The sequence below is a fragment of the Labrus mixtus genome, chromosome 5, assembly GCF_963584025.1.
Source record: "Labrus mixtus chromosome 5, fLabMix1.1, whole genome shotgun sequence".
Taxonomy (NCBI): domain Eukaryota; kingdom Metazoa; phylum Chordata; class Actinopteri; order Labriformes; family Labridae; genus Labrus; species Labrus mixtus.
The window spans coordinates 5,418,349-5,540,244 of record NC_083616.1 but is presented as its reverse complement, the minus strand read 5'-3'; the positions used below and the strand labels follow the sequence as shown (position 1 = coordinate 5,540,244).

The 121,896-nt window shown below is 39.2% G+C and overlaps 6 protein-coding genes across 9 annotated transcripts; 1 reads left to right on the top strand and 5 right to left on the bottom strand.

Moving 5' to 3' along the window:
* Nucleotides 1-463: 463 nt before the first annotated feature.
* Nucleotides 464-23,824, bottom strand: ehmt1a (euchromatic histone-lysine N-methyltransferase 1a). Its single transcript, XM_061037431.1, has 23 exons — nucleotides 23,734-23,824; nucleotides 22,965-23,378; nucleotides 22,184-22,319; nucleotides 21,938-22,020; nucleotides 20,678-20,885; nucleotides 20,159-20,304; nucleotides 19,562-19,705; nucleotides 18,073-18,380; nucleotides 17,817-17,900; nucleotides 17,615-17,703; nucleotides 17,426-17,532; nucleotides 15,908-16,030; nucleotides 14,205-14,306; nucleotides 13,157-13,261; nucleotides 9,221-9,375; nucleotides 7,052-7,219; nucleotides 5,867-6,011; nucleotides 4,361-4,438; nucleotides 3,993-4,108; nucleotides 2,552-2,638; nucleotides 2,386-2,464; nucleotides 1,218-1,393; nucleotides 464-911 (listed from the first exon to the last, which is right to left on the bottom strand). Exons 2-23 carry the CDS (start codon nucleotides 23,325-23,327, stop codon nucleotides 815-817), a joined length of 3,099 nt encoding a protein of 1,032 aa, XP_060893414.1. The 5' UTR covers nucleotides 23,328-23,378; nucleotides 23,734-23,824; the 3' UTR covers nucleotides 464-814.
* Nucleotides 23,825-27,224: 3,400 nt separating this feature from the next.
* On the bottom strand, nucleotides 27,225-44,251 carry arrdc1a (arrestin domain containing 1a). 3 transcript variants are annotated; one of them, XM_061037450.1, is made up of 9 exons: nucleotides 44,062-44,251; nucleotides 39,325-39,435; nucleotides 38,792-38,842; nucleotides 35,652-35,806; nucleotides 35,006-35,188; nucleotides 33,175-33,351; nucleotides 31,212-31,743; nucleotides 29,787-29,844; nucleotides 27,225-29,509 (listed from the first exon to the last, which is right to left on the bottom strand). In XM_061037450.1, exons 1-8 carry the CDS (start codon nucleotides 44,177-44,179, stop codon nucleotides 29,816-29,818), a joined length of 1,356 nt encoding a protein of 451 aa, XP_060893433.1. In that variant the 5' UTR covers nucleotides 44,180-44,251; the 3' UTR covers nucleotides 27,225-29,509; nucleotides 29,787-29,815. The 3 variants fall into 3 exon arrangements, with proteins under 3 accessions (XP_060893433.1, XP_060893431.1, XP_060893430.1); XM_061037448.1 differs by having other exon boundaries at nucleotides 27,225-29,844; XM_061037447.1 differs by lacking the exon at nucleotides 29,787-29,844 and having other exon boundaries at nucleotides 44,062-44,250.
* Nucleotides 44,252-45,714: 1,463 nt separating this feature from the next.
* LOC132973830 (P2Y purinoceptor 4) lies at nucleotides 45,715-53,037 on the bottom strand. The gene is made up of 2 exons (XM_061037451.1): nucleotides 52,744-53,037; nucleotides 45,715-46,895 (listed from the first exon to the last, which is right to left on the bottom strand). The coding sequence occupies exon 2, from the start codon at nucleotides 46,864-46,866 to the stop codon at nucleotides 45,877-45,879; it is 990 nt and encodes a 329-aa protein (XP_060893434.1). The 5' UTR covers nucleotides 46,867-46,895; nucleotides 52,744-53,037; the 3' UTR covers nucleotides 45,715-45,876.
* A 151-nt stretch (nucleotides 53,038-53,188) lies between these two features.
* On the bottom strand, nucleotides 53,189-65,035 carry nelfb (negative elongation factor complex member B). Its single transcript, XM_061037445.1, has 13 exons — nucleotides 64,771-65,035; nucleotides 62,179-62,339; nucleotides 61,985-62,084; nucleotides 61,105-61,335; nucleotides 60,804-60,989; nucleotides 60,567-60,679; nucleotides 59,714-59,816; nucleotides 58,688-58,783; nucleotides 58,413-58,555; nucleotides 57,231-57,337; nucleotides 55,698-55,839; nucleotides 55,449-55,557; nucleotides 53,189-53,414 (listed from the first exon to the last, which is right to left on the bottom strand). Exons 1-13 carry the CDS (start codon nucleotides 64,891-64,893, stop codon nucleotides 53,256-53,258), a joined length of 1,773 nt encoding a protein of 590 aa, XP_060893428.1. The 5' UTR covers nucleotides 64,894-65,035; the 3' UTR covers nucleotides 53,189-53,255.
* Nucleotides 65,036-67,500: 2,465 nt separating this feature from the next.
* LOC132973817 (ectonucleoside triphosphate diphosphohydrolase 2-like) lies at nucleotides 67,501-80,507 on the bottom strand. Its single transcript, XM_061037429.1, has 9 exons — nucleotides 80,286-80,507; nucleotides 77,417-77,534; nucleotides 74,910-75,060; nucleotides 74,598-74,757; nucleotides 72,284-72,511; nucleotides 68,983-69,255; nucleotides 68,650-68,769; nucleotides 68,358-68,492; nucleotides 67,501-68,237 (listed from the first exon to the last, which is right to left on the bottom strand). Exons 1-9 carry the CDS (start codon nucleotides 80,400-80,402, stop codon nucleotides 68,031-68,033), a joined length of 1,509 nt encoding a protein of 502 aa, XP_060893412.1. The 5' UTR covers nucleotides 80,403-80,507; the 3' UTR covers nucleotides 67,501-68,030.
* A 31,341-nt stretch (nucleotides 80,508-111,848) lies between these two features.
* Nucleotides 111,849-118,619, top strand: fgf17 (fibroblast growth factor 17). 2 transcript variants are annotated; one of them, XM_061037428.1, is made up of 5 exons: nucleotides 111,849-112,220; nucleotides 112,313-112,349; nucleotides 112,608-112,752; nucleotides 114,894-115,000; nucleotides 117,638-118,619. In XM_061037428.1, exons 1-5 carry the CDS (start codon nucleotides 112,189-112,191, stop codon nucleotides 117,926-117,928), a joined length of 612 nt encoding a protein of 203 aa, XP_060893411.1. In that variant the 5' UTR covers nucleotides 111,849-112,188; the 3' UTR covers nucleotides 117,929-118,619. The 2 variants fall into 2 exon arrangements, with proteins under 2 accessions (XP_060893411.1, XP_060893410.1); XM_061037427.1 differs by having other exon boundaries at nucleotides 112,575-112,752; nucleotides 117,638-118,618.
* Nucleotides 118,620-121,896: the final 3,277 nt, after the last annotated feature.

Below are 121,896 nucleotides of genomic sequence, written 5' to 3'. Positions count from 1 at the left end.
AGGAGGGAGAAAAAAAATCGATTTATGTAAAAATCGAGATTCTTATCTTCTGAGATTTTAAATCGATTCATAACTTCCAAAAATCGATCGTTACTCCATGCTAAGTGCTAATGCTAGCTCTTTAACTTAGTAGAATGTTAAATGGAGCAGCAAGAAATTCAGCCAGTCTCACAGACGACTGGAGTAGATCCTGAAGGATGTACTAAATCAAAAACAGACTTTGAATCCATGGATCCAGAATCGTTTTGAATAGAAAATAGATTCTTAATCAAATCGTGACACCAAGAATTGAAATCGAATCGTGAGACATCCAAAGATTCCCGTCCCTAATTACCACCATTTTTTAATTCATGCAACATTTGGAAGAACTTAAACAACCGTTGATATTAACCCCAGCTAACACCTTAATGATGAACTGGATCACCAATTGTGAGAGACATAAAAAAGAAAACAGACTAAAAGATGCTTTGAAAATGTGTTTTATTACTAATTAGAGGTAGTAAAAAAAAAGCACACTTATAGATGAAATCAGGCTCCCAAAAAAGATTATTTAACTTCATTAATCTACAAATATAACATCTGCGCTACTAAAAGTTCAGTCCATGATTGTTTAAATCATCTGTTAAGAATTTTTAACCTTAAAAAAAATAGTTCATCTCATTCTCCTGTAGAGGATTTCCTCTCTAGTGGTAAACGATGTGTCTCCATGTGGGACAGTCACTGTGTTGTGTGCATAAATAGGAGTCTCATCAGTGTGTACCTCGTCACAGGCAGTGATTCTGACATTAAAGAAACCGTGAGATTCTGGTGGTTTCTATGTGCTGGCAGCTGAGTGGCGACACTTGACAGAGCCACAATGACAGCTGAAAAACTTGCTCTTCACCCTCCAGTAGTGATCGCCATAGTCGAACCTGGTGAAGAAGACACATTTGGCCATTAAAATACCGTTTTTATTTAAAACAGTTACATACAGTATGAACGAGTATTATGCATTTAGATAATTAAAGCTCATGTTTGGAGTTTGTAGCTGGTTATGAAACAGGCCAGAATTAATACAGATGATGCTTTTTGAGCTACGAAAGAAAACTAAACCATCAGCAAAAAGACTGTCCATTTCCATTTTGTTATTTTTAATGCCTGAAATTGCTGCAGCGAGGTAGGTGTAAAGGTCCAGCACGCTGCAGAGACAGCTCTCAGGAGGTTTCTCCACCACTCACCCGATCTGCTCTCCAGCTTTGACGGGCCTGCTGGAGAAGAAGGCTATCCTGGGAAAGCGTAGATCCTGGTGCATGGTGAACACCCTCACAGCCAGCACGTTGGGCTCACACAGGTGGTTGATGAAGCGGCCGATGTTGCCAAAGAGTCTCGCGTCGATACAGTGAACGTCTCCCACCTGCACGGGAGGATGGTAAAATGGACAAGAGTTACACTTAAGAGGGGAAAACAATGGATGATGCTGCTGGTCATTAGTGCATGATGAGCAGAGCGATGAGAAACTCCACAGTGCCACCTAATGACCAAAAACAACAGCACAGCTTTGTACATTTCATTATTTTCTTTCTGTAAACTTCATACATATTTTTTCTTTCAATTTATGAATTTATTTGATTAAGATTTGCCTGTTTGTTAAATTGTCAATATTCAATTCACTTCTGCCTGAGTTGTGTGTGCTGTGCTTTGGCCTTAATACATAGACTTGATATAAAAACTTAAAAGTTTTAAGTGTACAGTAGTGGCGACCGGTGGCAGTTACAATCTGACTCAAGAATATACCACCCCTGATTTCCGCGTCTTCCCAGAAATTTCTTCACCCAATACTTGTGTACAAAGCATTAGAATTTACCCGCTGGCTCCGTTGTGTACGTGAGGTCACAAGTAGTGTTGCGTACCTCTGTCGGGCACGATAATCTAAATGAAATCCTGTAGTGTGTGATGTGCCAAGATTTTCACACCTTGTAGTCTGAGCATGTTTGAGATTATGGAGAAGAATATCTGTTAGGATTCTCCTCGTGTTTGATGCTACCTGAATTCAAAATCAAGGAAGATTGTGCAGTGTGAGCCAGGAACACCATGCCTAGCTGTTTCATTTGTTCTGCCCCTTGCTGACAGTGAGTGAGTGTAGGATGCTTCACAAACAACTCAATATTAGTGAAACTTTCAGCAGGAATCAGTTGTGACAATTAAATTAGAAACCACATTCAAAGAAAAACTATGTTAGCATTGTGTCAGCAGAAAGCTGGGCTCTCTTACATGGTTACATTTTCTTCTCTAATGTCAGAGAAAAGTAGGTGAACACTTTGTACAGATGTTCACCTTGTACACTTTCTATAACCAACATGGTATTTCCTATCACAGCCTTAAACATGTGTAAACAAATTTGGTCACCTTGTTGTCCAGGGTGAAGAGAAAAGAGTCGTTCTCCCTCTTATCGGCTTCTGCGTCAGTGACGATCTCCCCAACGTACCTGTGGAAACATCAGAGTTTTGTCTCGATCATTTATCCTTAATAAACACTGGCTCTGGTTTTTGACTTTACTACAGCATGTCCTCACTCGCAAATAAACGTTCCCTGAGGGATGTCTTGCATGGCTCTGACTCCCCAGCCCATCTTCTGAGTCCTGAAGAGCTGCAGCCGGACTCTGAAACAGAGAAAACACAAAGCGCTGACATCACCATGTATGTCAGATGTTGGCCCTGAATTCTGGCTGAAGCTTCAAAGCAACAAGAATAGTATTACAGACTACAGAATACCAACCTCCTGTCTCCCCCACTTAAGACCAAGCACCGAACCTGGGGGTGGGGGGCAGAGCCTTCTCCATAGCTGCCCCCTCCCTCTGGAACTCACTCCCTACACACATTCAACACTGCACTGACCCTTCAACATTCAAATCACTGATCAAAACTCACCTTTTCAAACAAACTTTTAATATATGATAGTGATGTGTGTTCTGTTTATCTGTAGTTTACCTTTATGTTGTTGTCTTCATGATTTATGTGTAATGTTGCAATGTCTGTTACTTTATACTGTTTTGATTCTTTTGTCTTTCTTAACAAATGTAAAGTGTTTTTGAAAAGCGCTTATAAATAAAATGTATTATTATTATTATAATTATTAAATACTGATTTAACTACAAGAGTTGGATATTAAGACTTGGATCGGTGTCTGATGAAGCTCTGAAATAATCTAAATCAAGCTTTCTGCGAGATGATAAGCAGTCCTATGAAGAACAGAGAGTCAGCGTGTCTGATCCGGGGGAACTGATTTTGCTCAGAGACCCTTGCTCAACAGCTTCAATTGTTGATATATGATCTGGGAGACAATTGGTACAAAACCTGCATGTATTGATCAAAACGGACCTAATATTCATAATTCCTGGTCCTACATGCTCCTGTTGTCAGTTTTTCCGGTCTCCCACTACATGTTTTTCCCCCCACATTTACTTAATAGCATCAGATGTGTCAAAACACCATACAGACCAACTATGATATGCATCAGGTGTTGTGAATTACAATCGGATTTCTGATGCAGCAAATACTGAAGGAGTGACTCTAAGTTTATTTACTAGCACCTTGATTTGAAACTAATGCTTTTGTGGCAGACTGCAGAGAGAAGAGCGTCTTTAAGAGCTGAAGCAGCTGTTTAATAACTTAGGGGATGCTTCAGCACCTTACGGGCAACCGTGCCTAGTGTGAGTGTGCCAGAGTCCTTTTTTTGTTTAGTGTTTTCTTTAACTTCTTCTACCTTCCTGCTCTCGCTTTCCTCCAACAGAATGCAGCATCGCTCTCTTCTAATCTGCTATTTTAAAGCCAAATAAGACTTCATTTGCTGATTTCACTCGTTTCTAAAGCAAAGTTTCAAAAATGTTTCTGCTGCGTCATATAAAAAATCTTTCCACTGTGACACCTGGGGAGATTTTATTAGAGGAAATGCAGCAGCATACAGGAGGGGATGGAAGAGCCACAGGCGACACCTTCTGAAGTAGAACAGCTCACCTCAGCCCATTCTGGACCACTCGGTTCCTGCAGGTCCTCCAGCAGGAGCAGGCGTGGTTACACTCGAACAGCACCGGGGGCTCGCGCTGACAGAAGTCCAGGGGGAGTCGACCCTCCTACACAAACATCAACAGTTACAGACACTGAAGGATTTTCTTGTTAACAGAAGTTATTTGATATTTGTTATCGGATGTGTTCAGAGAGCCAGAGGTTTGAATCTGGATGTCGAGCAAGAAAGAGACGGAAGAAAAAAAGAATACATATATATATGGAGGTAAGTGTTTGTTAGTGTTAGAGGGGTTTGAAGTTTATCTGAAAGTGCACGGTAAAGTGTGTGTGTGTGTATGTGTGTATATGTGTGTACTTACACTGTCATACCAACACCTCAGACTGAGCTGACCACACACACAGGTACTGGAGGAGCAGTCGTCTGTACAGCCGCAGTGCTGAAGGACACAATCAATGAGCTTTTATAAATCGGGTATTTTTAAACAAAGTGATGGAATTTAAACACTTTTATTAAATAGTTAATGTTTAATATATAGGAGAACAGAATACAAAGAATATTTGGCAGACAGCACTTCCTGCTGCATGTTGGTTTTGATGAAGTTCTCCAAACTCATTTTTAAAGAAACTCACAGCGGTAAGAGCGTGGAACATTTCTGCAGTATTTCCAACAGAACTGGAAGTTTGCAGCAGCACAAGGTCAAATAATAAGACGGGTGAAATCTTATATGTCTCATGACAAGACAGAAACCAGCTGGTTAGTTTGTGTCTAAATTCTTTGCAGTCTTTAGTGCAGAACTGAAGACATAAAAGCAAAAAAACAAGTCTTAAAAAGGAAGGGTATTGAGGACTAAATGGGTATCAGTTCCTGACCGGTCAGTACAGAAATACTGAATAGCTTTAGACGAATGGATCTGTTATCTGGATTTGTCATTGAGTTTGTTCAAACATAGCAGAATGTAGATCAACCTTAATAATGAAGAGGTTGTTCGCTGACTTACACTCAGTAACTGTGCGTTATTCTGGGCCTTTGAGTTATTAGAGGGGAGAAACAGATACTTCATGAAACAATATTCACTGTCTAATATCTGTAGACATGCAGTTTGACTCTAATGGCTTCAGCTAATTTGTCCCCATTGCAGTCTCATTTTCAATTCCCACACTTAAACTGCAATAGCAACCCATAGGGATCTCAAGGTTCCTTGTTTTGATGCTTCAGTTTGTTATCTGTGATGTGAAAACAACAGATTTCTACAAATTCAGAGACAGGAAAGTGTGCGTCCTGCTCTTATTCAGTTATTAAACCCCACCACACCATGAAGACTCTCCTCTGTCTGTCTGTGGGCGATCTGAGCAGCCGAGGAGTTTTTAATGTAAGATTACCAAAGGAGGTTCAGAGGAGGTCTAACTATCTATCACTGGAGAAGAGAGCGGCAGACATGAGTCACGCTGCCCTCAGTTTCTGTCCATTGGAAGCGTGTTATGCCGTTTTTTAATGACACAACTTAAAAAATAGAGTGCAGGGATTAGAGTGACAAAATTGACGATTCTTCTCACCAACTTTTGGAGGGGAAACCTTAATATTTTTTCATTTTTACAAGAGGTTCAGAAGTTTCCTAAAAACAGGCTGGGCATTGCTTAAACAACAAAGGAGCTCTCTGACACAGAGGAGGAAGATATATCCGCTTTGTGAGCAGGACACAGTCATTGTTGTTTTGACCCTGCACATGGGATTCACAGACAATAACAACAATATGGAATATAATCAAAGTGATTCTCTGAATACACAAGAACAGATATTAAATGTGTGTCTTGTTCCGGCCTCTTCGGAGCACTGTAATAAAGTTTACAGACACCTGAAGTCTCACCTGTAAGTGAGTGATGTCCTTGTCTATGTTCAGCAGGGACGTGACACAGTTGTCTGGGATGTATTTAAAGTTTTCAGGACACGGCTCGCTGTCCACACCGTTGATGCAGGTGATCGGAACGGCCTCGTAACCCCGAGAAATATCCCTGAGAAGAGGAAAAAAAGTTATTTTTTTAGATTTACATTCAAAATATTAAAAAAAGGAAAATAGATTAACTATGAGAAAATCAGATGAGGGAATGAAGGCCGTGGTGCAGATTGTGCATGGGGGTGTTGCCTTTCATGACTGTGTGTTTAAACAGAAGTAGAGTCAGGATGGGATTAGCCTAGCTTGAGTGTTTACCTCATGATGTATCCAAGTATAATTTACATGACATTTTTAAAAACAGCAACACGTACAGCAGCTTTCAGTAGCAGCTCACGCTTCCTTATGCAGCGGCCTTTGACGTAACCTCCAGTGTTTCCATGGCAACGATAAACATGTTGTCTGTCATGGCGGCCGCCAGGACAAGTCACGTCCCGTTACAACTATAAAATTACAGATTTCTCTCTTCGATAACTGTTGGAAATATTTGAGGTAATGTAAGTACTCAACAAAAACTATACTGTATAACAGGTTTAGTCAATTTCAATCAATTTAGATATTTCAATGTAAACATAAAAATATGTAGAATGTAAAAGTTTGCGTATTATACCTTTAAAGGCGTGAGGATTAAAGTAGACTGACTGGTGGTGAGCTGATGCTGTAAGTTAGTTTTGTTTATCAAGGAGGCTAGCAAATCATCAAAGTGCATAAAATAAGACTAAAAAAGAAGTTAGAAACACTCGTCTATCTTTAAATGTTAGCGTCTCGGCTGAAAATGAAAAGTTTGCCAGTGTCAGCTTGGATGGTAATATCTGCCAGAAGTGACTGTTGTTAGAGTCATGTCACAGAGAATGGGTCTATGGAAACATAAAACGTGACTCTTTTTTTACTTAATTGTTTTTGTTTGTTGCTTTCCTTTGTTCAGTGTTTTATTAGAAAGGCGTGTTAACCCACAGAGAGACAAAGCCAATGAAAAACAACCGAACAGAGATGAGAGCAGACAGCAGACAAATATCAGTCCTATACATGTAATATTAAAAAATCAACATTAATATGATGATATAACCCAGCCAACGCACACACTGCAGTGTATCAGTGTACCTGCTGAGGACCCTCTCTCCCTGACAGTCCCGTCCTCTCCGCGCGTCAGTCAGCCTCTTGTTGGTGTTCAGGGCCGTCCAGACTTTGGAGCTGTGGACGCAGCAGTCCAGGACCGTCTCCCCCTCCCGGTTCCTCTGATTGACGTCAGCTCCTCGAGACAGAAACAACCTGCAGAGGGAGGAAGTTAGAAGTCTGTGGACCAAATATAACGCAATCCCCTTAAAAACACAATAAGCTGATGTATGAGTAATGTGGGGATTCTGAGGCTTAAAACAAACATCCTGCAGATATTTCACAACTAGATTTGGCAGACACATCAGAGCCAAAAGTACCCGTATGTCAAAGCTTGAACAAAGTTGGTTAACGTCCCAACTATCAGAGAATAGAGTCATATTTAATTTTTAATATGTCTCTAAAAACCATGACCATAAATGTAGTGCTTTAATAACCTTCCTTTAGGTGTAACCACAGGTGCTTCTTGTCAAAATGCATGGCAGTTCAAATGCTAGGGGTCCCAGAGCAGTAGGGGGCCCCTGAGGGCTCACAAATAAAAGCAGTGGGCCAAAATGTGCAAATTTTGCAATGACAGTAGGAAAAACCTCCCTATGGGGCCCCATCTGATAGCACTCCATCTCTATGCCCTGCAAAACATCGCATTATTGCAGTGAAAACCAAAGTTTGTCAATGAAAGTAAACTACTATAGGACAGAAAAAATAAACAGGAAAAGGAGTAAGTGTTGGGACACTGGCAGACATAATGGAGATGAATGCTGGTTGGAGGGCCCCCAGAATTATTTTTGTCTAGGGCCCCACCAGACTCTAGAATCTAAATCTTTGCCAATGGGCTTGGCTCAACCTCAGAGATATGGAGAGCAGCTCAGACCTGCTCTGGATATAAATAAGAAATAGGATTGATGGGTGATGGGAACAGCCTTCATCGTGTTATATTAAACAAGCTGTGTCAAGTTTTCCATCAAATGAGGCGACGCCCGAGAGCTAGTTCAGGCAGTCAATTTGAGCTGCACTGATTTCACACTTGATGTGCGTCGTTATCCACAGTCACCCAAAAACACCTCCTTCCAATTAGCGGTCTTTTTAAGCTGCAAGATTTCTGGTCTCTCCCTCTGCTCTTTCATTGCCAGCTCTGACCGCACCAGAACTGCAGTCTTGCTCAGCCGTACCACCACAGCTTCTACCTGTAGGCTCTGACTGGGGGGGGGGGGGGGTTAAGATTTCTTCCCATCACTCCTCAAATGTCTTCAATGTAGTTAAAACTGTAAGGAGTGATGAGGTCAGAGCCTACAGCCTCTGCGTCTCTAGTCTGTCTACAAACCCCCATCCATCCTCACCGTCTTTTGCCTGCTACACTTTTCAGAAAATGTGTGCTCAAACAGGCTGTTTGGAGATTTTCCCTTTGTGACATCACATAGATCAGTAACCCCTCCCCCAGGTAGGTGACACTCCCACAGCTAGGTGTTTGTTCTGCCCTTTGAGTCTGCCTTCTCAACGTAAAAAAATAAGCCATGGTGCAAGGAAGCCCAAGCCAGCAACGCCCTTCAGAGAGGGGGCGTGGTCAGACACAGCTCATTTACATTTAAAGGTACAGACACAGAAACAGCCTGTTCTGAGCAGGGCTGAAATAGAGGGGTTTATAGACATGATCAAATACAGGATCAGTAGTGGATTTAAAACAAGAAATTTCAGACGTTTTGGGGAGCACTGAGACTTATTTAAACTTGTTAAATAAGAGAATAACATGTGACATTAAAATGTTACAAACGTGAGTTGTCTGACTGAAATGTTGAATCTGGCTACTCAGATTCAGACACAAGAGAAAGACAAAGACAGCCTGAAGCTCTGTATCCGCAAAGAGAAGTCTGCAGTTTACTACAAAGAAAAACCTTCTTATTTATCCTACTATCTTACATATTAATGAAATAATTTCACATTTTCTCCTTACTGATCCAGATTTTCACCAATATCGCCTTGAGCAGCTAAAGAAGAAGCACATTTATGACGGTCTAGAAAACAACGTATAGCTCTGTTTATATGGCATCTGAAATCGTGCTTTCTTTAAATCCCCAGATCACAGCAGCAGATGTGTGGAAAGTGTAATAAACCGGAGGCTATATAACCCAAGAAAACTTTGTTTCCAGAGTTTACACTCACATCACACACTCCAGGTGGTTCTCTCTGGCAGCGACATGTAGCGGTGAGTCACCGTGAACGTTGATGGCGTTGAGGTCACATCGAGCCTCCAGCAGAGCCTGAGCGACGTCATCACAGCCCGATAGAGCCGCCCAGTGCAGGCAGACATTCTCCTCCTGAACACGGAGCACAAAGGATTTCAGTAAAGACGACGTGTTCTTAGAGAGGCAGGGCTTTCTGAAGTACGGGATTAATAACACATCGTGAAACATTATGATTTATTGTGTTGTTTGTTCTCATGAGAACCACGCCATTAACTCCCCATTAGTCCTGGTGACAGAGGTCACAGCTACCATCAGTAAAACACATGATTTAGAAGACTGTATTTGTTAAGATCTGTGAACAATCTGAGCAGAACAGGAATGATCTTAACACTCATCTTCTGTTGTTCATCGTCTATCGGATTCATGTTGTGATATTTGTTAAAGGAAAACTGAGAGTGAAGACGCACAGAGGAATTTATGCTGAGGCCAAAACAATTCAAAGTCTTCAACATTTTGGATACATTTCCCTGGAGTTTTGGTTCAGTGTTTCCAAAACATTCACTGTAATCTGGCATGCGGCGCATTTATTTAAACAGCTACCAAAGTATATTTTGAAACCACTTTTAGTTTGTGTTTAAATCTTCATCCATTGTCAAATAAACGGTAGACAGTCTCCCCTCCCTCTCTGAACCCTACATACTTTTTACAAAAACATATAACTCTTGTGACCAGCAACAAAAGAAGTGGACCCTATTCTCAATTAGACTGTTTTAAACACAAAATAAATGTATACATTCATAGGAAATAAACAACCAACACAACACAAAGCCCAACCCAAAGCACACCTAACGAGAAGTTTTATCTCATGACGCCTCATGTGGCCAAACAGGAGTGTGAGCGACGGAGTAAAACTACAGATTAACATCTGCATTCAGTTCATCAAGAGACCGAAGTACTTTAGGTTTTGTTAGCTCATGTGCGATTTCTTGCTAAAACAGGAGAACGTATAACTTGCTACCATACCAAAAACACTGTTCTAAGTGGATTAAATCAGCTAGTTCATCATGTCTTTCAGGGCTGATTCAACACATTGGTAAATTGTTTTATCAGCAACCAATCTGTACAACAAATACAAGTTACAGCTCACTGGTTAAACTTAGCTTGACTGCAGATTGAACAGCCTTACAGAGGGACATTAACATAACATAAAAAACCCTGGGCTGTTCTCTTCCTTCACTCCAACACATCACAAGCACACGCTACCTCTCCAGAGCCAAACACATTGTTACAGACAGCTTCTGGACTCAGGCAGCACGACAATGTGTCAAGACTGTTTTATCCCCCCTGGACATTCTTACTCTATTCAATACACAAACAGCTGTGTTACACTCACACACAAACCTTCACTACATCGTTCTTTTCCACTCAGCAATAAACGACTAAAACCATGCAATAAGTCATGAAGTGGACTGTGCTATCTAATGACTTCTGAACTTTAAATCTAACACGGCTACTGATTTATCACTTCTCCGGCACTTTGACTCTTCGGTTACTTATTCAGATGTTGGGTGTTTGTGGTAAATTTTTTTGTACAAACGGCTGTTTGTCGGGCAGCTGTGGTGGTCGACTCTCAACCGGAAGGTCGGGGTGTTCTTCTGCTGCTTCGTCGGTGGTGTATAAATGTGTATGAATGGGTTCATTAATACTGATGGTCACTTCACATAGCAGACTCTACCATCAGTGTGGGAATGTGTAGGTGTGACATGCGGTGTAAAAGCGCTTTAAGTAGTCAGAAGACTAGAATACAAACTCAAGTCCATTTATCATTTCTGTGAATGTTTATCTGTGCAAATGTTTTTTTTAAACTGTATGCATGTGAGTTTTTTTTAACTTCTACAGACCAACCAGGAGAGGCGCTCTTTATCCTGTCATACCTCGACAATGAAGGCTTTCAATTTCAATTGCTAAAATATTTTTGCTAACATAATGCCATCTGGATTGGATATGATAGTTGGATGGCTTGGCAAAATGACTTCACCAGCTCATAACAACTCTGTTTTAAGCCTGTGTGTCAAAACACTGGTGTGGTAGATATAGGGTGACCATCCGTCCCCGTTTGAAACAGTCCATGTCCCCATTTTAACTTACCAATCAATCAACTGATCAATCAATGTCATTGCCAAGGATGTTACTGTTTTTACCAATAGAAAAACATCACTAATGCCCCACCAGTCAAAGTTCAATACTGATTTGTCTGTACACGTGTCAATCAATCTCGGTGTTGAGGCTGTTGCTTTGCCTAGCATATCATACTGACAGGACCTGCTGCGTAACGACAGGTAGACAAGCTGTCATGCAGAAGAGAGAGTCAGCGTTTCTCTAAAGAGCTCCAGGAGACTGACAGCTTCTTAAGTATCAGGCAGTGAATATGTTGTGTTTTGTGTAATAAATAAATGTTTATGCTCTGCAATGTAATCCTTGTGTTTTGCGTTTACTGGTGTTGTATAATTACATTATTCATATAAAGTTTTGGTTGCTCTTTGGAGACTTGATTGGACCATCACTTTCATGGTGTTTAAAGGTGCAGTGATGGAAACATCAAACTGTACCATGAGCTCATGTATGTGGGTTTGTGGTCAAATAAAAGTGTCCCTATATGGAGGTTCGAAAAGATGGTCACCCTTAGTAGACATCCAGAATACAAGGTTGTTAGTGCTCTGACAACCGGACACTAACTGCATCACTGGTGCAAAATGTCCACAAAGTACCTTTAAGGGGAAAATAATCATTTGATAGAGTATTTAAAAAGTAATGAAACACTTTGATCCCTCCACTCTAAGTAAGAAGTTCCTCGAATATTAATCACCACATAAAATTCCTTTCTAGGCTAAAGGTGACACTATCTCCTGCACTGTTAATGAATTTCACTCAGTAAAGTGGTTAAAAATATCATGCGTCCCCAGAGATCACACTTATCAGAGAGCTGACTTTGATGAGCTGCAGTGCTGTCAGAAGTGTGAAAGCAGAGTGTAATGTTGTGTTGTTGTGAACAGAGTGTAATGTTGTGTTGTTGTGAACGTGAACAGAGTGTAATGTTGTGTTGTTGTGAACGTGAACAGAGTGTAATGTTGTGTTGTTGTGAACAGAGTGTAATGTTGTGTTGTTGTGAACAGAGTGTAATGGTGTGTTGTTGTGAACGTGAACAGAGTGTAATGTTGTGTTGTTGTGAACAGAGTGTAATGTTGTGTTGTTGTGAACAGAGTGTAATGGTGTGTTGTTGTGAACGTGAACAGAGTGTAATGTTGTGTTGTTGTGAACAGAGTGTAATGGTGTGTTGTTGTGAACAGAGTGTAATGTTGTGTTGTTGTGAACGTGAACAGAGTGTAATGTTGTGTTGTTGTGAACGTGAACAGAGTGTAATGTTGTGTTGTTGTGAACGTGAACGGAGTGTAATGTTGTGTTGTTGTGAACGTGAACAGAGTGTAATGTTGTGTTGTTGTGAACAGAGTGTAATGTTGTGTTGTTGTGAACAGAGTGTAATGGTGTGTTGTTGTGAACGTGAACAGAGTGTAATGTTGTGTTGTTGTGAACGTGAACAGAGTGTAATGGTGTGTTGTTGTGAACAGAGTGTAATGTTGTGTTGTTGTGAACGTGAACAGAGTGTAATGGTGTGTTGTTGTGAACAGAGTGTAATGTTGTGTTGTTGTGAACAGAGTGTAATGGTGTGTTGTTGTGAACAGAGTGTAATGGTGTGTTGTTGTGAACAGAGTGTAATGGTGTGTTGTTGTGAACGTGAACAGAGTGTAATGTTGTGTTGTTGTGAACGTGAACAGAGTGTAATGTTGTGTTGTTGTGAACAGAGTGTAATGTTGTGTTGTTGTGAACGTGAACAGAGTGTTTTGTGTGCGCTGACCTTGTCTCTCATGTTAACGTCAGTCCCTTTGCTCAGCAGCAGGTAGACCAGCTCTTTATGCTTGTACTCGATGGCCCAGGTGATGGGAGTCCATCCACCGTCGTCCTGCCCAAAAAACAGTACGATAACACAGCTGGAAAGAACTACACAACACTTCCATAGACACATGAGCTGTGAGCGAGTGATGCAGAGTGTGTCTTTGTGACTCCTTGAAAACACAGCATTTCACCTAGAGGACAAGGCTTACACAGATTATTGAGTGTCCGATGTGTGTATTGTTGGCTCGCATTGGGTTGTCTTGCCTTTTTTATTTTATTTTGATAGGCCAGAAAAAATTGTGACCTCATTAAGTATTGTATAAAACTAATCTTCGTCTTAACTTTCAGACTTACAGCCTGCCTGATTTCAAATTCACACAAGCTCTTTTCAGACTGCTTTTTTCAAAAAATCTGCCGTAACTCAGCTCAGCAGTCATCACGTCTTTGAACATTCACATTGATACGGCGATGGTGTAATTATTGAATTATTGGTGTCCCAGTCTGTGAGTTCACATTGCGTCATAGTCAGACAAGCACACGCACACAGCACTGTACTCCCCTGTTGGCTCAGATGATAACATCCCGCCTCTGTTACTACCTCCAAAGACGGTACAGAGGGGATCACTTTGTCCCCCCATTACGCCTCCGCAACATTTCAATTTAAGGAGAAACGTCACAGTGGTGTAAATATGGCAGCTTGAAACGGCAGTCTGAATATCATGCTTTTTATATACTATATGTTGTGTGTTTTTATACTGTGCTTTGTATTTTATATCTTTCTTAACCTGAATCCGTAATAAAGTTTTGACTTATTGACATGGAAGTTTTTTATTCTGGTGTCATAACAACCCTCTCCTAAACGAAGCCAAACTGTGACGGCTGGTCAGTTTAAAAAGAGTCACCATGTAGACACCATAATGACTTTATGTTCAATAGTTATGGTACAAAATAATAAGTCGTCCATCCAGGTGAAATATCGTGTTTTTTCCTGGAGTCCCATGTGTCTTTACCTGATTGTTGATGTATTTGGATGCCTTGGAGAGCAGATGATGGACTATGTCATAATGTCCCAGTTTAGCAGCCAGATGCAGACAGGTGAACCCCATGATATCCTGAGATGACAACATGAATCACAATGAACAACAAAGCATGACTGCCACCTCTGTCCAGGTCCAAAAGAAGAGAGAAATGTTTTATTGGCTTCTGGACTCAGAGAGATAAAACTTTGAGAGAAGTTTGAACTGACAGAGTGAGATGTGCTGTACTGATCCGCCCTCAAAAGCTGAGTTTAGACTTTAAGGGGTTAATTTACATTTTCTCCTCTCTTAGAGGATGATCAGTGAAGGAGGTCACTCAGAGCGATCACATATTCGTCTTTAACACTCCCCCCTTCTATCACGGCTGTTTCCTTTTTAATGCAAGTGTTGCTAAAGCTACTTCAAACATTCATCAGAAGATTGAGAGGAGGATTCAGACTTAATGATTGATAAAAAACAGTGTTATTGTTTTTTGTTAGTTTTTTCTGTAATAAGGCTCTAGTGATTCATTCAGTATTGAGTAAATCGTCAGCATGCCGTCTTGTTCAGTAACTGTCCATGTGTCGTGGTGATGCTGAGATTGAAGTCATATCACTGACAAAATGGCAAACGGCATCATAACATTTTTTATCCTGAAGAAAAGTGGATGGGTTGCAGGTGTTTCAGGTATTTGAGTTTATAAGACACCTGCAGTGAACACACAGCAGCAGAAAAGATGTACGATGCACAGCGCTGACTTCATTCATATGTAATTCTCCAGCCCCTCTGACAGGATCGTTCAGAATCTTCTAACAAATAAAAGAAAATGTGTTTTCTAAACATCCGAAAGGTCCCGCACAGTCAGTGGAGGTTCATACAGTTACAGATACTTCAGTTTGGAGTGAGGCAGCAGTCGTCCTCATAAACCCTGAGCTCCAATCCTAACAGTTTATCAGTCCTCTCTGGAGAGTTTTCTTCTGTCCGGTCAAATGAGAACAGTTTATTAAAACAGTCCTTACTTTTATGATATTTGCTGCAGTGACATCACTGCACACATGGAAACATTTACGGCTTCTCTAATCTGTTAAAGTCAATATTTGATGAAGACATTCATAGATCAATACAACACAATGAAAAACACCTGAAAGCTTGCACAGTTTGAGGTCATTTAAAGATCATTTAGCTCAGTGTTTACAACATCACACCCTCTCAGACTGAGGTATAAAATAAACATGAAGACCTACATACAGTAGAGAGGTAAAGCTCAGATTAGATACATTCGATTGTTCGATGTGCTAAAGTGAAGAACTGAAGCGTACGTTGGAACGTCTCAGACTCAAACTAGAGGACTCTGTCTGGGGTAATGTGGACTTGTCTCACATTCTTCTTCAGACTCGACTTGGACTTGAACACGAGGTTTGGTGATTGAACTATAACCCTGAATGTAAACTGGTTTATGTTATTTAAGTGTATGCACTGCTACAACATCAACCCCTGACAATGTGTTCTTCAGGTGTTAAATCTAATACTATAAGTGTGTGATTTGAAAATAATAGTGCAGGGACAAAGGACAGAGCAGCAGCAGCAGATGATAGACTGAGACTGGAGTGATGGGTGAAGACACGTACTGTTCAGACTGACAGGTTAAGTACACACAGTGTGAGATGATCTAACACTGCGAGTGTGTGAGGACTCACCTTGTGGCCGACGGCCGCTCCAGCTCTCAGCAGGTACTTCACTGTGTCCAGGTGGTTGTTTTCACAGGCGGCCATCAGAGGTGTTCTCTGCTCCTCATCAAACATGTCCAGGTTGGCTCCAGCCTGAGTAACGAACGATAAAATACAATAAGATATCAAACCATATAATACAAAAAGATATAAACCATATAATACAATAAGATATAAACCATATAATACAATAAGATATAAACCATAAAATACAATAAGATATAAACCATATAATACAAAAAGATATAAACCATATAATACAATAAGATATAAACCATATAATACAATAAGATATAAACCATATAATACAATAAGATATAAACCATATAATACAATAAGATATAAACCATATAATACAATAAGATATAAACCATAAAATACAATAAGATATAAACCATATAATACAATAAGATATAAACCATATAATACAAAAAGATATAAACCATATAATACAATAAGATATAAACCATATAATACAATAAGATATAAACCATATAATACAATACAATTTACAGTACAATACAAACGATACTGTACTGTAAAATAACACTTGACACAATGCTTCAAATATAGAGGTGGAAAAAAATGTATTAATTGAGATTCTTATCTTCTGAGATTTTAAATAGATTTACAACTTTCAAAAATTACTTTTTTTGGCTAATAAGTCAGTCCCTGCTAAGTGTTAGAGTAGATCCTGAAGTATGTACTTATCAAAAATAGACTTTGAATCATGAATCAAGAATCGTTTCGAATCGAAAATAGATTCTGAATCGAATCGTGACCCCAAGAATCTAAATCTAATGCAAATCTAGGCTCCCAGCCCTAGTCAAATATGATACAATCTGGTAGTATGATGAAAAACAATGTGATATGAAATACAACATTATACAATTATACGAGATGCAAAGTGAGTTCATTTGACACAGCAGAATACAAATTGTAGAGATGCAACGATTGCAGTTTCTTTTGCCGGTTCTGATTATTTTTTTCAACGTCTGACCTGCCGATTACAATTTACAACTTTCATGGAAATTTGATTTAATGTTGAAATGAACGCACTTGACTGTTAATTTACTCTTTATAAGTTGTAAAATAACTGTTTAAATCTGATCTTAAGAAATGGAAAAAAACAAGAGCTACTTCCATCTGAAGCATTTGCCCTCCAAAAAGGAGACATAGAAGCCATTAAAACACATTGCCTTTTTGGGAGTCTTTCAAAATGTTGTACTTGTTACTCATTTAAAACAGGAGAGTATTTCAAAACAAGGACTAGGTTTAAAAACACAAGAATTTCCTTCAATCACTGCAGATATAGGAGTAATCTGCTAAATCAAAAAAGGAGATAAACTACTTTAAGTCCACGGTGTGCAAGAAGAAAACAAATAAACAACATACTTGGTGAATGGGGGCTAATTATTTTTACTTCAAGACTTGCTAAATACAGGCTCCGAGGCTCTGAGGCTCTGAGGTGAGGCATGCTCTCCTTACCTGGACCAGCATGTGGCAGATCTCCTGATGACCCTCAGCAGCTGCTGCATGCAGAGGGGTGCATTTGTTCTGGCCATCCATCAATACGTTTGGGTCTCTCCCATCAACTGCAATGAATGAAAAAAGTCTATGTGATTGAGTTTTGTAATTGATGCTGTTTTACGTCAACTGATTGAATAGTCTAGTTACCTAAGAGATGGATGACCTTCTTGAGCTCTCCTTGTTTTGCAGAGATGAACAGCTGTCTGCTCGGGTACTTCACTTTCTTTGGTTTCAGGCTGAAAAATGGATGAAAGGTCTTAATCAATTATTTACATCAAAGGGCAGATCACCGTGCCACACTGGACTTCTTAAGAAAACTGATGTCAAAATATTTCAGAGCTCGGTTTACTTCTCATCGTCCAGCGCCATCAGGATGCTCTCCAGGGACTCTTTAGGGAGTTTATCTGCAGCACACACAGCCTCGCTCTTTAACCTGGAGAACGAGCAGAGTTTTTATTTGTCTCAAAGTTTTAATAAACCTTTAATATTTTAGGGATTTTAGAGCGGAAGAGGCAGTTTGAGGGAGGACGTTGTGTGTGTGTGTGTGTGTGTGTGTGTGTGTGTGTGTGTGTGTGTGTGTGTGTGTGTGTGTGTGTGTGTGTTACCTGCTCGGGCTGTCGTCTCTGCCTTTCTGGGGCTCGCTGGTCTTCTTGGCTCGGAGGATCTGAGGGACAGCAGGCGTGTTTGACACCGATGGCAGGGTGGCCACAGTGGGCACAGCGGGGAGCGACGGCCCGGGGTTCGATCTGGGTACTGATGGAGAAGGATCGGCCTTTGGTACAGTGACCTCCGTCGCTCCGCTGGCATCCTCTCCGCAGTGCGGACAGAACTTCAGATTCTTCAAGACAGAGGCACAGTCCCGGTGAAAGCGGTGTGAGATGCTGCCGTATGGCCTGCACTCCATGAAGGAGCCCTGTGCAGATTGAGCAGGAAAGCAATACACTCAGTTTTCTTGTTATCAGCGGTTTGGAACTATTAGCCTAAAAAACGAGCTGACTAGGAACTACACACAAAGCCGAACAGTGAGTGATTAGTGTTATGGCTCAGGTTGTCTTTTTTATGAACTAAGAGAAAGAACATTTAAAACAATCCTCTCCCTGACCTCAATGCTCGATGTTAGCATCTCTGTATTTGTTATAGATCAGGGCGAGCAGCGCTACATGTTCTATTCACTTTAAGGGTCATTTGTTCAACAGTATTGATTCATTTAGCTCAAAATACTAAAAAAACTTTGTTTATTATTAATTGAATCATGCACATTGCATTCACATTTCTTTTATTTTGAGACACAGAAATGTCAAACACGTCTGTCACTTTATCCTCACATCTCTAACATTTATCTATTTCAACTATTTATCACACGTCTTAGTCTTTAGAACTATTTTACATGTTGTCATTTTCAGATGATCCTAATCCAATTGATCAAATATACAAAGGAACACCAAATACTACTGAAGTGACAAAGAACTGCATTAGAGAGGAAGAGGGAGGAGTAAAGGGACACCGTGTACAAGGAAATAAGGAAATGAGGAAATGGAGAAAGGAAACAAGGAAGGACACAAAAAACAGGAAGGTTTCAAAGGAAATCAAGAACAAGAGACAACAACGGTGAGGAGAGATTTTTAACAAGACAAACAAAAGAGGAGAAAATTGAGTTTTTTCTGACCCAACATCTATGACTCATGTCGTGCTCTGATCTATTCTAAATAGTCAGAGAAACAATCAGGAAGGGATTTTGGCTCGTGTTTCGTGAAAAAGCACTTTTTCTTGAGCTGGTATCTTCCCTCTTCTTTTCTCTCGTTAAGATAACCTCCAATTAGGAAGCTAGTCCACTATCATCATTTCCTTAATGGAGGCCTTAATAGATTCACACTCTGGTCATATACCTGACACATCTTTCTTTGCACAACGGTGCTCTCTAAAGGTGTGCTTTATCTTTTGGTTTCCTCTACTTTGTTTTACTTTGTTTTTGTTACTTAATGCAAGCATTATAATTAAACTTCACTCTTACATTATCTTAATTGTCTCAGCTAATTATATTCCATATTCTTTTTTAATTTGTCTTCAGTATCTTTGTGCTCTGTGTACACTCACCGTCCTGCAGAAGAGTCCACAGCCGGGGCAGCACTGGTGTTTGACCATGCCGGCCCGGTGGTCCTCACACAGAACCAGGAGGTGGACTGTGTTGGATGGTCGCATCATTTCCTGTTTCATCACTCTCCTCTGACAACGAATCAGCTGTAGAGACAAGACAGACACGTGCCTGGTGGTTAGTTTGCACGCCCCATGTTCAGAGGCTTCAGCTCTCAATGCTCATACCTGACCTGTGGCTCCATTCCCGCATGGCAATATTCTCTCTCTCTCTCTAATAAAGGCATTTACGGGCCATTAACTTAACCTTTAACAGCTCTGCCTGAAGCTCACTGGTTAAGTGAGTCACAGGCAGCTAAAGACGTTTAATTTAATTATTTTAATCGGAAGTTACAATCACTGAGCTGTTCCTGTAAACTAAACATGAACATCGTTAGAAATAGTTGATGAGATACAACGTGTATAAGAATAACAAGCCACAAGTTTATTTGTCTAGTTTTTGAGGAAATGTGTTGCTCTTCCTGTTCTCTATTTCAATAGATGTACATAAAACAACACTGCATTTACGTTGAGTTCTAATATGAAGGTATCTGTGTTTACCATCCCGTCAGTGCTCTCCATGGCCATGCAGGTCTGATCCAGCGTGGACAGACTGCCTCCACTATAAGGAGTCTCCATACGACAGCAGCAGAGAGGTAACTCCTCAGCCAGGTCGGATTCTGTCACCTCAGCACCCACTGATACACACACACACACACACACACACACACACACACACACACACACACACACACACACACACACACACACACACACACACACACACACACACACACACACACACACACACACACACACACACACACACACACACACACACACACACACACACACACACACACACACACACACACACACACACACACACACACACACACACACACACACACACACACACACACACACACACACACACACACACACACACACACACACACACACACACACACACACACACACACACACACACAATGACGTTGATATATATGACAGAATCATGGTTCTGAGGAAGAAAGAGGGGGAACGAGATCTTGGGAGTCAGTGGGATTCTGTTTTCACCTGTCAGCGGAGGTGAGAGCAGCTCCTCCTGAGCCTTCAGGTCCAGACAGTCCAAAGCCAGCTCTGTGTATTCAACATGGCTGCCGTCTGCGGGTTCCTCCTCCATCAGGGATTCAGATCTGACGACGTTCAGAGTCTCTGCTTCGATCACCGGCTTCTCCTCTGCTGCAGCTCCTTTCCTAAGCTGACCGCCTGCTAGATCCTCTTTCTGATAAAAATAATGAAGGATGTCATACAAACACAGGCCTCATACATATTTGAATGTCATTCTTTAAATAAAGGAAGGACATGTGTTGCTTCAATAGAGTTAATTAAGAACAAGTGGAAAAATGAAAACACTTGTGTGACAGCATATGACTGACAGGATGAGCAGATTTTTGATAGGAAAGAAAAGCAAAGCAAGACAAATACGACACTACATAACTACTATACTACATCACTAGTGGTTATAATTGGATTGTTTTTTGGCCACATGTTGTTTTGACATTCCTGATAAAAAAGGGATTTAGGATGCAGTGCATTTGGAAAACAGTGATAACATCTCAACAATATTTCACAGCAGTTTTTAAAGGAGCAATAGGTAGCTCTGATACCTAGTGTTTACAATGGAGAGAGCTGTCTCCTCCTACTCCCTCCTCTCTAGAGTCTATGCTCATGTGTTCTGTATGGGTCTGTAAACCTTTCTGTGTTCTAACCTCTCTCCATTTTTCAAAAGCATCTCCAATATTGATCCTAGTTTGAGCACGTTTCTGCTCGTGGAGCTTATTAGAAACATGCAGAGGCTTTTTAGGTCGGGTACAATCACTTCTCTTGCTGCTTCCATCACTGCAACACCTGTTGGTTTGACCTGATAACTGCTCTCATATCTGGCAAACCGAGGGGCGTCCAAAACAGCTATGTGGGCTGACATAAAACCGCCTACCTTCTCTGGTCAAAACAAAAACTGACCATTCAGGACCAGAATCTAAAGTTAGAAGGAGGACATACTGGCTGCTGCGTTGTTGTCAGAGAAGACAGCACTTCAACATAGCATGTTTCCTTAATGTCTGATCATATAGTAAAGTCATTTTATCATTTAATTCAGTAGATATCTTACATATTGGACTTTTAACAATGGCGGTCATTTTGTTCCCACCCCCGCTCTCAACAGTCCAAAAACATAAACATGACAAACATCATCTATAAATCTAAATCTATACATCATGTCTGCTGGCTTGACGGAGGTCTGACACACAGGAATAAATAAACAAATGGATTTACCTTCTCCTGCTGTTTGAGGGCCTTTGCCTTCTTTTTGGGGACCAGGTTGTACATCCCCATCTTCCTCTTCCTCCTCTTCACAGCTGGGGGGGAAACAAACCCACAACAATCTAGATCAGACAGAGACCTGTGATCACCTGGAACTCTTTGAGACTAAAGATAGGTTATTAAAAACAAAAAGCAAAACATCACTCGTCCTAACTGTACCACCTGAGACTGAATGTAATGAAGGGTAAACTAACTAACCAGAGTGAGGTTTGACAGAGCTGGAGGCAGGTCTCTTCTCTTTGTCTTTCTTGCTGTTATGGAGCTTTGTGTTCGAAGGCGGTCCAGACTTCTTAGGGTTCTTCAGGTTTGACTTTGGTGTCTTCTTACCTGAAGGCTGTGGAGGCAATTAGATGATTACTACAGCTGTTTTCACATGCGCACTCCTGAAAATATCGAGATCATTTCAAGAGGACTGTTCCTCATATTCTCCTGAACTGGTTGTTCACATGTGCACCTCACAGCGGGGACACTATCCCTGTCAGACGAGGGGGCGTGAGGCAAGACGTGTCGTAAAAAAGAACGTAGAATGTATGTGGAGGACGAAGCAAATGAGTCCGCTATACGACACTATTATGTGAATATTTGCCTTTGGCCTCTGGTGGCGCAATGGATAGGGCACGCGCCCCTTGTATGGAGGCTGTCGTCTCAAGCGGGCGGCCCAGGTTCGCATCCCGCCCGCGGCCTCCTTCCCGCATGTCGTTCCCCACTCTCTCTCCCTGGTTTCCGACTCTATCCACTGTCCTATCTCTCGATTAAAGGCACAAAAAGCCCCCAAAAAATAAATCTTTAACATAAGTGAAGAACGTACAGTACTGGGGAACAGAAAATAAATTCATGCATTAAAAACAACAGAAGGGTATTTCTGCAATGAAGACAGGATCATTTTTAGATAATGAAATACCTAAAAGTTAACTTAAAAGTTTAAGATTCCAGTCTTGTTACATCCTTAGATCAGACACTAAACAGTTTATCAGTTTACCTTGACGACAAGAGGACGTGGCTGTACTTTTTCTCCTGCTGAAGTCGTCGTAGAGCCTGAACTGGGAGCTAGTCTGTCAGAGATCCCAGCACCACCAGCACCACCAGCAGCAGCAACAGGAAGTCTCTCTCTTACAGGTGGAGCAGGAAGGTGACCAGGTGTGTCCAAAAACAAGCCTGGACGTTTGCTGCGGAGAGCTCCATCACTGCTGAGTATGGCTGAGCTGTGGAAGGGAGTTATCTTTACTCTGGGCCTTTGAACACTCTGAGCTTGAGAACTTCTTGCACCCATGGGTGTCCCAGAGGAGGGACTCGAGGGTCTTCTGCCTGGTCCAGGACCCTTACTGGCTCCACTAGGATCCATTGTTGTCCTGAGGGTCCTGGGGGGGATTTCTAAGGGGGGTTTCGACGGCACCTGAAGAGGAGTTTCCAAAAGTTTTACTCCTCTATTTTAAAAAAAAAATCAAGTTTTTCAAACATAGTCCTTAAGAAAAGAGTCAGACAAACAACACTTGTATTCCTTTATAGAACATGCAAGTCTTAACTGTGTGCAAAATGTCACATGCCAGACAATGAGTTGTTTAGGAAGCCAAAGTTAGTGTCGCATCTTTGCACAACAGTGAGGTTTAAAGATGGAAGAAAGGGAAAGCTCAGCCCGAGGAGAGGCACTCTGACCCGGGAGGAGACGAACAGAGCTGTTTTATATCACCACAGAAAGTTATAACGAGAACATTTTGTAAACATTAAAAGGCGTAAAAGTTTCATCCTACCAGCTTCAGTCGGTGTAGCTGAACTCGAGTCGGGCGAGGGATGTGAGGAGGGATGTGAGCGGAAAACAAGAGTTTCCACTTCCGCCCCAAGCTTCAGAGTCACGTGACGAGTTGTGTTACCTGCGTTCATGTCCGGGCAGCTTCAGCAGTAACGACTCTATACAATATCACTTTTTTGCCTCTATGCATATTTATTTTCTGATCTCATTTCACGCTCCAATTATTAGGTAATTTGAATATTAAATGATAAACGAATTTATCAATAATTTCACGGATTTATTTAATGACATTACATTGAAAATGAATTCATTAAACAAAATCTAAACACATCTACCAAAGCATCTGTAAGAGGGGATTGTAAAATTCCATGTAAGAAAAGTAGTTTTGGGCAGTCAGTCTTTTCTTATCGAGCAGCACATACTTGGAATACTATACCCACAGAACCAAGGAACATGACATCTCTGAAATCCTTTTCTAAATCTATAAAACAATGGTTATTCAAAAATCAGACATGCTGCCATAATCTGGATTAATGTACTTTGTCTTTACTTGTAGTCTGTTCTTATATATGCTCTTTGTCTGTGCTTATACTGTATATGCTCTTTGTCTGTGCTTATACTGTATATGCTCTTTGTCTGTGCTTATACTGTATATGCTCTTTGTCTGTGCATGGTGCTTTTGTCTGTGTTTAAATGCTCATGTATTTAAATGTGCTATATGTTACACATTTTTATTTTATGTCTGTGTGCTGTTTTATCAATTGCTTCCATGCGTGTTATGTTTTAACTGACACACTATGTTTTTGTGCTGCATTTTCCTGTATGCTTTTTAATGTTTTCTTAAATGTCACCAACCTGCCAGGGACTGCAGATGAAAATTAGCCTGCATGGCTAAATCTGGCACATTTACATGTGTGACTTCGTTGCTCTTGTTAATTAATGTGCGTTGTCCCCTTTTAAATAAAGAAATCTAAAATCTAAATCTAAAAGGGATTTAGATTCCAGTGAATCCTCTTGCATGTGGCCTATAGATGAGTTGAATGTTGTTACCAATGAACTCCAAGATTGTACTGTGTGAATGAATGAATTAATCATTTTGATAAGTTGATTTACCTGATATGTATGTGATGGATACCTTTGAAATTGAGATGAAAAACTCACCTTAAAGCATGATCTGTGCGAGTGATCAAAGTCTGTTTTTTATTTTCTTTTTGTTATCTCAAAATAGCAACAACAACAAAAAAAAGCTACTTGTAGTCCTAGTCGATAAGACAATAATGATAATTATCGAGATACGATTAATTATTTAGATTGCGGAGATACTGTCCCTTCTTTGAAGGACCGGGCAGGAGGGGTTGAGAGACCCTCCTGCGTTGGAGACATCCTCCTTTCTTTAGGGGACCGGTCTCTAAGGGGTGAGAGACCCTCCTGCGCTGGAGACATCCTCCCTTCTTTGGAGGACCAGGAACAAGGGTTTGAGAGTCCCTGGGTTGAACATCCCCCCTTTCTACAAGCCAAGAAGGGGTAGGAGACCATCAGCTGCAAAAACACTGTCCTTCCCACAAAGGACAAGGCAGGCTGTGGTTGGATATCATGGGTGCGGGGACCTAAGATTCATGTTTGCATGATTTTCTTATTTATCTCTTACTGGCGTCAATAAAAACCATCATTTAGGCCTCTGCCTCTGCTGTCTTTAATGCCCTACGTGCCTACTTTATTCTGATTGGCCAGCTCTCTGAAAGCCTTCCAGGGGGGCTGAATGCTGCAGAGCTATCAGGGGGCGGCTGTTCAACAGTCCTGGGAGAAGTCAGCCTTTGTAAGAGGTCACCAGCTTACGTAGAGGCTTGAAGCAGTCTTGTGAAATTCTTGGTTTCATATACCACTTTCAGCCATTCAGCACCCTCTGCAGAGTTATCCTGGGATTACTTCATCAAACGTTTACCTCATGATCGGGAACTTGGTCCACGTTTAGTATGGGCATCCAGCATTGTAACACCACATGTGAGTTATAAGATGGGGATCAGCATAACAGGTCACAATATAAAAGTCAAAATATCACATAAAGGCCACTCAGGTTATTTTTTATTTTTTTTTACCAGGTTTACTGATGCAGATTAGACATGTGCTGCACTCAGCAGCCTCCAGAAGGTGTCATCATACTGTAACTGGCTATACAGGAGTCCTAAGTCCTCCACTACAAGTTCTTCAAAGGTCTTGCATTAAACATTTTACACGAGCAAATAACAAGAATCAGAAAACATGTACTTTATTATCTCATTTAATGTCACATGTGCAACAGAGTTTAGTTTTTAGAGAGTTTAATTTAAATGTAGAATTGAAAGCATTGTCAGTATTTGACACTAGTTTCTTATTCTGTAATGTACGGTGGCCATGAAGCTCAACTGTGCAAATATAAAAAAAATTCAGGGACTGTAAAATATATTTCACTTGCAGCAAGTGAAATATATATTTTAAATGTTGTGTTTCATGAAATATTTGCACAGTTGACCTTCAGGGCTACCGTAGTAAAGTAATAAGAAAAACAAATAACTACATCTGAGAAACAAACGTGGTCAATCAGAGAGTGGATAGCACAAAATTGAAATATTGAAAAGAAATTACTCTATTGTGTTCTCTGAGTGCTTAATAAAATGCACCTTGGTACGATTCACGTATTATTAAGATGAAAGAGAAAAAAGCAAAAGAAGAAGAAAGAAAAAATATATTGTTTATGCTCAGGATAAATGTGTTATCTTAAAATGTTCTGCAGTACCAGTCAAAAGATCTTTACATCTTTGAGAACAGCACAGAAACACAGTGGGTAAGTGTATTGTTCATTACAACATGAAACCAACAAGTCAAGCCTTCAAACTGAAAGTCAATGCCTTTGAATAAAATATGCACACACCTACGTAGATGTGCTCTGCTTTCACTGTGACGTATTGTTGCTCACTCAACTCAAATTTCTGCTCCAGCCTGATGGGTTCATTTTGTAGAAGAAAAAACCTCAGACCCAGGCCAGAGGAATCTGTTCATGTTTATGGTAATTATAATAAAATGTTAAAGGCAGGGTTGGTCATTTTCTCCAGATACACTTTTTTAAGATTTTGGTTGAAATTGTCTTAAAGTCCTGACAGAAATTAATAACTCATGTACTCTGAAAAAGGAACAAAGAAAATCTGTCATCTGTATCAGTTGTTAGCATGTAAAAACTTTGACCAATGTCTGTCACGAGGTACCAATCTGATGAACCAATCATGAACCTCCCTGTCTCCCTACTCGCTCTCTACCCCTTACGTGCACTAGCCCACACTCAAAGTGTGTCACTGATGACTGAGTTTATACTGGGAGTTTGTCATTGACCGTTATGAGTAGTCAAATAGCCAAACCTGCCTTTAAATAAATCTGTTAAAGCCTTGAACACAAAGAAGTTGCTCTTGATAGGATTGAAAGAAGGGCGTTGATACGCTGCAGAAGACAGAAACACAATGCCAGTTTTTACAGTTTTATTGAAATCCAGATCAATCAAAACAATAAATAAATAAAATGTTGACCTTCTGCATGTTTGATGTATTTAACATGATCAAGTAATATGAAGACATATTCACAGAACTCTCTGATTCTGACAAATAATGTGAACAACAACAAGAAAGGAATAAAAATAACACCTTAAGTGATTCTGCGTTCATTTACAGCAGTTTAAAAAAGAAGGGACTAAGAACCATTCAGTAGGAGAAAAACAATATAACCTACATACATACAAAACAAAGAGAAGAGAATTATAGTAAACAGAGGCATTTCTCAAAAGGAAGTCTATGGTGAGCTTTTTAACATTTAATCTGGAGAGCTGATCATAAGCAACTTTCACCAGTTTTATAATCATTTATAAGGGGAGTCTCGGACTGAAGGTTAAAGGTCAAACACATTTGGCATATTACAAATATATTTCTCCAAATGTAGAAATATTATAATTATTCAAAAATGTTAAAACGAAAAATGTTTTGGATTAATTATTGATTTCAGTTATTCCTTTTTGAATAGTAGAAAATATCAACTATCGCAGGATGTTGTAAAAAAAAGGTTGGTCCTTTATGTTAATGTAGTTTCACAGTTCAGGTATGTGGAACATAAAACAAACTTTAGGGATGTTGGGTAAAAAAAACATCAATATCTATTCAGGATATGGTCACACAGCACATCGTTGAAGAAGTACGATCCATATTTCGACTTGTGCAATTTATTTTTCTTGCCGTATAAAATCAGTTATGACCACTTGTATATAATATAATTGTATATATCTCAATTTGTTGTTTGTCTAAGTGTCATTTCCCTTGTTTGTATTGCAGCTTTATGATAACAAAGCCTTAATTAATAAAAATAATTATGGACGTCTTAAACTGTTCAAAAAAATGTTATTTGACTGATCACATTTAACTTCATTATCTTTATTTTAAGAACATGTTTGGATATCTATAGTCACCTGAACTACTGAGAATATTGTAAACAAGGATTGCAGCTGGTCAGACAAACCTACTATATGTGCATGTCAACATTGAGTTAAAGGTCACTTATGAATTTCCTTTACAACCAGTTTAAATAAGCCTCAGAGCTCCCCAAAACATGTCTGTGAAGTTTATTGTTCTAAATCCACTCTGATCCTGTATTTGATCATGCCTATAAACCCCTCTATTTCAATCCTGCCCAGAAACAGGCTGTTTCTGTGTCTGTAGCTTTAAATGTAAATGAGCTGTGTCTGACCACGCCCCCTCTCTGGAGGGGGTGTGACTCTGGCTTTTTACTCCATGCCCAACTCTTTACGGTGAGAAGGCAGACTCAGGTGGCAGAACAAACACCTAGCTGTGAGAGTGTCACCCACCTAGGGGAGGGGCTACTGCCCTTTGTGATGTCATCAAGGGAAAATCGCACATTTTCTGAAAAGTGGAGCAGGCAAAAGACGGAGAGGATGGACGGTTTGTGGTCAGGCTAGGGACACATGTTGTGTTTGAAAAACATGGTAAAGTGTATTTTGCATAATATGTGACAGGTCAAAAGACAGAGAGGATGGTGATGGACTCATAACTGGGGGGTTTGTAGACATACTAGAGACACATATTAGTGTTAGAAAAACACTGTGGATTGAAGTTTGCATAATATGTGACCTTTAAGTCTTGATTTTTCACAGCCATAAAAACATAAAAAAAAGCTGATCAAAGGTAAATAAAAGAGATCTTTCCAAAGCAAACCATCCACTCAGTTTTAATCATTCAAATTAAAACGCCTAAAAGGATAAAGGTTAACAATAAGAGAAATCCTCGGGTTAATTATCAACAGGCTTCGGAAACAATAAATGAGATGGTTTGCTTTGCAGATTTTTTTTTTTTTTACATAAAATGTGACATCACAGACGCCAATGACGGAATTCCTAAAAAACTGAAAACACATAAAGATCAGCACATAAAACTAAGCATTATCTCCTCATCTGTCCTTTCTTTCAAAGTGCTAAAACTTACAAAACAAGTTAAGAATAACTCCAGTGGGATTATGACAGAGGCTCCTTGTTCACTGGGCAGCAGAGCTGAAGGTTATTTGACTGTAGTTTCAAATCAAAATCTTGATTCCGTGACATTTATAAAACTTGAAACTTACAATTTGGTTTAAAAATGACTGGAACTACAGCTGGAGCTCAAGCTTTTGTTTGATTTTAGGTTGAACTGATCCTGGAGGACATTTTCTGGTTCTTCATGTGTTGCAGCTCTCGTCATAAGAAGGAGGCGCCTCTGTAACACAAACAGTCAGACATGCACAAACCCTCTGTTATATATATATATCACACAGTTAATACTTTTATCATTCATTGTTTTGGGATATTTTTGGGTCGTATAGACTAGGGGTCCCTTAACCACCGGGCATCTATAGTTGCATTGTGTTTTTACTGTATTTTATGACCTTAGTAGAGGGTTTCCATACGCTGTGTAACTGCAAACAGTTTGTAAACAATGGGCTGAAGACGCTTGCAGAGTCATATTTGGGGTAAATCCATTAATATTACTGTACCTTGTCAGCCGACATGATTGTTTAGCTTCTCACAACGTCTTGCTGGCTTCGTCACCCTCTGCTTGTAAACAAATGCACACTGTCTAAGAGGGGTTGGCGAAACAGCAAAATGAGTGCCTTGAAACACTGCAGTTGCACTCAGCGGCCTTTAGTGGGCGCCAAAGTGCTCCAAACCAAATTCCAAGATACTGTTGCTTTAAGTTGCAGTTTACAGACATGCTTCCCACAGAATGAAGATGGAGAAGGGACTAGTTTGTGTAGTAGAAATATAGATCGAAGAAAACATCATCTGAAAACAAAAACATCTGCTCTGAAATTAAACAAGAGAGGTTTGCACCACAACCACTTACATGAGGGGCAAAATGGCAGAGAATGAGTCTATCTCTGTTTCTCTGCAGAGCATGTGTTTGTTCTTGAGGTGACAAATGTGTACTATCAAACATGTACGAGAGGAGGAGAGCTACCTGAGATCGTCCACTAAATTGCCCAAACAATGACAGATACAAGTCTGTCAAAAATCATTCTAGAGGAAATAAGAATTGCCATTAAGCTTTGCTTATGTACTTATGTTTGTTCGTATGTATGATTTGGCTTCTGTTTTGTGGTGCCTCCCAGAGGGGAAAATTATTTTAACTGTCTTCCTGCGTGGTGATTTTTACTGTGTTCAGCAAAGTCCACAATGTGCAGTTTCTGTGCAGCTGTGTAGGTCTTCTGGTACCATCTGTTAGTGTTGTAGTACTCCAAATTGGCCTTGGTCTCAAGACCGGTCTGGAGACCACTTTTTGAAGGTCTCCATCTCATCTCGGAATCAAAAGCATTTTTACTCGGTCTTGTCTCGGCCTCAGACTGGACGAACTCCAGATTTTAAATCAAGACCAATGACCACCACTAACAGGCTATTTTTCCACGTCATTACTGTGATTAGAAGAAAAACGCACCTTTCTAAAAAAGAACAAATTACTTCAATTCATTTGTAGTTTGATTTGTATCTCCAGGTTACGGCCGCAACCTTCCCTGTGTTATGATCTAAGTGAGTGACACACCCGCCGCACACAAGATGAAAATGTTTCAGTGATATTTATGGTCTTGTTCTTGTCTCGGTCTCACCCTCTCTTGGTCTTGGTCTTTACTCAGTCTTGATCCCTAAATGTCTCTGTCTTGTCTCGGTCTCTGAGCACTCTGGTCTTGAGTATGTCTTGGTCTCAGTTAGTCTGGTCTTGACTACAACACTACCATCTGTTTTCACCATGTGGAGCTTGGAGTCCTGCTAGCTGTCTGTACAGTAGTTGAGCTCTCAGTGAGTGACAGTTGTGAAGTACGGACCCACAGCCCGCAAGAATTCAGAATTAAACTAAGTCTTTTGTTTCTCTTCAGGTACATCTGGTCTAAATTTCTAAATGGTTCAGAGTAAGTGTGCAAACTAACCGTGTGGATAAGATGAGGTGCCGTAGTCGGGAGGCAGGATGTTTGGTGTTGGCATGGCGACGGCCCCCCCAGTTGGGTATGGAGCTGTGGCCCCTGGGGACCCACCCGGTACTGTACCAGGCACGTTCTGCTGCTGGTTCTGGGGGAAGAAGAGGCCGGGGGCGTAGCTGAAGGCGTTGGGCGACACCAGCTGAGACTGCCGCTTGTTGGGGTACCCGTCGTTCATCGGAGATCCGCCTTCGGCCCCCTGCTGGTAATCAGCTGGAGGAGCACTGGGGGAATTATGGGAGGACATCCGGGACCGCGGGGTGGGACGGGGAGCGGGTTTAGGGGCAGGGCGAGGAGGCAGCGTGGGGGTGGTTTCATAGGTGGAGATGGAGATGTCGGGGGTGGCGACGGGGGCTGGTGTAGCTTCATCTCTGGAGGAGGAAGGAGGAGCTGCTTTTTTGGAAGAGCGCAGTTTTTTGTCCAGTGAGACGTTCCCGATGTGGATGGGTAACGTCAGCGAGACATCCGGAGACTTCAGACTGACCTGATAAAGAAGAGGAAATCACTATGTTATGCAAAAGACACATATTGTATTTGATGAATTAGAATGGAAACATTGGACTATAGTAACAGACAGTATATCAGCCTCACTCTCGCCTCCTCACCTCTCTGACTGAATTCACTCTGATCTACACTTTATTTAACTTCTTCATTATTGTCTCCTTCACTAACATTGTGCACAGCTCAAAATTTAAAAAAGCTTAACAGACGACACTCACAAAGGGAATCGAGTACTGGAATAAGAACGAAGCACTTTGAAAAAAAAATCTCTGCACACCTGAGTGTGTGCGAGGTGTGTCGGAGGAGGGTGAAACTTAAAGACAATGAGAAAAGCTCCCACACACTGTCTCGCTCTATGCCGACATATTTACTGAATCATCCAACGTTTTAGTCTAACCGACTTCACCATCATACCTGATGAAGGTTGGTGAGAAGAAAACGTTATGTGATTCAATTAAAGTGTCAGCATCAAATGAGAGGGTGTGTGAGCTTTTCCCATTTGTCTTTAAGAAGAACATAGGAACAATTTGAAGTCAATATCCAGAGTGCATTTCAGTTTAAACGACTATGGTGGCACTGGAGGGAAATATATTTTTACAATTTTCTCAAAATGGAGAAAGCTAGTGGGGGTTTTTTGGCATACATAGGAAACATAATGTAATCCAATAAGGACTTTTGCTGCTTGATACAAAAAGAAAAACTCTCATTATCAAATACCTATCTCCAAGAAAAGTCCACAAAATATTACATTAAAAGCCCTTCATCAAAGCACATGAACTATCAGGTGTTCTGCTGTTATTTATGACACCTCCACCTGGTGTTGGTAAGCGTTGTGGCTACATCTACAAGCCACATATCCAATGTGAAAATCGTATAACACAAGGTACTTTACAAACATTTAAGTTTACGAAATTTAAGAAAACATCAATCATTTGTAATATTGGGTTTGTCATGGTTCTTATGTTACCCAGTTTGATTTGAGATAATTGTGGATAACTTGTTGGTTTTGGTACTGCGCTTTTTTTTTTAATGAATGGTGCTTTCAAAACTTGACCTTTGGAGGACACTGGTTGGATCCATTACACAGCTGTTGTGTCATTTTTTTCAGAAAGTGGTTGAGTTGCTTTTTTAGACACAAGATCAACTCATAACAACCCATCATCTGCCCAGGGACAACAGATGGAAATTAGCTAGCTAGCAAAATCTGGTACAAAGCATCTCTTCTCTTCTGAGACGAATGTTTTTTTTGTACACTGTCCCTGATTCAAATAAACGATTAAATAAAATAAATAAAACTTCTTTCACATTCACAGGAAAACACATGCAAGACCACATGGGGCAGCAACTAAACAACCACAGTCCATAACACGATAAAGACAGACACTGCTGATAGTATGAGAGACGATGATCTTACCTTGACATAATATTCAATCTTAATAAGATCGCAGCCGACGAGGGAGGACTGAGGAAGAGGAGGAATGATGATCTGCTCCTTCCACTCCACCTCCTTACCAGCCTTCACCACACCTCCCTCCACCTCCGCTATCGTCCTCAAATCATGGACCGGCCTCTTCATCTCATACGTCACTCTCTGAAAACACAAATAGGCACAAGGGATGGTAAGAAACCTTTATCAAGATTATTTGGGAAATGACATAATCCTATTGATCCACTGGGTTGTATAAAGAGTCATTGGTGCCGCTTTAATCTCCATATTGCAGCAGATCTTCGAGAGGTTAGAGGAGATGGAACAGCGCAAAACAACATGGTTAGTGATGTTTTAAATTGAAAACTTTAATGAACTTTAGAACAGTGCAGAAACACAAGAACTAGTTAGACCGACAGAATTCCTTTAATCATCAGCTGTACGTTTTATAAAGACGCCCAAACATAACAACTCCAGTTATAAAAGTTTCACTCCCATTGCCCTTATTATAGCAATGAATAACATTGGCAGCAACCAGCAGCACAAAACAAATAGAACAGATTTATAAGTTTCATATTAAAAAATGAGATGGCACACCACAATCATTGCATTAAAGGAGGAGGATGTTACACTGGACGTTTTCTTCTCTCCCTCTCTGATCACCTGCAGAGCATACAGATGCCTCATGCAGCACAAACACCAGAAGTAGAGAGTGAGTTCAGAAACTAGTTTATCCATTTTCGATCACAATTGAACGAGAATAAAAAAAAAAATTAAAAAAATCTAAATCTGTCCGCATACCTAGGCCACTTGAGCTGCCATACATACACCTGGAGGGTCTGCCTTTCCAGGTAAAACAAATGTGGCATTCCTGAATCCGAAAGAATCACACCCAAACTCCTTTGAACAAAAACATGAATTTCACCACACAGATTGTAGATCTTGCAGAAAAGTAATATACAGTTTTATATTCCTCGTGTGACGTCCTGCCCTCTGTCTGAATGTATTCGGTTGGTTTGGCTTCCTGGCTTGGCAGACAGTAGGCGGAGTCAGGAAGGATATCAGTTAATGGAGTACACCTGAGTCCATCCACCGCACCACCGCCGTTTTTACAGCATAAATAAACATGTTTAATGCCTGGCACAAAAAAACTAAATAAGTCTGATTAGTTATTGTAATCACTGGCACACACTGTACAGGGGGTGATTGTTTAGTTAAATAATAAATCACCATTCTTTAAATCTTGTGTCATGTGTGATACCCTTCTTTGTCACTTACTCTGAGCCAGTTCATGACACTTTGTTTTTTTAAGAATTAGGACTGCTGTGGGAGAAAAGCTCTACAGCAGACTTATACATTCCTGTTGTTTTCATTAACACAGACTTTGTGAGATTGAATCCTATGCTAATATAAACCTAACCCAGTAGCTGTAGACAAACATCAGCTTCTTCAGGCTACCTCGTTCAGTTTTCTTTTTGACTCACAGACTCGTGGTGTGTTTAGCTCACACAATAAGAGGCCTGGTTATAAACACACGTAGTTCTGTGTTAACAAGCAAAGGTAACAGCAAATATTGATATTTCACAAAGATAACTTACTGAGCGCACAAATGAACATAAACAGAACAGAGCACAGTATCAAACGGTATCTACACATTATAAATACATTTATGTGTTAGCATTCGATAGCTTTGTAAAGGAGATTAAAATAAATACTAAGATTTGTAGATGGTCCTTTGACTTAGTATGTTTTAGTGTTTGAATTCTGGAAACAACCTGCCCACTCACAGGTGTATTTAGAGGCTGTAAAAAGTGTTTACCTGCATCAGACTGGCGGCCATGTTGCCTGTGTTCTTCCCTGACTGGTTGTGGATTAAGGCTGTCACCTGGATGATCTGACCCGGTGTGTAACCCTTCATGTCAGCCTGAGCCTTCAGGACAACGGTGCCCGTTTTCATCAGCATGTAGGTGAACTGCTGAGTCACTGCAGACGAAGAGGTTCCCTGCACGGTGAGAGTATAAGAGCATGGGGTCAATAAAGACTGACAATGAGCCACATTTAAGTGGAAGAATTCAACACTTATTTTGAGATAGAGGAGGTAAGTGCAGGATTTTTATCTTGGTGATTCATCGGTTCACAACACATGTTAATGTGTGAGAACAAGACGCATGACTTGCGCTTTAAGGTAAAATATGCGACTTTCAGAGTAGAGTTCCATGCGCTGGTGGCACAGTGGTTAGTGTGCGTGCCCCATGTATGAAGGCTGTAGTCCTAGGTTCTGGTCTCTGTCTATGCAGCACTTTCTGTCAGCTCATGCTGTTTTAAATGTGCTATACAGATAAATCTGACTTGATTTGAAATAATTGTTAGTGGTGTTTTAAACTCTGAAGACCAACGTGTGCATCTTGTGTTGTTCTGAACAGTGTAGGATGGACTATAAAAGACGTGGGTCACGGTGTTCTCACCCATATGTCTGGCACTTCATTCAGGTTTAGAAGTCGTAGCATGTAGAAAGGTTTCTCCGTGTTGTAGTCCTTTGCAAACCGTGGAGTGTCGATGAAAGCCCTCACTCTGTAAACGATCCGACCGTAGTTTCCTTCGAAAGATGTTGGAGCCGTTTCTGTGGGAAAGAAATTAAATAAGTATTAGTCAGGATATACAAAAGGAATTCATTAAGCTGTATGATAACAGTGCAATGGAATTCTTGGCAAACAATTGGATTGTATTACATAACAGCCAAATCCTGTTCCTCAAAGTTTAAAGAACAGCGCTCTACAGTAACTTAAGTCTTTTTCTTTCCCCACATTTTGTTTTCAGACTTTTTATTTTAACACATGAATAAGACTCCAGAGAGTTTGCTGTCGCTCCTGTGGTTAAAACACTCAGACTTTTCATGTTATGTTTTTAGATCTCCAAGACCAAACAGACCGGTTTAGTTGCTTTTGAGTTTCAGTGTTGCTCCTCTCATCAGACTGCAAACAAGATTGTTGTTTTTTGTTAAGATAAGTGGCCTCATACACGCTAAACACATGGGCTGACTGTGTTGGAACACAAATAGCCATGGAAGCAATGCGTTAATTGGAAATAAGAGGCGAGGTTTACACATGTCCGTAAACCTGTCCCAAAAAAAAAACTTCCTAAAATTACACAATTTAAAACATATTAACCTGTGTGTGTAGACTTGGAGCTGAAATGGCTTTAAGGACATAAATTATACATCAAAAGTTATTTATGCCAAAATTTGAACACACTTGTGTTTTCTTATGATCTCATTTAACTGTTTCCTCGTCTTATAATTTGTTTAAGCTTGTGAAGAGTTTTAAAACAGTTAAAAAATATGGAGGTAATACTTAATAATACAGTATCTAACTATCTAAGAATATCATGTCATGGTTTTGAAACAGCATTCCTGTTGTGTAACTGTCCATCTAAAATGTGCCGACATCATCAGGGAGTGTCTTCAGATTGCTCTGTTATGAGTAAGTGGAACAAAGTGACGACGACTGACATCACTCTGGACAACAGGTGACGGGAAATGCAGGTGACAGATGGAAATCTTGAGGAGAATTGGCACGAGAGATGCACCCTTCTATTGTTTTATTTGAATGCTTTTTTGACCACATTCACAGGGTGGCCATGTTGCCTGGCGTCACTGTCACACTCAAATGATATAGCACATTTTTTATCCAAAGTTAATAGTTCTGAATCTCAGAAATGACTAAATCTGACAGATTGTTCTCGATTTATCAGCAACTGTAAAGACCAACAATAATAAAAATCGGGAGGGACACATATGTCAAGTAAGAACAACTACAGACAGCAGTTCATGTCTTTAAATCATTCACCCACTTCCTACCAAACAGTTCTTATCTTGCTGTTTGCCTTTGTGTTCTCTTCCAGATATACTGAAAGCCTGACCTGTCAGATTATCTCAGCCCTTTAGCTAACAGAGTGCTATTTGATTTTGCCCATTTGCAACAGAAATGTTCAAAGAGACTCATCACAGATATAGTTGGGCTAATAGCACAGGCTGTGACTGCATTTAAAATTAAAATAAAAACATTATGATGGATAATTTCCAGCTAGCTCATACGTCCTGTGCGTGAGAAGAAGTGGAGGCAGCATCCTTAGGGTCTAAAAGGAGCCAATGTAGAAGTGTCTTTAACTTTCATTCTTTCTTACAGCCAGTAGGGGGCAAGTTTATTACAAAATTAGCATTGTTTTTACTTCAATTATTATCTCAGTAAACATTTTCCTCATGAGTTTATGAACTCAGGGCCTGATTCACAATAGGATTGAGCAGCTTTTGTGCCAGCTAGACCTGTGCAAATGAGTCAAAAAGACACCGCCTGGGGAGGGGGTGGCCTTGATGTTAGTAAGCATGCCCCATGTGTAGAGGCTGTTGTCCTCGGGACCCCCACAAAGGGTTAAATGCAACCCTAACTGTCCTGCAGAGCAAACAGCGTCTCTGTGAGGGGAAAGTGTTCGTGTGTATTTAAATGAGCTATTATGCAGTCGTTTGCAAATCAGCCTAATTTTCAAAAAGCGTCTAATTCACAAACACCGGGGCATCATCTTTATATGGACAAAATTCAGCTCTGTCAACGTGAGAGTGAAGCCCCGTGCAGAGTAAAGGTGCAGAAAGCTTCTCATCACATCCAGACGACAAAACAAGCGCAAACTGCACATGGCAGAACACATTCATGAGCGTGTTTGTGTATAAAAATCATCTGCGCTATAAGCTTTGTTAATTGGATGGAGCAGAAAGCGGAAGCAAATGATGCACACATTTTGGAGCTTTTACTGGTCACAATCCATTCTTTGTGAATTAGGACTTGGATCTCTATTTTTGTTCAAGTTTTGGTCAACGCAGCATGATGTTCATTTTGCTAATTTAATATTTATATGTAAAGTCTCTACCAAGGTGACCTGAAAAATGTTTTGTGTTCACTTTAGTTGTCCAAAAACACACTGAGGAGAAGGCTTTTAAAATTTCAGTGAGATTTGTACATTTGTACAAAGTGTGTTTTTTGCAAGCCAATATTAGTGCCTAAAAAGTTATTTTACAGTAACAATGAATTATGGATGCACCTTGCTAACCACATTTTAGCTTCTGTTGTCAATAACTAAACTATTGAACATATGCAAACCCTCTCACCGCTTCAAATCCATCTTTTCACCCAAACTTTGTCACCTATGGTTCCAAAACGCAAAGATGGCAAAGGCTGAGAAAGTAAGGCACAAACCAATACGTGTTGATATTCTTTAATCTTATGTCAGTGTTGGTTCAGATACTTGCAGATTAGCGACATCAGTGCAAGATGAAATAAACGTAATACGTGTATCTATTTTGATTTCATGGGAACTTTACATTTTAAGCTGGCTCAAACAAAATACTGGAAATCCGTGAAAATGTTTTACACAACACTCATAAGCCCCAGTGAATGATGGGATAAGAGTCCCATCCCAAACTGTAAGCAAATGAGGGTAAATATCAACATGCCAGGACTCGTCTGTCAGGCGCAGAGATGCCGGGGTAAAAACAGCGAAACAGAAAAAAAGACAGTGAGCGACAAGAGTTAATCCCATCAGTCCATGCTCCTACCTGGTATGAGAAACTTGAAGGGGAAAGTGTGTTCTCCCTCTTTCAGGGTTCCTGCGAGGGAAACAAAGAGCACAGATAAAATCCGTCAGTGGAAACAGGAACAATCACTCTGCTGTTTCCCACCAGGCTGAACTGCCTCAGGGCTGCACACAGAATCCACAGCGGAAAATGGGAACTTTTTATATTTTCATCCTGGGTACTTTTACTTTTCACAATGTTTACGCAAAATAAACATTTTGCTACAGGTTTTTTGTTTAAAAATCTTGAGGGTTTGTTCACCTTGTTCATTAAGACAAAATAAAGAAGCAAGCATCAAAGACAAAGTACTTTCTGGAATGCGAGCTAGCTATCTGTAGCTCACCAAGAGGTTAAACGACTGTTTTCAATAACAATCAATGCATTGAAGACCCCCCACCTCTTCAGAGTGACAGGACTGTTGGCTCCATATGATTGGCTTTTTCATGTAAGGGACAATAAATGCAGCATGGAACAAACTCTTTGGATCACTTTCAGTTGTTGTTCAGCTTACGTACCTTTGTCTGCCACAGAGACGGAGCTGTTGAAGTACTGCTCCTCCATCGTCCATGCCGTGTCATTTACCTTACTGGTGATGCCACAGAAACCATTGCAGTTCACTTTGATGGCTGCAGATGAGAACACAAAGATATCAGACTACATCTTTTAGCCAGCTGAAGCATGAAACACATTTCATAAGCAAATTTGATCGTTAGGGAGAGGCAGTTAAACTGATTTCCTCCCTGGGCAGAATCACAAAGAGACAAGAAAGAGGAGGCAGTGAAAGCACACAGTTATACAAATCCAGGTTGTTCTGTTACCAAAGAAATGATTTAAAGACATACTTTAAAGTCTGCCAGATGACCTTGATCTCGACAGAAGTTACTTCTTAGAAATCGCCTCACTATAAAGAATCTAAATATTTGATCATGATCAAATGTATGTTCATAAAGACAATTAAGTTTGGACATTTTCTGTCTGTAAATCCAACATCAAACAGTGGGATAACACTTGAGAATGAAATATCTATATCTCAGAGGGATGGAAAATATATATGTGTGGGTTGGTTTATAGTTTCATTATTTGACCAAACTGTGAACAAGTGTTTGTTCTCTGAAAAAGAAAAGGAAAACAGGAAATATAGGCCATGAAAAAGATGGTGAAGGTGAACCTGAGATTATCTAAAGCTGAGGAAACTGATTTATGAGAATGAGAATGGGGATAAAAAAGCCTCCACCAGGAATCACAATCTGCTGACACAAAGTATAAAGTGACCCTTTGGTTGAAAATATCTCAGGATGTTGATGCAAGAATATTTCTGTTATCGGAACTAAGGGAACCAAACCAGGGAAAACTTTCTCCAACCACGAGATGATGTCCATGTATCAAAATAATATCTAATAAAATGCTTACACTTTGCTTCTGAGAGCCACCACTCGAATCAAAATGTTGAACTGGATTTTGGTGTTTGAAACAAAGCTTGAACTTGTCATCAGAGCCATAACAAACTTCCTTATCAGCCTCCATCAGACTCAGGTTTTACCTGTGAGAAGCACTTTAATCTGTGCCGCCTTTCCACCAGACATTAGGTATTTCAAGTCACGCCGCCACCACTTAAACTGCATCATTTATCTGCAGGACGGATTAAAGTCAGCCACATACACTACATATAGAGCTCAAAGTCAGCAGCAGCTCAGCTCAGATTTCAAAGCTCTTTCAAAGAAGATGAAACTGCTTCATTCATTGATTTCACCGTTTTAACAACTGTATGTTTTCTTTAAGTTCTGGAGAGAGGGGAACTTAATTAAAGACCATTAAACAATGAATGATGATGCTGAAGGAGTCCAATATATACTTCTTCTTTTCTTTTAAGATGAGGACTAAGGGCACTTAGTCAAAAAGTTGTCCCGTACTGTTCTTAAGCACGGAGGTGTACTGATCCGAGCACTGACACTAGTCAAACAAACTGGACTTTAGGGTTGAAGCGTGCTTGGGCATGGTAGTGTGAGTGTGCTCTTAGAAACAAGCCAGGGCAGCTCATGATGGAATAATACTGACGTGTGTTTTTTGGAGTCTGTAGAGTTTAAAAAGAAAACGTGTGCAAAGATTTAACCGGCGAGATGCAAATTAACTCAGCTGATGATTTGAATAGTAAACTTTTAAGGAGCTATTTCTTATTGTCACAGAATAATTAACCTGCAGTCGGTTTTCAGGAAGGCTGATAGATAATGTAACCCAAAGTGCATTTTAGATGGTACTGGACACAAACAGTGGTCCTGGAATCGGCATTGGAAGAACTTTAACTTCTCTGAAACGTTCTCATCATTTTCGTTTGATTGTTTTCTCAGCTCATCAGGGACTCAAACTGTTGCCAGGTGAGAGAGTTTTGTTTCCTGCAGGGAGGCGGCCTCGCTGTGAAGCTGACAGTCCAACCGGCTCTACCTGAAGAGGAATGCAAACAGACCAGAGCCCCAACAAGAAAGCTCAAACAGAAACTCCTGAACACATGAAAGCTGCTGTCAGCGAGTCCACACAGAGAGAGAGAGAGAGAGAGAGCAGCTGAGAAAGATCTCAAGGAGAAAGGGTCACTTCATGATTAGAGCGTTTAGACTCCAGCATGGGAAACTGTAAAGCTTTTGTAAACCTTGTGTTGAAGTTGCACAAAAGTTCTGTGATTTTAGTCACGTTTATACACCTTTCTTTTTTCTGACACCGTCTTTTTTTGTGATTGCAACTCTGTCATTTCTTACAGTAAAGCCCTTGATATCCTAAAGTTCAAGAGAAGGTCATTTGGATGAGATGCTGCTCTGATAGTCCGTCACTTCCACAGTTCAAGTTCCCTTTACCAGTTTGACCTTTTTTTGTTTCAGTTTGTGATAATGAGCGACCTGATGTTGACTAACTTGTTCATCATGACTTTATTTCAAGTACACTTGACCATTGTTCTGCTCTTTTCACCAGTCGTCCACAACAATCCAATTAACACAATTAAAGCAATTAACACTATTAACACAATTAATTCAGAATCTGCTGTGAAAGCTTTTATAGAGCAAGGGAACAAACTATCCAACCAGTTTTAGCTCACCTTCACCGACTCCGTTAGTGTTAAGGAGAGATTTTAAAGTTCTTTGACTTGTTAAGAAGTCTCTTGACTGTTTGAGAGAGGCCTGAATTACTCACTTGTTGTATGCCTTTATTCAGAGATAGGATAGTGGATGAAGTCAGAAATCAGGAATCAGCCTGTGAAACACTGAATAAAAAGCTGTTTCACATCATATAAAATCTGTGCTCCTCTGATGCTCTGCAGCTCAGTTGGGGGGCTGTGAGCCGAGCTGCAACTGTTTTCTGCAAACTAATTACAGAATCCTTCTTCTGCTGGAGTAACCATTAAAAACAATAGTTTATAGTGATTGTAGAGATTATCATTACCTGTTACAGCTGGCACTCATTAGCCCAGTCATTAAATGATTTTGGTACTTCTAATATCTAAAAATATTAGAGTAGAATGGTTGTAGCCTCTCGTTGAACAGTCTTTAATTGGACAAATTCTGTCTGAGTCGGGAACAGTTTCGCTAACAGATTAATAGTTTGAATGATTTAATAATTGTGATTTCAAAGAGGAGAAGTTGCTTTTTCTTTTCTTACTTCACAGAAAATCTGTTCTTTTTCATCTGTGGACAGTCATCGGTGGGACAAAACACGCACTATGCGCTAATTCCCCTCAAGAATCTTCTGGGTTTGTGGGGTTTAATAGCAAAAAGAATAAGTTGAGAAAATCAGTGTAATACTAGTCTTAATCCATGCCTGTCAAACACATAAACCTTTTGTCCCACTAAGAGCTGTTGTCAGCAAACACCTGTCAGCTATCTGATCCTGTGTTGTGACTCAAAATAAACTGGCTCCAACGTCCTTCTGACCGCTCACAAAGAGCATCACTACACAATACACTGAATACAGTAGGCTACATTAAATAAACAACGACTAAAGACCTCAGACTGCACATCAGCTGACCACAGAGGCATGCAGGGATAACTCTGACAAAGAGATACAGACTCCTGTTACATGTCGCAGGGCTACCATACAGCCAATCAGTGCTAATGTTGTCTGTGAATTTAGGGTTTCCTTCACATTGTTCGGGGGGTGGGGATTATATTTATTAGGCTTTATGGAATGACTCATCCTGTATTAGTATTGTTTTATAGGTTGGTTCTATTATTTTTGTATTCATCCTAAGACATCTCTAAGTCGTAGAGGATGAATTAACCTCAAAGATTTTGGAGGAGTAAATCAGGGGGTCCCAAAGGTGCCAGAGCCTGTGGACCCCCACTGTCCCTGGTGAAGGTAAAACTTTGCAAACAGCCGCACACAAACACACACACTAATAGGACTACTCAAACACTGAAGAATAACAAAAAGAATGCAACAGCCTGGAAACGATGATATGACCTAAAAAAAGCTAGAAGCTGAATTAAAGTAATTTCTATGTTCAGATTTTAGCATTAAGTGGATGTACAAAAGTTTATAAATAGACACACAGGTGTGTTCATCTTCATGTGTAAAGAGCAACAGATACCTAATTGTTATGTCATGTGCACACCCACATGTTAAGTATGTTCTCACATTTGAATTGCCCCCTGGGGACAAATAAAGTTTTTTTTAATTGAATTGAATTGTTCACACATTATGCTGTTTACTTCCATTAAAGCATCTTACTTCATGACTATGGCTTTGTTTTAAATTGAATTGCTTTTGTGTATATATTTTGACATTTTAAATATTTCTCTGACGGGAACAGTCTTCAGTACAAGATCATTAACCACTCCATTTCGTTTTAACTTCTGATAATGTGCAAAGTCAGTGACCGATAATGCCTCCATCTCCACATGGTTAAAACATTTTTTTTTCAAGATCAATTAAAGTATGTGGTCATTTTATTGGTTGTGTGATTAATTGAAGAAATGAACTGTCAAAGAGCTATAACCAGGACTATTTTTGAGAGAAGACTATTACTGAGCAGAACCCTAAAATCCGGAGTCAATCAATCAGCAGGACAGTGAGATACAGCATGTCCTCTTAAAATCCATCAGAACCAACATCCATGATCTTTTAGAATATGTCCAGACTTAACTCACAGCGGGAAAGGCCTGAATTACACATTATGCAACCTCCGAGGTTAAACCTCTCACTTCCTTGTTAGCGACGGCGCCTTTTTCCCACCAGGTGTACAAATGTTCCCGATGTGAGTCCTCTCTTACCTTTACACAGCAGAGCCTGAGCCAGCTTTATCTTCACGGTTCCAGAGATCGACTCTCCCGCACTGTACACCTCTTTGTTTTTGTCAAACGTGATCTCAAACTCTTGAAGTTTCCCCATGTTTCACCTGATCCACACAGCGAGACTGAAGCTCAGCTCACCTGTGCGCTCAGCCCTAACAACGAGCACGTTGACGACGCTCCGGCCCCGCCCCGGGCGCTCGTGCGCTCCTGGGTTGAAGAGGAGGGGGGGTTCTTAAAGAAAGCAAACAAATGGCATACAAAATCTTTATAAACATCGTTTTTTTTTGTGTGTGGTTCAAGCATATTTATAACCAAACACGAGGTCTCTCTTTTGTTTTACTTTGAAAATAAACCAACAGAAAAACTTCCTGTTTCTTTATAGAAGTTTTATCACTTTGGGGCACCGACGGTCGAGTGGATTTGTGGCGCCCCAAGCATGCACGGAGGCTGTGGTCCTCCAAGCGGGCAGCCCGGGTTTAGGTCGATCTTTGGCCCTCTTCCTGCATGTTCTCCCCAATCTCTCTCTCCCTGGTTTCAAACTCTATCCACTGTCTAGTCGGATTAAAAGGCACAAACAAATTAATCAATCAATACGTCTTTAAAAAAAAAGTTGTATCAATGATCTCTTAGTTACAATACACTCTCTTTACTTCCTTGAAGATTAATATGGAACTGCTCCCCTTTTGTTGCCAAGTGTGTCCAAAGAAAAAGAGTTTAAAATACAACAATTCAGTTGACAAAAACATCAAATGTCACACATGAAACAGAGGAAGATCTGCGTTCCTTTCAAATTGCATTTACATCTTTCATGAGAATTTTCAACATGTTTTTCAATTTGTCAAAGTAAGAACAAACTCACCTCAAGGCCATAATGTGAATGATATTGTTGTAGTACTCGATATGATCTCAAGACCGGTTTTGAGTCCACTTTTTGAAGATCTTGGTCTTGTCTCGAAATCAAAAGCATTTTTACTCAGTCTTGTCTCAGACTGGGCGGGCTCTGAACTTTAAATCCTGACCGCCACTGATGGGCTGCTTTATCCCCACGTCATTATGGTGAAGGAAAACGCCCCTTTCTAAAAATACAAACTTAAATTCATTCATAATCTGATTTTTATATTTTTTAGTCTGTTATGTAATATAAGGGCTGTTTGCTGCAGCATTGGTGATCTCATGATTCATCTGTAGAGCCGCAGGAGACAGACATTTGTTGTTAAGTATCTCTATCTACAGATTCTTCAAAGAAATGTAAAATCTGCACTTGACTTTCTACATTTACAGCATTTTCTGGTTTCCATTTGTAGCACAGAGATGTGTCGACCATGAATCAGCAGTCTTTGGTGTTTATAGGAAAAGAAGTCAGCAAAAAAAAAGTGCAGATGGTTATCTGCTCTAATGACTTACAAGCACCCATCAACCGTATTCTGATGATGATTTGTTTATCTCCAGAAATAGATATACCAGTTAACACACACAGTTAACCTGAGGAACTAGGCCAAGACTTCCTCTTCTATGCTAGTAAGTGGGCTTTTGAGGTGCTGGTGAATTGTGTTTGTCCCCCTGCTTTTAGTTTTAATGCTACGCCAACCTGCAGCTAAATGTAGTTTCACATTAATCTCACAGACATCAGAGTGTTATCGGTCTTTGCTTTTAATTCTCAAGAAGAAAGCAAACTTTCAAGCCGTTCTTATAAATACAGGCCTGGAGCCAGAAGCAGTGCAGTGGTACTTTAATATAAGGTGTTATGGAAAAGAGATACACAGCACAGCTAGCCCTTAAATGTTCATTTAAATGTTACTGATTTTGAGTATTTTCTGAATCACTTCTGTTGGGACTGTCTCGCTGGCCAATCCTTAAAGACCGGGTTGCATCACGGAACTTTTGTGAGCCAAAACAGTACAACAGTGGATCCAGGCAGCTGTTCACTCCTATCAAAATCCAGGATGCATAATATGCTGTCTCCACCTTCAGGAGAACATAGCAATGTCGTGGGAAGTATTTCTTTAGAAACACTGCGATGGTTCGCATCACGTTCAGAGGCAGGAAGCACAGCCCGAATATGAGCAGACACATGCCGATCATCCTCTGAGACTTCTCCTTCACTCTCAGGCCTTTCGCTGTGCTGATGTTGAGGCGAGTTAAGGTGTTAGCCAGTTGGCCGTAGCAAACAGCCGACACGAGGAATGGGAGGAGAAAGCCAAAGATGAGGAGGATGAAGTTGATGAGAAAGTAGGAGTCTGTCAGGTTCTTCTGGTGGATGGAGAGGCATTGATTGTTGTTACTCAGAGGAAGCATGAAAGCGTAGATCAGCGACTGGATGAGAAGCGCACACCACACTCCTGCACACAGCTTCCTGACAAACTGCTTCTGTTTGATGCAGGAGCTTCTGTTGTAGTGCACCACGGCTGCATATCGATGGAGGCTGATGAGAGTGAGGAACACGGTGCTGCCGTAGATGTGAGAACTCAGCAAGGCGATCTTCACCTGGCACAGGAAGTGACCAAAGGGCCAATGGTTGCCCATCGCAATGTACACCGCCATCATGGGAGTGACGGGGGTGGCGATGGCATCGCTGACGGCCAGGTGGAACTGCAAGGTGGTCCCAGCGGTCCAGCTGGGCATCCGACAGCAGAAGACCCAGAGGCTGAAGGTGTTGAGGAGGAAGCCGAGGAGGAAGACCAGGCACATGAGGCAGGGGATGGACACATGCTGGCTCTCGCGAAGGCAAGATTCTGAGTCATTACTGCTGTTCCCATGCTGAGAGGAATCCACCTGAGGCTCCATCTTCTCTCAGATCTTCTGGTTTCTGACACCTATGGGAAAACAAAAAAAAAAAGTCCAAATGACTCACCTGTTAATGTTTCCTCAGATCCGTCTCTACAAAGTTATGGAGACCTGATGTATATGAATGCCTCAGCTAAATGTCTAAGTGAGATTGACGCTGTTTATCATGCTTCTCTGAGGTTTATTGCTAACTGTGGAGCCCTGACCCATCATTGTGAACTGTATTCTCGAGTGGGATGGCCTTCTTTGTCCACCAGGAGGCTGGGACACTGGTGCACTTTTATTTACAAGGCCATGGGCTACTGCCCTCCTACATCTGTAACCTAATCACACGGAGAACTGTTGATTCTTACGGTTTGCGTTCAAATGATCAGTTGTTGCTGTCTGTTCCATTTGCCCGCACAGAGCTGGGAAAAAAGGCTTTCGTCTACTCTGCTCCTTCTACATGGAACATGCTGCAAAAAGACTGGAAAATAACTGAACTGATTTCTTTGAATGTTTTTAAATCCAGGCTGAGAGCACTTGAGACGACCTCCTTTACTTGTAACTGTTTTTTTTTATCATTTTAATTGCTGCCTGTATGTTGTGAGTGTGACTGTGTAACTTTTGCTGCCTCTTGGCCAGGACTCCCTTGAAAAATAGGTTTTTAATCTCAATGGGACTTTCCTGGTTAAATAAAGGTTAAATAAAAATAAAAATAAAAATACATTTTTTTTTTTAAATATATGGAGTTTAAAGATCCACCAGTCCACATCAGGTAAGTGGGTATGTATAACAAACCACTCGATAGCTTGATTTTAATTGGTTTACTGCTGTTTTCTTCCTACTCTGCTCAGTCTCTTTAGTCCTGTGAAACTCATTGACTTTTAGTAACGTTAGTCTTTGGTGGCATACAAGGAGAAAACAACATGTTCAAAACCTAAGCATCGTGATCTACAGTCATCAAATTTAGTACAACAGCAGAAAAACAAATCTCCCCTGGAGAGACAGCATGGTGAAACTGTGCCAGGAATGCTAACATTAGCTAGCAGTAGCACAAGTAGATGTGAATATGAAACACTTTGTCCAGCTACAACTCAGGGAGGTCTCACGCTGTATTGCTAAGTTTTTATTGCTATAGTTATGGTTAATACATAACAAAGTTTTCAACAAATGCAGATCAGAGATCTATAGCAATTTAAGAAGGAGGTTGAAAATGAACGGTGTGCGGTGGCCATAGTCCTCTGGGTGGGCGGCCGAGGTTCGATTCCAACCTGTGACACCTTTCCCGCATGTCATTCCCCCTCTCTCTCTCTCTCTCCTCAATTTTTGATTCTATCCACTGTCCTATCTCTACATTAAAGCATAAAAAGCCACAAAATAAACCTGTCAAATGCAGAGCGAGTGACAATATAAAGTGATGTCTGACTGTCACGTGCAATTCAAATGTGACAATGTGACCTTCATCAGGCAAACAGTTTGTTGAAGTGGGCGGGACATCTTAAATAGGAAGTGGCTACAAGCCTGTAACTAATCATCATTATGACGTCAGCTCTGATTCTGGTTGAGAGCACATGCATCAAACAAACAAAAATAATCTACTGAAAGCCTAAGAGGCAATTCTTAATGACTTAATCAATTCATAATGTCCAGTTCAGGGGACACTAAAAGGTCCCAAATAATAAATGATGATCCAAACACAAAATCAGAAATGTTGCAGTGGATTCAAATAGACTAATACCATATGTCATTCTCAGTCATGTATAAGTCCCCCACAAAATAAAATAGTCACCAAAAAACAACAACTAACCAACATGTCGAATCATATAGGTCTTTTATATAAAAAGACACAAAAGTGACCTGTTCCGTATCTTTTTATATGTAGGCCTATATAATTATTATTTTAAATAACAGCATGCTCATCACTTTCCCATTGGTGTGGAATCACAGACCTTCATCAGTTCAGCTTTTTCTCTTATAATTAAAATTTCTTAAATATTTGCCTCTCTGGGTTAATAAACATTTAACTATACACGTTATTTTGCAAAACACAAAATGAGACATACAGACCAGTTAAGATTTATGTTTTTTCCCCTCCACTTTAGCCTTTATTACATAGGACATCTGAAGAGAGACGGGAAATGTTGGGAAGAGAGAGCGGGGGATGACATTCTCCATCTTACATCAGTATGATCCAATGTGTAATGATCAACACAAAAACTGATGCATGTTACTCAATGTTATATCTATATTCACATCCTGCTGGGTACATCCTACAGCATCTATAGTCTCACTTCCTGTTCTGATGTATTTGTTCTCGTTATGTCTATAAATACATACTGCAGGCTGTAAGCTGCAGAAAGACTAACAGCCTCTCACTTTTAACATGCTTCAGGGTTTTTATTCTCATCAAGTATTTAATGATTTTAGACATATCTACATTCAGACTGCCAGTATATATCAGCTGAAGAAAACCAAGTTCCACTGAACTTTAAAAAAGTTTTGACACAAATAAAGATAAAGTCAGATTAAATGTTTCATTGTCAGGTTGTTGAAGGGTAATGAACAGACTCTGAGTAATAAGAATATATTTTTTAGATTTGGTGACAAATGCTCTTTAAAGAGTGTGTGCTCGAACGTCTCCCAAAAGTGTTTAGTTAAATCAAGATCTACTGTGAAGGTACATAAGATATGGTTCACATCATGTACAATCTATTTTAACCAGTCAGGGAGTCTCTGTGGCCTGTAATCAAATGTGTTTGTGTTGTTGTCTATAGGAGCCAGAGACACCACACTCTTCATCTCAAGTCAGACACTTCAAGGCACCAACATTTCACTTTTTTGTGACTGGATATGTTCACGTGTTTAAAACACTCTGAAATCTTGTGGCTTCTTTCCTGCATGTCATTCCCAAACTCTCTTGCGCCCTGATTTCCGAAGCTTTCCACTGTCCTATCTCTTCAGTGAAGTCACAAAAAGCCCAAAAAGAAATCTTTACATTTGCATACAAGAGCTTTAAAGTTACCGTGAACGTCCCTGTAGTTTTAACCAAGCAGCAACCTCTGGTGTTGACAAATGAAGCCAATGTGCAAGTGCAAAAAAAACTGCAGTCTCTTGGGTGTCCAGTTGAGGCTGGTTCAGAGAGCAGAACGGGGCGAAGACAGACTAAAAGAGGGGCCCCTCACCATCACTTTCATTATTGGAAAGCCCAAAACAGCATTTCATTTCTATGCCCTCCAGCAGAATTTGAAATACTTAATTCTGTTCACTTGTTGCAGTTATGAAAGTTTATACAGCTACATCAAGGCTGCAGCTACAAATAAATTGTAGTCATGGAAAAGAAAGATGGAAGGTAAGAAAATTATTGTTTTCTTGTGCTGTTGTTTACAGTGATTAGAAAAGCATGAACAACATTGTATATGGTTTCCTGATTAAGCAGGAATACAACAATAATGACTTCATATTGCTGCCCAGGCTTTCCAATAAGACCACCCCTTTTATCTAACCCCGCCCCATTCTGCGTGCTGCAGTGAAGGGTTATTGAAGAGCCCGATGTCCCATAAACATTCATGTTAATATGTTCATTTTTTACATCCTGGTACAAAAGATGATTTGAATCAGAGTAGCTCACGTCTTTGTCTGCACATGATGTACGGGGGTAACAGAGTTATGCCTGATTAGGGGCGGGGGCTTAGTTGACTGACAGGTGGGCAAGTTGTAGCTGCTTGCCAGGAGGCTTAAAGCCAGCCTCAGCTTCTCTGTTTGCCTGTTGCTAGGTCAACCTTGCAACAGGTTGCCAATTTGCCAAAAAGGTGGCTGCCATCGTTGGGCTTCAAAGCTCTGCAGAAACCAATAGGTGACATCACTAAGACTGCGTCCATATTTTATACAGTCTAAGATTTACATTGGGGTTTGAAGAAAAGATTAGGTGCATAAATAAGCAATTAGTTTGCTCGCTCATCCAAAGAGTGAACCGATATGTGAGTCGACAAGAACAACACTCTGTGTCAGGATATAGACTAGAGCATCATCCTCTGGTGGACATATTTGTGTTTTTACAGTTCAGCAAATTGACAGACCCATCATCCTAGCTTGGCTTTCTCTTTGAAACTCACACTTCCCAAACCTTCACACTTAAGATTGTTTTACATCCTGAATCATACTCACCCTAACAAGTCGCCCTAATGTGAGGGATTTTATGAAGTTGCCTTTTAAAGAAACATGACCTGAAACGTGAAACTAGTTTTTGTGGAGGAACTAAGAGAAGCACTTGTGGTTTCAAATACTGGGCATGAATTTAGACACACATTTCTTCACCTCACTCATGCTTGGTGAGATTTCCTGCCACTTAAACGCAGCTCAAGTGTTTCCCACAGAATGGACTGCAAATCTTTTGGGTACTTTTGTCCACTGAACACATTTTAGAGAATGTTTTAGCTAAATAGCTTTATTATTCTACTCAATGTTTTTTTTTTAAAACATTGTTTTTATTGACATTAAATTGAACAATCCGGGGACTGATTCAACTATACTGCCCTACAAAGGCAAAAGGCAGTAACTTCAATTTTTTGAATGAGTTTTTGTCATTTTTGGAACATTACAGATGTGCTTTATCATGTGGACAAATATCTTGAGTCAATTGTGTAGTTCTTTTGAGAAAATAGTAGGTTATATTTGCCTTAACTTCCAAAAGCCCTGGAGAAACCAAAGCAGAGTCCAGTAACTTCACTCATCAGGGTCTTTGCCTTTGTACTGCAGCATTCAGGAATACTCAAACTGAGTTAAGGTCTTCTGCCTTTGTTTTACTGTGGATCAAAGTGAAGTTACTGTTTTACTGCAGTGGAGTTAAGGTGTTATGCTTTTGTTTTAATATCTGTCATCAAGCACTTAATTATGCCATGATCACTAGATTTCATGTATATGTTATCATTATTATCATATACTGATTTAATATAGTGATCAGCAACCAAGGGAGCTAACAAATGGAAGTTAATGCCTTTTGCCTTGGCATGACCTCTTAATATTGTACAGGCAATGCAACGGCAGAGTACCTTAACTTCCAAATAAGGGTCAAAGGTCTCAAGATTTGTATGAACATTAATAACCTGATTAAAAAGACAAAGAATTGCCACATTTCCAATATTCTGCCTGCAACTTATTTGGCTGGACAACAAAAATACTTTAAAGTCATTTTTCTCAGTTCTACACTCTGGCGACTTAAGGTCTTTGGCCTTTGTAGGGCAGTGTAGTGTACAAACATACAACCACACAGTGCCTGAACAGCCCCCCACATCACCCACCCCATGCCAAAACGTCCTCCCCCTCCCCCGTGGCCGTTCTTTATTTTCTTTTAAACATGGACAAAAACAGCACAAGTATTACTTATAGTAATAAAAATAAGCAGAAATCATAAATATTCATGAGGAAATTAATATCAATCAAAAAAACCCCAACTGAATAAAAAAGCTAAGGCAAAAGAGCCAACACAAGAATGTGACGCTCATAAAAAGTGTAAGTGTTTTCTACTTCATTCACATGATTTAGTTCACTCACAAACTAATTTAATCTGCTGTCTCTGCATTTATCAAGAGGTAAAAAAAGAGAGAAGGTTTAATCCTCTAGTTAATGGTGCCAATCTCTATAAAATTGAATAAAAGCTCAGTGAGTGCTAGTATACCTTCAGCTCACATCTAGATTAACATCTTTATGTGAGAATCACTGAGTATGGTAACACAATACCTTCAAACATTTTCAATAATTACAAGTTTTCTTTAACACCAAACGGTATCATCAAGATCAGTATTTGAGGTTTGCATATCTTTTGTATATCTCAGCTAAAATTGTATTGAATAAAAGTAGAGTTTGACCACGTAGAAGACTTGGAGAAGTTATTCTTACCAGCAGTGTTGAAGCTGTTGTGAAAATGTTAAAACGCAGACCGACTGTTCCTGTTTCACAAGCTCTGACCGTGTGGCTGCAAGAGGACGAACAGTGTGGTCTGTAGAAAGCAGATAAGTGGCAGGTGACATAATCTAAACAGAGAAGATGAATTGTTGTAGAAGAAGTGAAACTGCGTCTTGTCATTTTTTTTATGAAACACAGCAACACCAATTTGTTTTTTTTTTCTAAATACGCATTTATTTACATGTCTGTTGAACTACTGACAACTCAAAAATAACACTGCTCCAATATTCAATGCAGAGGTTCATGAAGAAATCGAGATGGCTGCTGGTCTACACAGTCAGAGCTGGAAAGAGGAACATCAAAAGATGTAATATAGAAAAAAAAAACAGCTTCATACAACAAAACATACAGTACAAAAAAATGTCCGGTGTTTTTTCTCTTTTCTTTTTTGGAGAAATGCACGAGCCAGCTGTTGGCTGTCTTTACACTCAGTCACTGCTGATGTCTCAGAGAGGCGTGGTCGGGGTGGAGGCGGTGGTGGGGACGGTCACCGGGTGCAGTCCCAGATCAAGGGATGGGGTTTCCTCCGGGGGCGGAGGGCTCTTCTTTTGGGCCTCCAGCTTCTCCGTCAGCTGGGTGTACAGCTCCTTCACCGGCTCGCTGCTCTGTGGTCACCAGGAACACAATCACAGAATCAGAGTCAGAACATACAACACAGAAAAAAAAGTCTCCAGACACCGACGTTTGTGCAAAGTGCTCGATCTCTCGGTTTGGATTCAGATTCTGCTTATAGACTCTGGTTCTTAACAGCTCTCATTTCAGTTCATTTAGGGGCGGGGCCAAGGCTCTCAAGTTCTTGTGCAGCACATTCTAGTGATGGGCATTTTCAGTCATTTCAATTACCTCACGACCAAGTAATCGGACCCAATTAAAAAACAAGTCCAACATGGTGCTCTCTTATGTTTTCGTCCGTGTGTCGCTCATCAGTGCTGCGTTTCTGACAGCACTCTTCAAATCCCACTTCTGAATGAAATGACGGGTGATGGTAACGTACGACTCTGCAGTGAGAACTTTCTCTTTTCTGCTGCGCTTTCCTCATACCTCTTTTCCACTCTCGTAGCTGCTGTTCACCATGATGGTGGCTTGTACTCTGGCCATAGATACACCATCAGAAAAACGTAACGGGGGCATATCTCCAGTCAACATTTTCATTTCTAGCAGGCTAATCTTCTCCGCTCTGGTATCATCACAGGGACGTGCTAACAGGGGCTAGCATATGACGTGATGTGAAAGCGCCTGTGATCGGTCTCCTCTGGTTTCACCTTGTGCTTTAAGTGCATGTGGTTAACCAAACTACTATCTCTAAAGATATGCAGGTTTACCGTCACATATGTTGCGCTGCATGTTATTGCTGTCTTTCTTGTCAAAGTATGATGTCAGTTTTTCTGCTCAAGGCTGACACGGTGCATGTAATGCTACCTGAGTGAGAACTATCAAAGTCTAAAACAACATGTGTCCGGGTGAGGAAGTACCGAAATGTGAATAAAGATGTCAACAACAAATACACAGATGTTTCATTTACACCACAGGAGACTTTTAAAAAAAAAAAAAAAAGGTAGACATTTTCTAGAACCTCATTTTACCCTCAGTGTAAATAAAACAGTTCTTTGAACTCACAAATGTTAGTTAGATTAAAGTTGAAAGGATTAGTTGAGATATCTGTGTTCATTCAAAAAAAAACAACTCTTTCTTTTTTGATTCCCATACCCATCCCTCGCACATTCATTTTTCCAGGAAAAGTCTCTAATTAAGTAGAAATGTAACACTATCTCCCTGAAATGATGTCGAGGCCCTGTGGCACATTAACCTCCTATTGTTGCTATAACATTAAAAAAAAATAAACATCCAGGAATCGATGCATGTGATCATTTCCAGATTTGACTCCTCTGAGCTTCCTCTTTCCTGAGATTTGTCTGAATGCTGCACAAGACAAACCTCCAATATCTGAACCCCAAATTATGTCAAAGCTGTCTTCTATATTTGGGAGTCACTGCAGCCTCTCTGGCAAATAAAGGCACAGAGAAAATAATTAAACTTGCAAAAATACCACAAACTACCCCTAGGATGCTGATTTACATAGGTATGTTACTATCACATTACCCCTGTGATGGTAAAACATGGGAAATAAATTGGAAATGTATTTACGAATTGTGCTGTATTTGGCACATAGACGGTCCTGCTGTAATATTAGTCCCATACAAATGAGCTTCTCTGTGATTTGGGGTCATGGTTTCTCGGTAGGGTGCCCTTTTTTCAGCCTCATTCAAAGTTAAGAGTTATGGAGGCTGTGCAGATATTTATAAAAACAATACAGCATGAAAACAGAGTCACAGAAAGAGCAACCTCGTACTCATCGGAAGAATACAATTTAAAAGTGGCTGGTTTCATGACAGCTTATGAAGGTGTAAAAATGTTGACCTGGCTGAACAGTGATCATGTGGCAGGTTACTGACAGTGACATATGGAAGCGTTGACATCGTAAATGGGAAATAGTATCAGTAAATGTAAGTGATATGAAGACTCTTTGTTCTCTACAGATATACACACATGGAGTGAGTTATTTCCTCTTCTTGATTCAACCAATCACAACAACTGCGGCCTTCTTTAAAGCACACGCTGAGAGTAGAAATGAAGCCAACCTGTTTTGGAGGTTCAAGGGTTTTCAGCAGAGTTTCCACGTAGGATGGCAGCACTTTGTGGTGTAGATGCAGCAACATGCGCAGGGTGTGTCTGTGGACGTTCTCTTTACTGAAAGATATTCAGACAGGAACACAAAGAATCAGGACACATGGTGGGAATCATTTTTATAGACAACAATAATCTAGCTCAGACTGATTTATTCACAAAGACTGAGTGCATGCAGATAGGATCTTCTACTTTCAGCCCACCTGGAATAAGAAGTCAGAAGGAAGCCATCGAAGACAACAGAACAGAACTCTTCTGATCCGAACTCGTCAGAGAGCAGCGTGAGGTGTCCAGTCAGCAGGTGCAGGAAGATGTCTCCAAAGGCCATGTCGTTGTACGTCTCCACTGTGGGGGAGCAGCAGATACAGCTCTTATTCTGAAAACCTTTACATGGATGTGTTCAGTTCTTTTAAACTACTTATGTTTGGGTGTTTTTAAGCACAGGTGGCCCAGGCAGTAACTGACCCCGCCGTGGATAGTATGAAACATTCAAACTGCTAACACGTACAGTCTCAGGCCTTGTCCACACGTAGACAGGTATTTTTGAAAACTTGGGTTGTTCTGTGCGTTTTGGTCTTTTGTCCGCAAACAAAGTTTTAGGTCGCTGAAAAAGCACCTTTTGAAAACTCCTTCCAGGGTGAACATTTTCAGAAACTCAGTTCAAGGTGTTTATGTGTCGATGGGGAAAACAGAGTTTTAGGCTTGTATCGTCGCACTGTGTGCTGATTTCTTTCTTCTTTCATTCTGTGACGCTGTCACTGTTTGTTTACATGAGATTAGAGCGATGGCAGACATAACCAAACTAGCGCTGATGTTGACGCTGCTAACTGGACTTTTCACATGTTTACACATCCATACACAGACACTCTCCCACTATGTTGACGAGCAGAGACGTCTGAATGGACAAATTTGTAAATGAAATGGTCATTGCAGAGGAATGGCGAGAACATTTAAGCATGTCAATGACATCGTTTTTGACTAACAGGGATTTAAGTGTTTTCAGGTGGACTGAGATGTTTTTTAGAACTGAACGTGTTTTCTCTTTGAAACATGAGGAGGAAAACCTCAGTTTAAAAAAAATACCTGCTTACGTGTGGACTAGGCCTGAGTGCTGCCCAATACACATGGAATTAATCATTCAAAGCATTTTTTACAATAATATAATAAATATGTAAACAATAACGACCTTCGTTGGAAGCAGTAACAAACTTGAAAATGAAAAAAGTAGAAGCATCGAAAGAAACGGTTTGCTCAAAAAGATTCCCTGTTAGACTCAAGAAAAAAAGATGTTAAAGTTAAAAACATCTCTGTGATGTTGTTTCTAAGAGTAGCTTCAAATGCTTCATATGTCTATAACCTGCACAACTCTGGAGGTTCATCAGCAGCCGCCATGCTGGAAATCCTGTCTCACCCTAACTTTCAGTCAACCTAAAGACAGGCTGAGAGCTGGAGCTGAGGTGGGAAATATTGTTACATCACACCCACCTGTCAATCAGGTCAGCTACGCGCCTAACTATGGATAACACGTATCCTTTATATAATCAAAACTGTTGCGTTATAAAAAGATTCACCTCCGGTGTGGTGTGTGCCCATGTGTATTAAAAATAATCAGACCAAAACTGTTTTATGTACCAGGCTGTTGCTGTTTGCATTTAACGTGCCACAAGGGATACGGATGCCCGACTGTGGTGAGATCTTACTTCCTCAACAGAAAAGGGGGGGGGGGGCTTACTCACCGAGGGCAGGCAGTAGTCTCTGTAAGGCATTCTTGTTCCTCTGTTTGGCAATGTGGAGGACGTAGTACAGACCCATCTCACAGGCCACCCTGTTCTCCTGCAGGTACCTGAGGAGGAGGAACATGGACCATCACATCAGACTGACAGATACAGAGAAATCACCATTTATTGAACAAAGACTGAAGAGATGATGAAGTATGGCTGACACATGATGCACACATGTTTCTATGAATCTGTAGCCCTGATGTATTAAAGGCTTTTTAAGCATACCCCTCTGAGTGCCTCAGACCTCTTCAAGGTAGGATCCCCGCACTGAAGAGCACCAGAGGGACTCATTCCTTTCAACAATTTTCAAAACATTGTTCAAGCACTCCATGCATCTGCTTTGACTGAAACACTGAACAAAGAGTTTTATATAATTCCAGTGTGGAGAACTTTTCACTGATGAGGTTTTTAAAAGCTGCTAATTTTAGACCTTACGGCTGCCTTTAACTCGTGCTAAAACACATATAAGTCATTTTAATGAAAGTTGGTGTATAACACGGCATTATAGGGTTGTGAGCATGTTACCATTTAGGATGTGAGAATAGAAACACTCTAGGCCTGCACGATATGTGAAAAAGTGGGATGTGATGTGGGATTAAATTGTTCAATTTTGTGATAACAATCTGAACTGAAATAAATAAACAAAAGTGAAGGAGTGCAAATTATTTATAACTCACATTGTTATGACTATTTGCTCTTGATTTTTATTTGAAACAATGCCTTTGTTTGCTACATGTTTGTCCCGATTCCAAAATAAATCGACAAATCAGAGCAAAGCATGTTCATCATAAAGGGACAATGTACACATGCTGATTGAGAAAGCATTGCTTGTTTACATAATCTATCTTTTTTTCCTGCTTCTTTTATGCTGCTGTCTTGGCCAGGACTCTACATATTAAATTAGAAAACAACGTAAAAATAGGAAATAATGAGAAAATATTGTACAGTACAAAGAATTAGTAAACAGGTTAAATCGGGCTATTAAAAAAAACTTGACAGTAAATGTGAAATTTGTGAACATGAATGCACATGTTTAAGTGAACAAGTGTAGCAGACCTTTAGATAATGTATGTGCTTATAATAATGTACTGCATGTGTGTCTTGTCAGCCTCTCTCTATTTGCGGGGCTTCGTTCACCTGTTGAAGGCGTCCGGCAGGGTGGTGGGGTATGACTGTGAACTCTTCTCCTCACTGGGAAGCTTCTGCTCAACGGTGAAGGTGTGATCATCCACGACCACTGACATCATGGCGGGCAGGAAACGCGTCACCACCTCCAGATCCTAAAAAGCATGCACACCAAAAGACAGGTTTACTGCATTAATCTCCATCTGGCTTCTACTTAGAGCAGGACGACAACTATAACCCTCAAAATCTGAAGGGTGGAGACATTTGAAGTGACTTGATGTACTTACCAAGCGAGGCTCTTTAAACACCTGGCTGTCAATCATGTCCCACGCTCCCTGACCCAGTGAGAGCATCCTGAGCAGCAGCATCAGATCCGGACTGTCCTGCTCACAAACACAACAACTATTGTATACTGATTCAATAATGCATGGCAATCCTCTTTCATCCAGATACAACCGTTAGCTGAATAATTTCTCTTTATGTTTAAGGTATCTTTGGAGGTCACCATGAAAGACCTCATATTCCTCTGTTGTTATTAAGGTTGTCAAAATGTCAGATTCTGAGATACTTTTTTGATGCCAGGCTTTTAAAACTCAAACAATCTCAGTTGTTAATGACCAATTCTGTAGTATCAAATATAACAGAAACTTAAAAATCTGACATGAACCTCTCATCTCCGACAAACATTGCTGAGTTATCTAATTAGTTTGTAAAATTGCAAATCTCACAATAGCCTTCAGATCTTCAGTCACATTTTAACCTAAAGCTTCTGCAGGAAAGAAAAAAGCAGCAGCGGTCTGCTCAAATTCACAGGCCTGAAAGCAAAGAGGACATTCCTGAAGTCCTTTTTGCATTAAAGTTACGTTACTGTCTCTTTAAAAAACAGACAGAGAGCAGAGGAGGACAAACTGTTTGAATTGCACATCAGCGTTGTTCAGGTACAAAAATGTTGACGATGTATTTGTCTAATGTTGACAATGTGCAGGAGTTTGATTTTTGTTCATTAAGGACAAGACATGACCCAATCTTGGGTGCCTAGGACTTCTAGTTTTGTTGCCGTGGTTACGAAACAGGTATTGATATCGTTAGATTTCTACTTGTATCATATCAACATTTAATATTCTTGGATCCTGACAACCCTAGCTGTTGTAGAAATGACAGGTGACCAAAGAGTGACACATCACTTAAGACCTGCTACTCAGCAAAGCATCTTGCCTCATCACTGCCTGCCCCCCCCCCCCCCCAGCAGAATACAGCACCACTGGTACATTCATAAATCATACTGCTTGCATCTCTGTGCACTGTATGCTCACCCTTGGTAAACTGTCCTGACTCAGCAGCTCCTGCAGGTTCCTCACGATACTCAGGACCAGGGTGTTACAAGCAAACGGGTCACACAGGATCATGGAGAGGTCCCTGAAAACACACGGTAAGTTCACAGTAATCCACTCAGCCCAGGGGTACACCATGACGCCATATGGGAAGGTAATCCTGCTCTGTTGAGCCTAAAGTCTGAGTTTTCCCCATCATGAAGCTGGTTCTCTTTTAACCTGGATAGATCACCATGGTAACTGACTCGTTACCTGATCGGTTATGTTCAAAATTACAGCTTTAAAGCTGCTGTAAGAGGTCGTCATTTTTATTCATTATTACCTGGAAATGTTCTCCACTGGCGTTACAGATCTTTATCTTTTTTTATTTTTTCTAATTTAGTTTTGGGCTTTTTGCCTTTATTTGATAGGACAGTGGATAGAGTAGGAAGAGTGGGGAATAACACAGGGGAAAGGAGCCACAGGCTGGTCTTGAACCCGGGCTGCCTGCTTGGAGGACTATAGCCTCCTAAATTGGGCGTGACCTAACCACTGGGCTATCTGCCCCCCTCAGATCTTCAGTTTAAGGAAGATGTTTATGGATGTTTATTTTTAACATCATGAACGAAGCGCTGGAGTTCATACAACACATGATGTATTTACCTCTCCTCTTGTTTTCACCTGCTTGTTTCAGGTCAAAGTCACACCTCTAACCACTTATCTCCAACTGCAACTTCATGCTTTGTTAGCTGGCTTCCTCTAAGAAAATCTCAGTCTCTTGATTCCCTTCATGGTATACCCTTCAGATGTGAAAAGCTCGTTTCATAAACTCAAGCAATCCTTTTTTTTTTGTTACCCTAAGACTTGCTCTTGTCCTTTCTTCACTCCATCCAGGAAACCCTGCAGCTCTCTGGCTCGCTTGCCGTCCACAAACTTCTCCCGTATGCAGGCGTCTAAACACCAAGTGAACTGTGGAAACACACAACAAAAACCCAACAGAGAGAACGTGAGTCACTAAAATAAAACACACAGGAAAACACAGGGGTCTCCTCGGAGCTACAATAATCACAGTCCTACATCACTGTTACCTCACCTTATGACACGGGTCCACAGAGCAGATCTCACTGATGTCCAGGTCATGAAGCGACATCAGCAGCTCCGCCCTCAGCGTGCAGTAGTGCACGTTTCTCGTTCTCAGGAAGAGTGTTCGTAGAAACTGCAGCACCATGTCGTACAGCTTCACGTTCTTTCCTATCATCTGTGTCAGCTTTAGAACCACCTAGAAACCACAGCAAAAGCTAAAAAAAATTAATCTCCTCACACGGGGTTTCCAGGCCTCAAACCTCCTTGTTAAGTGTTTGTGAAAAACACCTGACGTGCAGACAGCGACTCACCTCTCCTTGGCGCCGTGTTTTGGGAGACGGGCTGAAGAAATTGTGCAGGATGGAGAGGTCGCTGCTGAACAGAGCTGCTTCCTTCTCCACGATGTACTGCTTCAGGAGGGGAGACACTTCATCCCCAAACAGAGCCTGGTTATCCTGCCAGATCTGCCTCTTCACCTCCACTGCACACACCTTGTACAGCTCTTTGTCAGCCATCACCATCTTCAGTTTCTTCTCTGGTACCTGCAGGAGGGAGCATGTGGTAAACATGAGCTGCTCGACACTATATCTCATGACAGTGCTGGCTCCCAGAGGTTACTCTTTATACACCATGAAAGCAGCAAATCACAAACAGTTTCCAAAAGATCTCGGCAATATGGTTTCATGTCCTCCCTGTGCATGAGTTTCCTCCGGGTGCTCCGGCTTCCTCCCACAGTCCACAGTCATGCTCGTTAGGTTCATTGGTGACTCTTTCCTGTAGGTGTGAATGTGAGAGTGTCTGGTTGTCTGTCTCTACATGTCAGCTCTGTGATTGACTGGAGAACAGTCCAGGGTGTAACGCCGCCTCTCGCCCAAAGACAGTTGGGATCAGCTGCAGTCCCCCACGACCCCAAACGGGAAAAGCAGCAGAGATAATGGATGGATGGAAGACACTAAATTACATTTATTCTGGTAACATTACACATCACAATTAGGGTAAGATGTAATTTGATGAAATTGGAACTAAACCGTTCAGTTATCTAGATTCACAGTGCTAAGATTAAACGATTGGTGAAAAAGGTGCAGCAGGGCTCTTATATCAGGGAACAGTGCTGCTTGTACGTCGGACTCTGCTAAAGTATATTTCTATTTTCAGTCTTTAGTGACCGAAATAAGCTGTTACAACACTTGCCTTGGGTAGATGTTTGAGCACCTGCATCACCACCGGCTGGATGGACGGCATTTTAACGAGAGGAAAGCTCTTCTCCAGCAGCTCCTCCAGCTTCCCGTATCTGTAACAAGAAGGAAATGAAACAAAAAACCAATAGCAACACGTGTATTCTCCTCAGATAACACTTCTGAAGTCAAAGACGCCCGATGACACACCTGTCTTCTTCTTTTCCCTCCGCGATGGTGGCGACTCGCTCCATCAGCTTGTCTCGGAGCTCGTCAAAGACGGACTGATGGAACTCCAGGCGAGGCGTCCCATGGAGGTCGAGGAAGGGGAGAGCAGACTGGAGGGTCGGCAGCAGGATCCCATTTTCCATCTGCAGGTTATGCGACATATCAAAGACTCAGGGAGGTGTGATCTCTTTAATGACGCTAGCAGCTAGCTCCACTGAGTGGGGCGCAGTCGAGAAGCTGGACTTAATGTAAACAGCCATTTAACACACAGGGAAACAAAAAGCCAAATGCGTCCTTCTAGTGGTTTAACAGCCTAATCAACTATAGTTGATGCAAAATGAACATATCTGGTCTCACATGTCCTGAAGGTGTCATGTCTGCCAGAGGTGCACAAGTAAGAAGAATTTCATTCAGGGACATGTAGGCAAGATCAGTGAAGAAAACAGAGTGAATGAAAAATTGGATGATGCATTAATGAAAAAGTGCATCTGAAATTCTGTGATTCTTTAAGGGTGTTGGCATGTTCTTTACTTAAAGGTAGGGTTGGTCATTTTCGAAAACTAGCATGATTTTGAAAGTAGCATTCCCTCAGTGGTCCGTCTGCACACACCCCCTCCCCTCTGTGCTCCCTCAAAAGCCATTGGTCTAGAAGCGGACCTCAGCTCATGCTTCGAGTGTGGGCACACAAGGGGTCGAGAGCGAGCAGGGAGACAGGGAGGTTCATGATTGGTTCATCAGATTGGTACCTCGTGGGAGATATTGGTTGAAGTTTTTACATGCTAACAACTGATACAGATGACGGATTGTCTTCGTTCCTTTTCCAGAGCACATGAGTTATTAATGTCTGTCAGGACCTAAAAACAACTTCAACCAAAATCTTAAAAAGTCTATCTAGAGATAATGACCAACCCTGCCTTTAAACTTCACTTTGACACCTGGAGGCGATGTGATGAATTACAGCTTGATCCTTGACATGTTTCCAGCACATCTCTTATTATCATGTGGCTTCATAAAGAAAGACCTCACATGCCCGTCCAGCTCACGTCAAGTGACATCAGAATCAGAATCATCTTTAGTGACCATGTCTTCGGTAACTTTGCTCTCAATGTAGAAAAGAATAATATTAAATATAAACATAATACAAACAAAAAAAGAGACTAATACATACAAAGCTAAATAAGATAATAGTGCAAAAAATGCCTAGATGAAATATGCTATTATGTAACAGAAGATTCATTTACTTGAGGTAGAGTTCTTACAGTATGTACATAAGCAGTATGCATATATTGATGAGGATAATATTACAGTGTTTACATGATTAAGATATTGAACATTTGTTTTTAAAAGTCTTATGTACATTCCCAGTGGGTGATGGTTCAGGGTTAGCGATGCTACATGATGCATAAGAGAGAATAAGAGAGAATAAGAGAGAATATGAGAGAATAAGAGAGAATAAGTGAGAATAAGAGAGAATAAGAGAGAATAAGAGAGAATATGGGATAATAAGAGAGAATAAGAGATAATAAGGGAGAATAAGAGAGAATATGGGATAATAAGAGAGAATAAGAGATAATAAGAGAGAATAAGAGAGAATAAGTGAGAATAAGAGAGAATATGAGAGAATAAGAGAGAATAAGAGAGAATATGGGATAATAAGAGAGAATAAGGGAGAATAAGAGAGAATATGGGATAATAAGAGAGAATAAGAGATAATAAGAGAGAATAAGTGAGAATAAGAGAGAATAAGAGAGAATATGAGAGAATAAGAGAGAATAAGGGAGAATAAGAGAGAATATGGGATAATAAGAGAGAATAAGGGAGAATAAGGGAGCTCTAGATGTAGCTGCTCATTGCAGAGCAGGTGGAGTAAATTCTTATTTTCAATGACTTAGGTCGGGTGAATGTGACATATATTTTAGGTAATAGTATTGTGGGCTTGACTCCCATTGTGTAGAAATAAAAAGACTTAAGCGAGATGAATAGACTTTTCATTTTTCTTATTTGACAAAACTGTTCTTGACTTAGTTTAATTTAAGAGACATAATGTGCTGTTAAAAAAGTTACATCACAATAATACCGAATCGTGATTCAAGTATCGTGATAATGTCGTATCGTGATAATGTCGTATCGTGGGGCCTCTAGAGATATCCACCCCTACCTCTTATCTTATTTCCTTCATTTGAACAGTTTAGTCAGCCCATGTTTTAAATAAACAAACCTCTCTACATCTAAACAAAATATGTGAACACACAAGCTTTGGTAATTAAGTGACAAATATTTTCAAGTTCATTAAAACTAAAAACACAACTTCTTTCCATATATCTGAGTGTTGCAATTATCTGATTTATTGTATAAAGTTGTCTGTAATGTGTATAGTTTATGTTTCTTTATGTTTTGTTTGTAAGTGACTGTCTCGTTATATGTGCGGTCACTTTATCTCAATAATAATAATAATAATAATAATAATAATAACTATTCTATACATTATACAGGTATATAAATATAGACATTATAACACCACAGACTTATCAGTAAACGTGGTGGTCTGGTGGTCTGAGGGTCTGAGGGTCTGACCTGGAACTGGTCGATAGCCTTCAGAGGCTCTGTGCAGTTTGTGAGAGTTTCTTTCAGGTCCTCTCCGTTAGAGATCCCGAGCTCCGGAAGCCCCGCGAACATCTTCTGTTCCCCTTTAATCATTAATTTAAACAAATAAAATGATGCGTGAAAATCTGTTTCTACCGTGTAAAGTTAAAGCTGTAAAGAGAATCACTTGCTACAAAGCAAAACACATTTCGCTGTTTCTCTGTCAAAGCAGATTTCCGCTGGTCCGACTTTGTAAACAGTCCGTTACAAACACCAGCGACGACTCAGGTTCCGCCTTCTTCTTCTTTGTGTTTTTTTTTTTTTTTTTGGCGGATTGCTTTCCCAATTTTAAAGTGCATATCGCCACCTGCTGTCACCCGAGTTATTAGAGGGGGTCCTGTTTTATAATAATGTCCATCAATACACAACAAAATAATGATAAGAGAAGAAAACAATCAAATAAATAAAAACTATTTATCTATGTTTTATCAATTTCATGAACTAAATGTAGGCTACAAATACATTATTATTGTACATGCACACTTTCTATCATCATCATCATCATTGTGGTTTGGGTAAGAGAGGGGGGTAGGGGTCTGACAAGGCAGTCTAAATGGGGCTAAAACTGACAGACTCATGAGTCCATTAGAAAACTTCTAAATTAAGGAGAAAATAAAGAATGAGCGCAAGGAGTTGGGAAAATAAATACATTAAAAGCTCCCCCACCCTTTTTTAAACGGATTTGAAGTTCACATTAAAGTTTAAATGTGGAGAATAAAGTCAACCTTTCTGTATTAATGGCAGTTATAAAAGATAATCATTTTATTGCATGTTCACTTGAGAAAATAAAAATCTACTCGGCTTTCTGAATAACAATATATTAATCTCGAAATTATGAGATGTTTTACAAAATAATTAAAGGCGCCTGTGTTATTTCTCCAAATAAACGAGTTAATTAATTGGTTAATTGACTCCTTGATTCCGAAAAAAAGAGCAGGTTTCTTTTTAAATGTGATACGCTTTTTCAAATAAAAAATACAATATTTTTTCTATTTATTTGAATGCTTTCAACACTTGCTGAATGTTCAACTCTGTTCTATACGTTTGACTTCATTATAAAAAATATATTGATATGGCTAGATATATAGAATATACAAATAAATCCTTTCATTTCTGTTTTCATTTGTTTCTTTTGCCTTCCCGTACAGCCACTCTGTCTCCTTAAACAAAGACATGAACTTTAAATTAGTCACTGAAGAGGAGTATTGGAGTTAATGAATGTAAAATGTAAATTTGGTAAAAGATTGTCATCGAAAACAGGATTCCCCAAATTCTACAGACATTTTTAATCTTTGCTGATTCTTGGAGACTTTACTTCAGTCGTTTCTTTAATTAGTGACCAACACAAAATTCTTCCACTGAGGAACAAAAATGCAGAAACACACAGATAGCGAACACAATGTGTCGATGCATTACCTCGCCACAGTATGTTAACTTAAGGCATCAAAAAAGGAACCAAAGACATAAATCTGAACCGCGAGCCACAGAGTGCATTAACATGTGCAGTAGTATCGTGTTATGTTGTGCATGTTAACATCATTATTATATTTTAGTGAACAGCTGGTTTGGAGAAACCTTGATACCTTGGAGTGCATCGCTGCAGCATGTTGAATCTATCGTATCTTCTTATCAGTCTGTGTTGTCACAGAGCAGAGTGACTGAGATGAATTTAAGACGCTTTAATTCACAGATGATCAGAAAACTGGAATATATAATGATCATGTTTATACGGATCTGAATCAAAAGTAGTCATCATTTCCCCAGGTGAATGCTTAATTATTAGCATTCCTCAAACTGCCTCCACAAAAACTGCTCACAGATGGGACTCATTAGAATATGATTGTTTTTTTTTTTCACATTTACTTCAACATTTAAGGCATTTTGCATCCACTGAAGCACGCACATGCTGTTTCTGTCACAATGAACTCATTCCTTTATGTATCATTAATGGCTGTTATGCCAAAACAAATGTAGTTGTAGTTGAAGGGCGTATTAGGGCCACATTAAGGGAGGGAAAAGATTTTCAAAATTAAAGTCATACATTTACGGGAACAAAGTTGGAAATTTACTCGATTAATGTTGTTAGCCTATAGTTACATCAGAAGAGAAGCAGCTGCCTGTATGAAAATGAGGAATGTGGAACATCCTGTGAAGTTAAACTTCCTTGTGTAGTCTGAAACACAGATTGAATGAGTATTAACTGACCTGCTTTAAAACAGTTTAACGAGGTCTCTAAATATCTGAATAGTTTTGTTGGGGCTTTTTGTATGCAGATATGAAACTACACATTATTTTGGCACATCAGCATCACATTGTCATCAGTATCAGGAGACAGACTCAAAGACTGTCTGACTTGGAGGAAGTTGTCTCTTTTGTGGCCGAGAAATGTCTTTGAGGTTTCCTCTTTCATAATTTTCACTCAGGCGGATAGCTGCTCTTATGATACAACTTTTCAGAATCATCATTTTAACCACTGCCTTATTCATGTTGCATTACAAATTTAATATCATAAATATACGACTTTAATCTCAAAATTTCAGATTTTTTTATTCTTCTTTAAGGTAATACTCTATCGTACATTATAGAATTTTAGACATAATCTAATTTCAAACAAAACGTAACAAAATAAAAATGTCAAAGACCATATATGAAAATAAGCAATTAACAAAAGAAACAGAGGGTTTATATAAAAACATTCAATAACAACACATTGGAAGAAATGCCAACTAGGAGCGATTATTTAAAAAAATAAAATACAATACTGATTAAATCTTGACATGTGAACCACAACATAAATATCTAAGATCTTGCATATAAACGTATGTTTTCAGTCTGCTTTCAAATGACTCACAATTAGAGTGAAGCTCAGTTCATGTGGATGAGAAGGACCGAACAATAATGACCAATAACGACTGAAGGCACCAAAACCTGACTTCTTATATATCCAAGGCATCGTGAGGAGACGTTCTTTGTTATCAGTCAAGTTTTAAGATAGCATAAGACGTCTGAAACATTTAGAATAGGAGTGACATGAATCTCAAAAGCAACACGAAGTCTTGTGGATTTTAAAAGCAAATATATGCAGGACATTTTAATATTTTACTGATAACATTTGTATACATCGTTCATGCAGTTTTCCTTTAAGAGGACGAATGTTCCAGATGGATTTATGCAGAGGAGCAGGAGGCGTGTCACACCATGCCTTCTTTAGTTCTTATATTTCTGTAGATCATCAACATGTATCCCAGCGCAAAGAAGAGGAAGGTGATGAAGAGGAAGAGGATGCCAGCCCAGGGCCCTGAGGGCAAAGCCTTCACCAGCCCGAGTCTCTCTGCTGGTACCATACTGCTCAGATTGAGCATGTAGCCCAGAGCCCAGCCTACGGACGCTCCTCCGGCCTGCAGACACACAAGAGAAAAGACACATTAAAACAACTGCAAAGCATGCACACACATCCTGATTTCAGCCACTTGAATCATGAACAAAAATGTTAACAAATAGTTTTTTTTAAATCTGACCTTTTTCTGGAATGAGATGGAAGGAAGCGAGCGCTCATCGAAACCGTATCCCTGCGTCAAGAGGACCTGAACAAAATTAGCGACGGCACAGACGTTCTTCATGTGTTTGGCCGACACCTTTGTCTTTTCAGTCATCTGTGCATAAAAACAGTAAGAAGAGATTTATCACATTAATTATTCTGCTTATAGGGTAGAAATTAAGGTCTAAGTTTGAGGTTTTTAAAACATAAACTTGTGTGAGAATCCTTAAATCTAATAGGCTAGGCTGAGAGAGCGGTGTGCCTGAGAGTACCTCAGAGATGCTCATGTTGCACATGAGTCGGATTGCCTCCTTCATTCGATTAGGTGACGTGAGGGTGATGTTGGTGAGGCGGTTGATGTAGCTGTGAGTGAAGAAGAAAGCAGAGAAAGCCTGTGGAGGAGAAGAAGAAAAGCCTGAGCCATTCAGAGCTGAAGAACATTACAAAGAGCCTTAAAGAAGATACTGCAATAACTAACTTTTAAATGTCAGTTTGATATATGTTAACGTCTATTCTGACCCATACTATATAATCAAAATATATGTAGACTCCTGTTTTTAAAAGTAAAGACTTCAGTGTCCTGTCTACAAAAAGTCAGCCCTCACCATGAAGCTTCCTCTCAGGCTGGGCTGAAATACTCCATCAAAGGAGCACTTAGTGAAGGAGCAGCTGCCGAATGAGAACATGTTTTTAATGTTGTCCTGGCAGGCGTGGTAATCTCCTGTACCCACTACTGACACAGACATCTGAGGGTCAAACTGGGCCGGTCTGTAGTCCTTAGTGCAGGAAGAATCAAAGACATCCTGCCCCAGCCTGATTGACATGTTGAACTGATGAGGATAGCAGGGATGGGACACCTGGGACTTCACACCTTGAGTCTGAAACAGAGAAATCAGGTAGAAGTGAAACTTTCTTCTAAATGTTATATAACAGTAAAGGAGAGTACAGCACACGGTACAACTTTATGGCTGACACTGACTGATATAAGGCTGGCTGATGGGTGCCATTTTTTGTAGTTTGTGCTGATATAAAAACACTTTCAACAAGAACACAAGATGTAGAAAACAATGCTTGAGGTAATAAGAGATAGGTGTCATTATGTAGTTTGCCCAGCAGAGTGTGCTCTGAGACATCGTTTTTCCACTGCTAGCGAAGCATAGCAAACTTTATGAAGACTTCCAGGTAGGCTGAACGTAAGAATAAAAATGAACCTACATATAAAGAAGCAAAAAAAGATCAGCACACCAAGGAGCTCCCTTTTAAAGGATTTGTTAACAAGTGACGTTTTGAGCCAACACGCTCTTCCTCAAACTTCTGTGATTGAAATGCTTTCCTCTTATCTGAGAAACAGGTCGTTAAGTTGATTAAATTGATTGTGCAACATCCCAACCTTTAGTCTGTGATATGGGTGTTCCACAAGGCAGCATTCTTGGACCCTTACTTTTTCTTTTATACATCAATGATCTTCCTCAAGTGTGCAAATATTCAAAATGCTTACTGTATGCTGATGATACTGTGATTTTTCTCTCTGACTCAAATCCTAATGTCATAAATTCAAAATTATCGTCTGATCCTCAGTTCTTACATGACTGGTTGAGAAATAATCATTTGACCATCAATGTAAAGAAAACTGAGTTGTAAATGTACTTTCACTCCCCCAGAAAATGTATTACATTCACTGATCCCATCACCTTTGCAAGCCAAGATCTTGTCATCACAAAGACCTACAAATATCTTGGTGTGCTACTTGATTTGCATCTTACATACCGTGAACACACCTCTAAACTAACTACTAAGCTCAGTCAGAAACGTTATGTGTATAATAAGATCAGATCATATCTCTCCTTCTCTGTTTCTGAAACGTACCTACATGCAATTATGTTTTCATCAATTTCCTACTGTCTTCCAATCTGGTCACTTACCACTAAGGAGATTACTGAACCAATAGCACGACTGTACTATTGAGCTCTTAAGATCCACAGTAACCTCCCAAAGTGGTCACACCACTGCTCTGCACTCACATGGTCCAACACCTTGACTTTCCAGAATTACATACACAGCCACGCTATTACATACTATTTTCAGATTAAAAGCAACACTTCATCAACACTCGCTGCACTTCTACCGACACATAATATGAGACAAGTGCGCCTCACTAGGTCAGTCTCACAGGCACTCATCCCAGTCCCTGCATACAAAAACAACTATGGTGGGAAGTCCTTCTTTTACACATACACCAAAATTTGGAATGACATTCCCCATCACATCAGAACTTTACCATCTCCCACATATTTCAAAAATACTACACTTCTCCACATTTACACCTGCACTCATTAATTGTTCATGTATTGTTCAAGTATTGTTCGCAGTATCTGTACTGTTTGTTTCTATTTGTCTGTATCTGCCTAGCCCATGCTAATGTCCTGTAAATGTGTTTGTCTTGATGTGTCATGACTGTGGTTTATGTTTCATGTTCTGGAGAACAGGAACCTGCTGGAAACCAGTTTTTTAAACTGAGTCAGGCCCGTTAAACTGTAACTTAATGTTACTTTTAAACTTTCCTGTATAATAAATGAAATGAAAACTTGAAAATGTATTTGTGAGTCGCCATCTTAAATATACATAAACAGACACGTGACCCCACACAGCTGAAATTCATTATTTTCTAATCAGGTACCAAAAAACCCCTCTAGAAATACATTGTTTAAGTATCCTACTATCATCAAGATACATTTTGATAAATAAATCCACAAGAGAATGCTAAGAAAGTCTCATTATGTCAAGAGAGAAACCCCTAAATACTGTTTGATTTTGTCAATTTTGTTTATGCGAGATATGCCTGGATGTATAACCTACTACGGCAGATTGGCCAGAATTTAAAAAAAAATGTAAGGTGTACTTTGGGGTTTTTATGCCTTTATTAGATAGGGCAGAGTAGGAAATTCATGAGAGAGAGAGTTGGGTGGATGACATGCAGGTAAGGAGCCATATGTTTCTCACATCTGCGTTTGATTAGTTCCTGTGTATTTAGTTTCTCTGTACCTTCCCTCTAGTGGTCAGTTTGTTGTCTTACCCTCCCGAGCCTGCTTCCTGTGATTTTTCCTCAAGGTTACTTTTTCCATTGTGACTTTTTTTGGACTTCGTAAATTAAGTTTTCTGATTTCTGTTTTTACCTTTTTGTCTTTTATTCAAATAAATAATTTAACTGTCTGCACCTGGATCCTCCATGTTAGTTTATTCCTCAAACGTGACACAGTCTTGTGCTGATGGACAGTTTCTAATCCAATTATGAAACAAAAAGTAGTTTTAGAGATATTATCAATGAATAAAAGGAGTTTGTAATTAGTATAAATATTGATGATTCAGCATGCATGCATGGAATTCAAAACTATTGTCCAATTTAATACTGGCCTAAAAATTTTTATGATGAAGGATCAACTAGCTAGGTAGCAGCCTAGCAGGTATACGAGTTGTCAGTTCATCTTGGGTTTACATGTTCTCACAGTCAGCGCTTTTTCTGCTCTGAAGATGAATCAATACCTGTGTAAAGTCCCTCTCATCCTCATCCGGTTTAAAACAGGGAAACATGTTTAAATGCACTTTGGATTTAAAGAAGCCGAGGATATATATATTATCAGGTTATTCAAAGGAAAGACAGTTGAGTGGTATTGATCCTCTCATGAGCTCTCTGCAAGGAAGCAACTAAGAACGCAACTTATCTTCTGAAATGTAAAACTATTCCTTAAAGGAATTGACGCCTGTTGGCAAGTTTACTGTAAAGAGATGTTATTTAGTTGAGGTTGACCTCTTACCTCTCAGGAGGTTAGGAAAAATAATCCATGAGAACAGTAGGAACAGTAGGAACAGTGAAAATGTGAAAACAGACGTACATGTTATTAACTGTACCTTGATGAGATTAGCCAAAAGTTTCCTCAGGAACTGGTCCTGTCCGTAGCACAGGAAGCTCTGGGTGTACAGTGTGTAGGTGTAGCCGTAGAGCTTCAGCTCCATGTAGTTGTTCTTGTCCTCCACCGTGTCAGACGTCTGAAACGTGATCTGAGTCGAAGCGCCGCCCAAATCCAGAGCTCCGATTGTGTCTCTGCCTGGATTCAGCCAACGCCCGACAAAACCGAACTGAAAGAGCGAGTCAAGATGGGAAAATATGAATGATGAAGATCAAGAAAGACACACTGAAGAGTGTCCACTCAGAGGGGAACACACATGAAAAATATCTACTCTAAATACTCCTGCATGTGGAATTATTTAGCCATGTAACCAGAACACATCTATAGCAACATCAATCAATGATTGTGTCAGTTTGTATAACACTGTATGTCAAACGGCTCCTACCAGGTGAACAACCAGCAGGTCAAAGGAATCAAAGTGTCTTCACTAACTGGATATGATTCATGAAAATCCATTTTTCTTTGAGTCCCAATTTGTACGTCTGCATGACAACACTCAAAACTAAAGAGGCCTTTCTCCACTGGTTCAGCGGCTAGTGAACATTTTTAGAAGTCTGCCTCCATTAATGTGGAGATATTAGATCCAGCTCCCCAACACTGAAGAGTAAATGGCAAATATCCTTTAGCTTTTATAGGTCTTCTCTCTTCTGTCTACTCAAAGGACTTTTTACACCGCAGGTCACACCTACACATTCACACCACGTTCACACAGTGAGGGCTGAGGCTGCTTTGTAAAGTACTGACTAATATACAAAAAGCGTGAGCAGTTTGGGGTTCAGTGCCTTGCTCAAGGACGGTTCGACATACAGGAGCTGGGGATCAAATCGCAGACCTCAACAACAACTCTACCACTGAGCCACAGCTGCCCTGCCTCCAAAAGAAACAGGAACTTACAATGGTTTCATGTCACACAACTGACAAGTGTAAATAACTGTGAGGCAGATTCAAAAATCACTCGACAGTACTAGCAAAAACTGCTGTCATTTCTTTTTTGTAAGAATGTTTTTAAACAGATTTTTATAAGATGATTAGTTTTTGAAGTGAATAAAAAATATTTGATTTTGAAATACTCCATTAATCCCTGACGGAAATTCTGGTTTCCACTGTTATTTTAGAGACATGCTTCTCACACACATAGGCATGAAATACACGCATGCACAAACAGGACCTGTGGACATGTGTTAATGGAGATATGTCAGAGTGGGGCTGCTACACACTGCTACGCAGGGAGTACACCAGAGTAGTTGGGTGTTTGCCTTGCTCAAAGGCACCTCTGCACTGTACCAGCTCTTGAACTGGTGACCCTCTGGTTCCCAACCCAAGTCCCTACAGACTGTGCTACTGCCGCCACCAAATACAACAGGATTAAATACATTTTCAAGACTAGAAAAGTTTTAATTAAATCCTATATAATAATGTAAAGTCGATCATTTATACATGACACTGCTACTTTTTGTCATGTCTTGTCAGTTCATACCACTTCCCGTGTTCCCAGTGATCGTTCACTGTAATTTGTTGTGAGATAGCTTCTCTTCTGTTTGTTTTTTTTTTAGTTACTTTTTGTTGGACTCAAATTTAAAATTAAAACATTAATATTTTGGACATTTAAGACAAAAATTCTGGAATTGGGTCCAGTTCCTTATTTTTCCTTAATGTGTCGCTTATTCTTTTATTCAAAGCTGTTGAACTATGTGTGGGTAATAATAAAGAACATTCATGAATGGAGCGTCTCTCCCATGACAAACGATGGTGGTACGTCTGCAGTACCCTCCTATAGTTACCAGCCTAACTAAAAAAGACTCTGATGTTGTTGCTTTTACCTCACTTAAGGCTCATATTCTGTTACAGTGGAAAAGTCATTATTCACCACCAAGCTATTCCCAGATCACTAATCTAATCTCTTTTCTGCCCATAAGAACACACATCTAGCACATCACTGAAAGGCAGTTGTGCTGGTCCTCCAGCCAGTAGGGCGTGCTGTTGTGTTTTGCCCTTCTGTCTTTGTTTGGTCGCTGGTATGGTTTTGACACAATGGTTATTAGTTTTGGTATATTTGTAACAGACTTTAACACCGTTTAGTTAAACTGTACATTTCCCTGTTTTTTTTTGACAGGCCTTAGGAGCCGGGTCCTGACACAGTCCTGTTTTTATACTGTCTCTATGAGTAACCAACGTCTTTACAGCTCAGTGTCAGTCTTAAGGGAGATCATTGTAACTGTATGAATATTTGTTTCTTGACAAGATTTAGATCTCACCTTGACAAAGTTTTCCAGTAAGTAGTTGACCGTGACCCAGCCGTACGCACCCTCTTCCCGTCCGCTCAGGATGGTTGCCTCTTGGAATTTGAAAGGATAAGACTTCAGTTTGGTTTCCACTTCCTTCAGGACTCGCTTGGACTCTGAGGCATTGACTATGCTATGAAAAAAAAAAAGTGGTCGGAGTTAAATGGAAAATGTAACAATATTAAATCCTTCTCAGGTTCATTTTAATGCATTAATGTATACTTGAAGAGCAGAGTGGTGGTAATAAAAGGCAGATATCCTGTCTTAATGGGAATCATCACTGACCTCAAGAGCCTCATTCCTGCAGTAGCTCCCAGATAGAGAGGAGTCTGGTGGTGCCGGAATTTGGGGATTTCTTTCAGGGCTTGTTCCAGGCATGCCTCAAGACTTTTAGCCGCCCCACCGCGAACACCGGCATAGCTCGATATGCCTTCACCTTGATAAGGAAAGAAAGTAGTTATGACGAACACAGTATGACCTTCATACAAACTGGACTTCCCTTTCTTAAAGGACATACAGAGATGAGGGTTCAGTGTATGTTACTAAGGAGACTCTGAAAACAAATCAGAGCCAGAAGAGGAATAACTGGCAGTGACTTAGGTGTCACGAACTGTCTGGTGAGGAAGTAGACCCTAAGAGAGCAACGGTCTTGCTCAAGACATGGCATGTTGAAACTGCTTCAGTTCTATTAGTTCATAGGATGAAGTTCAATAGGTTGAATATCAAATGTCACAATGAAAATCAAAAGAAAAACATGTTTTCTTACTTGTCTTTGGTGGTTCTTGACCCTCGGATCATTTTTACTAAATTTTTTTAGTATTTTTTTTTTTAAGAAATAACAAATGTGAGCAATGCACATTGATCTGCATCACACTGGTAGGACGGTTAAAGCTCAAACTTGGATATCTCCAGCATGGACAGTATAAATGACCACTCTCTCATTGAGTAAATAGGAATTTAGTCCAGGCATATAAAAACAAAAAGAGCGCAAGGGAAATTTAAAATGTACATGTTTTTTGAATTCAAGTATTAAGTTAATATGCAAAATCACATGTTTACACATATTTCCGTATTTGTATTCATGAATGTGCACTGTCCCTATTTTAAATAAATACATGTTCACTATTACAGAGGCTTGGACCGTCATCTAACATAAAAACCTGTGAGAGATTTGAAATCATTTGTGATTCAGTAGAGGTCTTTAATCATCCACTTTGCATAACCACAGGTCACAAACGGATGCAAACTGAAAAGCTCAGCTCAAACAGAGCTTCCTTCCAGGTTACAAGCTAACCACACATTTTCAATTAGTCAGCCGTTAGTTTGCTAGTGGCTTAAAGGTCACAGAGCCCCTGCAGAATCTCGAAGCTAACCAAAATCAAAAAGCATGTTAACATTAACCTGCTTCCTTCAAGACGCCTGTGAGGAACGTTTAGTTTACGTCAATTGTTGGCACCCGCTGTGGACAAAGCATCTCTTCGCTGATTCTATCCTGTACTTAACGCTGTTTTTTCCCCTCTTTACTTGCCTGTGCTTTTAATATCTATGATCATCTTATCTAAATTCTTTAGCACTTGTTTTTTTTTAATGAAAAGTGCGCTACAAAAACAATATTATTGAATTCTGGAACCGATTTATGTGTTACAATAACGCACACTGGACTAGGATATTTTCTGTTAACTACACGCTGTGAGGAGATTTATACTGAGCATTTTTTGTTGTTGTAAATATAAATAATACACATACCTGCACAACTGCACAGCTCCCCCATTGCACCTTTTGCACATTTTGTGTTTTCATATTTTTACATTCTGTTATATATTTTTTAAGTGCTTGTTGTATTGTTTTATCTTAGTATCTAAGTTGTCAGCTGGAGCACTGCTGTTTTAAAGCGTTTTACCATCTTTGCTTTAGTCCTTTACTTATTGATTCACACCAAAACACCAAGTTAAATTCCTCCTATTTAAATGTACTTGGTGATTTTACTTGGCCTTTTTGCCTTTATTGGATAGGACAGCTGAAGAGAGTCAGGAAATATTGGAAGAAGAGAGTGAGGGATGACATGCAGCAAAGGGGCGGTGGTCAGATTTTAACCCATGGCTGCTTCAATGAAGACCATAGCCTCTGCTCATAGGCCATAACCGCTAGGCTACACAGCCCTGTAGGTTCTGTTGGTCCATAGTCTCATTTTAGACGCTTCAATATTAATTTCAGTCTGTAGGCTAATACAATCCACTTTTCCCCTCTATGCTCTGGGAACAATTAGCTTTGAACAGCTGGATAACTTCTTCAAGAAGACTTTATTAACTATTCACTTTATTTGACCCACGTGTTTCATCTTATATAAATCCACTGTATATCAGCCAATGAGGCACCTGCAAAGGTAGGCTGGTTCGGTTCGTTGGTTAGACCAATAAGCATGAGGGGAGTGTCCAACAAAGGCATGAATGACACCAACAGCAACCAAGGCGAGCCTTATCAAGACTTCATGTTTTACCAATTCTAATGATAAAGCTGCAATGATTGTATTTATTTACTGTTATGGATGAAATTACTTACCAGAGCTAGAGTTAATCTGACAGAACTTCTCCTTAAGCATCAGTCACAAATGCTAAAACAAAATCTATGACTAAATTATAATTTGACATTTTAACATTTTTAATACACATTCAAAACTGCACATCTGGTAACATCTCCTACGTTTCTCTCTTGTCCAAGGTCTCTCTGGTTTTGAAGTTTCTCTGCTTGTTTTAGGAAACAACTCCCTCAATCATGATTCATTTGGCACTCACCTTTGGCATGACACTCGCTGTGCTGAGTAACAATCCCAGTGTCGTTCTGCTTGTCAGCCGGCCATTTGTAGATGTACATAGAGGTGTGAGACGACCCAGCATCCAGAACGATGCCAAACTGAAACAGTGTTAAATGTCAGAAAACCACGTGGTGAAAGAACATACAGCACAGCATGAGTTCAGCCTCTTATTGAAGCTGTCAATAACACTGCTCTAAAGGGATGATGACTCAACAGTTTCACACATAAACCTGCAAAAATAAACTGATTGTTGTTGGTGGGGGCTTTTTTTTGGCACTAAGCGGTGCAAACTGCCAATACGGTTGAAATGACAGGATGAGGCTAAAGCACAGTTGTCGTGTGAACTGTATTACAATTGAAACAATGTTTGCAACTTCTTCACACTCAGCCTCAAACTGTTGACCGTCTGCACAACAAAATGAGAGATGCTTTGTCATGTGTGGAAAAAGAATAACACTTCAAATTCTACCTTCATCTGATTGTATTGCTGATTTTACTTGAGACAGTTTCTATAAAACGTAAAACAAGCATATGTATCAGGGTATTTTCCTTAGTTTGGATTTGATTAGGAAGCAAAATTCCCCAAGAAGAGCCCCTGTAGTGCTCCTCCATTTTTCTGATCAACTGTTGTCCTCTCAAATGTGGTCAATTCTCATTCTGGTCAGAGAGACTTCTGCTGCTCTGTAGTACTAAGCAGAAACAACTCACCAGAGCAAGCCCCAGAGTAAATATAAATATATGGTGACTTGTGAAAATAACGTGTATACAAATAAAAATAGTTAAAATTGGGATAGAAGCAAGAAGGGAAGGTAGGCCGGTAAGGTTCAGTACTGCGTACAACTGATAGATTCAGTGGCGGTCCACAGTCCTGGCAGAGGGGAGAGCAGCTGCCTGCCAGAACCTACATTCAAAACCAGTCATGGTTCACAGCAAGAAAACACACCTGCTAACGTTATGTCATCCTAAACAAATTGTCTCCTCATTAATTGTTTCTAGTTGTCCCGAATTGCTTCTGCTGTGTTTTGATCCATTCTGGACAGATTCTATAGCTGTCTTTCTTTACTGCTAGTTAACGTGAGCATGAGTTCTCTCGCCAGCGCACTTTAGCTGGCTGATATCCAGTGCTGTGGGGAAATTGGCTGTCAGATGTTTGTTGCAAAACCTCCCAAGTAAAATGTGTAGCAGAAGTGATTATGATGTTTCATGACAATGTGATTCAGTTTCATATTCTGATTCAGGAAACTGTATTGACCTCAGAGAGGCAATTCAAATTCACAGCCCGTGTTAAAGATAGCACTTATTGACATAGAAATGTGACTGACAACAGATCAAGGAAAGAAAACCATGATGAAGCACTGACAAATTCTTGTTTTTCACACAAAACACATAAAAGCCAGATTAATAAATAACCTGAAACTTCAAAACAGCAGCTAAAACAACTACTACACAGACTGTGGGACTGCACACTGTGAAGCAATGACAGCTCATCAACGACTGTAAATTATGTAAATGAGCAACTATTACAAACTCTGACTTACTGTTTAAGTACTCATTAACATGTGCTCTGTCTCTATCTAAAAATAAATGGAAACAAAATAAGCAAGTAATTAGTATGTTAATTAGCCTGCAGAGTTCCTTGCCAGGTACTTATTGTGGGTTACATGATGAGGAGGAGTCTCAAAGCCTTTAGAAACCAAGTTGCCCATGCTGAGAGACTCTATGCAAACATAATTCCTGTCATCATTTGACTAAAAAGTTCAGTCTTACATTCTGATTTGGCATTACAACACAAGTCATATTGTTATAAGTACTGCTGTGTTTTAGCTCATTCAGCAATGTTGACTTTGTCTCGTTTTGTTCGCTCTTCTGCAGCTTCAAAGCATCACATTCTATTCAAATATTGATCCAAGGCAGCATACAGCAGATTAAAGATGATGTGCCATTTGTAAAACATTCGACAGAACAGTGCATTTTGTCCCCCTCTCTTTGTTTGATCACTTCCTCCTGCATAGCAGCTCTTAACCTTTGAGGTTGGCATGTCAGGCAATGTGGTATATCATTTTCTGCATTTAGCTGACACACTTAATGTCTGAGCAAGTTCTCCTTATGACAATATGAGGCTCACATTAAGACAACTGTATGTCCAATCTCAGCTGAGCATTTAACTGCAGTCCTATGAGCCAACAAGTTACTTATAAAATGTACTTATCATCTCATTTTTATCTTTTAACCTATGTAATCTATGGGACCTGTTTTAATAATCAACTATTTCAATTAGGAAATACTTTAAAGGATCCACATTTAAAACCCGACATCTGTATGAAACTTTGTGTAAACTACATTATTTCTATGGCCAGCAGGGGATGAGTCCACCGGTACAAATATAAGTCAGATTGTGTAGAAATGAGAAAGATGACCTTACTTCTAAACTGATTAATTCCCTCAGTAAACATTTCCATAAGGAGTTTATGGTCTCAACCTCAAGTTTCAAGTCTCCTTCAAAACAGGAAGGTGTTCAGTTTAAAAATGATGGTCCCATTTAGAGCCAAATTGATCAAGTGTGCTTTAGGGCATGCAGGGCTGCACTGAAATGGTCTTACCACAACCTAAAGTAATGGGTTATGTGAGAAAACACTATACGTTTTGAGATGGCTGACAATGGTATATAAATTACTTAATATAAATAATATATATTTGTAACAGTAAACAACGCCGTTATTTCCATTGCATTTGTTTGTAGAAAACCACACATTCCACACTGATGCTACCTATAACCATTGCGCATCTTTCCACTGAATCTTCCGGACGCGTCAATTAAACGAACATGCAAATAATATTCTTTGCATTACCATGTTATCAGAAGGGATCTCGGTCTCTGTAGCCGGGAGGACCACCAGCAGGATCCCGACTATAGCCAGAACCAGCAGCACCACCGCGGGGATGAACTGGACATACCGGGGAGCCATGGTTCTGCGCGCGCTCGGGTGCAGCTCTGCGTTAAGGCGCGTGGATCGAGCACTTATACTGAGTAATGAAAAAAAAAGGCATGCATTAAAAAGCTGACTGACGGCTGTGGGTTTGGTCTGAGGTTTTGATGCATTATTTGCATGGTAACACGGTAACATTCTACTTCCTCTCACGCTGCACGCACCCCCCCACACACACACACTCCCACACGCACACTACCGCTACCATAAGCTGAAGTGAAATCTAAGTAGGCTAAGGCTCCTGTAAGGAACAAGAGATGAGGAGTTTAACTTCACTGTCTTATGGAATGGTACAGGGTACTTGGTGCGAAGGTTTTTTCTTCTGCAAACACACAGCTCATATGCTGAAGGAATGCAAATATGACTTGATAGCCTTTCTGTATTTGAGGCACAACAGCCTTCCTCAAGGCTGAGTTTAGTTTATTTCATTTCTGTGCGTGTGTGTGCGTGTGTGTTGTATGTGTGCGTGCGTGCGTGCGTGTGTGTGTTTGTGTGTGTGTGTGTGTGTGTGTGTGTGTGTGTGTGTATCTGTATAAATGTATATCCGTGGGTATTTACAAATTGGGGTCCTGCATATGGGGCGCCGATTGTAAAGTTGCGCACACTACAAATAACAACAACATTTCTCCACATTTAGCCCTAAAAAAAAAATTTCATTGGCAAATATAAATGTTAAATATTATATCTAAATGTTGAATGTTTTATCTAAATGTTATATATAAATGTAAAAAATTCATGTCCTGATTCTAAATATTTAGCTACGTTTCTAAACATTTAGTTTACATTCTAAATATTTAGCTTTGATCCTATATATTTAGCTAAGATTGTAAATATTTAGCAACGACTTCTAAATATTTAGCTAAGATTTCTAAATATTTAGCAACGATTTCTAAATATTTAGCTAAGACTCTAAATATTTATCTAAGACTACATATTTAGCAACAACTTCTAAATATTTAGCAACGACTTCTAAATATTTAGCTAAGATTTCTAAATATTTAGCAATGACTTCTAAATATTTAGCTAAGATTTCTAAATATTTAGCAACGATTTCTAAATATTTAGCTAAGACTCTAAATATTTAGCTAAGACTCTAAATATTTAGCAACGACTTCTAAATATTTAGCAACGATTTCTAAATATTTAGCTAAGACTCTAAATATTTAGCTAAGACTCTAAATATTTAGCAACGATTTCTAAATATTTAGCTAAGACTCTAAATATTTAGCTAAGACTCTAAATATTTAGCAACGACTTCTAAATATTTAGCTAAGATTTCTAAATATTTAGCTAAGACTCTAAATATTTAGCTAAGACTCTAAATATTTAGCAACGACTTCTAAATATTTAGCAACGACTTCTAAATATTTAGCTAAGACTCTAAATATTTAGCTAAGACTCTAAATATTTAGCAACGACTTCTAAATATTTAGCTAAGATTTCTAAATATTTAGCTAAGACTCTAAATATTTAGTTAAGACTCTAAATATTTAGCAACAACTTCTAAATATTTAGCTAAGACTCTAAATATTTAGCAACGACTTCTAAATATTTAGCTAAGATTTCTAAATATTTAGCTAAGACTCTAAATATTTAGCAACGACTTCTAAATATTTAGCAACGACTTCTAAATATTTAGCTAAGACTCTAAATATTTAGCTAAGACTCTAAATATTTAGCAACGACTTCTAAATATTTAGCTAAGATTTCTAAATATTTAGCTAAGACTCTAAATATTTAGTTAAGACTCTAAATATTTAGCAACAACTTCTAAATATTTAGCTAAGACTCTAAATATTTAGCTAAGACTCTAAATATTTAGCTAAGACTTCTAAATATTTAGCTAAAATTTCTAAATATTTAGGTAAGACTCTAAATATTTAGCAACGACTTCCAAATATTTAGCTAAGATTTCTAAATATTTAGCTAAGACTCTAAATATTTAGCTGAGACTCTAAATATTTAGCTAAGACTTCTAAATATTTAGCTAAAATTTCTAAATATTTAGCTAAGACTCTAAATATTTAGCTAAGACTCTAAATATTTAGCTAAGACTCTAAATTTTTAGCAACGACTTCTAAATATTTAGCTAAGACTAAATATTTAGCAACAACTCTAAATATTTAGGTAAGACTCTAAATATTTAGCTAAGATTTCTAAATATTTAGCAACGACTTCTAAATATTTAGCTAAGATTTCTAAATATTTAGCAACGACTTCTAAATATTTAGCTAAGACTCTAAATATTTAGTAACGACTTCTAAATATTTAGCTAAGATTTCTAAATATTTAGCTAAGACTAAATATTTAGTAACGACTTCTAAATATTTAGCAACGACTTCTAAATATTTAGCTAAAACTCTAAATATTTAGTAACGACTTCTAAATATTTAGCAACGACTTCTAAATATTTAGCTAAGACTCTAAATATTTAGCTAAGACTAAATATTTAGGTAAGACTCTAAATATTTAGGTAAGACTCTAAATATTTAGCTAAGACTAAATATTTAGCAACGACTTCTAAATATTTAGCTAAGACTAAATATTTAGGTAAGACTCTAAATATTTAGCTAAGACTAAATATTTAGCAACGACTTCTAAATATTTAGCTAAGACTTCTAAATATTTAGCTAAGACTCTAAATATTTAGCAACGACTTCTAAATATTTAGCAACGACTTCTAAATATTTAGCTAAGACTCTAAATATTTAGCTAAGACTCTAAATATTTAGCAACGACTTCTAAATATTTAGCTAAGATTTCTAAATATTTAGCTAAGACTCTAAATATTTAGTTAAGACTCTAAATATTTAGCAACAACTTCTAAATATTTAGCTAAGACTCTAAATATTTAGCTAAGACTTCTAAATATTTAGCTAAAATTTCTAAATATTTAGGTAAGACTCTAAATATTTAGCAACGACTTCCAAATATTTAGCTAAGATTTCTAAATATTTAGCTAAGACTCTAAATATTTAGCTGAGACTCTAAATATTTAGCTAAGACTTCTAAATATTTAGCTAAAATTTCTAAATATTTAGCTAAGACTCTAAATATTTAGCTAAGACTTCTAAATATTTAGCAACGATTTCTAAATATTTAGCTAAGACTCTAAATATTTAGCTAAGACTCTAAATATTTAGCAACGATTTCTAAATATTTAGCTAAGACTCTAAATATTTAGCTAAGACTCTAAATATTTAGCAACGACTTCTAAATATTTAGCTAAGATTTCTAAATATTTAGCTAAGACTCTAAATATTTAGCTAAGACTCTAAATATTTAGCAACGACTTCTAAATATTTAGCAACGACTTCTAAATATTTAGCTAAGACTCTAAATATTTAGCTAAGACTCTAAATATTTAGCAACGACTTCTAAATATTTAGCTAAGATTTCTAAATATTTAGCTAAGACTCTAAATATTTAGTTAAGACTCTAAATATTTAGCAACAACTTCTAAATATTTAGCTAAGACTCTAAATATTTAGCAACGACTTCTAAATATTTAGCAACGACTTCTAAATATTTAGCTAAGACTCTAAATATTTAGCTAAGACTCTAAATATTTAGCAACGACTTCTAAATATTTAGCTAAGATTTCTAAATATTTAGCTAAGACTCTAAATATTTAGTTAAGACTCTAAATATTTAGCAACAACTTCTAAATATTTAGCTAAGACTCTAAATATTTAGCTAAGACTCTAAATATTTAGCTAAGACTTCTAAATATTTAGCTAAAATTTCTAAATATTTAGGTAAGACTCTAAATATTTAGCAACGACTTCCAAATATTTAGCTAAGATTTCTAAATATTTAGCTAAGACTCTAAATATTTAGCTGAGACTCTAAATATTTAGCTAAGACTTCTAAATATTTAGCTAAAATTTCTAAATATTTAGCTAAGACTCTAAATATTTAGCTAAGACTCTAAATATTTAGCTAAGACTCTAAATTTTTAGCAACGACTTCTAAATATTTAGCTAAGACTAAATATTTAGCAACAACTCTAAATATTTAGGTAAGACTCTAAATATTTAGCTAAGATTTCTAAATATTTAGCAACGACTTCTAAATATTTAGCTAAGATTTCTAAATATTTAGCAACGACTTCTAAATATTTAGCTAAGACTCTAAATATTTAGTAACGACTTCTAAATATTTAGCTAAGATTTCTAAATATTTAGCTAAGACTAAATATTTAGTAACGACTTCTAAATATTTAGCAACGACTTCTAAATATTTAGCTAAAACTCTAAATATTTAGTAACGACTTCTAAATATTTAGCAACGACTTCTAAATATTTAGCTAAGACTCTAAATATTTAGCTAAGACTAAATATTTAGGTAAGACTCTAAATATTTAGGTAAGACTCTAAATATTTAGCTAAGACTAAATATTTAGCAACGACTTCTAAATATTTAGCTAAGACTAAATATTTAGGTAAGACTCTAAATATTTAGCTAAGACTAAATATTTAGCAACGACTTCTAAATATTTAGCTAAGACTTCTAAATATTTAGCTAAGACTCTAAATATTTAGCAACGACTTCTAAATATTTAGCAACGACTTCTAAATATTTAGCTAAGACTCTAAATATTTAGCTAAGACTCTAAATATTTAGCAACGACTTCTAAATATTTAGCTAAGATTTCTAAATATTTAGCTAAGACTCTAAATATTTAGTTAAGACTCTAAATATTTAGCAACAACTTCTAAATATTTAGCTAAGACTCTAAATATTTAGCTAAGACTTCTAAATATTTAGCTAAAATTTCTAAATATTTAGGTAAGACTCTAAATATTTAGCAACGACTTCCAAATATTTAGCTAAGATTTCTAAATATTTAGCTAAGACTCTAAATATTTAGCTGAGACTCTAAATATTTAGCTAAGACTTCTAAATATTTAGCTAAAATTTCTAAATATTTAGCTAAGACTCTAAATATTTAGCTAAGACTCTAAATATTTAGCTAAGACTCTAAATTTTTAGCAACGACTTCTAAATATTTAGCTAAGACTAAATATTTAGCAACAACTCTAAATATTTAGGTAAGACTCTAAATATTTAGCTAAGATTTCTAAATATTTAGCAACGACTTCTAAATATTTAGCTAAGATTTCTAAATATTTAGCAACGACTTCTAAATATTTAGCTAAGACTCTAAATATTTAGTAACGACTTCTAAATATTTAGCTAAGATTTCTAAATATTTAGCTAAGACTAAATATTTAGTAACGACTTCTAAATATTTAGCAACGACTTCTAAATATTTAGCTAAAACTCTAAATATTTAGTAACGACTTCTAAATATTTAGCAACGACTTCTAAATATTTAGCTAAGACTCTAAATATTTAGTAACGACTTCTAAATATTTAGCTAAGATTTCTAAATATTTAGCTAAGACTAAATATTTAGTAACGACTTCTAAATATTTAGCAACGACTTCTAAATATTTAGCTAAAACTCTAAATATTTAGTAACGACTTCTAAATATTTAGCAACGACTTCTAAATATTTAGCTAAGACTCTAAATATTTAGCTAAGACTAAATATTTAGGTAAGACTCTAAATATTTAGGTAAGACTCTAAATATTTAGCAACGACTTCTAAATATTTAGCAACGACTTCTAAATATTTAGCTAAGACTCTAAATATTTAGCTAAGACTCTAAATATTTAGCAACGACTTCTAAATATTTAGCTAAGATTTCTAAATATTTAGCTAAGACTCTAAATATTTAGTTAAGACTCTAAATATTTAGCAACAACTTCTAAATATTTAGCTAAGACTCTAAATATTTAGCTAAGACTTCTAAATATTTAGCTAAAATTTCTAAATATTTAGGTAAGACTCTAAATATTTAGCAACGACTTCCAAATATTTAGCTAAGATTTCTAAATATTTAGCTAAGACTCTAAATATTTAGCTGAGACTCTAAATATTTAGCTAAGACTTCTAAATATTTAGCTAAAATTTCTAAATATTTAGCTAAGACTCTAAATATTTAGCTAAGACTCTAAATATTTAGCTAAGACTCTAAATTTTTAGCAACGACTTCTAAATATTTAGCTAAGACTAAATATTTAGCAACAACTCTAAATATTTAGGTAAGACTCTAAATATTTAGCTAAGATTTCTAAATATTTAGCAACGACTTCTAAATATTTAGCTAAGATTTCTAAATATTTAGCAACGACTTCTAAATATTTAGCTAAGACTCTAAATATTTAGTAACGACTTCTAAATATTTAGCTAAGATTTCTAAATATTTAGCTAAGACTAAATATTTAGTAACGACTTCTAAATATTTAGCAACGACTTCTAAATATTTAGCTAAAACTCTAAATATTTAGTAACGACTTCTAAATATTTAGCAACGACTTCTAAATATTTAGCTAAGACTCTAAATATTTAGCTAAGACTAAATATTTAGGTAAGACTCTAAATATTTAGGTAAGACTCTAAATATTTAGCTAAGACTAAATATTTAGCAACGACTTCTAAATATTTAGCTAAGACTAAATATTTAGGTAAGACTCTAAATATTTAGCTAAGACTAAATATTTAGCAACGACTTCTAAATATTTAGCTAAGACTTCTAAATATTTAGCTAAGACTCTAAATATTTAGCAACGACTTCTAAATATTTAGGTAAGACTTCTAAATATTTAGCTAAGACTTCTAAATATTTAGCAACGACTTCTAAATATTTAGCTAAGACTTCTAAATATTTAGCTAAGACTTCTAAATATTTAGCTAAGACTCTAAATATTTAGCAACGACTTCTAAATATTTAGATAAGACTAAATATTTAGCTAAGACTCTAAATATTTAGCTAAGACTCTAAATATTTAGCTAAGACTCTAAATATTTAGCAACGACTTCTAAATATTTAGGTAAGACTTCTAAATATTTAGCTAAGACTTCTAAATATTTAGCAACGACTTCTAAATATTTAGCTAAGACTTCTAAATATTTAGCTAAGACTCTAAATATTTAGCTAAAACTCTAAATATTTAGCTAAGACTCTAAATATTTAGCTAAAACTCTAAATATTTAGCTAAGACTCTAAATATTTAGCTAACACTCTAAATATTTAGCAACGACTTCTAAATATTTAGCTAAAACTCTAAATATTTAGCTAAGATTTCTAAATATTTAGCAACGACTTCTAAATATTTAGCTAAGACTCTAAATATTTAGCAACGACTTCTAAATATTTAGCAACGACTTCTAAATATTTAGCTAAAACTCTAAATATTTAGCTAAGACTCTAAATATTTAGCAACGACTTCTAAATAGTTAGCTAAAACTCTAAATATTTAGCTAAGACTCTAAATATTTAGCAACGATTTCTAAATATTTAGCTAAGACTCTAAATATTTAGGTAAGACTCTAAATATTTAGCAACGACATCTAAATATTTAGCTAAGACTCTAATTATTTAGCTAAGACTCTAAATATTTAGCAACGACTTCTAAATATTTAGGTAAGACTAAATATTTAGCTAAGACTCTAAATATTTAGGTAAGACTCTAAATATTTAGCAACGACTTCTAAATATTTAGCTAAAACTCTAAATATTTAGCTAAGACTCTAAATATTTAGGTAAGACTCTAAATATTTGGTAATGATTTCTAAATATTTAGCTAAGACTTCTAAATATTTAGCAACGACTTCTAAATATTTAGCTAAAACTCTAAATATTTAGCTAAGACTCTAAATATTTAGCTAAGATTTCTAAATATTTAGCTAAAACTCTAAATATTTAACAACGACTTCTAAATATTTAGCTAAGACTCTAAATATTTAGCAACGACTTCTAAATATTTAGCTAAGACTCTAAATATTTAGGTAATATGCAAATTCACTCTATCGCCCACCGGAAGCACCAAAATAAAAGGAAGCAAGGAAGCGATCCAAGCCGTTAGAAAAGAAACGTACCAAGTGCTGTGATGGCGCTGTGGAAGATCTTGTGTCCGACACCGGAGAAGTAGTGCTTTGAAAACCCTGAATTGCGGCCAAAACGGCCCTTCCAATATTCTCCGCTAATTCGTTCGACATTTTAAAAATCCCGCCAGCCTCCTGTAGGAGACAATGGTTGGATCGCTTCCTCGAACTTTTGGTGCTTCTGGTGGGCAGTAGAGTGAATTTGCATATTAGCTAAATATTTAGAAATCAAAGCTAAATATTTAGAAATCGTTGCTAAATATTTAGAGTCTTAGCTAAATATTTAGAAGTCGTTACTAAATATTTAGAGTCTTAGCAAAATATTTAGAAGTTGTTGCTAAATATTTAGAAATCTTAGCTAAATATTTAGAGTCTTAGCTAACTATTTAGAGTCTTAGCTAAATATTTAGAAGTCGTTACTAAATATTTAGAGTCTTACCTAAATATTTAGTCTCAGCTAAATATTTAGAGTCTTAGCTAAATATTTAGAGTCTTAGCTAAATATTTAGAAGTCGTTACTAAATATTTAGAGTCTTAGCTAAATATTTAGAAGTTGTTACTAAATATTTAGAAGTCGTTACTAAATATTTAGAGTCTTAGCTAAATATTTAGAGTCTTAGCTAAATATTTAGAAGTCGTTACTAAATATTTAGAATCTTAGCTAAATATTTAGAAGTCATTGCTAAATATTTAGTTTATATTGTATATATTTAGCTTTGATTATAAATATTTACAATCTTAGCTAAATATATAGGATCAAAGCTAAATATTTACAATCTTAGCTAAATATATAGGATCAAAGCTAAATATTTACAATCTTAGCTAAATATATAGGATCAAAGCTAAATATTTAGAATGTAAACTAAATGTTTAGAAACGTAGCTAAATATTTAGAATCAGGACATGTATTTTTTACATTTATATATAACATTTAACATTTCGATAAAACATTCAACATTTAGATATAATATTTAACATTTATATTTGCCAATGAAATTATCTTACATTTTTATTCACAAAACTAAATATGAAAAAGTTCACAAATATTTCTCTAAATGTGAATAAAAAGTGATTTTTTAGGGCTAAATGTGGAGAAATGTTGTTGTTATTTGTAGTGTGCGCAACTTTACAATCGGCGCCCCATACCTGCAACTCAGACTCAATCACTTTATCACACAGGTTATTTCCCAAACTGAATAAAGATCTGATAAAAAGCTTTAGAATTGAGTAAATCAGAAAATAAAAACCAGGAAACAAGTGACCTCAACCCAGCAAAACCCAAACAGTGGTCTTGAATTTTCTTTTTTTAATCAACAATAATAAAAAAAACTTTTTTCCAGGTCTAGTTTTGTTGTGAGTGTATCGTTAAAAAGTTAATTATCTGTGAACGTGTCTTAACGATTCAATCCACTAGATGGTGCTGTAATCTAATGTCTTACAGGCTGTACATTAGGACACAGAACTGGATGTGTTTCATTTTCCCTGCAGAATTTACCATGTATCACTATGCTTCTAAATTAAGCTCATCTTACAGATATTCACAACCTGCTGCAAGAAAAACACAAGCAGCACTTTAAGAGACACAGTTTTGAAATGTGCAGGAACTTTAAGCTAAAGGTATTTCTTTTTCCAATATTAAACAGTTTGCAATATGTAGATGTAGGCAGTCATCTTGTTGACATAAGCATAATAAACCCTAACCATTATCTTCCAGGAGCTCAGTGTTTTAGATAAGACAATACAGGACGTTTCAACACAAAATGAGCCTTTACTAAATTAAAGTTTTTAATGTACAGACCCTTTTCCCAGCATGCTCAGAGCTCAAAAGAGGCTCATAAAGACTAAAACAAGTCTCACTCGTATTATTTCTGACCCTGCCTCTGTGTATGTGTGTGTGTACCGAACTGTCGATGACTCTGCTGCTTGCGGCGGGCTCCTCTGTGGTTGGTGGGGTTCAGGGGGGGAGGGGGTGATTGCCTGAACAGAACTTGGGGGGTGACACAAATGGCAGCAAGGTGAAGAGGTCGACAACATAATTCTGAGATGCACAGATAAATCAGAAGTGTCCAGGCCCAGAGGTCCAACCAGCCACCTGATGTTTCCTCTCCAAACACTCGCTCCCCCCCACCCCCCCCCCCACCCCCCCCACCCCCAAAGGGCTTAAACACTGTAAAAAAAGTAAGTCCACCTCTACATGTCACGTTTAGCCTACTGTTAGAGAGTCATTAGCTACATGTGACATCACTGCATGATACAAAATAAACAGCATTGTAATCCATCACAGTAAATTTGAGAACATTATAGTTTTTAATCTTAATGTTGATAACTCACACCCCCATATATTCTTCAAGTCAAGGCCTTGTATGTTTATATTCAAACATAATCTTCCCAAGACCATTCCGGTGAAAACAAGAGGAAGGTTTGCACATAAAAGAGTGTTCAGGTATAAAAGAGGACTAAAATAACATCCTCATAGACGATGCAATGAACAAGAGACGAAGTGAAAAGGATCGTGGCACGCAGAATTAAAAGTTTTAGAGAAGATGACGGTTGCATGCATCTGCAAACATTTTTTTTGTCTGTTGCTTTCCCTGCTTTAGCTGTGGAGGAGGAATTCCTTCTTTAAGAGTATTCCCAGACAACACAGGACAACATGTCAGCAGAGTTGTGGGGACAAACTTGAGCGCAACACCATCAGAGCTTTTAGAGTTGTCTCTTTTCCTGTGTTCCCAACTGCATTATTTTTTTTTTTTTGGGCATACTGCTTAACTTTGCACCTTGGAAAGTTTTGCTCATCCATCACAGTTTGTAGCATCATTGTGTCATCAGTGTAAACCCGAATTTCCCTCAGGGATTAATAAAGGATATCAAAATCATTGCACTCATCATGCCTCTGCAGCTCATTTGATGTAACTTATCTTCACTGAGCTAAGGGTAGTGTACATTCAAAAAGCTTGCACAATGCAAAATATGACATGAGAAAGTTGGGGATCCTGCTATTTTTTGGCATACTGCATTTGACATAATGTAAAACTGGGATAGACTTAATCTCTTCTTCCATCCTTAATGGCATGGAAGTTTGGACATTTGATGCTCTCACTGTTCATTTGGGGCAGAATGACCATCAATTTGAACCTGATTTTTATTCCATTATTTTTAATGTAGTTTTAGCACCAAAAGATACGGGTCTTACATTTATATAATCAAGACATTAAGATGCTGCATATACCAACAAAACTGAACATAAATCAATATAAACAAAACAATCAATGCTTCTCATATCATACTGAATTCTTATCTACACAACATTGAGTATAAAATTGCAATAAATACAGAAAATAAAAGTTATACTAGCTATAAAAAAGATAAAAATAGAATTCTACATGTTCGGAAACTGTATTATCCACATAAATCACTTGATCATGTGTCAGGATTAGATCCTTGACATAAATAATGAAAGGTCTCCGTAGATCTCAAACGTCTGCTGTTTAACCTTTAATATGTATGATATCCTTTCTAAATGAAGGCTTGATAACATCAGCCTTATCCACTGAGTACTCGATTTGTGAACATTTGTATAGAACAATGCAATATATTTTTATGTGTTTAAAGCAAGCTAAGGTCAATAAATGCTTGTTCACCTTTTCTTTCATCAGACAGCTGCCACTTGCAGTTCAAGTAAAGATTAGAAAGTACTGTATTGGCTTCTTTTGCATGCAAAAGCAGAAACATGACTCCTTGACTGATGTGTACAGACAAATGCCACCCAAAAGAAAAAGGCAACACATTCAGACAAGATGGAAAAAATTAAAACGAACATAAAACACCAAAAAAAAAAAATATATATATTCATGATGTAAACAGAAAAACACAGACAAAAAAGAGCTTCTTATAAAACAAAGGCTTGCAAGGTTGTTGCAATATAAATACTTCAGAGGTGCTATGTGCATTATGAGTTAGCAGGCTGATGTGGTGTCCTGACCAATTCAGATATTTAATAGCAATTGGGACAAATGTTTTTTAAATAATGGTGAATTTGTTTTTTCTGAGAATTTCACATATGTGGTTAAATCCTACTCTACCTTACTGTAAATGAAGCCATGGCATGACCTTCTCTTGAGTATCGTCACAGTTTCACCAGTCAACCCTCTGTAAGGAAAACAATGGACATGAAGGCCTCTTGTTTATTGTGTTGGCCGAGTCGTAAATTGATGATTAGCTGGGATCAATTGACATCCATTGAGTATTTCCTCTGATCAGTAAACATCCACTTAACCAGCAATTCATGAGACAAAACCTGCATCAGAGAATACATTTCATAGAACAAAAGCTTGTTTGTTGTGTGAATTGGGCTGCATCTCCGCTTTCTTTGTCTCAGTCGGTGAAGTTGACAGACGCTTGATCTGAAGTGCTTCTCTCCAACTGAAAACACGACATCCAGTCAGAATCAACATTTTTTGCAGTGTAACCAACGGCCCTAAGATCTTCTACAGGCCGTCCCTGCATGCTGGAGCGTCAGGGCACACAGAGGGCATTCACACCTTGTTAAGTTTTACAACTGGTGCATTTGTCGGCCTCAGACTTCTATTGCCCCCGTGACTCAGGCCCTGCTTTGAAGTGACCTTCTCCGTCGATCTGGGTGATGGGGAAATTTAGGGTTTTTTCTCTGATGAATGTGAATGTAGGAGCACACCTTGGGGTGCAGAGTTAGCTGAAAAACACAGGGAGAGTTTATCATTAGAGACAATGAAAAGTGAATCGGACATTAATTTAATCACAGTCAACTAATAGGGCTAGTCATTAGTGGGGAGTTGCTGTAAATGACATGACACCTCCAGTTTATTACAACTAAGTGAATCATTTTGCGCTTTTAAACAAAGTGACATCACCACAGCAGGGTTAGATGAGGGGAGAAACATGAGCAGTCAGACAACAATGTAAAACTACTTTATCAGAACCTGCAATTCCCACATTTTTAAATCCATGGCATCAACGGAGAAATTTCAGACTCAAATCAAACATTGAATAGCTGAGTGTACAACTTTAACTGAAGCCTATTTTTTTCAAACATCTACTCCTGAACATGACTTGCCTGTTTACTAAGATAGATTTTACCTTCGTAGCATTGATATATTGGAAGTATTCCTGACCTAAAGGTTTTTTTAAAAGGCCCTTTTTTATGCCTTTATTTAGATATAGGACAGGAGAGAGAGTGGAGAGACATGGGCTGCCCGCTTGGAGGACCATCGCCTTCGTACATGGAGTCGCACGCACTGACCACTAGGTTACTGACGTCCCCTAAAGGCTTTTTTTTTTTTTTTTTTAAATAAAACTCTTTTTTAGAACAATAGTGCAATAGAGCATAAGTTCAGAATGGTGTGAACGGTGGAATACTGTAACTTATATAAACCTTGTTGAGTGCTGGTTTGATTGACTAGACCCCTCATTAAAGACAACAAGTGACCATTGGAGGAGGGCAGTGCAACTCGTGGTCTATGGGTCCGTTCTTCACAAATATCAACATTACTGTAGACTTAAAGCTCTACTGTACCGTTAGCTAGCAGGCTCGCAAACTCCACATGGTGAGAACAGTTACTGCAAAGAGCTACACAGCTGCACAGAAACTGCACATATTGATTTCTGCTGAACACAAAGGAAATCATCCCACAGTAAAACAGTTTAAACCCTTTTCCCCTCCCACAGACCCCCAAAAAACTGTGACTCTTATCCTGGATTTTACGCTATTTTTCCTTCAAACTAAAAAAAGATGCATGAAATTCAGAGGAAGGATGTGCATTCATTTTACTTCGAACCTTGTGTGTGATGCATGTACTGTAAGTGAAGTGCTGCTTATGTACAGTCTTACATGGATTGCTTCACCTTTCTCTTGAAAGAATGTTTTCCCTTTTACCTGAGCACGACAGACCGCTGTAAACTGCATGAAGGAATGCCTATTGAGGTGATTAAAGGAGCAGGGAGCAGGTGATATTTAAGAGCGGGGTGGGGGGAGTGGGGGTGAGGACGGACTTCTTGAAAGGAGGGGAAGGTGTGGGGGGGGGGGGGGGGGGGGGGGGGGGGGGGGTGTAAGGAGGTGAAAGTATGAGGCTCAAACCAGCGTGGACGAGGCTCCTGTAATCCTGCAGCAGAGTTCCATCCTGTTACATGCACGGCCTTCTGTTATTTATGTCAGCCACTCATCACTCACACATCCTGCAGCAGGAATGGGATCCTGCTCAATTTGGCCTCTGTGAAAAAGCAGAGCCATTGAAAGGAGTGCCGCTGAGGTGATCCTGACCAGGATCAGATTCCCCAGCTACCTGGTTCATGTGTAGATGAAAAAACTCTAATATACTTTTACCCCCCCCCCCCACCACCACCACCACCACCCTTTTCCGGGGTAGGGGTGGGAAGCAGACGGGGGGCACCTGAAACAGTGTTGTACCCACCTTTTCAATATGAATGACTTTTCTTGTCAGGTCTGAATGTGGGATTAAATCTTTTGAGCACACCCACTTTGTAGAAGCTGAATGTGAAATAAAGGCTGCTATTGTGTGACGGCAGCTTCCCTCAGGGCCTTCACAGCTCCCCGGCCTTCCCAGCCCACCTCACACACTCTCTCAACCCTGAACCAGCAATTACACGGTCAAATCAAAACCCGGGCACTCAGGACTAATTGTTTCTAGCAGGCCTTTGTAAAGGGAGGGCCATGTTGTTTCCCATTCAGTGCGGCTTCCCTGCCTCCTCGTGTGTCAGATAGGGGAAGGCATCGTTCCAGCCGGGAGATAAGCCACAGGCTTTTTTTTTAATGCCCCAAAGTAGACTTAATTTTCACCTTCCTTTCACGGTTCAGGTGCACTTGTGTATTGAGGCGGTCAGAATCTGCAGTGGGTGGGTTGGCCTGACGGATACAGTACCTCACAGGATGTCATTCATCGGCTGCTTCCGGAATGTGTTAAGCAACGAGTGTGTGTGTGTGTGTGTGTGTGTGTGTGTGTGTGTGTGCGTGCGTGTGTGATTTCACCACTGTCCTGCATTTTTCTCCCCTTTTCTGCACTTTTTCTAAAGACAGTGTGCCTCTCAGATGTGCGTAATGATGGAGCGGCAACATTTTTGTTCTTACAAGCATTACCTTCTTCTGGTCTCATGCTATGTTGAGCAAGTGAGCAGGTACAGTACGGTTATGTTTACCATTTATTAAACCCTGAAAAAAGTCAACAAGATTTAACATTCAAAGTAGTAGTTTTATGTAATTGTTCTTCACTTTCACAAAACACAAGAACGTTTTGCGTACATTTTAATTGCTGAATAACAACACTTCCCCTACACTGCAGCTTCATAGTCTTTCTTTTGTCCGCCAGTTTGTTCTTCTCCATTCTTTGTTGAGGAGGATCGTCCACTTATCAGCAATTCAATCTCCGATGGCTGCAGTCCAAATGTCCGAGTGACCGACAGCAACCCTAAACATCTCCCAAAAGCGCAGTGTGTGATTGTGTTCCAATGAAAAACATTTAGATCTGATGGGCAGGTTGACACCTTCTATGACAGCCTCTATCATCAGAGTATGAATGTGTGTGTGAAAAGTTGAATGTGCAGTCATGTAAAATGCTTTGGGTATAGTCAGAAGGCGCTGAGTCATAATAAACGGGGGAAACAATACACGTATGACAACACCGTCTGGAAGAACAAACCACTACTCAGTGATGGATCTCACTTTTGATATTTCCAGAGAATATCAACCTCACAACAAGTTCATAACATCAAAGAATAATGCAGCATGTCATGTCATGTCATGTCATGCAGAGCCATGGACTAAAGCGTTATTGCTGACAGAGCATTAAGAAGATCTTACAGTAACTAACATGTCGTCAAACTGGAACCTGGTGAAGCAGCAGGGACATTTAAATCAATATTACAGATATCAGTAATGGGTTGATTATGAATGTTTGTCAAACTTCAATATAAAATGTTGTCAGCACTTGGATTAGGATCGAAACCTGGTTCCATAAAGACCCGGCTCTACTTTTCAAAACTCGATCAATAAAAATCAGTAACGTTTGAGCTTATTGATACAGCTATCAAGTCACATGACAGTATTGTGATGTGAAAGTTGTAAACATCTACAAAACGTCTTCCCTGGCAAAACCCTCGACGAACACAATCAGTAGAATAAAAGCTCCATTTTGCAACATCTCTTTCCCCAGCATCCTCAATAATCCATGATGGATTGGAGGGGTCTCCTCGTACATCTTCTTCTTCTTTGGTGTAAAAGACAAACAGTGTCAGGAGAAGGTGTCTGGTTCTGTCTGCACCCAGCCTCACTGAGAGCAGGCCGGGGCTGCTGCTGTTTGAATTGGAGTGTGACTGGAGCTATACTGGGAGCCATGGGGAGGGGGTGATGCTTGTCCATCACTGCCCCCCACGCATGCACACACTCTCACACACACACACACACACACACACACACCCTGCTGTGGACCCCTGTGTCTGCTGCTCAGCCTGTCAACCTGGTAGAGGACGGGGGAGGACGGGGGGGTTTGGAGTGCTGAAGTGAGGTATAGGCAGACATTTTCTCAGGAATGCTGGGAGCTATCAGAAGTGACATGTAACCGTATCCGCTGTCAGATCTCAGGCTTTATCTCTGCGCTGCTGTTGACTGCTGCCTCAGTCTGCTGATGCCTCCTGTCTGAACCTGAGAGCCGCGCTGGGAGCCGATCCTCCCGCCTGCATCACCTACAGGAACATTTTGATCAGGATTCGACGAATAAACCCGCCATGGTTTCATTACAATCGTCTGTGTGAGCATCTCTGAAGAGTGTAAGGATATTTAGAGGTACTCCCAGGGGATCCCACTGTTACTAAAATAATATTTAGTTTCAATGTCAATCAAACAGTTTGAAGGGATCATTAAATCCTGACGTTGATGTGAGCTGGTAATCAGCTTGGATAACGTTCTGCCTGTTTTCTGCTGTCCACATGGACTGTTTATCCTGCGTACACCTCGGACTACAAATCTACTCCAAACAGAAACCAGAACACTTCCTATGTACATCCAGACCTGTGTGCAGATTATACCTTTTTAGGTAGAATCTGTAAATAGAAATAAAAAAATATATGATTCACACATCAGCACGTGTTTGTATATACCAACAACCAACAACTACAAGACAGAACTCAGAAAACTGTCGCGCACCACTTGGATTATAGGTAGCCTAGTAATCGAGAATAACGATTATAATAAAAAGTTGAAAATGGCACTGGTTGTTGTCAGCCCTTGGTCTTAGTGGAAAAAGAAAAGAAGAGGCGGAGGCGACATATAAGGAGAAACAGCACTAATGGGTGAAAGCATGGAAACTACGGCGGCATGCTCAAGCAGCCAATCAGAGAGATCCCTTTCACCCACCGCCGGCGACGATTCAACATGTCGAATCGGCCTAAAAAAGGCTAATGTGGACGGGTAGCGACGGAACCGGACACATCGCAAAAAAAAGGGCGACGACCGCTCAACGACATTCCAACTAGGACCGACGATCTCCTTGGTTTGTCAGGGCCATAAGACAACCTAACATATTGACAAATTTATAAGTAGTAGTAGTATTTAGTAGTATAACAAGTGATGTGTTGACATGAATGACTTGCCTGGAAGCCTTCAGGACATTAAGCCTGAGAGTTCTTTCTGTCTGGTGTGAAACCAGAGGTCCACCGCTTGGATGTATTGTTTTAGCCTGATTGTTATTGTAATGTTTCTTATTGTGTTTGATATATTATTTAACTGGTCACCCTCACCACTTGTCTAGTAGACTTTCTAGCTCTTCTAAGATTCTAAGTTAGATGCACAAACTATAGGCTACTTCCCGTTATGCTGGTTGTCACGGGCAACAAAGGGAAATTTGTGCAAATTTACCCAAATCTATGAATTACTCCCCATTTTATTACAAACTGCTGTGGGAATTGGTTTGCTAAGTATTTGCTTCTGCATATCATCTTTAAACTACCTCTTTCCTCTTCCAGATATGCAAATGAATTAACCCTTCCCCCCCAGTAGGTGTCGTGTTTATCATGAAACCAACTCAGCCCAATTAAAGAGTAATTGAAAGCCAATTATTTACTGCATGATAGTGGTAACGCCTGTTTGAAGCTCCACCGCCATTACTCTGTCAGTTCATGCTTTTGTGACCCCACTGAGGGGGCTAATGGCATTACTGCAAACGTCTTTGACCCCCACCGCTGTTTGCTTTCTCATCAAGCAAAGATCAAACGCTGTTATCAGAGCACACACAGATAGAGGCCACTTGACCACCGACAACTCAAGTGAGATCCAGGCTTCTGACGGCACTAATGCTGCCTGTTAGGGTCTAATGGAGACAATACAGGGATGATATGTTGGGGCTGCTGAGCCTCCATGCTGGTGTGTCAGAGCCCCTCAGGTCCTGTAGAGACTCGCCCGGGGCTCGATGCTGCGGCTTCACAGGTGAGCAGAAACAAGAGACGCACTTGTGTTTTTTTTCTCTTTAAGTGTTTAAGTGCTGTCTTTGAAAGTGTCCTGTTACACTGCCCCCTCCATGACCACCTGACCCCACCCCCTCCTTCTGCACAGGTAAGACATTCTGCAGGATTTAAGCAACAACAACAAAAATACATTTCATAGAAATTATTTTAAGATGTTTAAACCCTGGGAAAATTGTTGTTACTCAAGACTCAAGTTGATCAATAAGATTTTTTCCATCCAAGTAATAGATGAGAATTTTAATGATTTTTCAGGTCGAAATGTAAAACATGATTGTTTCGGCTTTTCAAATATAAGGATTTGTTATTCTTGGCAGTTTATAAAGACTCTTTGGGACTGTTGTTTTGGACAAAAAGCAATTTAGGATTTCTGCAGTTTTTTTTTGAGAATATTAAATAAATCATAAACATGATCAGTAGATATATTAATTCAACAGTTCCAGCTTCCTCCAGTCGATCATTTATTTCTGACTTTGTTGTTAAACTTCTGATCTTTTCTTAATCTGCCATGCAACACCTCTCTTGCCGACTGATGGCAGTTTTCCCTCCTCTTAGCCGAGGTAACGCCACACAGGTTCTGTTTGTTTGTGTCACTACGTCTGAGCAGCATGTGACTGATGCCTTTCTGAGTGGCTCGGTGCTTCTGTCCCCAACTTCAGAGTCGACGGGGCCACTGAGCCGCTGAAGGAGCCTTAAGAAGAGTAACAAGAGGCTGGTAGAGGTGAGATGTGAGGAGAGATTGACCGAGTTTGATGGCAGCTCCCAAAGAGGTCACAGCCAGGTAAGAGGGCAGACAATAGCCTGTGTTATACAGACACACTGCACTAACGACTTCAAAAAAAAGGTGCCCCATTTCTCCTTAACCAGACTCTCAAAGAAATGACTGTAATGATGCATCTGTTGTTCATGCTGCAGTTTCCTGTTCAGCCTTTAATTCAAGTTTGAGCCCTCGGTAGACACTCTATTTCTTTTAAACATTAGAATTATTAAATGGTATTTAAGAGTCTTCACACTTTTATATATATATTTTTTTAATATTTGGTGATTGTTCAGCAGATTAGCAGGATGAGGGCTAATAACAGCTAACATACCACATCAAACTTTGTATAAGTAGTTTACATGATTCTGATCTACTGATGACAAAAGGCTAATACCAAGACTGTAAATGATATCCTTTAGCTCCCTCCATGATGTAGTTAGCATTATCACAGTCTTTCATCACACTTAACTATGTGCCTTTACTTGAATAGAGCACTGGTTACACTCTGATTCCTCCAAAGAAACTGAGTCATGGAAGCGAGCCTGGAATTCCAGGCGAGCTGTTGTGTGACTGCTGGTGTGGTTGTCGCTGTCGCCAGCCACCGAGTTGTAGGGTAACCACTTGTCTTGCTGTGGGTCTGGGGTCTGTTGTGTGGTAGGGGGGGGGGCGGAGACAGAAAATAGAAAATGGAAAATTCCTGTGTGAAGTGCAGTCGCTGTTGATCAGGTGTGAACTGCAGAGCAGAGATCAGAGCAGGAAGGGGCGGAGGGAGCAGACAGCTGCTGCAGCCCCACATCAAGCCTTTCCACTGCAACACACCAGCTGGGACAGGGGCCCGCCGCTCCCTGTCAGAGGGGCCGATGCAGGGGGGACCTACCATCAATTCATTCCTGCTGTAACAGATGATCTATTTTCATTTTTTTTAACAGATACAGAATTTGTTATTTGTTATAAATAACAAGTTGCTGCTTTTCTTCATTAGATGTGGTCAAATGGATTAATTATCGTCAAATTGGGTGAAAAAGACACACTTTTAATACCAATTTTTTCATCTACAAAATGGGCTGTATACTACAGTATATTGTATATACATACATCCTATACTAGTACAACCATTATACAAGAATAAAGTGCTGAGACATGAACCCCCATGACACCCCCATCACCCACAACATGAGACCTGACATGATTGAAAATTAGCCCCCTTTCATTTTTGAAGGTTTATTTGGGATCTTTTAATGTCTTTATTCAGAGGTATGACAGTGGATGGAGTCAGAAGTAAGGGAGAGAGAGAGAGAGAGGGGGGAATGCCATGCAGGAAAGAGGCCACAGGTCGGATTTGAACCCATGTTTGGAGAACTCTGTCTCTGTACAGGAAGTGTGTGCACTAACCACTACTCTATACCTGCACCTCCAATCCCTGAACATATTTTCTCTTTCATGAGGACATAATCCTGCATTTAAAGAAAACAGTGGTATACTATTAAGCAAATAAACTTTGCGGTTCGATTGAAAAGTCTCCTCAATTAAAGACAACAAATGACCAGCGGAGGTTCGCAGCATGTCTCTAAGCAAATTGGCTGCAGGCAGAGGACTTCACATCCATCAGCGTTACAGTATTCTCAGAGCTCAGCTAGCGTACTGTAGCTATCAGGATTGCAAACTACACATGGAGAAAACAGATGGTACTAAAAGAGCTACACAGCTGCACAGAAACTGCACGTTTTGGACTTTGCTGAACACAAGACCCCCCAAAACAGACTGCATCTTATTAACTGGTGCAACTCTTACTCTAGATTTTCCTGTGATAAATAAAGTAAATTCATTACTGGGGGGAGGGGGGGGGGGGTTATTGCAAATTCCTCCTGTGATGATGTAATTGATATTAGAAGAAATTAAAGCATGTTGTTGTTTTGTGCTGGATGTCTTACTTGTGTTTAATATAACCTGTCAGGGGCTGCCAGAAAAGATGAGTGACAGTGTGTAAATCTGCACCCAGGGGTGAAATGTTTGGCACTTTACCCCATGCCAGGCTGGAATAAATCAGCAAACTCCCAAGCAGTCAAAGAGAAATCAAGAGGAATACATTTTCTGTTTTCTTTCCTTTGTGTTTGTTTCACATACAGCCTCTGTGTCTCTCACACCACAGACATTTTTATTGGAATAAACCACCAAACGGACTCACAGTAACAGTTAACGTAGAGGAGAAATTCAGTAATGAACTAATGTAACATACCTTCACATTTATTCTAGACTGGTGCAAGATTACTTTGATAAAAGGACATCAACATATGTTTGAAATGAGGAGTTTTTGTGAACTGTTTCAAAAAAATGTTATTTAGTAAGAAATATTTTACAATTTAAAGACTGTTGGGGCAAGAAAGAAAGAAAAACCGATGAAAGAAGGGAGGTTTTATTTTTAGTTATTGAGATTATGACCGGACATGTCCTGTTGATTTGGTCAAGTTTGAGTTTTCTCTTGCTTTCTTTGGATTACCTGTGTACTGACCCGGACTGAAATGACACTCTGCCTCATTATGAGCTGTGCATTCTTGGGTCATTCAATGTTCTGGTTCTGATAGGATAACGTGAAGGTGAGAAAAAAAGTCAAAATTCTGAGAATTAGGTCAAAATAGGGAGATGTTTAAGTGTCAAAGTTTTTACAATATTTGAAGTTAAAGTGCTGGGAGAGAAGTCCCCCTGTGTGGGTTAATTTCAAAATGTAACACATTAATTCAAGTGTCAACAACAAAGTCACAATATTGACAATAATTTCAAGGTTTAAGGTATGTTGAGGAAAAAAATGGAATAATTATGAGAACAAAGTTCAAATGTTGAATTGGATGTCAGTTTTTCTGAATTTATTCCATTGCATGAGTAAAAAATCTGCAAATGCAAAATATAAACAAAAATCTCTTCCTCTTGGGTCTAATAGTTTACGACAACATCACAGAAATAATCACGGACCTAAATGTCATTACCTGGTAACTCTTATCCCATCGTGATATTTTTCACTAAAGTGAAGGGTTAACTATGTCTTCATAAGAGAAAGTTAATTGTGTTCATTATGTAAATGTTTGGTGCTGTTCTTTATGTCTCACTCCACATATAGGATTAACATTTCTGTTGTTGACTTATCTTGTGAGGTAGAGAAACCCGTCCTTCTGGCTGCAGTTGTGTTTGGTCTTATTTTAAAGGATATCTCTGAAGAATTCCTCGGGGGTCTGAGGCGTGTTTTGACTGCAGGGCCCAGTGACATCAACGACATATGTCTGTGGTCCTGCCGTCAACTGATGACAGAATAAATCTTGAAAATGGCCATCAACCAGTCCTTGAAATCCCAAACCAGTCAAATATAATGGCCTGATGTGTCCTCTGGGAGCAGGAGGTCACATGTTTCTCCATCCATAACTAATTTCTAATAAATGGCCAGTTTCCCAATGTGTGTGTTCAGAGGTCAAATTGTTTGCATGCTTTTTTTTTCTCTCCTGCCACAGATTCTCCGGCGTACCTTTCCACTTTGCTGAGTGTGATGTGCTTTGCATGTTATTGGGCATGTTGGTAAAAACACCTTTATAGTGTCTGTAGACATGATCCCTTTACCCCAATTTAAATGTGAATGTGACTTCAACTGTGTTTTGGAACTGGGTGTTATTGTGGATGGGAGACCATAGCACATGGAATATGTTTCATTCACTCATATTCACACTGTGTTGAAGTACCTGAATTGCTTTGTCTTCTATTATGTGCTTCCCCCTTGCAGGAAATGTCTTTACTGCACATGTTGCACTTCATTATGTCATTATCTTTTTAAGTGAAGCTTAGCTAAACTTTGATCACTTGTAACGGTCCACCATAGTCCTCTTCTCACAACTTTGTGGTCTATGCGTCCATGTCACAAATTAGGTAATGAACAACGTGTGAATATTTCTTGTACTTATTTCTTGATATCTTACTTACATTCTTATTCTATTCTATTAATATTTTATTACTATACTTCTACTGCTATTGTATATTTTGGAGCAACTGTAAGGATTGATTTTCCCTCTGGGATTAATAAAGTATTTCTGATTCTGATTCTGATCAGCACAGCGGGTCCTGGCAGAGAAGTACAACTTTAATCGAAGAAAACATTCTCACTAAAGGTTTAATTCTGATGAATTGATGTAGCTGTTAGCACCCACGAAGAGGATTTAAAATTCAGGTTCCTCATCAAATCCACTCAGAAAGTTAGATTAGTTCTTGATACCCAATCCTACTGGTTACATTAGGTCTAATTCATGGACCAGACAAGTCTGATTCATGAGTCTAACGTCTCACTAGCCTTTTTCAAACATGAACTCCTGACATTTGAGGACATTAAGGACTTAAAAGAGTCTTGAATTGTCCTGTCACACATGCACCTCTTAGCAGGACATTGTCAGTGCCGGAAAAACTCTCACAACTTGAAATACTCGTTTCAGGCGAAAAGAGTGTGTGTGACAGTTTCTGTGTTAATATATCTATAAACACAAACACAACAGTCAAAACATGATGCAGACAACTGAGGTGAGCAGTAAAGAGTATAGAGCAGAGAAACTCTGCTCAACATGTAGGACATCCTTCTGGACTATTACCTGCTGCGTTCATTCACCGACTCACCCCGACATCACCCAGACTTTTTACAGGAAGCTGCAGGAAAAGGTTTGCACAAAGTCAGGGTCAAAAGATTTGTCAGTTTTTATTCGCACATAAACTCCACCTGGGGGAAAGCAAAAACACTCTCTCTCTCTCTCTCTCTCACCAACAAACACAAGTTTACTAGCAGCTGAATCATAGAAACATGCCCTGTCGGCTGAAGTTTCCAAAATATATCCTGCCAACGTTTCTTTCATGACAGAATAGGGAAGACAGATTAAACAGAATATACCTCTTGTTGATTTTTGGAGCTGTCTGTGAGTTTATTCTGGCACTATCAGAAGAAAAAAAACCCTCCCAAAGTCAGCTTGTGGCTCTGCTCTCACTATATGCGAGGGTGTGCAGTTGTACCACTGAAATTTAAAAAAATGCCAGAAAATTAAGGTTGGGAGCAGTTTATCGGACCGTGTTTGGCCGGTGTAGCTCAGTGAACACTGCATGACTAACAAAGTGTTATCGGGCTGAAATTCGACCTGACTTGAAAATTAGTTGTGCTACTTAAAAGTTGGGTCTAAATCAAAAGCTTGGCTTAAGTCTTTGCTGTAAAGATACTGGGGTCGTGTTATTATCACAAATAAAAGTCAAAATGAACTTTTCTTTTTCGAATAACACCCGGGTTTGATAAGTATCAGAATGTCTTTATTTTATAACTTAGCAACAATTTAATCAGTGCATTCATTAAATTAATATTAGACATCTCTTTAAATGAAGGGGCTTTCTGTGCTTGTCAATGTGTTGAGTGTCCTGACAGAGTTCCTTCTTCTCTGCAACCCTCTGAGTCAGGGTCCATGTGCACATGCCAGCACAATCAATTAAAAGCTAACAATGAATTTCTCAGGATCTTCAGTTACGACTTCAAAGCGGTAGCATGTGTGTCACTACCATTTACAACAGCGTTTGTCTTCAGAAAGCGATCTGGCTTCGGCGTGACCTTGCATCTAACCCTGTTAGATATGCGCCTTGAGCATGTTCATTGCTCAGTGACATTTTGCTCCTTAAAAATAACACAGATGCTGGGCCCTGTCTGACTCTGAAGCCTCGGCGTAGCTGGACGTCCGGCTATTTTCATTACCACCCCTTTGTAACCCCCCTACCCCACCCTCTCGCTGAGTGTCCGCGGCTCTGAGAAGGGCATTTGTGTGAGTCACTTTATTAGTTTTGAAGTCCGACATGTTCCCAGTTTCTTGGCCTGCAGATGAAGCAGTCAGCGCCTGTCTGCAACTGGCGGGTGTTAATCACGGATCAGCAGCTCGGGTATCACCTGTCGGAGATCGCAGCGCTCGGGGACTCTGGGGGATTTGCACAGTCTGGTCACCCTGACAATGTTGTCTGTCACCTATGAGCTCTGACAGATCCTCTTTAGAAATACACAACATCATTCAAACATGCCAAGTTTAAAGTTTAAAGCAATGTTGTGAAGTTGCAAGGTTTTTTTTTTTTTTTTTTAAAGATTGTCTTTCTTATCACAAAAACAACTTGATCCCATGATTATCCCAGTAGGATTGCTGGTATGTGTGCACGAGTGTGTTTGTGTGTGTTCAAAGGCTTTGCAGGGCAACACTCATTATGGATAAAGGGGGGTAGGGAAACTAGTTCAAATTTATTGCCCGCGTCAGCTGTGTCAAATTTGGCAAGCTCAAATGGTCAGCTTGCAAATGGCAGGGCGATACCTAAGGGTCAGCAGCTTCAGTAATAAGAACAGAGTTGAACATTTTTCCCCCTGAGTGTATAAACTCAGCAGTCGTTTACATTAAAAAGAGCCTAAACTGTTCTGTTCTCGTTCCCAGCAGCTGAATCAGTTGACTGAGAGTGGTGAAGACTGACCTGATCGTGGGTACGGGTTGAGAGAAGGAAAAGAAGAGCCCCGCTGCTGCTGCTGAGAAGCAGGCTGCCCGTCCAAGTGAATCCTCCTTTTTTTTTTTTTTTACTTTTCTCTTCTTTTGATCATTCATAAAGGGGACCACCCACTTTCTGAACCCTTGCCTCTATTTTTGCAGGGTCAGAAAGAGTGGCCAGTTGCTCTTTATGGCGGAGAATTTTACGATGTGGTCAGAGCTGTTTGGAGACCACCAGTTCCCCTTTCACTTGTCACTGCAGCTACAGTCACCCTGAGGAGGCCGAGCTCGATGGGAACCGTGTTTCACTGTTTTCAAGTGTTGGGAAACTTGGCAGCTGATCAGAAGTATATCAAACTTTGTTTCCTCACGATAATAAAAAACCACTAGAGAACCTTATTGTCATGTCATTTACTCCCAGAGACATATACTGTGGTTATTAGTTTGAGATTGAGGGTATTTCTTGCTCCCATGCTGTTCTATTGATTAAAGCATATTTTAGCACTCAGTATTATCAGCAACAATAAGAAACAACACTCATTCATATGACTTAAATGTACTGTTAAATAAGTAGGTAGCTTAGAGAAATGTTTGGTGCATTTGCCTCTCACTGCATCCTTTATATGAACATAAAGAAACTCGCTGTTTGGGAAATTTACTGTACTGTCCACCATTGGATGAACCTCCTGTGGCAGAAATTTGCTGTAATTTGCAATTACTCAAATCACTGAATGAGAGGAAACAACTCGCTCATTCATATAGCATTGTAGACATGTTCAATATAAAGGTCTTTTGCTAATTAGCTCGCTGAAGGCAACGGACGCAACACTTGATATGAGGCATGTCGTCAACAACATACTGTACGTCTATCAGTCTGTTTGGTCCTGGCTTACAGACCATGGAGCTGTCTGATTTAAAATCAAGTCTTGTCTGTTTGTATGGAGCGTGTCCTCTTCGGTCTGCCGAGCTAACGTGAGCTCAACCTGGGTCTATGGTGTTCGCAGGGCCATGGCTCTCTGACAGCTAGTTTAGTAGAAGCGTGTTGTTCAGCTCCGTGCTTCATAAGATTAGAATGACTATTCTCGTCGCTGGACAGATTTTTCCTTCCTGCCCATAGACATCGCCTCACTGCTATACTCGTTTAACTCGAGAAGGGAAAAAAACGTTGGCGTTTCCGAAACAGAAAGCTCATACCTCCCCGGCCAAACCTTCGTTAATAAACCTTAATCTTGTGTTGTTGTTGGCTGATGCTCTTACAGTCATGAGTAATGTGTGATTTTAAATGTTAGTAATTGTAATGGCGTTGTTATATCTTAGTAAGTAACTACATACTCTACTAACACAGACAGAAGTGGCGTACATTTTTAAGTACAATTTTTGAAGTGTCTTGCACAAACACATCAGGCTGTTATGTTATGTTAAAAAAAAGTTGATTTATTGTGTTAGTCCAAGTATGTATTAGACTTTTAAATACATAAATATATGTAAACAGTCTGACTGAAGTCGAGTTTCTCAAAGTCAGACTGACCCACAGAGATAATGCAGCTGGGGATTGATTTACTCTCGCACGCTGAACACCTCAATCAGCCCCAAACTGGCCCAGGCGTTCTGATCAAGCTCCACAGATTCTGTGCTGGGTTTTGACTTGACCCAGGAAAGTATAAATGCATAGAAGAAGACAGCCAGGAAGAAAACAAGATGAAGAATCAAAATGGTGAGTGCTTAAGCAGGAACAACACATTGTTCTGATTAAACAGCGTAATCAAACTAAAACTGTAGCTCGACTTAACGGAGCAAGTTAACCTACTGAGGTGTTGGCCTCAAATAATACTTTGACTTTTTGCTTCACACAGAACTTAAACTTTCTAGTTGAGAGTCCTGTTTTGTTTGACGCCTCCATGGCCCATGAATGCCAAGAAAACTGGGCTTTATTGGTCCTCCTACTATGTCACTAAGAGTGTAAAATAATGGAGGCTGAGTTAACACCGGAGCTACCTGGAAGCCTGGTGCATCTCCTGCTGAAGATTAAGTGGTTTATGAAGCAATGAAACAGCTTTCATTTGTTTTAGAATGAACTGTTTCAACAGATTAAACCCAGGTGTATTCATTGATTTAAAAGAGAAAGAGAAAGAGGACTCTGGGTAGTTGCTCCGAAAGGCTTAACTGAAGACAGCACTCTTTTGAGCTAAATGCTAACCATGCTAATATACTCACAATAGCAATGCCAAGGCTGGAGTCTGTCATCAGACTCTTCCTGTCAGCCTGCGGTCATACCTGCAGCCTGAGTGCCTGACGGGCTGCCTCAGAGGCACTCAAAGAGAAGATCAGGTTCCACAGCCTTAGGTAACTTTGTAAACTTAAGTGTGTGCAACTGATTCTGTGCCTCGGGCCGTCCGCGAGACATTCTGCCTGAAGACATGTTGTATATCTATATTCCTGTTCTCTATAGGTACACAAACAAAAACACATATTAGGAGTGTACTCTTTACACTTGAAGACACCAAAAATGATTTAAAAAAAGGGCAGAAAGACCGATATACCCTAAAGACATACGCCACTTTGTATGAATTCATCTTCTGTGGATGGTAAATAGTCATGGAAATCGGTCTTGTTTTTAATGTGTCACATCATGGATCAAACTGCTCACCAAGTCTGACCAAAGTTAGAAGTAAAAAAGAAAGAAAATCAATAAAATAAAATTGATTATTTTGTAATTGTAAAACCTGGCTGGAGAGAACATCCAAGAAGCATCACAGTGATGCAGATATTTTAAAATAAAACAAATAATACTTTCAGATTGAGATGAACAGATAAAACCCAACTCTTAGCGCCACAGCCTTTTCTGGAGTGTATTTTTATAGTTCTTTTTATAGGCTTTGTCTGTACGATGGAAAACAGTCCATGTGGAGAGTGAACTAAAGTCTGATTTATACTTCTGTGTTGAATCTACGTGGTAGCCTAAGCCTACGTAGGTAGCCTGACATGTACCTCTTCAAAAATGTAACTACGCACCAAAACAACGCAACTGCGAGCGCTGTGATTGGACCTCTGGGTGGCATCCCATTTTTTGCATTTACAACATTTCCTGTATCTCCGCCATTGACAAAATTCTGCAGGCCCGAATAAATGTAAATGCTGCTCAGTATTTATCAGCTCCAACACTGTACGCCGAGTTTCAGTCGCCATGGTTTCAGACACCATGGTTTCCTCAAACAAGCAGAGAATGTGGCAGAACAGGAACATGGTAATATAACAGGCATAGAAATTGCATTGCCAACTAACGTTTTCAGGCTGATTATTGCGACGCTATAGGCAGACACACCAACGCACAAGTATGTAGTACTCACAACAGCGTAGGCCATTACGACGTAGTGACTCTGTAGATTCAACCCAGAAGTATCAACCATGCTTCAGTCCAACGTAATGCAATCCTGGATCCCGTTAGCTTTAATTAATATCTTTAAACAGACATATTCATTCAAGTGTAGCAATCTCCATTCTTATATTGTTTCTCAACATTAGATAGTAAAACAATCCTCCGATCCTATACTGCTAACCGCTACACTAAAAATCCCCTCCAAAAGTTGGCTGTTACTTCAGTTAGACGTTAGCCGATGTGTTCTTAGATTGAATGAGGTCCAATCTCCTCTTTTTCTTTCTTTATTCCTTCAAATAAACTTCTTACTGATAGCAGAGATCTGTGAAATCCACAGAGACGACAACAGCTACTGCAAAAGTACTTCACATCCAAAACCAAAAGTCCTATTTTCTTTAAGCAGCAGACACTTTGTTTGGGTGATGCGTCATCATATAAAGACTTTAAAGTGTATTGACACACAAATAAAAACACACACTTTCTGCACCGTGCATCATGCTGCAAATCATGGCCCGGCTCCTTTACATCACTCACAGGTTTGTGTGTTTTAAGTTTAAAACAATGTAAGTTGTTGTGATGTAGGAGGAGCCCTGATTGATGGATTGACGAGCTGACGCTGTGTTTTTTACAGTAAGAAGCGACAGGGACGAGTGGAATCAGATGCTGCTCTGTCAGAAGCAGATCAACATGTCAGAGGTGCCTAACTGCTGCATTTTATCACTTTATTGCCCATAGACCGGGGTGACCGAGGTGGTGGAGGGGTCAAGAGAACGTGAGAAGGGTAAGATGTGAAGGCACTTGAAGCTTCGTGTTACACTGTTGTTCATGGACACAAACTCTGCCAACGGGCTCTACCACGCTCGGGCTCAGGGGCCCAAAGGGTCAGGGGGGGGGGGGGGGGCCTTTGTTTGAGGAGACCCTTAACTAAGAAGTCAATGTAACATTCACACAGATACAAAACAAACACAAAAAAGGGAGACAAAACAACACACTAGAGATACAATGTGACAAAAAAGAGTCATGAATAGCAACACAAGAGATGTGAAATCTAGAAGAAAAGCAAAGGGACTTCAAAGAGACACAAAATAACTTAACAGAGATGCAGCCAAAAATTGTAGACATACTGCATGAGACACAGAATGAACCCCAAAAAGACAAAAATTTAGCCAAAAGTCTTCATTCACACTGCAGGCAAAAGTGACCTGTATCTGATTTTTTTTTAATTTGCTCCTATGTGACTCAGATCTGATTCTTCTATGACAGTGTGAACAGCACAAGTCAAGTGGAATCAGTCAGATTTTTCAAGTCAGATTTGAGCTGCATTTTCACATGTGGACTCCCACAGGAGTCCGATCCAGGACACATTTAAAAAAGCAACGAGAACGGCCAAACAAATACACGGCTCTGAGAGAAGATTTAGAATCTAGCATTAAAGCTTGCATTGTGAGCGCAGCCAAAGAGACATTAACCAACTACAAAGACAAACAAAACAACCTGACAGAGATACTGTTAATCACAATTACACACTAAAGGACCAAAGGCACTCAACAGAACTTAAAGAAACATACGATGAGTGTAAAAAGATGCCAATTGACTGCAACAAAACGCAAAAGTAAACAAGACACAAACTTGCACAAAGGCCCGAAAAAGGTACCAAAGCTTTTGATTCTATTTGAAACTGAGCCACACAGCGTTTGTGTGTGCACTAAAGAACAGTCAGATACAGACTGAAACAAACATCTTCCTTCTCTTGTTCACTGTGTTAATTAAATGTTGTGAGAGGAAAAGGAAACAGTCTCCTGCCCGTCTTAAGGATGTTGATTGCTTCTGATGAAGAGATGAAACAGGCCTTTTGTCTCTATGATTTGTTTCGGCCTCCTTTAACATGAGCTGGAAGTGTGACCAGTTAACATAAGATAAAAGAGATGTAAGGGCTGGGGGGGGGGGGGGGGGGGGGGGCAGGGGGGGTGCTCTTTAACACCTAATTGCCACACCCATAAGGCAACTTATGAGGCTACTGACCTTTAAATACAATGCTGCAGTGATGATCTGCATGATTTAGCGTCAAGGAGAGTTTCTGAATGAACTTGTTGCGTTTTCTTAAGAGTTTTACGTTCTTTATTTGTCTATTTATTGCATTTTGTTTTGCTAATCTTAAATTAGTTGAGTGTGTTCTTTTTTATCGCACATCTGCCTCTCCTATTAAATCATCATTAAGGGGTCGTGTTGCTGTGCCCACCCACCACAGCCTGCAGATTTCAGGGAGGGGACTGTGTGTCTCTACATTTAACCAGTGAGCAGCCTGATCCCGGGGAGACAGAGGGCTTTTTCAAAACCTGGACTAAACCCAAGCAGAGCAGCACGGAGCCGCACGGGGGTCCCTCACAGTCTGACTCGGGGATGTGGGAGAACATCTGAAATCAGCTTCTTCTTCTTTTTATAACAGGATGGATGTGGTTTTGACGCGCTGCGCGGATCTACTGAAGTCCTCACCTCTCAGTCAGCTGGATCAGGTTTTAGATAAATGTGAGGGGATTTACTGCTATTAAAGACTCTGCTGGTTTGGATGGACAGGTCAGGAGAGCTGGATTTATTTACCGCATCCTTGTGGGATTTATCTGCCTCAAGATTCCTGATCGGATGAACTAAAAGGGAGGATGTATGGAATAAACCAGCGCTGTATTTACATGTAAGACGACTTATCAAGCTGATATTAAAACACAACTAACATTAAATTACTTATATTAACAACTCATCTTACGTTTATTGTCCCTCCTGCAGATCGTTTCATTTTTTCGTGCTGTGGTGCCATGCTCAGGTAAGCGCATTACACTTTTGACCTTTTCTTTAGTAGGACAATGCAAAGATATACACTGAATGCGAAATTATAAAGCGGATATTATTCCCTTTATTTGTTTAGAAGTTTGAGGGAAAATCCATGTATAACTTGTTATACAAAATTGGCTCATTACATTTATTTTTTTAATATCAGATTAGAACGAAAAAAATTATGCATTTCATTTTTCCCTTTGCATAAAAAAAGGGGGAGAATCACCCGTCTCCTAATTTTAAGCAGTATGTGAGGACGCAGGGCGCAGTGACGGACCAGCTGAGCCGCAGACAGGTCCGGGTGTACCAGCTCTACAGCCGCACCAGCGGGAAACACGTCCAGATTCAGGGCAAAAGGGTCACCGCCACAGCTGAGGATGGAAACCTGTACGGTAAGAGAGCTGACCCCGGGTCACCCTGCGCCATTTAGCTGTGCTCGGTTTTTATTTTTGATAGGCCTATTTCACTATTCACGACTATATGTGTTATAATTACAGTGGGATTGGACAAGCCCCAGAGATCCTATTTTAAATAAATGCCACTGATCTTTAAAAACCCAGAATAATGGTTAAAACTGCCCCCTTTACTCTGAAGATATTGCTAAAAACGAGAGAGGAAAAACAAATAGACTTATAGCCTGTTTCTCAAGCGACTCGTTTGGTTTAAAGGTTTAATTCTCATCCCTATGAATGACTGTTTTTCAAAACAAAAACATAAAAACGGACAACGTAACAGAATTTATTTTAATGTTTCTCTACCAACAAAAATAAAAGTGACTCTTTCAAAAACGCATTTTTTCCGTTAATTTCTTTAGCATAAACATTTTTATAAACATATAAAACACTGGGAAGGACCATCAATGTAAAAGGCCTACAAATAAAACTCATAATGTAATTTGAATAGTTTGGTAGACCTTGTGAAAGTGAGGTAAGTTGAGTTTTTCATTTCCAGACGTGATTTTTGTCTAAATTTAGAAATAAAGTCGCAACCTGGGAAACTGATAGAGAACCTTTTTTAATAATGAATAGTGAAAATAAGCTTGTTAGACACTTATAACCCTTAGAGGGCGCTGTAACAAGGACATGTACCAATTTAGGTATAAATGCCCTAAAAATGTAAATCCTCAATCACACATAAAAAACTACGGCCAGTTTTACATGAATTGATAATATTTAACAAATCCTGAAAATAGCCAATACATAACTATAAGAATCAATAATGTTCAATAAGGATTACATTAAGGAATATAAATGTATGTCCATGTTTCAAAATCTTTAATCGTATTTAGCTTTTAGAGCTTGGATTTATCAGGGGGCCTTTGGTTCAATTCATTGTAAAAACAGAATTATAGTGATTGAATTGATGTTGTAGAACACACCACCATATGCATGAAAACGTTAAGAAAATGAAACTCAATATGAAATATGATCAGTGAAATCATCATTTTATTTATCGCAATGATTAAAAAACAGCATTTCCTGTCATTGAGCATGGCATACATACAAACAGTACTGCATCAAAAACCACAATATCAACATAACTCAAATAAATTAATATTTTTGATCAACCCTGTTAAGAATGAATGAACTCTGTTAGTTTAAATGATAAGTAGCTGCCTGAAAAAGACAAAGGCCTTATACATACGAGTTTAAAGACTTGTAATGAAGAAATAAGTTGAGTGTTTTGTTTCATCTAATACAAAAAAATGTCTCGTTAGTCGTCTTTGTAAACTCATGAACCTTCTCCCTGTTTTGAGCTGCCTTTTGATTTTTGCACCACTGTCAGCTGAAACGTAGTACAACCTGTAATAAAAGCCAGAGACATCTGCAGAGATTCATCAGGTGAAAACCAGTCGGTCCTCAAAGCCCCCGCCGGGGTCTGATGTCCTCAGGCAAACCAGCAGTTGGACCTCCAGTGTGCTCGTCCCTCCCTCTGTGAGCCGCTCTCAGGGCTGTATATGTTAATTCAGCTCCCTGCTGCATCCATGAAGCCATCGTCTGGCAAATTAACAGTTGATTAGGACCACTGCTTTGTCTGTGAAGCTCCAATACGCAAGGCTGTTGTGATGCCAATGGCCATCATTGACTGCAGGACAAATTCAATTGAGAATGTATATTCTGCTCTTTAATGTGGCGTGAAAACATTTGTGTAATCATTTGGTGTTAGAGGGTTAAAAGTCAGAGAGGCTTACCTTTATTAACTCAACAGTTGGTGCTGTCTGTGTGGAGTTTCTGCTCGGCCAGAGAGATCGCTCAGAGGACTTCATTTATCTTAACAGGTTGATTTGTTTAGATGTATGGAATGCAGATGAGTCTCAAAGTAGCTGATCAGAAATACTCTGCAGGTCTGATGTTGTGCAGCTATAGGAGCATCATGTCAAGAGGAAAATAGTTTAGTCCAATTTTGACTAAAATTAAGTGAACTTCCATATGACACAAAACTCCTTACAGTTTGAAAACATGTGATGTTTCTGTGTTTCTTTTGAATCCAGCTCTTTAACTCTCTCTCTCCTCTCTGTTTTTTCCCCCTGCAGCTCGTCTGTTCGTGGAGACGGACACGTTTGGCAGCCGAGTGAGGATAAGAGGTGCAGAGAGCGGGCGCTACCTCTGCATGAACCGGAAGGGGAAACTTGTGGGAAAGGTAGGATATTCACAAACACTTCTTGTCTGAGACCAAGAAGACTCGATGCATTAATACTGATCTGAAAAGTTTGGACTCAGTGCTTTCAGAAGAAATGAAAAAGCAGCTTGATGTTTAAGATGGCAAATAAGGCAGACATATTCTACAAGAAGACTTTGAAACCAATTATTTTAAAAAACGATCTTAATTAATAAAGTCAAATATTTAAGTCCCACTTCCCACGTGATAAACATTTCGGGGGATACTTTTTGAAGAACTGATGAAAACTATTTTCTTGCCCTTTAGTGTGACTCAGTGTTTAATGTTTTATTTTTAGCTAAATCTTTTTGAGTTGTTTTTTTCATCCTTGAGGTAAGCGGAAAACAAGTGTTTCTGGATAATCTTTCTGCATTATTGGATTTTCAAACCAGCTCTCACCTGAAATAAAACATGAATGATTCAAGCCCTTTTTCTTATACATGGGAAAGTTGTGCACTTCGCCCTCTTGTGTCTGCAACGGGTATTACAACAACAAAAACAGAGAAAATGCAACCGTCCTTCATTTTTTAAAACCCTTTAGAAAACAAAATCATTAAAAAAAAAAAAATGCATCCCTTTAAATCTTGATATTTTTACTTGCAAGAAAAAGTCAACATCCCATGTGTTTTACGGATTAAATAAAACTAAGACGCTAACTCTATGAGGAAAGATTGTGCAGGTGAATAAAGGAGAGCGAACTCTTGAAACAGAAAAACAAACCTGTCCCTCCTCTTGCCTCTCAGGGTTTCTGAGATGATTTAATAGGTAAGGCAGGTGTTTGAACCAGATCAGCTCTCAAACAGGCGGACAAAAAGCTCTCTGTGTCTCTAAGAAAACATTCTTCAGTACAACCCTTTCATTTCGGAGCTTTTTCAGAGGGCTGTGCCTGCATGGCTTCACCTTATCGGATCTCACATCCACTAAAACAAACACTTGCAGCTCCCACACTGAAGCTTCACTCCATTGTCATTGTGTTCTCATAACTTGTCCGTCATCCCAGGACATGATGTGCTGGAAACAAGGATCCCTCAGAGGACGCAGTGAGTGTCGCTCCCTCTTATTGGCTGACAGCGACGAGGGGAAAGTTCCCTCCCATCATGCACTGGTCATAAGTCAACGCTCGACTTCCTTCATGGAAATGGAAAAGATAGAATCACATATCTGGCTGTCATGACAAGTCATAAATCTGTTTGTCATCATGGTGGCATCCCCGTTTTTTATAACGAACAAAGCTTTTTTCGGGCGAGCCCAATGATGTTGGAGTTAGCAACTGTGGCTAAAACTTTTATTTAGTTGATATTTGACTGTAGCGCATTAATTAGGTGATCTTTTACTGCACCTCACCAAGGGTTTTAGTGCCTCTTTTAGAAGACTGCATCTGCTATTGTCTGTTTTAGAAAAAAAACACTTTAATGTTGACTTTTAATTTTAACGGGACACAAACAGTAGTCAACATGTAGTGAGGATGTTCTTTGAAGATTAAACGTTAGCTATAACATCAGCTTGTGTCAAAAATACTACTATTGTTCTGTTCTTTATTGCTTAAATACATCTTTACTTTTATGAAATCAAAGTCGGATTTTTCCTCTTTAAACTTAAGAACTTAAGATCATAAATTACTCTAAAATTGCTGTAATGTGAAGAAAAAAAAACTCCCAATTGGTTGAATTGAGATGACATGACTTGGATATCGCTACAGCTGTATGATGAAGAGCAGGACTAATACATTGGTTTGATTTGAAAATGATTAGCTGATATGCGCCAATTACCGATATATTGTTCCATTATGTGCAGATATAAAAACTTTAATTTTTTCAACGTTGGAAACTTTGATTAAGAAAAGGTGTCATCACATAGTTTGTCTGGCCGAAGAAGCTCTGGCTCAATTGTTTTTTAATACTCTTTGCATTGTCTGCAAAGCATCACAGATGAGCAGACTCCTGTCTGATCCCAAATCTGCTGAAAACATACACTGATGTAACATTTTCATTAAAAGCTCCTGTGAGGAACTTTTACTTTGAGTGGATTATGGCGTCTCCTGTGGACATTGTGCTACATTTGATCTCTTTTCTGATCTGGTCCTGTAGAGGTGAAAGTTTTGTTTTCTGAAGAAAAACCTCCTCTTGCTGATTTTTAACAGTCGAATATATCACTTGCTGTGACTCTTTGCTGTGGGAAAACTTCAGCAAAGGCTACTCCTGCAGCGTCCAGCTTATCATTTCATCTGACACCTACCCTGCGGCAGACTTCAAAAATCAGAAATGATCAGGCTTGTTGCTGATGGTCTTGTTTGCTTTAGTGGCTCATCCAGGGGCATCAAAAGTCAGATTAACAAAGTAGCCTTTTGATTATTTTTGCATTGTCAAATTGGTGCCAAATGGTTGCACAATGCACAGAATAAAGTGTATAAGTTATTCAGCTCATAAATGCATGCATACCACTTTAGTAAACAGAGAATTTTACCCTTTCAGATTGGTTTTGGTATCAAAAACTCCATATCAATGGGGCTCTTGTTTGTTGCAGCAGTTTTTTTGTTTGATTTGTACTTGAATGAAAGGATTGCAAACTTCTTACTGAATGTGCAATTAACTCAAACCTGTGTTCTCTCTCCTCGTGCAGCCCAACGGCCGGAGCAGGGACTGCATCTTCACAGAGAAAGTGCTGGAAAACAATTACACAGCCTTCCAGAATGCCAAGTATGAGGGCTGGTATGTGGCGTTCACCAGGAAAGGGAGGCCCATCAAAGCCTCGAGGACGAGGGAGAACCAGAGAGAGGTCCACTTCATCAAGAGGCTGCACACGGGCCCGCCTCCCTTCCCCAACACGGACCAAAGCAAACACTTTGAGTTCATCCGATTTCCGTCCACACGTCGCGCGAAGCGGAACAGGAAATCACGTACCTCTTCCTAACACGCAGAGACAGCAAAGGACTGATGACAGAACTGTGATATATGGAAGAAACAGATGCAGTTTTATTTTTGTATATTTTTGATAGGTATAATGTGGTTAAAAAGCCATAAATCTAAAGTAATATTGCTGTAAAATGATCACGTGTAAATACTGAAAGAGAGTAAAGAAGATGGGTTATATTTAATCCTCCTTTGTGTGTGTGTGCATGTGTGTATGTGTTTGTGTTGACTGGTGGGAGGCTGGGATGAGGGGCGTCAGTCACAAACTGCTGCATAACAAAGGCCAAACTGCATCAGATTTAAATCACAAGGCTGTGACAAATACTTTCCCCAGGCTAAAAAATCATGCTGTCTTAAAGGCAGGGTTGGTAATTTCCTCCAGATCCATTTTTTAAGATTTTGGTTGAAATTGTCTTTAGGTCCTGACAGAAATTAATAACTCATGTGCTCTGAAAAAGGAACAAAGAATATCTGTCATCTGTATCAGTTGTAAGCCTGTAAAAACTTTGACCAATGTCTGCCACGAGGTACCAATCTGATGAACCAATCATGAACCTCCCTGTCTCCCTGCTCGTTCTCTACCCCATGCGTTCACTAGCCAATACTCAAAGTGTGTCACTGATGACAGAGTTTATACTGGGAGTTTACTGACTGCTGAATGAGACAACATAGTTTCTACACAAAGCGAGCGATGAGCTGAGGTCTAGTTCTGGAGCAACGACAGTGAGGGGGCGTTTGAGGGAGCACAGAGGGGAGGGGAGGGGGGGGGGGGGGGGGTGTAGACGGAGCACTGAGGGAATGCTACTTTCAAAATCATGGTAGTTTTCGAAAATGTCCAACCCTGCCTTTAATATGGAGCCAAAATACCCTGATAGCACACAAGAAATATTTAATTCTTTCACATCAATCATAAACCCGACATTCCCCTTCAGATTGTGTCTTATTTTATTCAAGTTTTTGTAAGTATTTAGTGTGTAGTGTTTCACATTGTTTTGAAAATGTTCTGGGTGAATTCTCAGTTCTGATTGGCTGCAGGGTGTCCAATAATTACTGACCATGGACACAGCCTGTTCACCGCTCTATATTAATGCACTAATGTTAAGATCGATGTATTTACTTCAAATCATTGTTTGCATCAGATGAAAACTTTAGAAGATGGTACTGACAGTTTCAGGTATTATTCAAACCCTAAAGTGTTAAAAAGGAATGGGAATAAGGGAGTCCAGAATCATCTATTAATTCCTGATATTGGAGCCTGTTGGGCATTATACTTGACATAATGCATGCTGAATAGTGCTAATCATAGTAATGTCATGGTGCTGGCAGTGCTTCAGTTTTTTTTAGCTGATTTGATTGCAGTTAACTCTCTGCTGCGACTTTAATCTACAGTATCAATCAGCACTCTGATATGAGAGTTTTCAAAACAATAGAGAATAGGCATGTCATTTAAAAATCTAAAATGTTCTTTCTCCTAAATGTGGCCCTAATACTCCTTCGTAAAAAATATAGTTTTGTTATATTTTTTAAAATATATATATCTTAACATACCTACAGCAATCTTATACCCAAATGCTCTGATAGAAAACAATGAAATGGAAACAGAGGAGAACATTTCTTATGCTTGAGCTGAGTGTGATGAGTCTTAAAAGCGTGACTTTTTGTTGTGTTACCAGTTATACAGACTTCAATGACAGCTGCTAACAAAGACACAAAAAACAGTGAAGCTGACAGGAATGGCAGAGATTCAGAATAGAGTTAGTTACATATATGATGGCATTTTGCTGAGGACCGACCTGAAGGTGAAACATCAGACTGAGGGACTGAAGAGGATGAGATGAGACTCCTTCATCAACAACCTGCACAGATTATGTCCCGCAGCAGAATGTCTCAGATCTATCTACACGATGTTTTGACGGATCAAAAGGCTATTTGGAGTTCAGCCAAACAATGAAGCTGTTTTAATGAAGTTGGCAGAGGAGGAAGACAGAGGCCTTAAAAAGATTTAACAATGACTGTAGGAAATGTGGCCGTGTTTATTCCGATGTAATGAGATCTATTTTTCGACGTGCTGACAGGAAAACATTTGATAACGGGTTGGTGGGAACACTTTCTGCTCCGCATGAAAAGTATTAAATGCCACCAACTCAGTGAGAAATATTTTAATTACTCGTCACTTGCTTTTGCCAAATTGCCTTTGATGGGCTCCACTCTGCTTTTACAGATAAGCAGGACTTAAAGGATCTTGTTAGACTGGAACAAAAGTTTAGACTAATCCTCCTGACCTTCTGCATTTATGACACTCATGTTATAACGCTGATATTGACTGATCTATGCAGGGAGTCAGTTTGTTCCACTGGTACTAATCAAAGCCTATCAGGACATCCATGCATTTGATTTCACTCTTTTTCACCGTGACGATGAGTAAATGTTGGTTGTTTTACAGAGATCGTGATTTATTTAGCATCATATTTCATGCTGGTTTTCTCTTGATAACAAGTTAATTTATCAGGATCTCGTGGAAAAGGACTTTCATTATCTCATTATAACAGAAAAACCAGCGTTCAGTGGCGATTCAAGAGTCTGTTGGGTGTACTAGGTAAAAACCTCTTGGGGGGGCCCTCCAACAAGCGTTCATCACCATCATGTCTGCCAGCTGACTCCTACTCCTCTTCCTCTTTTTTCTCTCCTGTAGTCAGATTATTCCTCTTCCTTTTCCTTCGGTGACTTTGAGAAACTTAGTAGGGCGAAAGGTGAAAGGTGTCAGATGGGGCCCCCTCAGGGAAGTTTCCTACTGTCATTGCAAAATTTGCTCATATTTGGCGACTGCTTTGGTTTAAGTTTGTGAGCCCTCAGGGGCCCCTTACTGGTTTGGGGCCCCAAGCAGTTGCCTGCCTTGCCTGTCGACAAGCAGCACCTCTGACAGCATTGTCATCTCGAGATAAAGAGATAAATAAGTGGAGATTTCAATATTTCCTCTGGGAAAACTGACCATAAGAAAAGTTTGGATGAACGTCCTCTTAGGGCTTCTGTAATATTTACCTCCACAACTTTCAAGATTAAAGTATTTATTTAATTTACTTCATACCTCCATGTTGCATGAATCTTCAAGTTGTGAGACCAAACGACCTTTTCCAATTCATCTTCTACGTTTTATGTCTGAGAGGACTTAAAGGCAGAACGTGCAACATTTAAAACATTAATACATCAGAAATCAATATCCTGTGTAAATGTCTCTCTGAGTCATGACTGTCTACAATGAGAGAGAAGTGTGAGTTCCCCCAGCTGTGTTGTTGTCAGAGCCATGTTTACATCATGTTTACATGTTGTAAACATGATGTAAACACGGCATGGCGTATAAATCTGTTTTAGTCAAGGACTAGAGAAAAGAAGAAAAACATAAGTAAGTGTCTTTAGGTCATGGCCATTCTGTGTCAATTTATGTGCAATATGAAGCTACATGCTAATCAAGGTGTGCTAACATTAGCCTGCTAACACAACAATGCAGGACACAGGGAATTGCAGCTTGAGCAAAGTTATGGTGCATTCTTATTGATAACTCCTTCGCGTGAACAAGTGGAGAGGGGTTAGAGGTGTGTCGCTGGAGGAGAGCGGAGGCTCAAGGGCGACATCTACTGGATCAAAAAGTCAGACATTCTTCCTTTAAGTTATATTTCATAAAAAGATTTTATTGATATCATTAAGTATTTATGACTCAACTTAAGTGGTTATTTCATGAAAAGACTGTTTTTCTCATCTTACAGCATTGTTTGGAAATGTCTTTGTCCGGCAGCACTTAATATACAAATAACTGTATAGACAAATCCTCCGCTTCATACATATTATTTATATGTTGAGATCAATAAAAAGCTCACTATTCATGTGATGAAAGCCAGCTGGTTCCCATATTGCATTTCATAAATTATTACGCTTCTGCATTTATATGCTGAAATCTCTTTATATCGATTTATT

What these genes read in the sequence shown, in the direction of transcription:
- ehmt1a (XM_061037431.1), bottom strand. Translation starts at nt 23,327, where the DNA reads ATGGATCCTAGTGGAGCCAGTAAGGGTCCTGGACCAGGCAGAAGACCC. An exon ending in GCTCTCACCTCCGCTGACAG is followed by an intron (nt 20,305 to 20,677) that starts GTGAAAACAGAA and finishes GTGTGTGTGTGT; the next exon opens with GTGTATCAGTGGGTGCTGAG. An exon ending in ACGTTAACATGAGAGACAAG is followed by an intron (nt 9,376 to 13,156) that starts GTCAGCGCACAC and finishes CTCCGTGTTCAG; the next exon opens with GAGGAGAATGTCTGCCTGCA.
- nelfb (XM_061037445.1), bottom strand. Translation starts at nt 64,893, where the DNA reads ATGATTAAAGGGGAACAGAAGATGTTCGCGGGGCTTCCGGAGCTCGGG. An exon ending in TGTTTAAAGAGCCTCGCTTG is followed by an intron (nt 58,556 to 58,687) that starts GTAAGTACATCA and finishes CATGCTTTTTAG; the next exon opens with GATCTGGAGGTGGTGACGCG. An exon ending in GAGACTACTGCCTGCCCTCG is followed by an intron (nt 55,840 to 57,230) that starts GTGAGTAAGCCC and finishes GCTCCCCCACAG; the next exon opens with TGGAGACGTACAACGACATG.
- LOC132973817 (XM_061037429.1), bottom strand. Translation starts at nt 80,402, where the DNA reads ATGGCTCCCCGGTATGTCCAGTTCATCCCCGCGGTGGTGCTGCTGGTT. An exon ending in AGATCCCTTCTGATAACATG is followed by an intron (nt 77,535 to 80,285) that starts GTAATGCAAAGA and finishes ACACTGTTTCAG; the next exon opens with TTTGGCATCGTTCTGGATGC. An exon ending in GCCTGAGAGGAAGCTTCATG is followed by an intron (nt 68,770 to 68,982) that starts GTGAGGGCTGAC and finishes TCTCCTCCACAG; the next exon opens with GCTTTCTCTGCTTTCTTCTT.
- arrdc1a (XM_061037447.1), bottom strand. Translation starts at nt 44,179, where the DNA reads ATGGGGAAACTTCAAGAGTTTGAGATCACGTTTGACAAAAACAAAGAG. An exon ending in TCAGGCTCTGCTGTGTAAAG is followed by an intron (nt 39,436 to 44,061) that starts GTAAGAGAGGAC and finishes TCTCATCTGCAG; the next exon opens with CCATCAAAGTGAACTGCAAT. An exon ending in CACCTCATCTTATCCACACG is followed by an intron (nt 29,510 to 31,211) that starts GTTAGTTTGCAC and finishes TTTGTGTTACAG; the next exon opens with AGGCGCCTCCTTCTTATGAC.
- fgf17 (XM_061037427.1), top strand. Translation starts at nt 112,189, where the DNA reads ATGTATGGAATAAACCAGCGCTGTATTTACAT. An exon ending in AACCAGCGCTGTATTTACAT is followed by an intron (nt 112,221 to 112,312) that starts GTAAGACGACTT and finishes TCCCTCCTGCAG; the next exon opens with ATCGTTTCATTTTTTCGTGC. An exon ending in AGGGGAAACTTGTGGGAAAG is followed by an intron (nt 115,001 to 117,637) that starts GTAGGATATTCA and finishes CTCCTCGTGCAG; the next exon opens with CCCAACGGCCGGAGCAGGGA.
- LOC132973830 (XM_061037451.1), bottom strand. Translation starts at nt 46,866, where the DNA reads ATGGAGCCTCAGGTGGATTCCTCTCAGCATGGGAACAGCAGTAATGAC.